Source organism: Trichomycterus rosablanca, chromosome 18 (genome assembly GCF_030014385.1).
Source record: "Trichomycterus rosablanca isolate fTriRos1 chromosome 18, fTriRos1.hap1, whole genome shotgun sequence".
Taxonomy (NCBI): domain Eukaryota; kingdom Metazoa; phylum Chordata; class Actinopteri; order Siluriformes; family Trichomycteridae; genus Trichomycterus; species Trichomycterus rosablanca.
Window position 1 is genome coordinate 27060210 of NC_086005.1, and position 143859 is coordinate 27204068.

Genomic DNA, 143859 nt, shown 5'->3' on the forward strand with positions numbered 1-143859 from the left:
GACAATTTACTGTCTGAATTTAGGTGTTTCAGCCAGTGCAATTTCTTACAGGTTTATTAAACCGATATATAAAATAAAGTATATGGTTCCAACTTGTGGCAACAGTTTGGGGAAGGGCCTTTTAACTGTGCACAAAGTGAGTCCAGCACAAAGCACCATTGGGATGAATCGGTTGCAAGCCAAGACTTCTTTGTCGGACCTTACAATGTTGTTTTAACTGTATGGGGACAAATTCCCACAGACACAATCCAAAACGGTGTGGAAAGCCTTCCTAGAAGGGTGGAGACTGTTTTACCTAAACTAACCTAAACTATTATGAACTGAATTCTATAGTATTTAAGTTCATAGTAGTTCAAAAGCTTGTGACCTTACTATGTTGTTTTAACTGTATGGGCACAAATTCCCACAGACACAATCCAAAATCCTGTGGAAAGCCTTCCTAGAAAAGTGGAGGCTGTTTAATCTAATCTAAACTAAACTAAACTAATATTAAATGAATTCTATAATAATTTAGTTCATAATAGTTCAACAAGCTTGTGACCTTACAATGTTGTTTTAACTGTATGGGCACAAATTCCCACAGACAGAATCCAAAATCGTGTGGAAAGCCTTCCTGGAGTGGAGGCTGTTCTTCATAATAGTTGAACAAGCTTGTGGTCAGGTGTCCACAAATTCAGCTGTATAGAGTCACGTCTCCCTCGCACAGATTCACTATCACTCAGAAGGAAGGAAGCTCTCCTCTAGAGATTAAAGTGAAAGAATCTCCTGCATAACCCAGAGGGCACCTGGTCCTTCAGGGCATCGTTGGAGAAGCAGGTTTAAAATCGCTGGTGGCTGCTATGAAAGCAGCCTGTGCAAACTCAGCTTCAGCTTCACACTGAAGTTGTCACAGTGCCCACCTGTAGGGCTCCCCTGGGCCCGCCGAGCTGACTAGTCGATGCCGTTTCAAGGACTGTCGTCCCTCCCGCGCGTCCCACACCGGTGCACCGTACGTTATCTTTATTAGTGGTGGCGTTTCCTGCACGATACAGAACTTTACAAAGAGGATTCAAAATACTTCAAAACAAGATGTTTTAAGAACAACATCAATGTTGTTCTAAATACATGTGAGAGCACAGGCGCGGGTAGGGACCTGCACCCCCCTTTAAATTCACCACAATCCCGGCAGCCTCTCCTAAAACTTGAGCAAGCTGAAAGCTACGGAGCACAATATGAGCAATCTGCAAAACGTTTCGGCATGGAGGAGGAGTAATCGGTCGTGTCTGAGAGACGCTTATAGTCCGGATTTAGCTCCATCTGATTTCCACCTTTTTGGATGCTCAGAGAAGCTTTAAGGGGAAGAAGATTTTCATGTGATGATGATGTGAAAGCAGCAGCGCATCAGGGGCTACATGCTCAACAAGAACCCTCGTATAAAACTACTGAAATGAATAAGGTGCTAGCACACCAGCACCGAGATTCTGAACTCCTCGGTTCTAAACTCAGAGTTGCCACCGGTCGGCTGGGCGCCATCTAGCAGGCGTAATTGACAGTGCCTGGAGCAGACACGTCTCTGCTAGGGCGGGATGAACGGTCTTCAAACGCTGATTAGCAGCAGATAGAGAGGCGCCTGTGCAGAATGCATGGGTGAAAAAGGGTTTTGTTAAGGGCTGCACACGGGTCAGAGGAGGCGTGAGCAGCAATGTACCCACCTCGACTACAATCAGGCATCCCTCAGAAGCTTAAGATAAATTTACTACACGATAAATTGGGAGAAAATGGGAGAAACTGCATAAACAAAATGGAAAACACATATTAGCATGAAACCATCTGTATCAACTGCTGTGTTCCAAATACCATCCTATACATTCAATTTGGACCAGTGGTGAGGACACTATTTCGAGCACAGTGTTCAGGATCTGTGTGCAGATTGAAACACAGACCTCCAACAGTTTTGTATTTTGTGTTTGTACATTGTAATTATTTTGTTGACTGTTAATCCTTGTTTATCCTGATCATGTGCCGGTGTGTGTATTATCTTTATGCATAAGAGTGTGTGTGTGTGTGTGTGAATTTGTGTTACTTGTCTGAAGGTTTAGGCAGATGTTTTGCATAGAGAGGAGGATCTGAGGATCCGAGGATCGGGTTCGTGTGTCTAATCTCGGCTTTCTTCTGAAAACTGTGTGGGTATAATCACTCGTGCAACTGTCTCGTCTCTGAAAGAGGAATCATGGGAACATTAATCCGAAGCGTCGGTCCTCTCCCTCTCATCATCCCCTCCTCTTTGCTCTTTTATATAACTGCTCCTTGCCCTCTCTGCTGTCTCTTATTCGTTTCTGAAGCTGAAGGAAAGGTTAACAGCGAGAACGATTCTTTCTTTATTAGCCTCTAAAATTCTGCACATCTGCCAACTGGGACAGAATAATAAGCTGTGCATGGACACCAGCGCATTTTATATTATTATTAATACATGTAATTATAAATACACAAATATTAGCATGAATAAATGTATTTTATTAACACTTGTGTACACTTCTATTAACATTTTATATACAGTTACAATCAGAAATATTTAACCACCCAAAGAAAATGAGGATTTATAACTGGTAACTTTTCTGCTGGGCTTTAAATTAAGTTATTTCATCAGTGTGTATATTATACACCGATCAGACATAACATTCTGACCCCTTTCTATCAGAACCAGCATGAAGTTTGAGCTACAGTAGCTCGTCTGTTGGATCGGACCACACGGGCATCAGTGAGCCTTGGCCGCCCATGACCTTGTCGCCGGTTTACCACTGTTCCTTCCTTGGACCACTGCAGACCGGGAACACCCCACAAGAGCTGCAGGTTTGGAGATGCTCTGACCCAGTCGTCTAGCCGTCACAATTTGGCCCTCATCAAACTCCTCAGATCATCACGCTCACCCATTTTTCCTGCTTCTAACATCAACTTTGAGGATAAAATGTTCACTTGCTGCCTAATATACCCCCCCCCCCCCCACTAACAGGTGCCATGATGAAGAGATAATCAGTGTTATTCACTTCTCCTGTCAGTGCTCAGAATGTTATGCCTGCCAACCTTTCCACATATACATTTTAATTTAGTAACTGAATATTTCTTTATTTTAGTAATTTTGTGTTTATAAATACATACTAATAGGTAGAAAGTCAAAAGCCATAGAATTTGATGTGAATTTGAAGTGGATATGCACCGGATGTGCTGTATATTAAATAACAAAAACAAAAATAAAATAATAATAATAATAATAATAATAATAAACACCATGTTTTATACACTGTACATGTCCTATATAAATATATAAGAACTTCTGATGCATGCACTACAGTAAGAGTTCTGGAAGCAGGGCTGTGTTATGAGCTGTTTTTACCTCAGAGTTTAAAAAGCATTTGAAGAATGAAACAGTAAACACTAAACATGATGGATTCAATATTTTACAATACACTCATGGACAAGAATATTGGCACCTCTGCCCTTCTTTTAGAAACTGTTCCAATTACAAATGCTTTGGTTCATGTGATTATTCCCTTTGTTTATACAACAACAACAACAACAACAACAACAACAACAACAAAAAAGCTAAGAAAGAAGTCAAATATGATAGAACTCCACATATAACTCCAGAAATGGACTGGACAAAATGATCACCACCTTTAACTTAACCCTTAGCAGGAAAATAAATGAAACCCATCTGGGCCTGTAACCATGACTGAGTTTCTCACACCTTTGTCCTTAAAGCTCCTTCTCCCAGTTGCAGTTTTAGGGTGTTTGATGGGATTTGGATCTGTGGGATTTAGTACCAAAAAACTGGTCAATAAACTTTGTGTTAAGTAAATAAACTCCATTAGTGATACTTGGTGGACAAAATAGTGAAATAAGAGCTTCCTGCTGGTTGATTTAAAACTGCAATGCTTAAATCTGAGAGAAATGTTTCACTGCACGTCATCGTTTGATTGATTTCTCATGCAGACTCAGAGGTTCTTATTAAAAACACTCAGGTATAAGGCGCCTAGGTGGCACAGCGGGATATTCTGCTAGCACACCAGCACTTCGATTCTGAATCGAATCTCAGCTCTGCTACCGGTCGGCTGGGCGCCATCTAGCGGGCACAATTGGCAGTGCCTGCAGGGTAAAAAAATTGGCCACCGAGTCTGCTGGGTGGGAAAAGGTCAGACTCAGTGGGTGGGGTAAGGACCTCAGTTAGCAAACCGAGGCGAGGCGGCTGTGCAGAAGTGGAGGAGCCTGATGTGAGAATCCACCGAAGCACAGGCGAAAAAGAACGGGTCGAAGGCCCCTCCTCGAACACAACCGGGATCCCCAGCAGCAGAAGACTAATTGGCTACGGTAAATAGGGAGAAAAGGGGAGATAAATAAATAAAATAGAAAAAAACATTAATATAACGTACATAACCCCCAGTGATCAGATTATTAGCAAAATCTGATAAAAATCTAATTATTATCTGCATGTAACCAGACTCAATGTGATTAGATTAGATAATGCCAGGCTTCACACACAGTCCCAGCCTGTTATAACAGTTAGTACAGTTCATACTGATCCACCGCAGTCACTCCCTTCAGCGGACTGTGCTGGTTACCGTGCGAGTGCCGTTCCCCGAACGCCGGTCTGTCCCCGAGCTTACCGATCTGCTTCTGGCGGCCAAAAGATGGCTAGTTTTGCCAGACGGGTAGCCTGTCGCTCCCGTGGCTGTAGTGATAGCAGGAGGGACTGACCCTGCCCTCGTGGTAGCCGCTGTAGGAAGGACTCCTCTCATTACACGTACGTAGGGCGCATCCATCCCTGCACGGGGACAGTTCTCGATGACCGTCGTATCTCCGCAGTGGATAGCCAGTCTGTAAAGAGTGTGTGGAGCGGCTGAGACGGACACTGCCGCCCAGCCTGGCAGGGCTGAGATGAATGGGAGGTGAAGGAGCTGGGATGGAAGGAGGAGGAGTAGGAGGCCACTGTGTGGACTGGCAGGGTGCTATGGATTCCAGTCCTGGCATTAAAACATTAGGAGTGTACGGTGAAGTCCTCCACTGGTGAGCTGTAAGACAGACGTACAGGCCATCGGGGTGTAAATGCTCTCCGAATGTACTGTGTATAATGTGTAATAAAAATATTATACCTTCATTTTCAATGCTGTCCACTGTGTCACTGACCAGCTGTATCACCGTCACGATGGAGCCTAATTTAGGGATCAAGCAAAGGATTCTCATCAGGAAATAAAGCAGTACAACATTACACCTGAGTGCATTAATCAAAAAGCCACATTAATTTGACCTCTTTTCTCATTTTACTACATTAAAGTTATTTAAATTTAACCAATCATCATTATTTAATTACTAACCTTAATTATTAAATTATTTCATGGCTTAAGGTGAGCTTTTACATGTCCAGTCTTAATAAATTACTTAATAAATCCTCCAAATTTGTTGCGTGAACTGGTCACACTCGTACACTGTATGGCCAAAAGTATGTCCACACCCCTCCTAATTATTGACTTCAGGTTTTTAAGCCACACACCCACTGCTAACATATACGTACATGTGTATACATTTTTTCATTAAGTATTTCATTCATTCATTTTCATGTGTTACCACTGCTTTCCCCCTGGTCAGGGCTGCGGTGAGTCCGGATTGTCTGGATTTATTTGACACAATGCAGCAACACAAGAATCTATTAATTGTTGATTATCTTCAACCTTTATGATGTTTTTACTGACCAACCTTATTATAGGTAGCTCTTGTTGCCTCACAGCAAGAAGGTTCTTGGTTCGATTCCCCAGCCAGGCAGCCAGTATTCTTTCCTTGTGTAGTTTGCATGTTCTAAAAACTGCCCTAAGAGTGAGTGTGTACCTTCTCTGTGATGGACTGTCCCACCATGCGTCCTCTATTGTCTGCAAGGGTTATATTTCCCCACATCTTACAACAATACCCAAATGTTGACTCACTAAACTGTCCCTATGTGTGTGTGTGTGTGTGTGTGTGTGTGTGAATGAATGAGTGAACATTTGGAGCTCTGTGTAAGGCCTTTTTTCAGCTGCTGTGGATCCTGACTGCATTTGAGGAGGGTATATTTGTCTGAGGCGCAGTCCCTCGACCCCTTTTTTTTAACCCGTACCTCAATGGATTTGCACATGAGGTTCATCCACTTCTGCACAAGCGCCGTGGGCTGCCATCCAGGGTCCTTGCACAGTGTTCGAAGGCCCCACCCAATTTATTAGTCCAATGCAGATGGCAGCACAGCTAAAATTCGAATATCCCGTTGCACCACCTGGGAAATTTTTTATTATAATTATGCTGAAATATTAAATATGTCAGATTTATCTGCCTAGAACGGCATGTAAAAGATTTTTATATGACGTCCTGCAACACTGCCCGCCTCTCTGGTGACCCCACATACAGAACCCCACACTGTGCTGTACGCAGTCTTACCACTGTCATCGCAGGACTCGGATCGGGCAGAGTGGACATCACTGGTACTGCCGTCCGACAAACAAGCAGCCTCTTCCACAGCACCACTGGGTTCTACACACACACCAGCGCATTAGCAAACATCTGATAAACCCGTTCACACACATAGGAGCGATAATCAGTGCAGCAGTAAGTGATGCTTTATCGACTGTGTGGTTAATTTAATACTTGTTTATTATGCTCACACATGATGTGATCAGAAACTGCTCACAGTAATTATGATTCAACTAATCCCGCCAGCTTGTGCTGCAGCTTCGATTTAACCCGCCTGATTATGCGAGCGAGCTTCCTGTCGACGGCCCTCACGTTTAAGGAAACGTGTTTTTATTTGGAACGGTTCTTTAATAAATCTGTGTTAAAATTGAATGTCCAACAACCTCATGATTAAGTATCTATATACTTTTGGCTATTAGTAAAAGTTCTAAAATGAGGTGTGTCTGTCTGTATGAGGTGTGTCTGTCTGTTACCGCGTGTTGTGTTCACTTCCTCTGCCTGATACCCTCCATCACGCCAGTTCAAAGCTTTAAACTCTTCATCATCATCGTCATCATCATCATCATCGTCGCCTCCATCAGTGTCATCTTTCTCCCAGGGAGGTTTGCGAAGGGGGCAGTTCGGCAGCAGTGAGGGCAGATTTGGCGCAACACTACAAACAGCGACATCTCTCCTGGGGACCCCGAGGAAGTGTGGCACCTCCATCTGGAAGCTGCCCAGCAGCGGCGGGCATGAGAGAGTCGCCAGGCCTTCAGCTTTCTCCCCCTGGCACCGGGGCCGCGTATACGCAGTAGGGCGCACCATGACCTGCGGAGGCCCTACGTTAGTCTCGCCGTTAAAGATGGGCACGGCTCTGAACTCGATGCCCTCTGCTCCGGTGCCTGTTTTGCGCAGAGCATAATTCGTCTCTGTCGTGATGCCCGGCGCTTCAGCCCTGGTCCAATCCTTGCGCAGTATCTTCTTACGGAACGCCGCCAGCAGCAGAAGAAGCACCAGCACCACAAAAGACAGCACGCCGATTCCGATAACCTCAGCCGGGCCGATGTAGGACAAGTCCTCAGCCTGAGTGCCGACCAGAACCGCCGACGGCTGCCCGCAGAACTGGCCTTCGAAGCCGGCGGTGCAGTTGCAGTAGAACGCGCCGAAGGTGTTGACACACGCCCCGCCGTTCTCGCACTCCTCCCGCTCGCACTCGTTCACATCCTTATCGCATCTGTGATACGTAAGAGACCAGGGGGTGATGTTTTTAATGCTGTCAAATCACATTCTGTTAAAATAATGTGTAAAGTTGGACACTGGTAGCCTGGCGGGTAACCAATTGGTTGTGGGTTTGAATGCTGGCTATGCCATGCAGCTACCGTTGGGCCCTTAACTCGACGACTTCAGAGATGCTTTACAAAACTTAGTCCATCTGTTTCTCTGCATGCTTTGTTAGCTTGGTGGATCATTCTCAGCACTGCAGTGACACTGACATGGTGGTGGTGTGTTAGTGTGTGTTGTGCTGGTATGAGTGGATCTGACACAGCAGCGAGTTTTTAAACACCTCACTGTCACTGCTGGACTGAGAATAGTCCACCAACCAAAAATATCCAGCCTGTGACCACTGATGAAGGTCTAGAAGATGACCAACTCAAACAGCAGCAATAGATGAGCGATCGTCTCTGACTTCACATCTACAAGGTGGACCAACTAGGTAGGAGTGTCTGATAGAGTGGACAGTGAGTGGACACGGTGTTTAAAAACTCCAGCAGCAGCGCTGCTGTGTCTGATCCACTCATACCAGCACAACACACACTAACACACTACCACCATGTCTGTGTCACTGCAGTGCTGAGAATGATCCACCACCTAAATAATACCTGCTCTGCTCTGTGGTGGTCCTGTGGTGGTCCTGACCATTGAAGAACAGCATGAAAGGGGGCTAACAAAGCATGCAGAGAAACAGATGGACTACAGTCAGTAATTGTAGAACTACAAAGTGCTTCTATATGGTAAGTGGAGCTGATAAAATGGATGTACATTAAGAGAATAATAAGTAAAACTATACACTGCTGCCCTCTAATGGAAATTCCTTCCCTGTATCGCCCAAGTCGTGTGACTGGTTACCACAGTAATTACTGCAATATTTATCTGTAATTATAAGCAGCTATAATAGCATTACGGGAGGCTTAATTACAAAATAAAATAATGTGCAATTAAAGAGATAAAGAAATGAAATGAAGGATTAGCTGTGTGTGTGTGTGCATGCACGTGTGTGTGTGTGTGTATATATGAATGAGACAGCAAGCCAGAAATTAAAGTCTGCACAGTGTGTGTAATTAAAAGTAAGTAGAATTTAATTACTGGAAAATGAGACTCACATAAGTCCAGTGAAGCCTCGCGGGCAGCCACACAGAAACGTGCTGCCCACTGCTTTACAATCTCCTCCATTCTGACACGGTGTGGGCATGCAGGACGTTACCCTGGTCTCACACCGGGCGCCGGTGTACTGTGGTGGGCAGCTGCAGGCGAACGCTGTGAGGAATCATCACAGGTAAAATCACTCCTTTAATAAGAAACCTTAATGTGATCTTTTCTACACCTCTTACCTCCAGCAGGCAGGCTGGCACAGGTGCCACCGTTCTGACACGTCACCCCCAGGCAGGGGTCGGGATAGACCACGCAGCCCGGGTTCACCTCGCTGACAGCGGTCACCTCGCTGTAGCGGCTCCGCTTGCTTTCCAGTGGAAGCTCGTTTCCATTCAGCACGATATCTGCGAGGCAGCCCTGGAAGCCGTCGAGCGCCTGTCCGGGCCAGTGCCTACTGCTCTGAGTCACCTGTGCCCCGAAGAACAGTGAGCAATCGGTGCCCAGCGGCCAGAGGCGGACGGGGGCCTGGGCGGTACGCCAGCGCTCTACGTAACTGTCATCCAGTGAGATGAGTGTGTAGTTCTGGGTCAATTCCAGTGCCACGGCATGCCACAGACCATCGCTGACTGGGCGGCCGGAGATGCTCAGGACATCCAGACTGGTGGAGCAGTCCAGCTGGAACCAGAGTCGCCCTTCATCGAGCTAAACAGAGGAAATGACAGTGTACAGCTGATAATAATAATAATAATAATAATAATAATAATAGTAATAATAAAAATAATCATAAAAACTATAATAATAATAATAGTAATAATAATAATAATAATGTTAATAACAATAATAATAATAATAACAATAATAGTAATAATAATAATAACAGTAATAATAATAATAATAATATTAATAATAATAATAACAATAATAATATTAATAATAAAAATATAAAAAAAAATAATAGTAATAATAATATCAATAATAATAACAATAACATTAATAATAATATTAATAATAATAATAATAATAAAAATAATAACAATAATAATAATAACAATAATAATAATATACGGGCTTGGGACCGACAAGTGCACCATTCAACAGCTAGACAGTTTGGTCTATAAATTACAAAGCCAATCATGTCTGTGTAGACACCAGCCTGGCTGACAGGACTGCCAAGATTCAACCCCCAGATCACAGTGGTAGTTAGGTAGCGGATTTTACTGCTGTGCCACCCAAGTGCCAATACTAATAATAATAACTCACACACTGACTAAAGAGAATTGCAGACTAGCACATCCCTCTTCCAAACACATGTGGAACCAACTTACCCCTGCTCGTGGTGTAAACATTGCAGGCCAGGACATTGTGTCGGGTATTTGAGTGATATTATATTACATTTAATGCAATAACAGAGGGCATCAGAAACTGGGGAGTCACAAAGAATCCCTACAATGCTTAGTTTTACTTATTTTAGAAATAAGTGTCATAAAACAATGGATAGCCGCGTTTCCAAATTGTTACTGGACTATTATTTTATAATAAATAAAAATTAGGGTGTGTAAGAGAACCGAAATGCAACTAGTTTATAATTCCATCTTTACATGAATGAAATTAGAACATCTAGAGCAGTGGTCCCCAACCACCGTGCCACGGACCGGTACAAGAGCGCTACAAGAGCAATTACATTTCCAACACTCTTCGGGTGTTATTGTCTCCAATCACCACTAGGTGGGAGCGGCGTCTCATTGCTTCGAAAAAAGCTCAGAATTTACACTGATTTTCCATTCTATAGTTATTCATTGCTGATCTAGAGCATATAAAGTTATAATTAACCTTCAGCATTATACAGGGTTCGGCGCGGCTGTACATGACGACGCCTCTGCTCTGCAGGGTTCGGATCTTCAGGCTCATTTTCATGTCCTGTCCCTCACAGCTGTCAGTTACTCTGTACTTGATGTAGCTGCTTCCTGCGAAGCTTATAGACGTCTGACCTGCAGCATGCAACAACACACACACACACACACACACACACACTTTACAAACTGTACAAGCTATGTACTTGTACTGAAGACTGAAGGCATGAATTAAAAGAAAAGCTTATTCCCACTTCCAGATCATTCGTATAATAAAAGTCAACAGGGATCGTCTTACCAGTACACTGGTCCAGCATGTCAGGCAGGCACTGGCAGACAGAGGGCGCTGTTGGTCCAGTGCGCACACACTGCATGTCGGGAGGACAGGACTGGCCCTCACAAAGCTCCAAATTCGATGAACAAATTCCACCTGCTGAGGAAATGGTGTGTTACCAAACACTACTGCTACTACTACTACTAATAATAATAATAATACAGTAATAATAATATTAATATTTTTTAATAGTTTCAGCTGCTCCTGTAATTAAGGGTCGCCACAGTGGATCATTCTGGTCTACATGCTTAAACTGGCACTGGTTTTGCCCTTCCAGATGCAACCCTCATATTTGTATCTGGGCTTGGGACTGGTACTGAGAAGTGCACCTTCTAAAAGTCTCTTGGACTTTTAGCCAAACGTGTCAGTTCAGACGCCTGACAGGCTGATACCACTGCTAAAATTCGAACCCCAGATCACTAGATCTCAGCTATAGTGGGCTAGCGCAGGGGTCATAACCCTAGGGTGGGTCATGAGCCAAAAAATGGGTCTAAGAAGGAATAAAGTCATTTTAAAAGGCACTTAAAGGGGAAATAAAGTTGTACACAAGTGCCCACTTGTGGAGGCTTTACGTTACATCTTGTAAACCACTGTGGGACCAGGCTAGTGTACTTTATTGCTGCTCAACCAGATTTCCAAACCTGCTTAACATTTCTAAATGAATCAGACAACTATTACAGACCCTGGTGAACGTACCTGAGCAGGCGCAGCTCTCTGTGCGACTGAACCGTGGTAAAACCAAGCTCATTCTGGTGGTACTGTAAACGACCTGACCTCCAGGCTCCAGTTTCAGACTGAGCCTGCAGGCCTTCTCTCCACAGTCCAGCTCTCCTGAGCAGCTCTGATCCAGCACGTCTACCAACCGCAGCGATCCTCCCAGCGTCTCCCGCAGTCCGCCTAGCCTCAGTGCCAGCTCCCCTGGTTCCAGATACCCACCGTTCTGTGCCTCCACCGCCAAAAGCACTTCTAGCAGAGAGGACCGGCCACCCGGCTGCACCCCCACGATGTGCAGCGGCTCCGGGGTTCGTGCCATTTCGGTTCCTCCCAGCATGCCGTGCAGGGTTTTCTTCACGTGTTTTAGGTACGTCCCAACAAAGTCCTCAGGAGAGACGTCCTGAAAGCGCAGCATGACCGCATTCTGGACCATCTCCTCCGTGGCAAGCTCTACCAGCACCGTCACGCCCACCGTCTCGGAGAACTGGCCATCGCTGACCGTGGCGTTCATAAAGTACCTGGAATAGTTTATTGTGCTATTAATTACAAACCTTATTTTGGAAGATCTGTATGAGCAGATTTACTCCTAAAATGTGGGCTGATCTTCATCCAAGTCATAATAACAAACACCTTCAAACTTACCTTCTCTTTATTACACAAACTGCTAAATTATTTACACTACAGAGAGCTAACAACTCCTTCAAACTGGAGCAAAATAGTCTACAAACCACATTAAAAGCAGCAGAAACAAACCTTGGTGCACTGCTGTTTCTACACTAATACCTGCCAGGCTTCAGGCCGCCGAACGCCATGATCTTGCCGTCCTGTCGGTTGATCTTAAACAAGCTCTTAGGCTGAGGCAACTGTGTGAAGGTCAACACGTCATTCTCATCTCGGTCGCTGGCGTAGATTTTGCCAATGATGCCACCGGGAAACACGTCCTCTGCCATCACCACACTGATCTCCAGAGGAAATGCCACAGGCTTGAAGACGCTGCCTCCGATCACCCGTACGAACACGAAGGAGGAGGACGACAGACGAGGCTTCCCGGAGTCCTGGGCCTTCCTCACAACACAGGGAAAAATATTAGTATTTATTCTTTATTATACTATATTATTATTATTATTATTATCTTTATTGTTATTAAAACGAGTTGACCTTTAAAATTGTTGATTTTATCCCCTTTGTTTGTTTATAACTGCAAACATACATCCTTAACTGATGTAATAACCGCCCACCTAATATGCCAACAGTTGGCAGTTGTAACCTAGAGGTTAAGGTACTAAACTATTAATCAGAAGGTTGCTGGTTCAAGCCCCACCACTGCCAGGTTGCTGTTGTTGGGCCTTTGAGCAAGGTTCCTAACCCACAACTGCTCAGACTGTAATCTGTCACAGTACTGTAAGTCGCATTCGCTAGATGCCGAAAATGTAAATATAATGTAAAACAAGCACTCAAACTCACACAGACACGGGGAGAACATGCAAACCACGCACAATGGACCCAGACTGCTCCACTTGGGAACTGAACCCAGGACCTTCTTGCTACCCACCGAGCCACTACGATTTACGCCTGCTGCATTCAACAGCCCAACATTTAATGTATCCCTGACTGTTATGAAAACAGCAAAGCCTTTCACATTTTTTGGGTGTGGTCATAGTGCTTTAGCTATTCATGTTTCATTTTAAAATAATCCTGCTCAACATGACACATAAATAATCATTTAAAATGGTCTTTTAAAGGTGAGCACACCTGTATCTCCAGCGTGTACTCCCGCGTGGCACCGGGCTTAAACACCTTGTTCGAGCGCAGCTCTCCGTTCCGGTCCAGGCTGAACACGTCGTTCTCGTTCCCGGACAAAATACGGAAGTCGAAAGGGCCTCCGTTCCGCGGAGAATCTTTGTCCGAGACTGACAGTGTCAGGATGCTGGTACCCACCGGCTTATTCAGCTGAAAATAAGAGAGTAGATCATCTGACTTATGTATATTTCTCAATCATCTCAATCACAAATTATGTAGCTACTGAGCTTCTAAGCTGGGACACACCTGAATGACGGCTGAAGCATTTGCCGGGGAGAACGCTGGTGCGTTGTCGTTCACGTCGGCGATCTCGATGTTCACGCTCACTGTGGTGGACATCGCAGGCGATCCGCTGTCAAACGCCTGGACTGACAGTCTGTAGCTGGGGATCTTAAGTGAGCAATGCAAAGTATGAGGAAAACCATGAATAAAAAAGGACTATTATTATTATCATTATTATTATTATATTATTATTATTATCCATACTGTTCCAGGAAGGCCACAGACTAGCACACTAACCCTCTGTGCTCTTTATTTGCCAGCCAGTGAAGGAGGAACACACTAGACTAAAGGACTCGTCCACCACAATTGCAGCTGCCTTGACTGGACAGTAGGAGTCACTGTTGCAGCAGCAAAAAGCTGATCTCCTATCCGGTCTTCCCTCCCTCAGACACGGCCTACCATTTCTGTACAGAGCGCAACCAAGACAGTGGCACCACTGAGACTTGAACCCAGTCTTCAGCAGTGATGAGCGTAATAGACTCTGTGCCACCTGAGCCAAAATCTACAGACACAGACTTTTCATTTTGTCCTCCTTGGTTGAGTATTAGTTATGAAGCTTATAGAAATTACAGGAAAGATTTACAGTGTGTTATTTATAAGCCCTCCATTATCTATAGGGAACACATTCCAAGACCCTGTACCCCTTCAAATGCCTCAGATTCAAACCCTGGATCCCCAAATCTCAGCAGTAGTGGACTACCGTACTGTACTCCTGTGCCACCTGAGCACCCTAGATACGACTAAATACATTTTAAGGCACTGCAGTTCTACATTATTTGCAATTAAATGGGTTACTCAACATTATAAGGTGTGTTTGATGCTCTAACCTTCTCTCTATCGAGCGCCTTGTTGACCTTTAGTAGTCCAGAGACGGGATTGATCCAGAACTGGTTCCCCGGATCCCCTCTCAGGATTGAGTAAGTGATGCGTCCGTTGAGTTGGCTGTCGAGGTCTTCTGCTAACAGCTTCACAAATCCATCAAAACGACATCCAATAACGTAAATATGTGTGTAAAATAATGTCAGTGTCATCTAGTGGATATAATGAAGCTATAGTGTGTACGTTACCCTGGTGACCGTCTCTCCAATAGCGGCATCTTCACTGACCAGGACGTTGTAAACGTCCTCACTGAAGGAGGGCGCGTTATCGTTGACGTCCATTATTTCGATGCTCACGATGGTGGATGTTTTCAGAGCAGGGCTTCCACCATCCATGGCTTCAACTCTGAGGTAAAAATCTTTGCACACCTCATAGTCTAAATCATCAGCCACCATGATAACGCCTGCAAATAGTACAAAAGTAAAATGTAGGTCCTCGACTGTCGATTAAATTCAGAACGTATAAATTTGTACTTTTCCTACCTGTGGCTTCATCGATGGAAAACCTCTCCAGTTCGTTGCCTGTACTGATACTGTAGTAGATCTGAGCATTCACTCCGGTGTCTTTACTGGAGGCGAAGACCCTCAGCAGCTCAGTTCCCACCGCGACGTCCTCGGGCACCGTAACGGCATAGTCATGCTTCGGGAACACCGGCGGGTTATCGTTCACATCCAGAACCATGACGGTGAGATCCACTTGCGTGGACAGGGAGTCGGCTTCCCCGGCCAGGTCTGCGGCCTGGACCCTGACCCGGTACGAGTCCTGGAGCTCTCGATCCAGAGGCTTCTCCAGCATCACCACTCCGAGTGAGGGGTCAATGGAAAAGACGCCGTCAGCAGAGCTCGCCAAGGAGTACAAGATCTTTCTGTTCATGCCTTTGTAACACATACAGGAGAGACAATCGGGTACAGGGAACGCTTTAGACTGATTTTATATTAAAGAACTGCCAGTCAGACAGAAAGACAGACAGACAGACAACGGACTCACAAAAAAAAGTTAAACTGAACATTTATTGTAAGGACACTGGGCGGCATGGTGGCTCGGTGAGTAGCACTGTCGCCTCACAGCAAGAAGGTCCTGGGTTCGATCCCCAGGCGGGAGTTTGCATGTTCTCCCCGTGTCTGCGTGGGTTTCCTCCGGGAGCTCCGGTTTCCTCCCACAGTCCAAAAACATGCAGTCAGGTTAATTGGAGACACTGAATTGCCCTATAGGTGTATATGTGTGTGTGTGTCTGCCCGTCCAGGGCGTTACTGTGTGCCTTGCGCCCATTGAAAAGCTGGGATAGGCTCCAGCACCCCCTCGCGACCCTAATTGGGTAAGCGGTTAAGAAAATGAATGAATGTAAGGACACTGAATAAATAGCACTGCTGGAGAACACACCTTCATCAGGATCGCTGGCTTGGACTCGTGTTATTAAGCTTTTGGGAGCCGCGTTCTCGAACACACTCGCTAAAAACTCAGTAAAAAAGAAGGATGGTGCGTTATCGTTTACATCCGTCACAGTGAGGAAGATCTCAGAGCGACAGAAAAGACCTCCCCTATCTGTAGCCTGGGCTGTTAGCTTATAGGCATGGGTTCTCTCCCGGTCCATCAGAGAGGCCGTCTTTATTTCACCTGAAAGATGAAGGAATATTAAAGTAAATTCTTCTTAAAACCTCATTTTTTCTTAAGGGATGATTTAACAGAAGATAAATTCACAGTTTTCTATTTACTTTCCTTTAGAATTAATTTTGTTGACAAGCATGCATGCAAAAACAGATTGCATTACAGACCTCTACGCTAAACATGCCAGCACAAGCTTTTTATTCAACATATTATACAAGTCAGTTACAAAGACTAGAAGAAGATGATATTTTAGTAGAGTTCATACAGTATCTGTACGTGTAATTGACCAGATTACTTATGCCAAGTTCACACTACACGACTGATCGGTGATAGGGGGTTTCACACTACACCATCTATCACCAACTGGAATCGCAGGCGAGCTTCTCTGCTCTCCCAAACTACGTTTTGTCACAAAAACTAACGCGAGAAGTGACGAGGGGTTTAATGATACCACGTCCAAAAATGCACGTCAACAAGTAGCGAGAGATCAAAGTTTGTGCGCTGATGTGCAGCGTAAAATCAAAGAGGAAAAATAAATGAATCTGAGTGGATTTGGCAACGTGAGCAGCATGGATTGTTCTGTAGTGAGTTGGAGGTTAATAAATATTTTTTGCAATGCAGCGTGGGTGTTTTGTTTTGTAGAAAAGGATAAGGTTGTGTGTGCCGGTGTATTCTGATATAAACTATATTATCCCCCTGTCCCACCTTTTTACACTCCTCCCCTGCGTTTCCCCTCACCACGTATCTCGCGTTCTCATTGGCTGTTCGACACAGCACTCATTGCCAGTCTTGCAACTCAGATCCAGATATTTGACATGCTAGATATATTTCCTCGGTCGCCGAGCGCTCACCGCTCGGATCGAGTTGCTCCCAAGCCGGCAAATCTAGCGCCGACCAGTCTACAAGCAAAAACCAGGGCAAAAATCGTGTAGTATGAACCAGGCATAAGAAACTAATTTGATCAGTAATAATACAATAATATCATTATACCAGTTTTAACATCCACACTGAAATCTTCGGCTCCTACTCCAATCAGGGAGTACTGAATTTCTGCATTGGAGCCCGTGTCAGCGTCTGTGGCTCTGACAGTCAGAATACCACCATCAACGGGTATATCTTCTGGAAATGAGGCTTCATATAAGGCCTGGTGAAGCAAAAACACAAAACATACAACTAATATAGACGCAGCAGGTCAATAATTCTTATTTTCATTTGACTAGTATATAAGATATGAGGGATCTTCAAAAAGTTTCCGCACTTATGTTTTGGTAGGAAACGGTGAGGGAGGAGGAGTAATCGATCGTGTCTGAAAGACTGGGAGACGCTTATAGTCTGGATTTAGTGCCGTCTGATTTTCACCGTTTTGGACATTCAGAGAAGCTTTTCATGTAAAAAAAATGATATCAGTCTGTTTTTAAAGAACCCTCGTATTTCTATTCTGACCTGTGTACATATGGGACTGTTGTCATTGACATCCATGACGGTGACCTCCACGATCGCCCGGGTGGCAAACAGTCCGTCGCTGGCAGTGATACTGAGCAGGTATTGGTCTTGTTCCTCTCTGTCCAGCGGCTGCTTCACAAACACCTTCCACTCCCCCTGCACCGGGGCTAATGCGAACACTCCTCTGGGGTTTCCTCCTGAGCCAAGAACAACACCAATTACAAAAATATTATGACACTGTATCTGTTAATAGATCTGTCATATTTTGGGGTCTGGATAATAGCACAACATCACAATTTCATACCCACCTGTAATATAGATGCTGACCAGCCTATTCTGATCAGAAGTGTCCAAATCTCGAGTGCTGAGAACAGACACGACTTCGCCGACCGGATCGTTCTCCCTCACGGCGCCCCTGTAGTGGTCCTTCTCAAATGTCGGAGGGTTGTCATTCACATCAGCGACGGCAACAGTGACCACAGCCGTCGAAGACAGAGCTACCGTCTCCCCGAGATCGGACGCAACAACGCTGAAAGTGTACGACGGGCATCGTTCATGGTCCAGGTCTCCCAGTGTTGTAATCCATCCTGTTTTACTATCGATTGCAAACATGGCATTGGTGCTAACGTTTCTCTCAGAGGTTTGGTCCTTCTCATTGTTTAGAATCGCTCCGAGGCGGTAGGTGACCTGGCCGTTTGAGCCCCAGTCAGGGTCCAGAGCATACACCTGAATGACTCTTGTACCTACAGGCATACCTTCCATGACCATAGCTACATAGGAGCTAGTCTCGAAGGACGGCTTGTTGTCATTCACGTCTAGAATTTTTACCTCGACCTCCACCACAGACATGGACTCCACCAGATTTTCTCTCATGGTGGCGGCCACTTTGAACCGATAAATGCTCACCAGTTCATAGTCTAGTGCATCATCAAGCCTGAGAAGGCCAGAGTCTTTGTCCATTACGAACGTCCTACCTTGGTTGCTCTCCATCGTTTCACCATTTACTAAAGCGAACGTCGCTTTCTGAAAAGTACCGAGGTAGACTGAACCCAAGGCTGTGCCAACCGGTGTATCCTCCGGTATAGTAAACGAGTACTGGGGCTGACTGAACGTTGGCAGGCTGGCATCAGGAGGCAGCACGTGTATAAATGCAGACACCAGTGAATGTTTAGCGGGGACTCCGCTATCTGTAGCTTTGACAAAGAATGAGAGGACAGTCCCTCGTAAATGCACCATGCTTCCCTTCGTAACGATCCACCCCGTGTCGGGCTCGATCTCCAAAACGTCGACTAAAGGCAGCCGAGCTTCACTGTAAAGCGAATAAAACACTTTGCCGTTGTCCCCGGAATCGGGATCCTGAGCCTGGATCTGAGTCACGAGTGAACCTGGGGCTATGTTAGCCTTAACGCTAACCTTATACTCGACAGCTCTGAACCGTGGCGCATTATCATTCTCGTCTGTTAGCATCACTCTGACGGTGCAATACGATGCTTTTCCTCCTCCATCCAGAGCCATCACCATCAGCACAATGTCACCGTGTAATGGATCCTCTTTGTCTAATTTTTGGGCGGTGCTGATCACTCCATCTGCTCTTACATTAAATAAAGACTTGCCAAGGTCGTTAATGAACGAATACATGATCTGACCGTAAAGCCCAGAGTCCTCATCCATAGCCGATACCTGGATCACAGCGGTTCCTGCGGGCGCGTTCTCTTTTACCTCGGCAAGATAGAACCTTTGGCTGAACACCGGGCTGTACAGGTTCGCCCCCAGAACTTGTACGTTCACCTGCGCTGTACTAGTAAACACGCCGTCCGATACGGACACATTAAGTACGTACATCGTCTGGTCGCCCAGTCTGCGCTGGTTTGACAAGGAGATGACTCCTGTCTGAAAGTCCATGACAAAAGTCATCCTTTCATCTCCATAAAGCATGCTGTATCTCAGCCTGTCAACATCACAGCCGTCTGCGTCGGAGGCCTGGACGCAGGTGACGAAGTGTCCTCTGGGAGCGAGTTCACTGATGAAAGCCTCGTACAGAGGCTGGTTAAAGGATGGAGGGTTGTCATTTGTGTCAATCACAGAGACAGTCACCGTGACCTCGGTGCTCTTAAGCGGGGAGCCGTTGTCTGTCGCGCGGACTGTGAAACTGTGTCGCCGGACGAGTTCGTAGTCTAAAAGGCGGGCTGTCAGCACGAGACCACTCATGCCGTCGATGTGAAAGTAGTCTGTGTTGTTAAAAACGTCAGAAAGTATCTGGTACCGAATGGCGGCATTTTTGTCAGAGTCCATGTCCGTCGCAGAAAGCTGCACGACTGACGTTCCAGTCAGTGAGTTCTCAGCCAGTGTGGCGGAATAAAAAGCTTTCTCAAATAACGGAGCGTTGTCATTGACATCTACAACGATAATTTCAACATCCGCTTCTGATTTAGCGCCGGTAAACGTATCAGTGGACCGGACTGTTAGCCTGTAGTAGGGGGTAGTCTCGTAGTCTAATGGGTAAACGACACTGATCACGCCCGTGTCAAAATCGATGTCAAACGGGAACGAGGCGTCTGCGTCCGCGATGGTGTAAACGATATTCTGTCCTTGAGGACTTGTAGCGTTTACGTTCAAAATCTGAGTGGACACGGTTATGTCCTCTCGGACAGAAATGCCATAAAATCGCCTGTCAAAAACAGGCATGGCTTTGCTAACTACCCTGACCGGGAGCTCTACTGCAGTAAAAAGTGAGGGGTCACCTGCATCACGTGCAATAATGACCAGTGGGTACTCAGCATTCGTCAGGTCTTCCATGAATGTCCTCTTAAGGGTAAGTTCACCAGTTACACCGTGTAATCCAAAATATCTGTGCTCTTCTTTGAGCTCGTAGGAAACTCTCCCATTGTCCCCCTTGTCCAGGTCTGTTGCTGACACCTGAAATATGGACAAGCCAAGCTGGGCATCGACCTGCACCGCCGCGTAGTACGGACGTCCGACAAATTCAGGAGCGTTATCATTGACGTCCTTTACTTGCACTTGTACGGTCACTCTAGCAACCCTGATCCGGTCATACTCTCGACTGGCCTCAACAACTAGCTCGAAGTATTCCTGCTCCTCACGATCGAATGGGATTCCAGTGGTCAATACGGCTCCAGAAGTGGGATGGATACTGAAGCGATTCCCCGGATTTAGCAGTGCATACTTCAGAGGCTCATTCAAACGGTTTCCTATTGCGGTAACCACCACCAGGGTAGACGTGTTCGAAATGTTCTCCAACACAGAGCAGAAGTACGAAGGCCGACTGAAGACGAGGCCGCTGTCCAGAGCCTCACGGACTAACACGGTCACGAGAGCTGTGCACGAATAACACCCATCAGAAGCCGTAATGCTGAAGCAGTACCGGTCCTGGGACAGTTTGCCGTTCTTGACCGTGAGGACGCCAGTTTTGGAATCGATAGCAAACACGTCTAAGTTACTTTCAGAGATTGAAAAAATCAGGTCGGAGTTCATATCAGGATCAGATGCGTTTACTTGTAAAACCTCGACCCCAGCGTACGTAGGAAGCAGCAGTACAGCATCATAAGCATCCTGAGAGAACTTCGGAGGAGAGTCATTGATGTTCACAACCTTTATTCTGACCTCAGCAGGACTTTCCACAGTCAGCTCCGGGCTACCGTTGTCTCTGACGTTGACCTGGAAGTAAAACTCATTAAAAGTCTCGTAGTCCAGGTTAGCCACGGTCCTGACTGACCCGGTACCAGAGTCCACAGTAAAAAACGACCTCGCCACGTCGTCCACGATCTGAAATACTAAAAAAGAATTCTGGTTCTTATCAGGATCGGCGGCTTGGATCACCAGTGGACTTCCATCCTCAGCTAATACCACACTGTTGACGGGGGCTGATTCACTAACGCTACCGGAGTAAAGCATCCGTTTCAGAACTGGTGGATTATCGTTGACGTCGACCACTTGAACGTTGACTGTGGTGCTGGAACCAATCCCTGCCATGTTCACAGCTCTGATAACCAACGCGTACGATGTTGTGGCCTCGAAATCTAATAACCTTCGGGTCGTGATTACACCGGTGTAGCGGTTGATCTTAAACGTCTTCTTGCTATTTCCTTGCGTGATGTCATAAATGAGTTCCGAGTTGCTTTTGGCTCTGACGTGACTGACAAAGGCTCCGACGGGTACGTTTTCATCGATCTCAGCCTGGTATTCTTGTTGGGTGAACTTGGGACTTGATACATCAGAAAGTGTAACGACAATCCTGGCACTGGCTGAGGCACTACGGGCCGGAGTTCCACCGTCCGTGGCTCGCACAGTAAGGACGTACTGACCAACGCCAGTGACGTCCAGCTCCCTCGACAGTGAGATCATGCCAGACAAGGGATCGATTCCGAATGCGCCCCCAGTGTTACCTAGAAGAGGAAAGTTATATTTTTATTATTTTAAATCTACAATGCCTGCCTGTTCCTCACTCCCAAATATTGAACTACCTTGACTCTGTTCAGGATTCGGACAGGATTAATCTGTTAAGTCTATGTTTGTCCAGTCCTGGCAAAGAAACAGAGCTTGGGGTTCATTTTCACGGAGGTCGTGAGGTTCATGCAATAACATTGACGGTAGAGAGATGGATTGCTGATCTCGGAGAGACTTTGTTGCTGTGTTGCCTTTCGGTTTTTCCTTTTAGTTTCGTTATACACAACTTATGCTGCTGATTCTTTTTCAAATTATGGACTAAGTGACTCCTACGAATGTTTCTAAACATGCTGTTTCATATTGAGCCACTTTTTCAAACACATTTTAGCTTTATGCACACATCATACCCACAAATCACCTCTAAAGCTGATTATACTTTTACTTTAGAGTCAGAATAAACGAAGCTGACAAAGTGGACCGAGTAGCTGGCATACTGGTTGCAGTTTCACCTAGGGTAGCTGAAAAGACGTGGCTGGTAACGTCAACAAACCCATGTGATTGTGTGAACCTCAGGACCTCCGTGAAAATGAACCTCAAGCTCTGTTTCTTTGCCTGGATTGGACAAACTAAGACTTAATCCTGTCTTAATCCTGAACAGAGACATGGTAGTTCAATATTTGGGAGTCGTATGTGCATCCTAGGGGTGCTTTAAGGTCTCAAGTCTCACTGGCCAGCACGGGATCATTAAAAGAGACAAGAAAATTACAACGAGGGAATCAGTAACAATTAAAATGTTTAAAAAAGCTACAAGACTTTGTGCTGCATGCTTTATGGACACGCCCGCCGATGAATAAAGTGCCTGCCAATGATGAAAAATAGATAAAGAGATTTGTGAGGTAAACTGTCACCTTTCTGAGCTCCAAAATGAGGTAAGGTGATTTTTTTACTGGAGAGATATCCCTACTTAGCAGTTCCGGATGAAAAATTGGCTGACTGTACTGGCCTATTCGCCTAATATTATTAAATGACTCAATAAGCTAAATGCGGGACGGCACAACTCTTCCCTCTGTCAGACAAAGCTGAAGCATAACTCAGAGCGTGCTGTTACTAACTCCCAGTGGACATATTCACCTTAAATCTACAAAGCCAAAGATGAGACTAAGTAAAACTGAAATAAATCATAAAATAAATATGCATTTCATTGAAAACAGAACAAAAATAGATATTTCATGTCTTACTATCAACCTTAGCTGTCTGAAACAATGAGTGTAGAACTTGGAAAAAGATGAAACATGCCTTTATTTGTTATGTATATAGATACATGTGTACAGTACAATGAAATTCTGTTTCCGCATATCCCAGCTCGTTTGGAAGCCGGGGTCAGAGCACGGGGTCAGATATTGTACGACACCCTTGGATCCGAGAGGGCTGAGGGTCTTGCTCAAGCCGTTTATACTTTAACTTCAGAGTCAGAACAAATGCTGACAAAGTGGACCAAGTAGCTGGCATACTGGTTGCAGTTTCACCTAGGGTAGGGCTCTCTGTGGCAGCTGAAAAGACGTGGCCGGTAACTGCATGTGTGTCGAAGGGGGTGCGTTAAGGTCTCAAGTGTCACTGGCCAGAAATTTAGTGGTGGACAGTGGCTGCATGGCAGAGCTAAGATTCAAACCCTCGACCTTTTGATAGCCCAAAGCTCGAGGCTACCACTGTCAATCCTTGAGTTTGCAGCAGTGGGAATCGAACCCACGCCTCTGAAGAGAATGAAGAGACTGGAGCCTGAGTTCCTCCGCAGGCAATTAGAACTATTTGTAACAGTTCTATTTAATTGGAACCTTTTTATTATTAGCGAGTAGCTATTTTTATAGTCCATTACCTCTGAGATTTGGGGATTAGGGGTTTGAATCTTAGCAATGCTGTCGGCAAACATGTACGTTTAGAGTAATTTATGCCCTAGATTGTGTAAAGTACTTGTTTTTAGGACAAAAATAATATAGATACTATAGAAACAGACCTGATTCGATGGAGTAAACCAGTTCCTTATTCCTCCCTGCGTCTCTGTCCAAGGCTGTGACCTGCACAACAGGCATCCCAGGTAAAGCCGAGTCGATTACCTTCCCATCATACACTGTGTGTGTGAAAAACGGACTCTGGTCATTGGAATCCTGTACGTTCACGATGATCCGTGCCAGGTCTCTGTAATACGGGAACTCCTGGTCTTTTACCTACAGAGAATAAAGGACAAAAGAATCAAATCTGAAGAATGGTGACGGAAACAGAACCTGAAAAGCAGGACGAAAGGAATGAGAATTAAAGAGACGAATGAACAGATTAAACAGATAATGGGAAAATTATTTAAATGAAGGAGGTCTACAGTCAGCTGCTTCCTCGTCGATATTATTATGTCACGTTTAGTACAGGTGAAATTAATCTTAATCCTTTCAGTGAAGTAACAGACTGACCTTCTTCACTGGGAATTAAATTTGGCATTACTGCAATTCATTAGCATTTTTAATAACAGGATAATGAAACTGTTTTCTTCTCACCATGATAATAAGGATGTGCCGGGTCCGCGCCTCGTAGTCCAGAACGTCGGCTGTGTACACGATCCCGGTGCAGGGGTTAATCCGAAACGCGCGCATCGTGACCGGATCGACACTGCCGTGGATGGAATAGGTCAGCTTGGCTTGTTCGTCTGCGTCCGTGGCTCGAGTTCGCAGAACCTCGGTGTCGACTGGGACATCCTCCGAGACCGAGACCTCGTACACGGGCTGTGAGAAGACCGGCGCGTTGTCATTGCTGTCCAGAACTCTGATGTAAACCTGAAGGTCAGCAAACAACAACAAGTCAAGATGATTGTGTGTAGTGAATTAATTTTATTTCTATAGTGCTTAAAAATGTTCCTATTGTTTTTACAGAGATCCATTATAAGCAAATTAAAAATGACAGTGACCTTTGGTAGAGAACCCATATCATAATGATGTTCTTGTGATCATATGTGCAACACTTATTTCTCTAAACATATTGACCTAAATTATTGCTAAATCTTCTATAGGATCTAATTGGATCCAGTTTTTCTTGTGTATTTTTTTACATCTTGTAAATTTGACTTGACTTTAGATGAGAAGATCCTAAAAGGACCTTAATCTGGTTATGATCGTGAACAGCAGGAGATTATTATTTGGGAAATATTATTTGTTACTGTAACATACAATGATGGACTATTTATGGGGTTAAGGGGATTAAATGGCATATTCCTGTGTTATACGAGGAAGGGCGACTCCTGGCCCGGTTTCTGCATAGCGCATCGGCTTGGAACCTACGGCCTAGAGCTCAGAACACCGTGGCACTGGCGGATCCTCGAATCCTTTGCTCTGCCAGTTGGTCCATCCTCCTCTTACTTCGTCCTTGATGAGGCAAAAGAGCAGCTGCTTTCACCATCACCCTGGAACTGTTTTAAACAGCTGCTGGTTTTACTTTTACCTTCTGTATCATAAATCCGGGAACAGTATAAAATTGTGGGTGCTCAGATGGCACAGCGGTCCAATATGCCAGCCTACCACTGCAAAGATCTGAGTTCTGTCCTAGGCTATGCCTGTACGGAAAAGGAAAAAGGGCCTATTTTCTTCATCCGTGGCCTCTGCTGTCTGGTCGAGGCGCCTGCACTAGCAGTGGATGATCTACAGAGCTCAGCACATTTTGTCAATCGTAACGTAGCTCCCTCTGAGACACCAGGCAGGTAAAAACATGCAGCCAGTGACTATACACGTGACAGAGGGGGTGCGTGATAGTCTCAGCCTTCCTCCGTCACCGCGGGCCAGTGTTAGCAGCATGATTTCAACAGGAGGGAATTGGAGATGACTAGATGACCTTAATGAACCTGTTATTTGTTGCATGAAATCTTGCCATAGAAGAGCAACATCATACGATAAAACAAGGTGTCACTTACACAAGCAGAGGAAGATTTATTTATATATTAAAGCTTTATAATGCCTTTAATGTGGGAATTAATTCTGACCTTCAGTTCTGATATTTGGGCAACGGATCTGATGATGGTGACTATATAACATATGAAATCTAGTAATATGCATATAGTGAAAACACAATCTAGCACTATTTCTTTAGTATCAATGAAAATTAAGCTGTAAACACACACAAATCTTGAACATTTCTAACCTGTGTGGTCGCTGTATTGGTTCCATCAGTAACTTGGACAGTCAGGTTGTAGAATGACTGAGTCTCTGCGTCCAGAGGTTTTGCCAACATTATGGTCCCCATTCCTTTCTGAACGTCTGGTTCATCATAGATTCCTTTAAAATATAATACATTATTTAATTAATATCAAATAATGGAACATAAATACTCTTACTGTGTGTAAGGAATTGATTAATTGAGAAGCATCAGTCCATCATACAGAAATAAAGAATGAATAAAATTATACATATGCTTATCAGTGGCAGGGACTAACAATCTGGCCAGGATTGCTTGGGAAACTAATAGTAAATAGCACCAAATTACCATGTTTTTACAGGTTTCTTTCAATTTATGAACAAATATTAATAAGCAATGTAACTGAGGATAACAATCTTAGTCATAGTGATATACAGTAGTTGTTTGGCTGCAAAGATGGTAAACATGGTATCTGAACCTGTGATGTCCCTTCTTATTTATAGTCTGTTTTACTATTAAAATATTGGAATATGCAGAAAGCAGACTAAGTATTTATGTGTTCCTAAAAGGGCAGCACGGTGGCTCGGTGGGTATCACTGTCGCCTCACAGCAAGAAGGCCCTGGGTTCGATCCCCAGGCGGGGCGGTCCGGGTCCTTTCTGTACTGAGTTTGCATGTTCTCCCCGTAAAATTCCACAAACATAAAAAGCAACTAATATAATGATTAAAGAATTTAGCCAGATATTTAGGATATCATGATGTTAAGCCATAGCAGGGTAGCAAATCCCTTCTCGTATCCGTAGCTCATATATTTGCTTCCAAGAAAAATGTCATTTCCATGCAATAAATCAAAGTTTTATAGACTTCCCAACATCTATATGCTGGCACCTTTCTCATCACTTAGAGCCTCTTATCTCAATTTGCCACAAACAGCTGCGATAGGTTCAGCGCCGCAGTTCCTCAAATCAATAATTCCGGTCCATCCGGAAGGTTCGGGGTATTTTTTAGTATTCATGACATGTATCTTTTCTAGTTTCACTCAATTTCCATTGCATTTAAGTGAGATCAGTGAAAGCGGAGTCTGGCGGCTGATGGAGTATTGACTATTTACTGTAACAAGAGTTGTGCTTTTGCCTGAAGCAAACAGATCTTAAAGAAAGGAAGAGAAAGCGGGATCGGTTCCTCCGTAATAGGAAAAGCTGAATGGTTTTTTTTTTTCCTCACCTGTGTTGGCTGTGCAGTTTCGAGCTCGGGAAGTGTGAGGAATGTAGAACGTTTCCTGTGATGTCCTTCCACCTTTTTATGTCAAGGCAGATGAAGTGGGACGAGAGAAAAGATGAGAGAGACAAAAATAAGAAAGAATGAGAGAGGTATCATGTTAAAAAAAAGCTCTTCAATGCTGATATGGCCATCATTTATCAGCATTCAAAAGATATTCTCATAATAAATACACCTTAGAAGCAAAAGTATGTGGACACCAGACCAAAAACATACTGGAGGTATTTACATATATGGTACTAACTCCACCCCATGTGATTACCCACTCCTCTGAGAAGGTTTTGGAGTGTGTACACTGATATACACAGATCAGCCATAACATTAAAACCACCTCCTTGTTTCTACACCCACTGTCCATTTTATCAGCTCCACTTACCATATAGAAGCACTTTGTAGTTCTACAATTACTGACTGTAGTCCATCTGTTTCTCTACATGCTTTGTTAGCCCCCTTCACCCTGTTCTTCAATGGTCAGGACCCCCACAGGACCACCACAGAGCAGGTATTATTTAGGTGGTGGATCATTCTCAGCACTGCAGTGACACTGACATGGTGGTGGTGTGTTAGTGTGTGTTGTGCTGGTATGAGTGGATCAGACACAGCAGCGCTGCTGGAGTTTTTAAACACCTCACTGTCACTGCTGGACTGAGAATAGTCCACCAACCAAAAACATCCAGCCAAAAGCGCCCCGTGAGCAGCGTCCTGTGACCACTGATGAAGGTCTAGAAGACGACCGACTCAAACAGCAGCAATAGATGAGCGATCGTCTCTGACTTTACATCTACAAGGTGGACCAACCAGGTAGGAGTGTCTAATAGAGTGGACAGTGAGTGGACACGGTATTTAAAAACTCCAGCAGCGCTGCTGTGTCTGATCCCCTCATACCAGCACAACACACACAAACACACCACCATCATGTCAATGCCAAATAATACCTGCTCTGTGGTGGTCCTGACCATTGAAGAACAGTGTAAAACAAGCTAAAAAGGTATGCAGAGAAACAGATGGACTACAGTCAGTAATTGTAGAACTACAAAGTGCTTCTATATGGTAAGTGGAGCTGATAAAATGGACAGTGAGTGGTTTTAATGTTATGGCTGATGGGTGTATATGTCTGGAAGGTTTAGTTTGACTATTCCACACAGTGTGGAAAATTCTAAAAAGCCTGAACAGCTCTCAGAATGCTGATAATGTCACTTGGAGTCACTTTTAAACGTCTTCTGTACGAACAATTGTTTACAACCTCGGGAAGATTAAACCGACCCGACTGCTTTAACGCAATCACAAACACAATTAGCAGTGCTTCTAATTTACACCGTGTCTACATTTCTTTTTCTTTCTGGACAGCTAATAAATACCCAAACGACAAATCATTACCACTCGCCTAATGAGATGCTAATGTTGCTCAGCAGCTGACAATCTTACATCAGGACGGGGTGAGGGAATCGTTTATAAGAAGCCGTCAGAAGATTGAGTGTTGGGTGGTACGGTGCCGCAGTGAGAAGGGCCCGGCCAGGGTTCTTTCTGTGTGGAGTTTGCATGCTCTCGCCGTGTCCATGTGGGTTTGCTCTGGGTGTTCCACAGACATGCAGTCAGGCCAACTGGGGCTAATAAAACAACCCACCTCAACCCTTACCAGGATAAAATGGATGCTACTAATGACATTTTAGCAAATGCTTTTATCCAAAGCGATTTACAGTACTGTGACAGTATACTGTCTAAGCAATTGAGGTTTAATGGCCTTGCTCAAGGGCCCAGCAGTGGCAACCTGGCAGTGGTGGGGGTTGAACCAGTGACCTTTCGATTACTAGTCCGAAACCTTAACCGCTAGGCTACAACTGCTATTTTATCCAAAGCAACTTACAATTAGAACAATTTGTGTTGGAGGTTGACCTACCAACCTTTCGATTATTAGTCCAGTATCTTAACGACTGGGCTACCGCTGCCTACAACATAGCGACACCTGGTGGCAGATTGTTCTCAGTGCAGCTGTTTTATAGGCAGAATTATTCTGATTCAATAAAATAAACAGTTTATTGATGCAACACAGTTCTACACCCGAAATTTAGTTCAACTGTCTTTTTAAATGTCAAACTAAATGCATCAATGTGCGTTTTTAATATTGTTTGTTTGTTTATTAGGATTTTAACGTCATGTTTTTACACTTTGGTTACATTCATGACAGAAAGATTCATTGGTTCACAAGTTTAATATCAAACACAGTGATGAACAATTTTGTATCTCCAATTTACCTCACTTGCACGTCTTTGGACTGTGGGAGGAAACCCACACAGACACGGGGAGAACATGCAAACTCCACACAGAAAGGACCCGGACCTGGGGATCGAACACAGGGCCTTCTTGCTGTGAGGCGACAGTGCTACCCACTGAGCCACCGTGCTGCCCACGTGACAGGTCATGTGACATCAGTTACAATTAGAAATGTGGACTAAAGCAGCGCTTCCCAACCTTTTTTGCACCACGGACCGGTTTCATATAAGATATAATTTCACGGACCGGCGGGGGCGGGAGGATTTAAAATAGAATTGAAGATCGGTGGGAACCCTGAGCTGTTTTCGCTGCAACGAGACGCTGCTCCCATCTAGTGGTGATTAGAGACACTGACACCCCAAGAGTGTTGGAAATGTAATTGCTCTTGCAGCGATTTCTAATTATTTATTCTTTCTGTGCGGCCCGGTGGTTGGGGACCACTGGACTACAGTGTATTTTAAATAAAAAAAACAACATTCTGATCTTACATGATCAGTCTCTGCTCTCTGATAAAATGCTGGAAAAACATCTGAATCGTATTCCAACAGCGTGATGTTCTAAATCCTTAATGCAACGTTTCAAAGCTACGAGCTTCAAATCAATCGATACAGATTTAAATCAGCATGTAATGATCCTGCTATTATGGGATGGCAAGAAGTTGGAGGAAAGGATTTGGCAAATCTGGATGAAACATGGAAAGAAAACTCGGACCATTTAATACTCATCCATTTAACGTCAGCTTTACCATTTACAAGCTTTGTTCTGGTCAGGGTTGTGGTGGGTCTGATTCATTGAGAGAAGCCAATTTTCTCCCCTGATCTGGTCGTATCCAATTCACCTGACCCCCACAGGACCACCACAGAGCAGGTATTACTTGGGTGGTGGATCATTCTCAGCACTGCAGTGACACTGACATGGTGGTCGTGTGTTAGTGTGTGTTGTGCTGGTATGAGTGGATAAGACACAGCAATGCTGCTGGAGTTTTTAAACACCTCACTGTCACTGCTGGACTGAGAATAGTCCACCAACCAAAAACACCCAGCCAACAGCACCCCGTGGGCAGCGTCCTGTGACCACTGATGAAGGTCTAGAAGATCCGTCCTTGATGTTTCCTGCCTTTCACCCAATGAATTGGACCCATCGCAGATTGGATAAAGCGCTGAATAAACAGTATGGCTGATACATCAGAACACATTTACATTCCTGTCTGTGACATTTAGCAGATGCTTTTATCTAAAGCGACTTACAATTACAATTCCTTTATCAGCCGGGCTCTCAAAGTCAAGCTTAAGTCTTTATTCACAGACGTGCTTACCAATGATATTAAACCAGAGCTGTGATTGTGTTGGCTGTACCGAGATGACTCCCACATCTCCAGGTACTTTGGTATTCTCCGCCACGGTGAAGTTATAGATCCGTGCAGAGAATCGCAAGGCCTGCGGCAAAGACAAAGGCTTTCGGATCCACTCGACATGCAGCCGTGTAGTTGACCACTTCTGAGGACTTCCATTGTCAATAGTTTTTATCTGCAGGGTGTGAGGATAAATAATGCAGGACGGACAAGAAAAGATGTCAGGCATACAAAAGGCAGCAGGTGACTTTGTTAACAGAACGTACACACGACGACAAATTAAAAGCTTAAACAGCAGGTAAAAGATCATAATAATAAACATCTGTTAACATTATAATTAGCTCTGAATAACGGCTTCATCTTCCAGTGCAACAACCTGAATCCCGTGGATGATCATCAAGGTCTTCATCCTCACCAGGGTGAGTCTACAGCCAAGCAAACCCATACTGGTGATTATTTGCAATCAGCATCCCACAAACCCATACTGGTGAATGTTTGACTATATTAAAGGTATTGATGAAAGGAACTGATGCATGTGAACTGTGGACAGGCTCACGATTCATCAGAATTTCCATCAGTCTGGGTCCAGTTCAGACACACAAACTGGGAACACTACTAGAACTAGACTAGTGCACTCGTTCCTTTGTTTTTGAAGACGAGAGAAGCAGAAAGACATTAATTTAAAAGAAAATACATATTTGGGGACATATTTAAAGTGGAAAGCTACTAAAGTGTGCAGTAAAGCCCCACATCTGCAGGAATTAATAATGAACCCAAGTGCAGGATGCTTAACCAAGGTAGAACAACACAGTGGATAAAAGCCACTAACAAAAAGGGGATAGTCGCAAATAAATAAGGTGGCCAAAATAATGGAAACAAAGACACAAATGATAGGAATAGGAAACTCTTATAAGAAGCCGTGAATGGAATTACCAAAGCGGCACTACATCCCAACCTAGCAATGCCCCGGAAATGGGATGTCACGCCACCCCAAGTTGGCATGTGAGCAAAAGTTAAGTATAATAAGACAAAGTAAGAGATTTATATATATATATATATATATATATATATATATATATATATATATATATATATATATATATGTTGTTGTTTATGCATTTTCTCCCCTTTTTCTCCCTTTTAGCAAACTGCTCGATTGCGTCATGCTTCCTCTCCACCAATGCCGATCCCTGCTCTGATTGAAGAGAACGAAGCTAACCCACGCCCCCTCTGACACGTGGGCAGCATGCCATATGCATCTTGTCACCTACACTTTGACGAGTGCAGTGCGGATCAGCACTGTGTACGGAGAGACACACCCTGAGAGCACGCTTTTCCCGTCTCTGTGCAGGCGCCATCAATCAGCCAGCAGAGGTCGTCCAGCTTTTTTAAATATTCCACATCTATTGAACAACAGGCCAATCGTTGTTCATGTGGCTGTTCAGCCCAGCCGGCAGACAGAGCTAAGATTCGATACGATGTATTCGAGATCCCAGCTCTGGTGTTCCAGCGTGTGTTTTTACCGCTGCGCCACCTGAGCGGCATGTACTGTGTCACCATAATTAATTGTTGATCGTACCGTGAGGATGTCATAACCTCCTGCCGTAACCATCTTCCTGGAGAACACCATGCCAGTCTTGGCATTGATGAAGAACTTGCCGTCTTCATTTCCGTCCTCTATACTGTACGTTAGTTCTGCGTTCGGCCCGTCATCCCGGTCGTAAGCGAAGACTCTGTAGACGGGATCTCCACGCTTGTTCCGGTCTCGCTCTGGAAGGCTGATGCAGTACAGCTTCTCGGGAAACTCGGGCGTGTTGTCGTTTTCATCTTGAATGTGAACTATCACCCACGCTGTGGACTGTCTGGTGACTTCACCGCCATCCGTGACTGTTACCTGTGTGTACACAAAGTTTGGGATATTATTACACTGCGGAACAGAGGTTAGCGACAAAGTTTGTTAATCTAGGCACTCATGTGGTGCAGCGGTAAATCACTACTGCCGAGATCCGGGGTTTGAATATCATTGGTGCGATAGGACGGTTGGGTGACTTGACAATCATGATTGGCGACGTCTGAGGAATATAAGAAGGAGATGAATAGCCTAGCTATTGGGAGGTGTTGAAAAAAATAGAAAGGGCTGCACCAGGTAGGACATCCAACATAAAAATGTGACAAATCAGGTATGCAGACCAGTCGGGTTCGAATCTCAGTTCTCAAAGGAAGGGTGCCGGAGGTGGTTCCTCATATCTGACACAATTACGACCTCTGCTGGCTGATTGATGCCGCCTGCACAGAGACGAGGGATAATGCGATCAGGGTGTGTCTCTCCGTACACAAAGCTGATCCGCATATGAACTCGCCTCGTGCAGGTGAAAAGATGCAGTCCGTACTTCACACGTGTCGGAGGGGTGTGTGTCAGTCACGGCGCTCCTCAGTCAGAGTGCAGGTCAACATCAGTACAGAGGAAGCGTAACGCAATCAGGTAATTGGATACTAGGTGAATAGTGAGGGTGTCTCCGGTGTCCCTGGAGACTGAGGGGCATCGTTGGTGCTTCTGTTGAGGTACTAGACCCACGTACCCTCGGAGGGTGATGATAGTCAGTGCGGTATGTGGACTGACTCTACATTATAAGCCCGGTGAGCGTCCAGTGATCAGCTGGATCGCTGAGATGATTACGTCCTTGGACGTCGAGTGTTTTGGCTGTAATGGACAATTTCTAATGTGGCACAATCAGGCTGATGCCATTCCAACAGGTCGTCGGGTGCCAGGGCATTGTTGCATTCTGGCACAGAGTCATGGGGACAGATGGGTAGTGAACAGAGAGAACATGGTGGCCAGTTTTTTTAATTACATCCCTGACATTCATTTCAGTGTTGTGAAGCTCATGGAGGTATGAGATGTTTGTTGAGGCCGCAGAACATAAAGAACACTCCATGGAACATAGAGAACACACCACGGAACATAAAGAACACTCCATGAAACATAGAGAACACACCACGGAATATAGAGAACACACTACAGAACACAGAGAGCACACCATGGAACATAGAGAACACACCATGGAACATAGAGAACACACCATGGAACATAGAGAACACACTACAGAACATAGAGAACACTCCATGGAACACACCCCACACCTTACAGTGATCAGCACAGTGGCACACAGCCTGAGTGTCCCGATCTGATCTGCTTGGTGCAGCAGAAGCAGAACAGCTCAAAACTGCACACTTGCACATTTACAATAAAAAAACTGATGGCTCCCCCTTCAGCTCATTCACAGAGGTCATGAATCAGAGACACACGCTCATGCTATTGATCTGCATTACTGTACAATCCTGAGCAGCTGATCAATGAGCTCGACGGACTGTATCAAAATTCGACGCCTGCACGTGTTGCAGGGAAAAGTCAGCATGCACGGTGGCATTCCTGCGCCCCGGCACCCTCGTCCAGCCTAATCACAAAGTCATTAAGGGTGAATAGTAACGACCGCACGTTTGCACCGCACGCAATCTGTCCTACTTTAAATAATCGATAGCATGTAATGTTCTGTTCCTATCAGATGCTTTGAACACATTTTTTCTTTTCAGCTGATGGATGTTCTAACAAAGCAAATCACTAAAGAGCTAATGCAGCACGCTAAGTACCTGACAATCAATAAGTGCAGGAACAATCCCAAAATACACTAAATGACCCAAAGCATGCAGACACATCTCTTAATTATAGAGTTCCGGTGCTAAAAGGTGTAAACAGTCAATGAAAGGTCCACAAAAACACGGACCTTTACCAAGGGTACAAATAGTACTACAGCTGACTGTTTATTATACAACATAGTGCATCACTATGGGTGATTAGGATATACAATCATGGTTATTAATGATATATGGCAAAGTTTACATTATATACACCAGACATAACATTATGACCACTGACAGGTGAAGTGAATAACACTGATTATCTCTTCATCACGGCACCTGTTAGTGGGGGGGATATATTAGGCAGCAAGTGAACATTTGATACTCAAAGTTGATGTTAGAAGCAGGAAAAATGGGCGAGCGTGAGGATCTGAGCGAGTTTGACAAGTGACAAATTGTGATGGCTAGACGACTGGGTCAGAGCATCTCCAAAACTGCAGCTCTTGTGGGGTGCTCCCGGTCTGCAGTGGTCAGTATCTATCAAAAGTGGTCCAAGGAAAGAACAGTGGTAAACCGGCGACAGGGTCATGGGCGACCGAGGCTCATTGATGCACGTGGGGAGCGACGGCTGGCCTGTGTGGTCCGATCCAACAGACGAGCTACTGTAGCTCAAACTGCTGAAGAAGGTAATGCTGGTTCTGTAGTAACATTAACAGTACAAACTGCTCATGGTATCATGATATTTATGATGGTATCGTCAATAGTATAATAATCACCTACATATACTGTATGTGTTTAATAACATGTAAACGTGTGCTTAAAAATAATAAGAGCTCATTACCTCCAAAAAGTGCTCAGCTTGCTTCTCTCTGTCCAGTTTTCTTGACGTTGTCGTAATGAGACCTAAAAAAACCAGATAAAACCAGATAGAACATCTCACAGATGACAAAAGTATGTAGAGAACACACCATGGAACACAGAGAACACACCATGGAACACAGAACACCATGGAATATAGAGAACACACCATGGAACACAGAGAACACACCATGGAACATAGAGAACACTCCATAGAACATAGAGAACACCATGGAACACAGAGAACACACCCTCTAATTATTAAGTTCAGATTAACATCAGTTGCCTAACCTGTTGCCACAAAGACAAAATGATGAGCTTGGTGTAGAGGAGGGACTCCAGTGACCCTGACCACAACCCCATTGAACACAAGCTTTTTTTGTTTATCCTCATGTGTGACTATAAATCCCACAGACACACTTCAAAAGTTTGAGGACAGCTTTATCAAAAGCGTAGATCCAAAATGGGTGAAAATGAGCCAAATCTGTATTAAACTTTAGATTTTTGGAACCAAAATCCCAAATAAAATCAAGGTCCAGTGACTTTATGCAATAACAACAGCAGTAGCGACTTACAGTACTGTGACAGTCTGTGACAGTATATTGTCTGAGCAATTAAGGGTTAAGGGCCTTGTTCAAGGGCCCAATGGTGGCAACCTGATGACGGTGCGGCTTGAACCAGCAACCTTTCGATTCAAAGCCATAAGACATCATGTAATACATATTCATGTAATAATTATCAGGCTGATTTGCAGTAAATATAACATTCATTCATTGTCTGTTTTATCCGATTCAGGGTCACGGTGGGTCCAATTTCCTGGGCGAGAGGTAGGAAACACTCTGGACAGATCGCCAGTCCATCACAGGGCAAACACACACACACACACACACACACACTTAGAACAATTTTGGCTGCTCCAATTAACCTGACTGCATGTCTTTGGACTGTGGGATGAAACCGGAGCACCCGGAGGAAACCCACACAGACACAGGGAGAACATGCAAACTCCAAACAGAAAATTCCTGCAGCATTCCACCTGGGAATCAAACCCGGGACCTTCTCGCTGTGATGCGACAGTGATACATAAATTTAAAAGAACACAGGTGTGGTCAGATCCAGCATTGTTGAAGCTCGTTTGGAGAGAGAGGGGCGCGGGCAGGATCCCCTGGAGTTTAGAGAACACAGAGTCCATCTCACAGATACCACAAAGTTGTATTTTTTATTTTTTTGTCTCTGTAGCTTGTAAAGGGGTTTAAAACGTCCTCGAGACCCAAAAATGTCAAGACCGCAGAGGAGACATGAAGTCTGAGGCTGATGTATGAAGTATGAAGACAGTCTGACCCAAACTACTGGCTTATAGATGCAGTGATGGGATTTATAATGAGCTTCCATGTGTGAGAAAAAAACCGTAATCATTTTAATAACCCGGGTGTTATATTTATTTTGATTCTAATAGATGCTTCTGTCATGCTGCTGTGTGTATAAAAAGCTTGTCTGTGAGCCAGTGGATTTTGCACTTTTGTTGCTGTGATTCTGTGCCCGTGTGACAAAGCAAAGGGATTACAGTGACACCCCCGTCCTAACCCGTGTCGAACCTTTTCTGGGGCACGCTGCCACTCTATTTGTAACTGTGGCAACAAATAATGGCAGAGCACAGCTGAGTGTGGCCCCCATTCCCAAAAGTGTAACGACGTGATCCGGAGAGATTCAATCCAACGTGTTAGAACAGCTGTGAACAAGTGCACACACACACACACACACACACACACACACACACATGCACACACACACAAATACACATAAATACTGTGCTACAACACACACACAGTGGTACAATATACACACACACACATGCATATACACAAATGCATACACACAGTGCTACAACATGCACATACATGCATATACAGGGTGGGCCATTTATATGGATACACCTAAATAAAATGGGAATGGTTGGTGATATTAACTTCCTGTTTGTGGCACATTAGTATATGAAAGGGGAGAAACTTTTCAAGATGGGTGGAGACCATGGCGGCCATTTTGAAGTCGGCCATTTTGGATCCAACTTTAGTTTTTTCAATGGGAAGAGGGTCATGTGACACATCAAACTTATTGAGAATTTCACAAGAAAAACAAGGGTGTGCTTGGTTTTAACGTAACTTTATTCTTTCATGAGTTATTTACAAGCTTCTCTTTGTTTACAGCCATTGACATGTCGCAGAGGTTAACACGTGAGGAGCGGATAGAAATTGTGTTGATGTCTGGTGAACGCAGTACCCGGGTCATTGCAGCAGATTTCAATGCAAGACACCCTACGAGCCCACCCATCTCCCCTGCTACAGTTAGCAAACTGCTTGCCAAGTTTCGTGAAACTGGTTCAGTGTTGGATTTGCCAAAATGTGGACGCATGAAAACTGTCACTAATGAAGAAACATCAGTGGCTGTCCTAGCTTCATTCAGCAAGAGCCCACAGCGTAGCACTCGCCGCATGTCACTGGAGAGTGGCATCAGTCGAACATCCCTTTGGCGGATATTAGCTACCCTTACAAACTGCAGCTGCTGCAGCATCTCAACGAGGATGACCCAGATCGACTCAGTGTTTCCCTCTTTATGCACTGAAGCTGGCACGTTCCCTGAGTTTTTCCAGCAAGATGGTGCACCACCACATTATGGGTGTCAGGTCCGAGCATTCCTAGATGAACAGTTTCCTGGAAAGTGGATTGGTCGTCGTGGGCCAGTTGAATGGCCCCCAAGGTCTCCCGATCTGTCCCCCTTAGACTTTTATCTTTGGGGTCATCTGAAGGCAATTGTCTATGCTGTGAAGATACGAGATGTGCAGCACCTGAAACTACGGATACTGGAAGCCTGTGCTAGCATTTCTTCTGCGGTGTTGCTATCAGTGTGTGAAGAGTGGGAGAAGAGGGTTGCATTGACAATCCAACACAATGGGCAGCACTTTGAACACATTTTATAAGTGGTCAGAAACTTGTAAATAACTCATGAAAGAATACAGTTACGTTAAAACCAAGCACACCATTGTTTTTCTTGTGAAATTCTCAATAAGTTTGATGTGTCACATGACCCTCTTCCCATTGAAAAAACTAAAGTTGGATCCAAAATGGCCGACTTCAAAATGGCCGCCATGGTCACCACCCATCTTGAAAAGTTTCTCCCCTCCCATATACTAATGTGCCACAAACAGGAAGTTAATATCACCAACCATTCCCATTTTATTTAGGTGTATCCATATAAATGGCCCACCCTGTACACACAGTGGTACAATATACACACACATATGCACCACACGCACACATGCATATACACACATGCATACACACACAGTGCTGCAACACATAAATACACACACATAGTGCCAACACACACACACACAATGCTACAACACACACACACACACATGTATATACACAGTGCTACAACACACACACACACACACAGTGCTACAACATACACACAGTGCTACAACACACACACAGTGCTACAACCTACACACAGTTCTACAACACATACACACAGTTCTACAACACATACACACAGTGCTACAACACATACACACAGTGCTACAACACACACATACACACTGCTACAACACATACACACACATGTATATACATAGTGCTACAACACACACACACAGTGCTACAACACACAGTGTTACAACACATACACACAGTGCTACAACACATACACACAGTGCTACAACACACACATACACACTGCTACAACACATACACACACATGTATATACACACTGCTACAACACATACACACACATGTATATACACAGTGCTACAACACACACACAGTGCTACAACACATACACACACGTATATACACAGTGCTACAACACATACACACACATGTATATACACAGTGCTACAACACACATACACACTGCTACAACACATACACACATGTATATACACAGTGCTACAACACACACACACAGTGCTACAACACACAGTGTTACAACACATACACACAGTGTTACAACACACACAAACACACATTGCTACAACACACACACACACACACACTGCTACAACACATAGTGCTGCAACACATACACACACAAACACACACAGGTACAGTGCTACAATATACACACACACATATATACTGTGCTACAATACACACACAGACACAGTACTACAACACACACACACAGTGCTACAATATATATACACACACAGTGCTACAACACACAGACACAGTGCTACAATATACAGTATATATACACACACATACAGTGTATCACAAAAGTGAGTACACCCCTCACATTTCTAAAATATTTCATTATATCTTTTCATGGGACAACACTATAGACATGAAACTTGGATATAACTTCGAGTAGTCAGTGTACAGCTTGTATAGCTGTGTAGATTTACTGTCTTCTGAAAATAACTCAACACACAGCCATTAATGTCTAAATAGCTGCAACATAAGTGAGTACACCCCACAGTGAACATGTCCAAATTGTGCCCAAAGTGTCAATATTTTGTGTGACCACCATTATTATCCAGCACTGCCTTAACCCTCCTGGGCATGGAATTCACCAGAGCTGCACAGGTTGCTACTGGAATCCTCTTCCACTCCTCCATGATGACATCACGGAGCTGGTGGATGTTAGACACCTTGAACTCCTCCACCTTCCACTTGAGGATGCGCCACAGGTGCTCAATTGGGTTTAGTCCATCACCTTTACCTTCAGCTTCCTCAGCAAGGCAGTTGTCATCTTGGAGGTTGTGCTTGGGGTCGTTATCCTGTTGGAAAACTGCCATGAGGCCCAGTTTTCGAAGGGAGGGGATCATGCTCTGTTTCAGAATGTCACAGTACATGTTGCAATTCATGTTTCCCTCAATGAACTGCAGCTCCCCAGTGCCAGCAACACTCATGCAGCCCAAGACCATGATGCTACCACCACCATGCTTGACTGTAGGCAAGATACAGTTGTCTTGGTACTTCTCACCAGGGCGCCGCCACACATGCTGGACACCATCTGAGCCAAACAAGTTTATCTTGGTCTCGTCAGACCACAGGGCATTCCAGTAATCCATGTTCTTGGACTGCTTGTCTTCAGCAAACTGTTTGCGGGCTTTCTTGTGCGTCAGCTTCCTTCTGGGATGACGACCATGCAGACCGAGTTGATGCAGTGTGCGGCGTATGGTCTGAGCACTGACAGGCTGACCTCCCATGTCTTCAACCTCTGCAGCAATGCTGGCAGCACTCATGTGTCTATTTTTTAAAGCCAACCTCTGGATATGACGCCGAACACGTGGACTCAACTTCTTTGGTCGACCCTGGCGAAGCCTGTTCCGAGTGGAACCTGTCCTGGAAAACCGCTGTATGACCTTGACCACCATGCTGTAGCTCAGTTTCAGGGTGTTAGCAATCTTCTTATAGCCTAGGCCATCTTTGTGGAGAGCAACAATTCTATTTCTCACATCCTCAGAGAGTTCTTTGCCATGAGGTGCCATGTTGAATATCCAGTGGCCATTATGAGAGATTTGTACCCAAAACACCAGATTTAACAGCCCTGCTCCCCATTTACACCTGGGACCTTGACACATGACACCAGGGAGGGACAACGACACATTTGGGCACAATTTGGACATGTTCACTGTGGGGTGTACTCACTTATGTTGCCAGCTATTTAGACATTAATGGCTGTGTGTTGAGTTATTTTCAGAAGACAGTAAATCTACACTGCTATACAAGCTGTACACTGACTACTCGAAGTTATATATAAATGTGAGGGGTGTACTCACTTTTGTGATACACTGTATACTGTGCTACAATACATACACACACAGTGCTACAACACACACACACAGACACAGTGCTACAATATACACACACACATATATATATATACTGTGCTACAATACACACACACAGTGCTACAACACACACACACACTCACAGTGCTACAACACATACACACAGTGCTACAACACACACACACACACACACACTCACAGTGCTACAACACACACACCTAGTGCTACAACACACACACACACACACTCACAGTGCTACAACACACACACCTAGTGCTACAACACACACACACACACACACACTCACAGTGCTACAACACACACACCTAGTGCTACAACACACACACACACACACACACTCACAGTGCTACAACACACACACCTAGTGCTACAACACACACACACAGCTCTCACCTGTCTTAGAGTCGATGGTGAAGAAGTTCTGTGGGTTCCCTGCAGTGATGCGGTACGTGAGCTTGTCGGCGGAGGAAGTGACGTCAGGGTCGCTGGCCTGCACGCGCATCACCGAAACACCTTTGGGTGAGTTTTCCAGGACGTAGCCATGATAGATGGGCTCGGAGGTCAGGGGGGCATTATCGTTGACGTCCTCCACCTGAACAAACACTTCGGTGGAGGCCGAGAGGGGCGTCGGCCCCTGGTCTGTGGCGTAGACGGTGAGCCAGTAGGAGTCCTGCGTCTCACAGTCCAGAATACTGTTGGTGTAAATCACTCCTGTCGAGGAAGGGGGGGATCGGGAAATATCATAAATGTATAGCATTTCATGACATTTCATGACTGTACCAGATGTAATGTACGACATATTGAATCATTGTGAGGCAACAGTGCTCCCCACTAAGCCATCGTACTGTCATTTACGTAGGTTATTAGGGAGTTTATGAAAGGGCTTGCCTTCATTCAGTTAGTACAGGGTTATTGCCATCCTGGAATAATAAAGTGTTTACACCATAGGCTGTTCGGCTGTCTGTAGGGTTTTGCATTTCCTACCATGACTAACATACTTTAAAGGCATTGGGGGAAGCCAAAGGATGCCTTTAACCTACAATCATTGTATGGCTGTGACATTCAAGACAGTTCAAGCCCCACCACTGCCAGGTTGCCACTGTTGGGTCCTTGAACAAGGTTCTTAACCCTCAATTGCTTAAAAACTGTATATTGTAAGCATCTGCTAAATGCAGACAATGTGAGTGTAATGTAAATTTCATATAAATAACAATTTCTGGCCTCTTTAAAACTCTTGTCTCATGTTGTTGCAGTTAAAGTTAAAAGCTTGCAATTAATTATCGATGAATTAACATTGGGCGGCACGGTGGGTAGCACTGTCACCTCACAGCAAGAAGGTCCTGGGTTCAATCCCCAGGCGGGGCGGTCCGGGTCCTTTCTGTGTGGAGTTTGCATGTTCTCCCCGTGTCTGGGTGGGTTTCCTCCAGGAGCTCCGGTTTCCTCCCACAGGCCAAAAACATGCAGTCAGGTTAATTGGAGACACAGAATTGCTCTATAGGTGAATGGGTGTGTGTATGTGTGTGTGTCTGCCAAGCGATGGACTGGCGCCCCGTCCAGGGTGTTACTGAGTGCCTCGCGCCCATTGAAAAGCTGGGATAGGCTTCAGCACCCCCCCCATGACCCTAACTGGATTAGGGTTAGGACGGTTAGGACAGTGAGTGAGTGAATTAACATCATGGTTTTACTAAGCGCTTCATATTCAACTCTTTATAATTTTGTCCTGGATTTAATGCCTCTCAGTAAAACTGTGCTCTTATTATCGCTTCTGCTCCGGATCATCTAAAATGTGATGCACTTTTGCAAACCTTCTCAGGGGAAATTTAGCCCCCTACCCAGGCTACTGAACACAACCTCTGGCAATGAGAAGAAAATTGCTGGATGTGCAGCCGTTAACAGAACAGCGTTCTAACATTATCGTCAATTTCCTGCGAAGCCGTGAATAAAAATTGGCAAAAGAAAAGATTTCTAATCAGTTCTGGGATGTAAGATAATGAAAACAGAAAATATGTACATAAATAAACGAGTTTTATTCATGAGCGCTTTCTTTTCTGCTGTGAGCGCGTGATTTCCGGACGCGACTGCTGAATGGGCACATTTTCTAACGGCCGTCTTAAAGCCGGACTGACGTGAGACTGCCTGCTCTGTCACAAAGTTAGAGGAAATCAGCCGGACCTAAGAGCGTCTCACTGCGGGGCACTAATGCCGTTACGACGCTGTGGGACCGGACGACCTTCAGACCTTCAACGTGGAACATCTAAATCGGTCCTGACCAAAGTGCTGCCTCTGCCGTTCTGTGATCATGGCCCACAAACTCCCATGTGTAAAAACAATCACCGCCAGGGAAGCACGTTGTCGACAAAGTGACCCCGTTTATAGCAGAGCCGATTTTGGACAGAATTCCGTATTCCTTGGTCCACACCATGCAACTGATTTTAATAGCGCTCGGACACAAAGTGCCGCCTCGGGGCTTCGAACGGCGAGATAAAATACACTCAGGCACACAGGTCACACAGCGCACCACTCCTGGACGAGATCGAAAGGGTTTCTGCATATGGAATTAGGTATTAAAGGATATACATATAAATTATTGGAATCCTTAATGCACAAGTCAATGCTAGAAGATTCTAAGAGGATTCTTGATGCAAGACGAATCTTAATTTTATAAATAATTATTTTATTATGGCATGAACAACTGCTGCTTTAATATTTTGGCCATAATTATATTGTTCTGACATTTTTCACTTGCTTTTAGAGATGTTTATCAATAGCATATAGTCAACAAAATGTAATTAATCAATCAATTTGATTTTGACAGCTAACAGTAAGTGATTTATTTATTAGGATTTTAACGTCATGATTTACACACTTTGGTTACATTCATGACAGGAACAGTAGTTACTTGTTACTTAGGGTTTATCAGTTCACAAGTTCAATGTCAAACACAGTCATGGACAATTTAGTGTCTCCAGTTTACCTCACTGTGGGAGGAAACCGGAGGCCCCGGAGGAAACCCACGCAGACACGGGGAGAACATGCAAACTCCACACAGAAAGGACCCGGACCGCTCCACCTGGGGATCGAACCCAGGACCTTCTTGCTGTGAGGTGACAGTGCTACCCACCGAGCCACCGTGCCGCCCTTACTTTTTGATATGAGATGTACACACCTTGGAAAGGGTTTCCTTTCTCTATCTGCAAACCAAAAGTTAATACTAAAATATTTCATACTAATTTGCACTGAATGTTTAATGTAGTTGTAGTAAAATATCAATTTTCTGGTTTTAAAAAACACCAGTAAACATAATTAAGAGTTTGAGACTCGTTTGTCCCAAAAGGCTTCTAACTGCTCTTCACAAACACACCCTGTGAATATTAAAGAACGGTTCAGTTCTAACATTTCAGTTTTGGGAATCCATACATCAGTAGTCATTACCTCCTAATTACACTTTCAAAAACAAACTAAAGTTCATACTGACATTTCTGAGCTTCTTTTACTTCACAGAAACATAAAAACATAAAATAAAATCGTGCAAGACGGGTTACGGACGTAAGATTATTCTGATTCCAGATAATAAATATCAGGGTTTTTTTTCAAATCTGAGCTGAATCAGAGCTACATCTGCTCCTTGACAGCAAGCAAAATAAGAATGTGACTTACACATATTCCCCGACGTTCTGTGGAGTGTAAATAAATGCTCAAAGGATTTACTACCCTGACACTCGAAAAGACGGGATTCATCCTAACATGCTGTAACCTGCACGGCACGAATGTCAATCAAAATCAAAAGGTTTAACATGTTTTTAAAGTCTGTGGGAGGTTCTTGTCACCTCCTGTAACATGCAGAAGGTTGACTGGTTGCTGTAAATGTTATCTGGGTGTGATTAAGTGAATGTGTGAGTGTGTGTGTGTGTTTTGCCCTGTCAAGAGTCCGTATTTACAGCAAAAGTGACTAGGACAAGACAGCAAGCAAAAATGAAACGAATAAAATAAAATTGTCACTGAAAACTCAACTTTAGGTAGAAAAAGGTAATGAGTAAGTAGTCCATCTGCTTCCAAGTCTTACTCGCCCTATAACTTGCCCATGAGCGGGCCCGAGGTGCATTTCATTCCCTACTGAAAATTCATCCTCATCTGCAGCTCTGACACGGCCGGCCTGGTTCTTTCTTAAACCACTCGCAGATTAACATACTGAACCTAATTAGTTGACATGTGAATGCAGGACCACAGTTGTGTTCCCCTGCAGCACTCCAGTCGTCTGATCAATAGTAATTAGCTGTAATTAATGCTCGCCCTGCTGCCCGACATGTCACATCAGTAGACGGGGAACTTTTTTTTCTTCCCCCCTTTCAGCCGATTCTGCTGAATTTGCAGTCTACTGTGCAGATTGAACCTTTCAAATAAAGTTAAAACCACAAGTCATGCAGACCATAAAGCGATTGAAGAAAGTAGTTTGAAGCGGGATGAAGGTTATTGTTTCATTTCCAGGTTAACAGTTCAGTCTGATGGCTCACAGAAGCAGTTTTATTTTGTAGAGCGCTGATTCTCACTGTTCTCCACGAAGAGCCGCAGGATTTTATACCAACCAAGCTGGTGCTTCACCAGTTTTAACTCAAGAGGAATCGGTTTGGCTCTGGTCTGGCTGACATGACAGCTTGTACCTAATGTAGCTTTATGTGAAGAAGAATGATTAGATTGTAATGTATTATTTAACATTTACATTTGCAGCATTTAGCGTGTATCCAAAGTGACTTACAATTATGACCTACATACACTATATTGCCAAAAGTATTCGCTCATCTGCCTTCACACGCATATGAACTTGAGTGACTCCCATTCTTAATCCACAGGGTTTAATATGATGTCGGCCCACCCTTTGCAGCTATAACAGCTTCAACTCTTCTGAGAAGGTTTTCCACAAGGTTTAGGAGTGTGTTTATGGGAATTTTTGACCATTCTTCCAGAAGCGCATTTGTATGGTTAGACACTGATGTTGGACGAGAAGGCCTGGCTCACAGTCTCCGCTCTAATTCATCCCAAAGGGGTTCTATCGGGTTGAAGTCAGGACTCTGTGCAGGCCAGTCAAGTTCTTCCACACCAGACTCGCTCATCCATGTCTTTGCTTTGTGCACTGGTTCGCAGTCATGTTGGAACAGGAAGTGGCCATACCCAAACTGTTCCCACAAAGTTGGGAGCATGAAGTTGTCCAAAGTCTCTTGGTATGCTAAAGCATTAAGAGTTCCTTTCACTAGGTGTTGGTTTTATACACCTGTGGCCATGGAAGTGATTGGAACACCTGAATTCAATGATTTAGATGGGTGAGTGAATACCTTTGGCAATATAGTGTATATACAGTTTAAGCCAATAAGAATTGGGGGCTTTGCTCAGGAGCCCAACAGTGGCACATTGTCAATGGTAGGGCTTGAACCAACAACCTTCTGATTGCTAGTCTAGTACCCCAACCACTGAGCTGATAACAGTTAGTAATCAGATATACTGTGGATTATGATGATCACTATTAGGTGGCATGGCAGCACAAATAAAAGAGCGAGTGTCACAAAGCAACATAGGTTCTGGAGACCTGGGTTCAAACTTTGCCTCTTGTCACTGTGTCAGGAGGTAATACGTTCCCTCTGTTGTTCAGCATGAACGAATTCATTGGTAATGAGTAAATTCATTTGTGTTTGGTGCCCTGTGCACATAGTATTTCCCAAAGTACTCCAAGTATTGCTAACTGGCGATGAACCAACTACAACCCAGAACAGCAGTTGAAACCGAATGAATAAATAAATACTAATTAAGATATATTTCTTATTGTATCTATTCTATTTTTTGGCAACTTTGCAAGTAAAACTACGTGGAAAGACTCGCCAACGAACACGACTACTTTCAACCCAAACTGGTCATTTTTAATAAGTCCAGACCTTCTTAATGACAACATTCCAGTTAGAGTATGGATATATATATTTTTAGTAGCACTTTGTAGTTCTACAATTACTGACTGTAGTCCATCTGTTTCTCTGCATGCTTTGTTAGCCCCCGTTCTTCAATGGTCAGGGCCCCAACAGGACCACCACAGAGCAGGTATTATTTAGGTGGTGGATCATTCTCAGCACTGCAGTGACACAGACATGGTGGTGGTGTGTTAGTGTGTGTTGTGCTGGTATGAGTGGATCAGACACTGCAGTGAGCAAACAGCAGCAATAGATGAGCGATCGTCTCTGACTTTACATCTACAAGGTGGACCAACTAATTAGGAGTGTCTAACAGAGTGGACAGTGAGTGGACACAGTATTTAAAAACTCGAGCAGCGCTGCTGTGTCTGATCCACCTGATACCTACTCTGTGGGGGTCCTGACCATTAAAGAACAGGGTGAAAGCAGGCGAAAAAAAGCATGTAGAGAAACAGATAAGACTACTGTCAGTAATTGTAGAACTACAAAGTGCTTCTATATGGTAAGTGGAGCTGATAAAATAGACAGTGAGTGTAGAAACAAGGTGGTGGTTTTAATGTTATGTACATAAATGGATAGACAGAGAGAGAAGCCACACTGAACACTTCATTCAAGACTCATTAGAGACATAATGGACTTTAGATTTTAAGTGTATTTTTAAAGACTTTACTGTCCCTTAAATGAGCACATATTATATTATGCACTATGTTTTTACTACCCGTGTCTGACAGACCCAAGTACCTCTCACAGATCTTTAGAACAATGAGCAGTCCAGGCTTTTTTGACATTTGTTTGGGTTGATCTCGGGCGCATTTCTAAGGAAGCATATTGCAACTTTAAATCTTTTCGCAGATCTGCAGACTGTGTCACCGTTGAGCATTAAATCTTAACAGGCCGTTCATTAGTTGGGCTATTTGTGACAGCAAAATGATGGATTTTTTTTTTGGTGCTACAGTTTTTTTTTGGATTGTTGTTAGATCTTTTATTCATGAATATCTGAGTTACAGCCAAAATATTAAAGTGGCTTGTGCTGCATTCACACGGCGGAAAGTGCTGAATGAATAATAGTCATACAGTCACAACAAAGTCTGGTCACTCTGCTGACGAGATGAAAGTAAATGTAAACATGGTGATGCACACGTATGGATTTGTACCTTCCATTCAAGACGTGAGAGATGATTGAACACGTGTACATGTTAGAAACATTAGTGTTAATCGATCATATTAATTACTGGTGTCTCGTGGTGAGTGATCTATCTAAGGTGGAGGTTCAGTTACAAGTGGGACGTACAAATGAGAGGGTGCAGAGATTTTAAAATGATTAAACATACCAGTCTCTTCGTCAATAAAGAACCTGCCAAGGCCACTTCCAGCTTTGATTGAGTACCTTATTATTCCATCCCTGCCCTTGTCATCGTCCTTGGCAGTCACTTGAACAACGCTTGTTCCGAGCCGCGAGTTCTCCTTAACACTGGCTCTCGCTGCGAACTCGGAGAAGCTCGGCTTGTTCAGGTTTTCGCTAACGTCGACCACCTCCACCTCGACGTAAGAGTAAGAGCTAAGCTGAGAGGGGAATCCACAATCCTGAGCAACCACGGAGAGGTTGTAGAACTTGTTCTTCTCATAGTTCAGTTCCTTGACCACCTTGACGGCGCCGCTCTCCATGTTAACTTTGAAAGTCCCGTTGAAGTCATTAGCCAGGGAATATTTGACTCCCCCACCTGCTGCTAAATCTGGGTCGTGCACTTGCAGCCAGGTAATAACAGTGCCGACAGGAATATCTTCCAGGACAAGGCAGCTGTAACTGGTCGGCATGAACACGGGTGGACAGTCATTCAGATCCTCTACATAGACCTTTAACGTGGTCACTGAGAATCTTTGACTCCCTCTGTCTGCCTGGTCTCTGGCTTCGATCTTCAGGGTAAATTCTGACATAATCTCTCTATCTAGCTGGCCAAAAATATAGACCCATCCTGTGGTACTGTTAATACTGAAGAAGGGTGTGTTGGTTAATAAAGTGTAAAAGATTTCACCGTTCTGACCGAGGTCGATATCAGAGGCCTCGACCTGAATCACCTCAGTGCCGACGTCTGTGTTCTCCGAGACCACCGCGGTGTAGCTTTCCTGGGCGAACCTAGGACTATTATCATTAACATCAATAACGTTAACAGTTAGTAGCCTCCAGCTAGACCTCTGAACCAGACCCATGTCATATATAGTTATGTTAAGGAGATACCGGTCCGACCTCTCACGGTCCAGTGGCTGGTAGATATAAACATCTCCGCTTTCCATATCAATATTAAAACAGTTATCAGTATTTCCATCTGATATCACATGAAGAATGAGACTGTTGAAGCCTGTGTCCTTGTCAGTGGTGCTCACTTTAATGACCGTCGACCCAACACACAAGTCCTCACGGACTGCCACGTCCGAGGGAAAAGATTCAAACTGGGGTGCGTATCGGTTGACCGAAAACAGGTCACTATAACCCTCTTCTGTGTTTATTTTGCCCATCGCGCTGGCTTTCTTCAGAAGGTTTTCAGCTAGTTTTTGGGCGACGTTTGTGTCCCTACAGTTGAAACTCTTTGCCGCGTTCGATTTTACAACCGATATGTTGACGAACGTCGGCTCAGAGAAAAACTCGCCATCGAACGCGACTACCTTCAAGCTAAACTGTTCGTTTTTTATAAACCCAGACCTTCTTAGTGACAACATCCCAGAATCTGGATTAAGATTGAAGACGTCTTGTTCATTTCCAGACAGTATTGTATACTTTAGTAATCCGAGTTCATCCATGTCGATAGCAGATACGGTGATGATCGTCTGTCCTGCTGTGAAATCATGAGCGATCGTTCCTGCACACGACACACGTTCAAAAAGTGGCGGATTGTCATTGATATTCCGGATCTGTACGGTGACGTTGACTTCGCTCTCTCGTCTGTAAGGCAGGCCCCAGTCGGAGGCCCGTACGGCGAACACATACGTTTCTGAAGACGACTCGAAATCTAGTTCTTCTGACGTCTTCAGTTCTCCAGAGTTTTGATCCAGAGTAAAGGGCAGAGCTTCCAGGCTTGATATACCATAAGTTACGCGTCCATTATCCCCTCGGTCGTCATCCACGGCTAACAGCATAAGTATAACAGTACCAACTGGAGTGTTCTCATCGACAGACACTGTGTAGGATGACTGGATGAACGCTGGAACGTTATCATTAGCATCCTCTACAGTAATTTGCACTTTGGATCTGAGACCGCTCACATCCTCTTTCACCTCCAGGTCAAAAGCTTGTTGACCTAACCCTCTGAGGGGCCTTGCTGTGGAGATGACACCTGTAAATGTATTAATAATGAAATACGAGGAATCCAAGGTAAGATGTAATCTATAGCTGACAGACTGCTGCTTGGGAGTCTTTTTGACAGTCTGTACGATGGTCCCAGGAGGAGCCATCTCATTAATCGTAGCACTGTAAACCTCCTTCTCAAATTTCCCCCGTACTACCTGTGGCTTTTTAACAAACACCTGAAGCACTTGAGTGTTCGAGAACTTTGGAGGCGTGCCTCTGTCCTTAGCTTGCAGGGTAAGATTGTAGGAATATGCGAATGTATTCCAGTCTGCCGGTTCAGACAGTTTTAACATGTATGCATTTCCAAGTGGGGCTCTGTCGAGAACGAACTGTTCTAGAGGGTCACCTTCAATGATTGAAACCCACTCAATTTCCCCATTTAGCCCCTCATCAGGATCCTCCACTGTGACGAGGGCATATACCCGATCTTTATTGCTAAGCGCAGCCGCGTTCAGTGAGGGTGAATATTCATTAACTCGTATGATATTGATTACTACTTTCGCTGTGCTGCTCACTCCATTGTTCTCGTAGACTTTAATTCCACGGTCAACCGCTAATACCTCAAGTTCAAATTTCTTATTCTCGTCAGCATTGGCTTTGGATGTAAGATAGATAATTCCGCTGGTTGGATGGACAGCAAACTGCTCCACAAACTCCCTGAAGAAATAATAGAATTTACCATTGGAGCCAATGTCAGCATCAGTAGCAGTGACCTGGCCAACACTGACCCCCACGGGGGTGCTTTCAGGTACGGTGATGGTGTACATTGTAGGTGAGAATAAAGGTCGAAGATCGTTCATGTCCAAGATCTCCACATGGACTCTTGCAGATGTCTCCAGATTACTAGAAGCTTTGGCTTTTATACTTAACACGTACTTGTCCTGCACCTCTCGGTTTAAAATCGCAGAGCCCCCAGATTTGGTCCGTATGCGTAGAAAACAAAAGTCCCCCAGAACAAACTCTTCTGTTTCGAACACTCCTTCATCATCGCCGGACTCGATGGAATATTTGATGTCCCACGATTCGGCCTGTGGGGAAACGATCCCCATTTTAATTTCACTCTCGACGTAATACCGAGGCGCAGCGTTCTCATAAATCGTAGCATTGTAGACGGAGCCGGTAAACTGAAAGATCACAGGAATCTGAAGCTGTCCCACACGAAAATGCAGGCAAAGTAGCGAAAAGACGAGGATGAGGAGATAAGCCCTCATAACTCCCCCAGGAAACCAGTTTATAGCCATGCCATCTTCCGGTGTGCCTGTGAATAAGAAATGATCTGCTATAAAGAACAGAAATACAAGGTGATAAAACTATTCACAAAGGTATTAAAACAGGGTTACGGTGGGATGACACCATGAACTGAATGTTATAAATTCATGATAAAAATCAAGCACTGAGGCAAAATATGACTTTACAATAACCTTCAAAAAGTAGTCAAATTCAACAGCAGATTGACTATCTGAACAGTATATTATAAATTCTACTGTATATTAAAGTATATAAGCCCGTTACTAATGAAATGTTACTAATAAAATGCTGGCTAGGCTGAAAAAAAAAACATATTTAAACAAATTAAATTACAAATTGCAGAACTCCCTTCAGGAACAGTAATGATTCTCGGAGCTGCTGATCAGACTCGTACAGAAATGAAAAGGAATTCATTTCTCACATGAACTGCCTCCATCAAATCACGGCTCAGTAACTCGCTCGCGTTAAGGTATGGATTCTGTTCAGCAAGTCCAACATTTTTCTTCTTACAGTTCTGCTTTTGCTATTTGCTTTGTGTCAATGTCCAACGACTGTTAAGCTTTAGGTGACAGGCAGTGTGAATTAAAGCCAGTGTGACTCCAGAATCCAGTCCACAAATGCTTTACATTTATTTAAAGTTTGGTCATTGGGGTGAAGTGACTTTATTTTCAAACGTAATTTTGTGCAATTTAGTCAAAAGGTTAATATAAAACTTAATGTCATTTACCCACATTATGTTTGTTAATGTGACCACTAAGTAAGACACATAACAATTTCTGCACATCATTTGCGCTCACCTTTGTGTTGTCTTTCACCTCTTTTAGCACTGCACATTGTGCTCTCGGTGTGATTTTTGCAGAACACTGACTTAAATGTTTCTGTAGCATTTATATTTCTCTACATTTCTTTAAGACTGAAGATGAATTTTGCTTAAATAATAAAGGCATGGATCATATATGATATGATATGATTTTATTACTAAGAGAAAGAACTTAAACAACGACTTCTACAGAAGACTTAAGTAATTGATCTATTGGACATAGGATCGTTACAGTTTTTGTTATTAGAGTAAGCAAAATGTTTGCCTATGAGTTAAATGAAGCCCAGACCACATTTTATGATCAATTTATGCAAATATTTAGAAGCTTTTTCTCGCAGCTAGGATTACGTTCTATGTAAATCATCTAAGGTAATTCTGTGGGGTATTTTGCCTACTTAAACATGTTAAGATAAAAGTAAACTCTCCCCAGGAATCACAAAGAAACATCCTGATGCATTAAAACATTCAGCATCATCCATCCAACCTACAAACACGCACCAAACTTTATCTCTGGTGGAGAGATGGAGCTTAAAACCAGCGAGTCTCTCTATCACTGCAGCACTGAAACATGAGAAAGATTCAAATCTTACCCAGTGTGATGGAGAAATCCAAAAAAAACATTCAGCTCTGGTGCGAAACTACATTCTCTTTTAACACTTGATCCGGTGCCATCGCTGAGCGCCGTGCACAACGCCTGAAGCGCGCTCACGAGTCCTCGTATTCGTCGTGCACGCGCAAACGGGACACGCGTTTGTGATTGCGGTGATCACGTTTAAATGAAGGCGTCACATCACATCACCTGCGGGAATAACATCCCTAATGTGCGGTGTTTACACCAGTGTTAATGTATGGACTGTCCACTACTGTGCATATTTACGCATGCTGTTATCAGCTCATTTTTTATTTTCACTATCCTGGTCAGGGTTGCGGGGGTATGGGCACAAACACAAAGCAGGAAAACACTGGAAGAAAGCCTAACCATTGCAGGGCTTTCCTTCTTGTTTTATGTTTTCCATTTTAAATTTGAATCTGTTGAGTGTTGAACATCCAACATCTGCATTAATAAATATCTAAGGAAAAGATACACCGTTAAGGCATAACATTATGACCACTGACAGGTGAAGTGAATTAAACTGATTATCTCTTCATCACGGCACCTGTTAGTGGGGGGGGGGGGGTATATTAGGCAGCAAGTGAACATTTTATCCTCATAGTTGATGTTAGAAGCAGGAAAAATGAGAAAGCATTTTTGACGAGGGCCAAATTGTGATGGCTAGACGACTGAGTCAGAGCGTGTCCAAAACTGCAGCTCTTGTGGGCTGTTCCCGGTCTGCAGTGGTCACTATCTATCAAAAGTGGTCCAAGGAAGGAACAGTGGTAAACCGGTGACAGGGTCATGGGCGGCCAAAGCTCGTTGATGCTCAAACTGCTGAAGAAGTTAATGCTGGTTCTGATAGAAAGGTGTCAGAATATCCAGAGCATCACAGTTTGTTGTGTATGGGGCTGCAAAGCCGTAGAGCAGTCAGGGTGCCCATGCTGACCCCTGTCCACCACCATAAGCACCAACAATGGGCACGTGAGCATCAGAACTGGACCACGGAGCGATGGAAGAAGGTGGCCTGGTCTGATGAATCACGTTTTCTTTTACATCACGTGTACGGCCGGGTGTGTGTGAGTTGCTCACCTGGGGAAGAAGGCGAACCGGAGGAGGCAGTGTGATGCTTTGGGCCTATGTAACTTTGTTTCTTAGAAACAAATAATTATAATTATAATTAATGATTGAGCAACTGTCTTCTAAAATATCTATGCATGGCCCGTTTGCCCAGTCATATCAGGTTTTTGATTCTATGCTAAATTCTATGCACGGAATTACCTTCATTTTAATGGAATTCAGGAAGCTTTGCAGCCTCGTAACCTTCACAAGAAAACAAAACTCACAATAAACAGGCTAAATGTTGCATTATAATCTGCTGAGAATACAAAAAAATCATAACAACACTTAAATATAAAGAAAATACACAAATCTGATCCTTGGTTGTTCTTGCATTTACTTAAGCTTTATTTCTCTATATAACATCTACGCAGGGTTTGCACAGGTTTTTATTTTAACCTTCAGATTTACATCCGCAGTAGCACCTGCTCTGTTGTGTTGACCTCCAGAAGGCCTGATCCCTCAAGCTGATTCAAAGTGGCAGCTATAGAAGTGGATCTTGCAGTGTGGTGTGAATTTGCAGTGTTTGCAGCATGAGTGGGTTTGTTAATATCCAGCGTCATGGGGCAATAAAGTACAACATGCAGTACATTGGAACCTTTGTGTTTAGTTTAGTTGAGTCTTTGTCTAATATGAAAAGTAGTTTGCTGAGATATCAGAAACATGTAAGTGTAGTAAACAGGCTAAAATAGAATGGAAAGGGGACAAAGACTCACTTCCACATCACTTTAAATGGTCCAGGCATCAGATGAATGAGCATCAAGGTGGGGTTCAGGGGTTAATTCCCCATACGTCCCCCATGAAACCAGTTTATAGCCATGCCATCATCAGGTTTGCTTCTAAATCAGAGAAATAACTATTGGAACAAAGATGCAAAGTAATGAATTCATAAAGGACCAAGAGGATTTGGTCACAAATAATAAATAATCGCCTTCATGGGATGCTTGGATTAGATATATACTTTATTAATTCAATAACATTGAAATAAAGTTCTTAAATAAAATTTTGTGCCTTTTATCATGTGTATATCTGCAATTACTAATCTAATGTGGGCTGATAATCATCACAGTCTTTTTTACTTAATGGGTACATATAGTATTTCCACAGACACTCAGCACAATCTAGAAACCCTTCTCAAGCAGTTGATAAGAGCCATAATAATAACAACTTTATAATTGAAGTTAGTTAGGATTAACTAGAGAAGACATTTATACTGGGCATAGCGTTTCCATTCCGAAGCTCTCAGTGTACCATCTTATATAATATTACTCACCCCCTCTACATATTATGGTTTTCAGTCATTTAAGGCTAAATTAGAAGGACTAGAATGTGTAAATGACTGTTATTATTTAGTCGACAATTAATTAATGGTAATGGGGTCTGAATTACAGACACAGGATTGTGAGGCATACTTAAAATGTATGCTCTTTTTGATTTACATTTAATGGTGATGACAGAACAGAGGTTGGTGTAAATTAAAGAATTAAAAAATGAACCAAAAAATATACATTATAGATTTTTGACCCAGCAGATTCTTAGAAAAAACAACAGTTAACACATGAACGTCTGAAAATGATATGAAATGTTTATATCTCAGAAGTGTAATTCAGCAATTTAGCTATGGAAAAAGAAATAAAGAAATCACAAAAATGCAAGTGCTTATACGTATATGATCATTAATTTCCTTCGGGATTATTAAAGCGTCTGTCTGTCTGTCTGTCTGTCTGTCGACATTCTTTTTCTTCATCTGGTCACAGTGTGTGCTGCGTTAAGATGCAGTTATTATTAACATTTAGTTGAAATGAGATATAAACACATTTATAAGTACAATTTAAAAACTACTGTAAGGGTTAGTAAGAGGTTCTGTAGTACACGAGCGTTCCAGTGATGGTCTGTATAGCTGAACAACTACAGGCTCGATCATTTACGGAACTTCACGAAAGTCTCCGGAAAAGAACGAAGTCCGGCTCTAATATGGCTAAAGGAAGCGGCAGGTAGCTTTCTAGAACAAACTAACCCCTGATCCAGGGACCAGCATCACTTCTGTGAGGATTTACAGCTTTTAATAGTTAGAAACAAAATGTCTGTTCTTTGTTATAATAAAGGATGTGGGCAGCGGTTTGACCCTGAAAACAATTCCGATGGTGAGTCGGTGTTCAAGCTAAGCTTTACAATGCTTCGGCTGGGTTAAACATCAGGTACAGTTAGCCAGCCAGTTAGCTAGCCGTTTTAGCTAATGCTAACATAGCATGGCTTTTAAACTTAATATACATACGCTTAAAGACAGCATAACTTATGTAGTTTATAAAATGCAATTTTAGTAACCTATTTCGTCTTATTTAAAGTTAGGGCCACATGTCAGTGCTTCGCTGGGTCTCTGACTGAATACTACTGTACATGCTAGTATGCTAACGAGTTGTACTAAGTGTAGTAGTAGGTATAACTAAACAAGTATTTTATTATTGCTTTAAACATATAGTTATTACTATAGTATTATTACAAATTATACTCTTTATCTACAGATTCATGTACTTACCATCCTGGTGTTCCAGTTTTCCACGATGCCCTAAAGGTAAATTACTGATACAGCAAAAAAAACATTATCTTGTAAACCACTTTAATAAACTAATATATTAACATATTAATGCAAATATATAATATACACTGATCAGCCATAACATTAAAACCACCTCATTGTTTCTACACTTACTGTCCATTTTATCAGCTCCACTTACCATATAGAAGCACTTTGTAGTTCTACAATTACTGACTGTAGTCCATCTGTTTCTCTACATACACTGTAACCTGCTTTTACTCTGTTCTTCAATGGTCAGGACCCCCACATGACCACCACAGAGCAGGTATTATTTAGGTGGTGTGTTAGTGTGTGTTGTGCTGGTATGAGTGGATCAGACACAGCAGCGCTGCTGGAGTTTTTAAATACAGTGTCCACTCACTGTCCACTCTATTAGATACTCCTACCTAGTTGCTCCACCTTGTAGATGTAAAGTCAGAGACGATCGCTCATCTATTGCTGCTGTTTGAGTCGGTCATCTTCTAGACCTTCATCAGTGGGCACAGGACGATATTTTTGGGTGGTGGTCTATTCTCAGTTCAGCAGTGACCGTGAGGTGTTTAAAAACTCCAGCAGCGCTGCTGTGTCTGATCCACTCATACCAGCACAACACACACTAACACACCACCACCATGTCAGTGTCACTGCAGTGCTGAGAATGACCCACCACCTAAATAATACCTGCTCTGTGGGGGTCCTGACCATTGAAGAAAGGCATGAAAGAGGGCTAACAAAGCATGCAGACTACAGTCAGTAATTGTAGAACTACAAAGTGCTTCTATATGGTAAGTAAAGTCTTTTAAATATATATATATATATATATATATAAATAACAATGAATACATTTTTCTCACTAGGGTTGGTCCTGCTGTAAAAAACGGACTACTGACTTTTCAGATTTTCTTAGTATTGCTGTAAGTACACAATTTAGTTTAATTTACAGATGCCTCATGACCTTTTCTGTTACAGTACCATACAGTACAGTTTGTTTTCCCTAGGGTTGCACAAATGGACCTCATAACCAGGAGAAGCCAGCTGAACCCATCAAACCTGAGGTCAAGTCATCTGGAGAAAAGAAAGAGCTCAATGACCTCAAACCAAAGTTTAACGAGTCTATCATTCAAGCACCGAAACCCATTGAAGCGATTCAGCGACCGAGGTAGTAATTTCAACTCCACAGTTACAAATATTTAATGTAAAAATTTGAAGTACACGGGGTTGACGGTGGCTATTTAAGAAGGTAGAAAGAGTAAAATTGGAACAACGTTTTCTTGTTTCACGTGTAGTCCAGATGAACCTGTTTCAAGAATACAGCAGAAGCTTTCGGCTTCACTTAAACAAGCACTAGAAAAGCTCAAGATGTCTGAAAATGCGCCCGACACCAAAGGTGAGCTTAATAAAACTTAGCTAAGTAGTTGTCCTCATGCAGTTATTCTTATTTCCTTCTCAAACTGTAAATCTGTACATCATCCTCATATTGAATTCATATCCAACAGTTTTGTATTTGCGTTACAGAAGAGGAGAGCGACGAAATTAAGATTGGAACATCTTGTAAGAATGGAGGATGCACTAAGGTACTAATTACTCTTCATTAGTAATTAATGCTTCTATGCCTCAGTGACATTAAATGTGTGCAGGAGGGATTATGCAGGATCAGTTACAAAGTAAAAAATGTTGTACAGAGCTATTTTTTAGCATTAACAGAGCTAAGTGGATTCATTATTCATTAACGATTGTGCTAAAGAAAAAAAATCAGCACTGGGGATCAATCTTAAAAACCAGCAGTCAGTTTCTAATAATTGTGTAATAAAAGTGATTTTTTTTTTTTTTTTTTCAGACCTTCACTGGAGCTGAGAGTTATGAAGAAGTGTGCCTGTATCACGCTGGATTCCCTATCTTCCACGAAGGGTAAGTCATTTGTTATTTAATTAACAGTGTCAACCAGATCATCTAAGGTCAAATCTATAACAGTTCCGTTTTTATCTATTTTTGATCGTCCTAAGAATGAAATACTGGAGCTGCTGCAAGAGGAAAACGTCCGACTTCGACACGTTTCTGTCTCAGGAAGGCTGCACCAAAGGAAAGCATGCGTGGTGCAAGGAGGACACGGTGTGTGCATGTTTTAACACATGAGCATGCAGATATCTCAAAGCATTCCTTATATTACTCTCTCTCTGTGTATTGGGGTGTTCACAGGGTAAAAAGGCTGTGCCGTGCCGGTTCGATTGGCACCAAACAGGAGGTCAGGTCACCATAACGATTTACGCCAAAAACTCTATCCCTGAGCTTAGTTATGTAGATGGGAATAGTACCATGGTAAGCATTTTATGTTACTTAAAACTCATTAGCATTTGCCTTATATACACCGATCAGCATTAACATTAAAACCACCTCCTTGTTTCTAAACTCACTGTCCATTTTATCAGCTCCACCTACCATATAGAAGCACTTTGTAGTTCTACAATTACTGACTGTAGTCCATCTGTTTCTCTGCATGCTTTGTTAGCCCCCTTTCACCCTGTTCGTCAATGGTCAGGACCCCCACAGGACCACCACAGAGCAGGTATTATTTAGGTGGTGGATCATAGGTATGAGTGAATCAGACACAGCAGCGCTGCTGGAGTTTTTAAATATCGTGTCCACTCACTGTCCACTCACTTAGACACTCCTACCTAGTAGGTCCACCTTGTAGATGTAAAGTCAGAGACGATCGCTCATCTATTGCTGCTGTTTGAGTCGGTCATCTTCTAGACCTTCATCGGTGGTCACAGGACGCTGCCCACGGGGCGCTGTCGGCTGGATATATTTGGTCGGTGGACTATTCTCAGTCCAGCAGTGACAGTGAGGTGTTTTAAAACTCCAGCAGCGCTGCTGTGTCTGATCCACTCATACCAGCACAACACACACCAACACACCACCACCATGTCAGGGTCACTGCAGTGCTGAGAATGATCCACCACCTAAATAATACCTGCTCTGTGGTGGTCCTGACCATTGAAGAACAGCATGAAATGGTAACAGCATGTAGAGAAACAGATGGACTACAGTCAGTAATTGTAGAACTACAAAATGCTTCTATATGGTAAGTGGAGCTGATAAAATGGACAGTGAGTGTACGAATGTTTATGTAAGAACTCATATTGCCTTTTTCCTTAAAGAAAATCTCTTTATTTCAGCTTGATATTCATATTATATTTGACGGTGATAAGGAATTTGAACAGAAGATCATTTTATGGGGTGTAAGTATTAAAATTATTGCCTCCATTTTTTTTTTTATACACCCTGGATGTCCTAATAATTTACATAGTTCCATATTAGTAACCGCATTTTCTTCTTTACCAGGTCATCGACACAAGTAAAAGCGTAATGAACATGATGGCTGCTAAGATTGAAATCGTGTTGAAGAAAGCCGAGCCGATGTCCTGGGCACGGCTGGACCTTCCCCCCGCAGTCAGCCCACCCAAAAAGGAAGAAAAGAAAAATGAGTCCGATAGCGACACTGATGATGATGATGATGACGATCATTAAATACTTACGCAAATACAAACACACACACAGTACTGTATCAAATTTCCATTCTCCCTCTTCTGAGATTAATTGCATGTAAAGTATTTACTTCCATGAAGCCAGTATAGACTTAAAGACTAATGGTTTACATTCACATAAGATCTCAATATCTACATTAATTGTATTAAGTGGTCATTTTTCAAACTAGACTAATTGGAACTGTAAAGCCAGAGTCATCACAATTTTGCATTAGATAGCTATACGAAGAGGCTTTTGTCCTGTTTAGATTTAGCCAGTCTTTGCAAATCATGTCTTTTCTTAACATTCCTTTTTACATCATGTATTAACGATTCCATGCTTTTTAAGGTGAATGTTAAAGTTTATTAAAAGTTTATCCATTTCCACAAGACAGTAGTATGTGCCTGAATTTTAAGTACCTCAGGCCAAAACACATTATATTGTTTTAAAGGACAAGGTCTCAGGTCATGGCTGTGTATGTCAAACCTGGGCAGCAGCACCAGCAAAGAGAGGAATACATGGAACATTACAGTCTAGTAACTAAGCTGTGTTGTGCGTCAGTGTCGCTGCAGTGCTGAGAATCATCCACCACCTAAATAATACCTGCGCCGTGGTGGTCCTGACCATTGAAGAACAGCATGAAAGGGTAACAGCATGTAGAGAAACAGATGGACTACAGTCAGTAATTGTAGAACTACAAAGTGCTTCTATATGGCAAGTGGAGCTGAGAAAATGGACAGTGAGTGTAGAAACAAGGTGGTGGGTTTAATGTTATGACTGATCAGTGTATATATGCAAAGCAAAATACCTGGTTGGCAGACATCTGCATCAACTTAAGTGGACCAAAAAAAAAAAAAAAAAAAAAAAAAAAGTGGCAGGCTCTAGTTCGAAAGAGGTCAACAGCCTACCTCGTTAGCCTTTCTGGGCTAATTCAGGTGTATTAAAGGAAAATAAATCATAACTATGGTTCTCCAGAGGAGATAATGAGCCATTTGTGGCAATGTTTCATACTATGCTGCTACTTAATGGCATATTTATGGATAATTTCCTTTCACAAAATTGTACAAACTTTTGAACCATAACTTTTCAGGCTGAAAGCCACTGGGATAAGGGATAAAATAGTCTGAAGACTTGTGCCATTTTCGACCATGATGCTCATTTCAGTGCACTGCGTTCCATGAGTGCCTTCATACATTCGTCTATGTAGCTCATCTAGACTGAGCAAAAGCAGATCAGGCTGGTTAACCTTTTACCTTAGCCAAGTAAGCTCATTCAAAAAAAAAAAAGACCATATGATACTGCAAAATTATTTATTGTACAAAACGTATTTACATAAAAGGTTTTTTTTTATTTTTATTTTTTAGACTTTAGAAGTCAAATCTTCTTTGGACCTCAGCAGGCCCAAAAACAAAGTCCGTTTCAGTGGCCTCAGTCTTTAGGCATTCATCTTCACCATCCTAGAGTTTAACAAAATAAGATCTTGTGTTTTGAGCCAAACAAACAAAAAACCAAGTATGAGAATCATAATTTGTTCCAAATTAACCTACCTCACTGAAGTACTTTTCAATAAGTGCTTGGGCAGCACGGTACACAGTATTGTTTTCATGATTCTGAAGCTGCTCGATGCGATCCAAGCCACCCAGCTCTTCAACCAGCAGGCATAGCTTTTCTAGCTCTCCCAGCTTCTCTGCAGCCTGAAAAAGCCAAAAATAAATCCACTGTGCCAATTACTTGGTCATTAGAACAGAAGGGGTTAAAATTCCAAGGCTGTGAATGGACTCTTACCAGGAAAATGTTATTGACAGCATCCAGGATGACTAGGACAGTCTTTGCATCTTTGACCTGCAGCAAGTTTATAATGGCTTCCAAGCCACCACACCTTACAAGCTGTACTACCTGCTCCACTGTTCCTCCACTCGTGTAGTTGGTGACTGCCCAGACAGCCTCTCGCTGAGTTTTAAAGTCAGCCTGAAAGCAAGAGTCCAGATTGACATCGTTTTAGCAGAATAGTCTTTGGACAAACTAGATGTCTTATATTTTGTACACAGAAATGATGTTTTACAGGTTCTTGTTCCTCACTTACGTTCTTCAGTAGATCCACAAGGTGTGGTAGTAGACCACATGTGATTAGTTGCTGAATCTGTTGCTTTGGTCCAGCCGCGATGTTAGACACAGTCCAGGCAGCCTCCTTTTGTACGCTGGGTTTGGGGTGACGCATCAATTTGGGCAAGGCGCTCAGCACGCCCGCGTCGATGGCCATCTGGGTCTGGTGATCGGAGCCACTTACAATGTTTCCAATAGAACGAAGTGCTGGGGTCTTTCCAAAAAGAAAAGTCTCATCAGGTTCACCCACAAGTGTATCCATGGTACATTTGGGTTCTACTACACGATATGTCATAACAAAAGGGTCCTAAAGTGCATGTTACATGTACAAATTTTAGACATACTAGAGACATTTTAAAACTGAGGGGACCTTTGTCTGCCAGATAATGCACCCTGCATAAGCCAGGTTAAGACTTACTTAGCCAGCATTTCAAAAATGAACCGAACCAAATCAAATCATGTAAGAGACATTAAGAAAACTGAAAGCCCACATATTTACCACAACTGCAAGCTCTTCAAAGCCTAGAAGTTCAACCAGTCGTGGAAGCACTCCGGTCTTGATCACAATGTCAATGCGCTCGTTGGGTCCGTCTGTGAGGTAGGAGATGGCCCAGCATGCATCAGACAGGACAGATTTATCACTGTGGTGAAGCAGCTGTATAAGGGATGGAAGCATTTGCTGGACAGCTGAAAAGCGAGGGAAGGGATTCTTATTTCTGCACAGGTTTGAGAGGGTCCACGTCAAGTTGCGGAGGTAGCCGACCTTAAAGTGGGGAGACAAAATCCAAACATCTGCACACTTTGTTTGAATTAGACTGTATGGCATCTCTAGCGATGGAAGCTGAAAATCTTACCGGGGCATCCGGTGTTACCCGAGCCAGCAGTGCAGGGATTACATTGCAGTCAATCAGTGCATCTCGATATGCTGGACCATCACCTGTGAAAACATGCATTTAGCACCTAATCTGAAATACAAATATTTACAATCTGTTGCCTTTTTAAGAAAAGTACCCCCATGGGTGTTACCTGCAATGTTGCCCAGGGCCCAGACTGCTTGTTCACTTATGTTGAGCATGGGTGAAGCCAGAAGGGCAATAAACGCAGGTACTGCACCATGTTCTACCACCTGCTGGGTGTGCCACGATGTGCCAGATGCCACATTGGTGAGGGACCAGGCAGCCTCGAACTGCAAAGTTGGGTTATCATTTCTGCCCAGAAACTCGACAAAGTGAGACAGAAGGCCGGCGTCCACTATTTCCTTTAGTGGAGGATTCCTTTCTCGAGACAGCAGCTTCCTACAATAGACAATGGTTTACACAAAGTCCTAAGTAGCCATTAATCATCTCCCTAAAGGGAAATGGTAAAGACATACAATTAAAACTAGGAGTGTTACTAACTGCAAACTTTAGTAGCACACTCCTTCACACAATCATTTCCCCTGCAAATTAAAGTTATTTTTTGACCCTACAAATGGCTCCTGGTAGTCCTACACCAAAGTCCCATACACTACACCATAGCCATGGAGAAAACAGTATACAAACTGCCGTACCTGGCCGTTTGACAACCCTGCAGCTGTCTTTCTGAACAGTCACTGGTAACATTGGCTATAATTTCTTGGATTGTTGCAGAAATGACCTGGTAATCAGGGGGAACAAATAGTATCATGATGAAACAACGTCATTCTGTAAAAACCATGCCTTAGTCAAACCACTAAACTATCAGGACTATAACCTGTTCGTTGTCGGTGTTGTACTCTGGAGACAGGGGCTCTTCATCATGTACGGAGGAGATATTCCTCCTCTTCAGGATACTCTCCACTCTCTGAGCTTTCCGGAGCTCCACACACTCTGCAACTCTGCGTTCACGCATTTTCTTAGGAAATAGATCAAACAGCCAAGGGTAGAAATGTTCCACACAATTTGCAGTTTAATTTCAAAGAGAAGTTTAACCCCTGGGTTCCTACCGTGGGTTCCTTGCCCCGGTTTTTGAACTTGCACATGCGTTTATCAGTCAAATTTTCAGTCGGCATCCTGGAAGTTAATTTAGATGGAAAAAGACCTGAAGGAACTTTGAGGAACAGAAAGTTCAAAACTCAGCCAGCACTCCAGTGAGCAGCAATACTTTAAATGTGTTCTCTAACAGGGCATTGACTGCCTGCTGCAAATCTTTAAATGCTGAGCTTAATTGTAGTCAGGTGATGCTAATTAGCCGTAGAGATTAGTGTGTGCTACATTTAGCTCCTTTAGTGTTCCTGCAGAGCCCTGATCATGTGTTTGAGATTAGACCTGCTTAAATAATGCTAAATCTGACAGAAAGGTGCTGTAATATTTTAATACCAGATCAAACTGCCTTTTCTGGCATGGGTGTCTGAAACAGGTGTGCTAATATTATACTATTAAGCAATGGAAAACATTATTTTTACATGTTAGCATGCTAACTTGGGGGGGAATAAACAGACAGATATATTGAGACTGAGCCCATTTCTGCTCACTTACATTTATAAGGATATGAATAACATATGAGACGTGCATATTTATATTTTATTTTTGTAAAAAGGCCATTTTCCACATAGCCAGCTTTAGCACATCATACATAATTCGCATACAAGGTTAGCCAGCTTAACGACTTTGTATGGAAACTGTCTCCCCCTGGTGGACACCACCTTCATGCCATCATGGTTCTGTAAGAGGACGAAGATCCCTCAGAAGGGTCGCTGCTGACCATGAGAGGCTGGTACTCAGAGCTCACTGACTTTCTCCTCTTTAACCACGATCTGTACACTTTAGTTGGCACTACGGCTAAAAGCACAACACAAAGTGCACCCAGAATGGCAGCGCCAAGGAGCCATGGCCAGATCTCCCGTGCTTCCCTCAGATACGATAACGTGTCATCCAGTAAGCGCTGACCTGAAACAGAGACGCAGCAGTTTGTGGGGTGTACGAGAAGTACATATCCTATAATCCTATAATATTATATTAATTAATATTAATATTATCCTATAATATACAAATGATAAATCGTACAAAATATCAAGCAACAACTCAATGCTTTGGATATAATAGGCACCATGTACGGCCAAACATGATATATTTAATTATACATCATGATCAGTAACCGCTTGATCCCAGTCAGTGAAAACTATGGGCTCATGTGAAAATACTGTGGACGCAAGACAGTTCTGTAACCCGCTCAATCATACCCCAGACACCTTGGGGCACAACAGTTGCGCCAACAAAACAGATATGCAACGTTAATAATAATACAGCAATATTTACCAGGATCTTGGAGGTAAAAGTATTCATAGCCCATGTCTTTGCTTGACGTGAAGAAGTCTCTGTTCTGGTAAAGAGGCATGAAGGGCGCCATGTAATATTCACTGTTGTGGCCGATGGGGGCATTTGCTGTGGGGTAGTGAGACTTTTCTGGTTGGTGCCTCCTCAGCCATTGCTCGTAGATGCTAAAGTAAATGAGACACAAACAGTTAAAAAGAATTTTACAAACAAATGACTGAAAAAGGTTATTCACAATTGGTACTCTTGATGTTTCAGTGACTGCAACTGTTCTTTTTCTTTGTAATGGTCCACCTTTATAGCTTTTTAGCCACAGTATTGTTCCAGGTATTTTTCCAGGTATCAGAGAGAAGCTGCTGACGTCACTGTTCACAGTCAAGTGAGCTTTACCTTTTCTTGGGCTTAGAGGCCACTATGCAAACTGAGGTTTATGTAATCAGCAACAACCTTCAGTCCAGTTTAAGGAGCTGATTGTGCCTGGCAACCTGTTGGCTCATGGCAATGTAAAGCTTGCTTTACTGTGAACAGTGTCACCCATGATTAAGCAAATTGCAATTCATAGTAATCATCAATTTTGGTGGTTCTTGGATTACATCTGATCATCTGGATTGGTTTGGGTATTCTTCCCTAAGTTGGCAAAAGTGAGACTCATAACAACATGGCTTGATGGGTATGGTGTGGAGGAACATTAGTGCTCTGCACAGAGCTCTGATCTAAACCCCACTGCACATCTGTGGGTTCATATTATTGCCCATGCTTTGACCATACCATGTATATTTTCACTAGTATGTATGTACACTTTTACATGCACAGTGTGTGATTGGACGTAAGTGAAAATACTGAAATGCATTACAGTGTTTAGTTTCTTATTTTTAATGCTGTACTTACCTGTCTACAAAAGCATGATGTAGAATGAAAACAGGATCATTGGCTGAACCCTGCACTGAGGTCATGGTGCCATTCATAAAAACGTGCAGCGATGCATGCATGCCAAACTTGCCAGCGTTTCCGATGCCTGTGTGTGGATTTCCAAAACCTGCATTAGAGGAGAAGGTTAAGCGCTAAAAGATTGGACAGAGTGGTTTATCTAAACTCTGCTAATCTTGTTTTATAGGAATTGAACAAGGTAAAACTACTAAGACACTACTATAAGGCCAAAGTATGTGGACACTTGACAATAAGCCTATTGGACATCTAATTCCAAAATCCTGCATTCACCAAAGTTACTGTTCTGCTAAGAATTCAGGTACTGCCTCAAACTGTTGCCACAAGTTTGGAATCATATAGTTGATTTAATAAAACTGATTTTATTCACCTGTCTGCAATAGGTGTGGCTGAACCACATAAACTCAGTACCCACATATTTTGCTCAGATTGTGTATCATATTTTACCCTCCAGCGTGTTCCTGAAGCTCATGTTGGCCGTGGTATCCATTGATCCAGTGTCATACTGGGACAGACTAACAGTGAATTCCACTTCGGCAGATGTGGGCAGCCCGTCTATCAGGTTCCGGTCATGGTTTCCAGGGTTGCGCAGTATGGGTCCTTCCTCTGTGCCATCACACAGCACACCTCTCAAACTGTATTCTGGTTCCCTGGAGCAAATGACCTATAATATATACAAACGATAAATCCTTTGGATATAATGGGCACCAAGTAGGACCAAACATGATATATTTATTAATACTGTACATCTTGATCAGTAAGCGCTTGGTCTCGGTCAGAATTCAAATGCATATGGAGCACAATGGGCTCACGTGAAAATACTGTGGACACAAGACAGTTCTGTAACCCGCTCAGTCATACCCCCGACACCTTGGGGCACTACAGTTGTGCCAACAAAACAGATACGCAGCAAAACTTTAGTGTTGATTTAAGATTTTAGGCTGTCTGCACATTGTTACGTCTTTCCACAAGATTTTGTAGTTTGCCTGTGGGAATTTATGCCAATTAATTCAAAGAAACCTTTGTTAGAATGAGATGTTGGATGAGAAGGTGTTCAATAGGTTTAGTTTACTCCATACCACACTTGTCAAACCATGTGTTTATGGACTCACTTTGTGCCAGTTAAAGGCTTTTACTGTTACCTCAAAGTTGGAAGCCTATCGTTTATTTTATAGAATTGATTTTATACACCTTTCATCAATGAGTGCGCCTGAAAACATTAATAATTAGGAAGGTTGTGCACATATGTTTGTCCATATAGTACAGTTAAACTTGTTGCAAGATCTATTTTTATCTAATTACCTTCCAGGAGGAGAAGACGGATGATGGGCTGATGAGGTTCGGGTTAAATCGGCTTCGTCCTCCCACCAGTTCGTCTGTACAAACCTCACAGTCCTGCGAGTCCCTCCAGTCCCAGTATGGAATAGTGAAGCTGAAGTCCCCTGTTAGTTTCCTGATCTCATGTTCCCAGCGAAGTAGGAACACTCTGTGCCAGGGTAAGAAGGCTGGTGCCCAGTGCCCAAAATCCACCTGCGGCCAGATATTATTCTCCCCTCCTAGGAGAGCTGGTCGGGACACATAGTAATGCATCCATACGAACAGATCGTAGACGGAGATGTTCCTAAACATCAGCTCAGAGGAGTTGATCATCTGATCATATGTACCTGTGATGATCACATAATCCTGGCTGATGGTGTTTTTAGCCAGGTTAAGGTAGGAAATTAACTTTTGCCTCTCGGATGCTGAAAGTTGGAAAACGCTTCTCCTGACCGACTCGCGTCTTTGTGCGCAATTGGAGCCGAAGTAACCAAACGCGCAATCGCCGCAATCCGGGCCCATGAAGTTCCTCAGACATCGACAGGTCCGGTTAAAAAAAGTAAGAGGCCATCTCTCCCTGTCATCCACTCCACTGAACGGGTACTGTGGACCATGGGGCTGCTCGGACACTGATACGTCTTGGCAGATTCCCCGACCTGAGAGAGACCCGCATGCTGATCCGTCTCCTCCCCAAACCGGGCAGCACTGCTTAGAGCTCAGAGCCTCAGTGGTGGCGCATTGTCGGGGAATCTGCTGCCGTGTGGGCTTCAACATCTGCAGGAAAAAGATGATCAGAACCAGCGAGGCCATCTCATCAGTCTGTGTGATGCACCGAGTGCACTGAGGACTTAATCCCTGCAGGGTCGTTTTTAACCCCCATGACTTTCTCCCCACCCTCCCACCAGTTGGCTCAGATCACATGCTTCTCAGCCTCAGGTCGAAGAGGTGGAAATTCCGTGGAATCCACCCGTTGCTTGGAGGCCTATGGTAACACGTGTTACTCTCCTGACCCCTAACCATTGTGTAGACTGAATCAGGACTTTCTGCACAGACATCCCATAAATGTAAAATTTTATTATAAAATATTTTAATAAACCCTCCAAAATTGCCAAATTCCTGCAGGGTGGAGCCGTGGGTTGTGCCCTTGCTTTTCAGAAAGAAGGGCCTCTGGTCGATTCTCCAGCCAAGTGGTCAGGGTCCTTTCTGTATGGAGTTTGCATGTACTCCCAACAGGTCCAAAGACATGCAGTCTGAATAACTGGACCTTATAAAAAGTGTGTGTGCATTGTGATGCAGAGGCAAACTAAACAGAGTGTTTCCTATCAGACCCACTTTCACCCTGACCATGATAATGCAGAGTACATAGACAATAAATAGATGAATGAATGATAGGTAGATAAGCCTCAACTTTAATTCAGGTGTCCACTTCAGGGTTGTTGCTGTTTAGGTTTGCCCACCACCTTTGAGATCCAGGTACAAGTCTCAGTGGTGCTATCGGCCGGCCGTGCATCTACACTCACTGCAAAATCTAATGGAATGATTAGATATGGAACAGTCCCGTGAAAAGTCTGAAGTTACTTAATATGTAAACCAGTAAGACATTTAAATATTTAACTATTAATTATTTTAGCTCTGTTTTTTTTTGGATCAACCTTTGTGTTGGTGTTATGTATTTTATATTTATGCTGAAATCATGGTAACGTTTAAAGTAAGTAAAATTAACAAATGGTCTATATGTAACCTATAACTCTAGTCAATATGCTTATATACTATATAACATTTGAGGTATTTATTTGATTAGGTGAAGGCAATAACGTCTAATATCCATATTATGTTATTACTGTATTTAGGTGCCAATACGACAGTACTGTTTGACGTTTGATGTGCATTTCATCTCTTAACCAGAGGATGGCGCCCTGCTCAAACAACAAGTGGGTTTTGTTTCGTATCAGGGCGGATTCATTACAAAATAAATAAAATAGCAGCAAATTTAAACTAAGCAAATCAATCATAAATGAATCAATAGATAGACAGATTAAAAACTGACATGCATCCCTGCATTATTATAGGATATAGGACAATATTTTAATAGGCTGGATACCAAAGTTCTTTATCCATACCAGAAGTTGCCAATAAAATCCACAGTGAGAAAGAAAAACTCTCCATGCTGCCCAGAATCTGTAAACAGAAGAACAAACAAACAGATCCGACAGGCAATATTTAACCAATCAGTCATGTCTGTCAGTCATGGATATACATCAGCACTGAGATGTTCATGTTACAGACAGAAACAGAAAATGAATGTTGAAGCATAAATCATCAGGTTTAATCCACCACGTTGATAGGGAAAGGCATCAAACCTCACAAATTATAAACATTAGTACTTATTTATTACTGCTGCAGAGCCATTGTTTGTGATTATAGCTTTGAGGTCTTTAGGCTGAGGAGGAATGAGCTTTTACCAGCTTTGTTATTTAAATTTTATTTTTAATTCCAAAAAGCTATAAGGAACTTTCTAATAGATTTAAATTCCTCTAAATATATTTGCTAACCCTCCAGTTGTTTAAACTCTTTGTGCTAACAATAATGTGTAAGTGTGTACTTGGTATTCACTCACTTACTTTCTTAACCGCTTATCCAAATCAGGGTCGCGGGGGGGCTGCTGGAGCCTATCCCAGCTTTTCAATGGGCGCAAGGAACACAGTAACACCCTGCAGGGCAGACACACACACACACTCACACTCAGGGCAATTTAATATCTCCAATTAACCTGACTGCATGTCTTTAGACTGTTGGAGGAAACCCACACAGACACGGGGAGAACATGCAAACTTAACACAGACCACCCCACCCGGGGATCGAACCCAGGACCTTCTTGCTGTGAGGCGACAGTGCTACCTACCGAGCTCTGTGCCACCACTGATTTATTTGTTTGTAACACATAGACACACTTTAACACAGTCACATAAATAATAAGTTTTACATTAATTAATTAATTAATTCATATAGTGTCAGGTTTAGCACTGCTTTATCCTACTTAGGATACACATTAAAATTAACCTGACTGCATGTCTGTGGACTGTTGGTGGAAACCGAAGCACCTGGAGGAAACCCACACAGACATGGGGACATGGGAAGAACATGCAAACTCCACACAGTAAGGACCCAGATCGCCCCACCTGTGAATCAAACCCAGGACCTTCTTGCTGTGAGGCAAAAAAATCTTTGATAAGTTACAAGACCCTGTGTGTAAATGTGTGTACATGTAAAGTGGATACATAGAATGGTTGAATATTTTTAATATCAACCACTGCATGAAGTTGTTGTGATGGAATGGATGTATAACAAATCACAGAACCACCTCCATCCCTCGACTCAGCTCAGATCATCTCAGATCTGATCATCTCACATCATCTCAGATCTGATCAGTCTGTGCTGCTGCTGCACTGAACAGGACGCGCATGTACAGAGCTCCGGTACCACCTTTACCATGCTTTACCCTGCAGGACTGCAGGTCAGGACTGGTTATTATCTATAATGGCATGTGGATTTAGGAGCTCCTTGTGCTGCTCTTCATGAGCTCTTGTTCCACCCAAAGAGCTGCGGATCGTCCAGACGCGCTGATGGTAAGACTGCGTTTATTTCACTGTGTGGAGGCGACGATGCCAAGATTTCGTACTGGGTGCTTTTTATCTGATCAGATCCTGAATTAAAGATCATTAAAGAATATTAATGTTAAGCAATTAACGAATTAAATGCTAAAATATTGAATGCTAAAGGCAAAACAAGTCGGAAGCATTTTTGTTGGTGCTTTTTGCGATGGAATGTAGATGTACAGAGTTCAGCACCGCGGAGAGCTCTGCGTCCACTTAGACTTTGATCCCTGTGTGTGGGTTCATCATTATTACAAGCCACTTCATCCTGATCAAGGTCGCGTTTGTCTTGAGGTGGGAACCCAGCCTGTTCATGAGTTGAGTGAGTGAGAGGTTTTTTGGGAGATTGAACTAAGAGAACCCGCGCGTCCAAACTTTTCAGTCAAGACTGATGCGAGGATCGAACCCAGCTCTCCAGGACCTCTGTTACTGTGCGGCACATGCATATTTATCGTGATACGATCGATTCTGAATGAAATTTCGGTTCTAGTGTGGAATGTAGAGCCATTTTTCAGAAGGATCTGAGATGGTAGACGATCATAAAAACGCACCCATCAGCTCACAGGTTTCTTTACCTCCAACATGGCGATACATTCACACCCTTGATTAGTCATTTGTTTTGATCTATTTTAGGTCTGATTTTTGTTCATGCTGGAATACATTCAGAGAAGTGGTAGATTAGGGGTTAAAGTAATGGACTAGTAATCACAAGGTTGCTGGTTTAGTCCCCACCAGTGCCAAATTGCTGCTGTTGGGTTTCTGAGCAAAACCTTTAACCCTCAATTACTCGAATCGTATTCTGTGATGATTCTAAGTTGCTTTGGATAAAAGCTTTTGCTAAATGCTGTAAATGTAAACACATTCATTCAGTGCCATTTGTTTTGGTGTTAATTTTTACCTTTTTAAATGTTTAAAATGCACAGATATAGATTAACATACCTTTACAGAAGCTTATGTACATTGTGTACATACAGGGTAACTCACCAACTCAAATTCTATTTATTGGAACACTTGATTTTGAAAGAAATCGTTTGCTAAGCGGTTTGTATTCTTTTAAAGGCTGTATGATAAATACCATGTTTGAGAAAGACAAGTATTTGATAAAATCCAGAGTTCTAAAGGGTTTACAAGCTGTTTGGCTACTATATTTAGATTTCTTGAGCCCAGATCTTATTTTTAAACCTTTTCTCTCATTACCGTTTACAGACATAATGAAGAATCCATCTGTGTCCATCACTGACTGATCTGAGAAACAGCAGGAGATGGAGATCTTAATTTTCTTTCTCCTTGGACTCGGAGACATCGGCAGGTTTACAAATCTGGGCGCGCTGGTGCACGCCCAGGCTAATGAACGCCGGGTCCTGGCCCACATGCCCGGTGACATTATCATCGGGGCCTTGTTTTCCGTGCATCACCAGCCACCGGCCGACAAAGTCCACGAGCGGAAATGCGGCGCGGTGCGCGAGCAGTACGGCATCCAGCGCGTGGAGGCCATGATGCACACGCTGGACCGCATCAACGCCGATACCAACATCCTGCCCAACATCACGCTGGGCTGTGAGATCCGGGACTCCTGCTGGCACTCAGCCGTGGCGCTGGAACAGAGCATCGAGTTCATCCGCGATACCCTAGTTTCCACCGAGGAGGAAGAGAGCATGTCCAAGTGCTCAGCCACCGGCGGAGGGACGCCCATGAGAGGGAAGAAGCCCATCGTGGGTCTCATCGGGCCTGGGTCCAGCTCAGTGGCCATTCAGGTGCAAAACCTGCTCCAGCTCTTCAACATCCCGCAGATCGCTTACTCCGCCACCAGTATGGATCTCAGCGATAAGTCTCTGTATAAGTACTTCATGAGGGTCGTGCCTTCGGACGCCCAGCAGGCAAGAGCAATGGTGGACATCGTCAAAAGATACAACTGGACTTACGTCTCGGCCATACACACCGAGGGTAAGATGACCGGTTTACCTTGATTTTGTCTCAGGTTGAGTTTTTGATGGAAATTCAAAGACGTTGTATGACAATTTATAATTTCCTTAATAACAGCAAGTCCTCCTGGTCCCGAGAGAGCACAGCTCCCCATACTTTCAACCTAGTTTATCTAGTTATTAGATATTATAACTAAAACCAATTATTTTTTGTTTATCTGCAGCGGCACGGTGGCTTGGTGGGTAGCACTGTCGTCTCAGGTCCTGGGTTCAATCCCCAGGCGGGGCGGTCCGGGTCCTTTCTGTGTGGAGTTTGCATGTTCTCCCCGTGTCTGCGTGGGTTTCCTCCGGGAGCTCCGGTTTCCTCCCACAGTCCAAAAACATGCAGTCAGGTTAACTGGAGACACTGAATTGCCCTATAGGTGAATGGGTGTGTGTGTCTGCCCTGCGGTGGACTGCCTCCCCCCCGTGACCCTGATTGGATAAGCGGTTAAGAAAGTGAGTGAGTTTATCTGCTCAGAAAGGTTCACGTGCCTTTCTGCAAATTTTCTCTTACTTGGGGGTGGCACAGTGGCTCGGTGGGTAGCACTGTCGCCTCACAGCAAGAAGGTCCTGGGTTTGATCCCCAGGCAGGACGGTTTGGGTCTTTTCTGTGCGGAATTTGCATGTTCTCCTTGTGTCTGTGTGGGTTTCCTCCAAGAGCTCCGGTTACCTCCCACAGTGCAAAGACATGCAAGTGAGGTGATCCTGTGTAATCCGTAACTACCCGTCCTATCATGGATGTAACCAAAGTGGGTAAAACATGACGTTAAAATCCTAATAAATAAATTTACATCATTGTATCTGTAATAATGGGACTTAAACATTTCATCATCTGTACGTCACTGATGTGAGACTCTCCTCCGCTATCGCCGGCCTGTTCGTCTGTGAACGTTTGACAGACACGTTGAGACGTAGCGTGACTTTATCACTGTGGTTTCTAAGGTTACCGTGTAGGCGCGGCACTTTTGTTTTTGTCTCGCTCTTCCTGTCATGACAGACCGTATCATTCATCAGGACCATGTGGATCACTGGCTGAGTGATCATGAGAACCATTTAAACCAGAATCAGTTTATTTTTGCCTTGCTGAGGATGTTGGATGCAGAGCAATTAAGTTCCTGTCTGAAATGTGAGGTAATCAAAAGCTTTCAGTGTTTAAATGGTACAGAAACTCTCTCACCTTAAACTGAACATATACTGGGGGTGAACAAAATCGTACACATCAGTATCCCGAATGATTTGATAATCTTTCAGTTCTCTGAGGAATGACGAAGGTGGGGATTGACTTAATCTTTGCTTCAGAAGGGCTTGGGTTCAATTCCCCGGCAGGGCCTGTTCTTTGTGGAGTTTGCATGTTCTCCCTGTGTTTGTGTGGTTTTCCTCCGGGCGCTTCGGTTTCCTCACACAGTCCAAAGACGTGCAGTCAGGTTAATTGGAGCTGTGTGTGTGTGTGTGTGTGTGCGCTCTGTGATGGACTGGCAACCCGTTCAGGGTGTTTCCTGCCTTTTACTCAATGGTTTAAACCCACCGCAGCCCTGACCAGGATAAGACGGCGGTAAAACAGACAAAAAATGAATATACAAATGACGACCCATGTGAATGTCCTTGAAGCTCTATATAAATGATGGAAACTTTAAGTGACCAGCAAAAGTTTGCATCTGTAAATAATAAATAATAATGTATAGTTATAATAAATAACAATAATAAATAATAATAATAAATAATAATAATAATAATAATAATAATAAATAATAATAATAAATAATAATAATAATAACATGAATAATAAAAAATAAAAAACAACAATAATAAAAATGTATAACAATAAATAACAATAATAATGATAATAATAATAATAAATAATAACAATAACAATAATAATAAATAATAATAATATGAATAATAAAAAATAAAAAATAACAATAATAAAAAAATATTAATATAATATAATATAATATAAATATAATATAATATAAAAATTTTATAATAATAAATAAAAAAGAATAATAATAATAAATAATACTAAATAATAATAACAATAATAATAAATAATAATAACAATAATAATAAATAATAATAATATTAATAAGAAATAAAATGTGCTTTTATGACTCACCGAGGCCTCATATATAAGTACTTCAAGCTGTTCTAGTTCTGTATCTTCTTTTTAGCACCTCTGAAGATATAATGATCATAAACGACGCTCACCCACGCAGCATCTCTGCTGCTGTCATGAAGCAAACTTCAGAATTATCGGCGCTGATGGTAAAGCTATACGTTGTAAAGAAAATGCAAGAGAAGCATCATCTAATCGTGGCAAAAACAAGTCATCTTTTTGATGAGACTCTGGAGGATACAGAGCGAGGACGCGTCTTATAGATGCTCGTTTCGTCCTCGTACGGGGACGTTTTATCTAGATCAGGCCTAACCTGACAAAAGCTGGCATCTAATCATATATACACTTACACTGATCAGCCATAACATTAAAACCACATCCTTGTTTCTACTGTACACTCACTGTCCATTTTATCATTTAGCTCCACTTACCATATAGAAGCACTTTGTAGTTCTACAATTACTGACTGTAGTCCATCTGTTTCTCTACATGCTTTGTTAGCCCCCTTTCACCCTGTTCTTTAATGGACCCCCGCAGAGCAGGTATTATTTAGGTGGTGGATGATTCTCAGCACTGCAGTGACACTGACATGGTGGTGGTGTGTTAGTGTGTGTTGTGCTGGTATGAGTGGATCAGACACAGCAGCGCTGCCAGAGTGTTTAAATCCCGTGTCCACTCACTGTCCACTCTATCAGACACTCCTACCTAGTTGGTCCACCTTGTAGATGTAAAGTCAGAGACGATCGCTCATCTATTGCTGCTGTTTGAGTCGGTCATCTTCCAGACCTTCATCAGTGGTCAAAGGACGCTGCCCACAGGGTGCTGTTGGTTGGTGGACTATTCTCAGTCCAGCAGTGACAGTGAGGTGTTTAAAAACTCCAGCAGCGCTGCTGTGTCTGATCCACTCATACCAGCACAACACACACTAACACACCACCACCATGTCAGTGTCACTGCAGTGCTGAGAATCATCCACCACCTAAATAATACCTGCTCTGTGGTGGTCCTGTGGGGGTCCTGACCATTGACGAACAGGGTGAAAGCAGGCTAAAAAGGTATGCAGAGAAACAGATGGACTACAGTCAGTAATTGTAGAACTACAAAGTGCTTCTATATGGTAAGTGGAGCTGATAAAATGGACAGTGAGTGTAGAAACAAGGAGGTGGTTTTAATGTTATGGCTGATCAGTGTATATTTCCTTAGCTCCTGTTGTTACTTGAAAGACACCCTCAGCATCCTCCTACCCACTTTTTAGAGCAACAGAGGGTTAAAAGCCTTGCTCAGGGGTCCAACAGTGATTAGTCCAGTACCGTATCCGCTGAGCTACCACTCCCACACTTTTATTTAAACTATTTAATTACGTCTGCTCTATGGTTATACAGTCACATGTGTTATCTTTAGCTTTTCAGGTAAATCTGGTTGTATTAAAACCTTTAACAGTCATTCCTGATCAGTTTTTATGATCAGCGGGAGCAGGAAACGTATCCTAACGTATCAGCTCTTTCACTCAGACACCATAATTCAAGCAAAAACTGGGTGACCTGATTTTGAGACGTGAAGAGGGAGTTCACCCCTACAGAGTGGGAAATGGGAGCAGTAGAATGTCGTTCACTGGTTCATCGTGGATGAAATAACGTCGAGATTATTGTCACAACCGGTGGACGTCCAAGACATACATTAGAATTGAGATTTAACCCAATTCCCTTCTTTCCCCAACCAGATATTAGAACACGGCTGCAAAGATTCTCTTCTACGTTTTTGAGAAACAGTTTATAAGATTTAACTCAAACCAGGCATTCTGATTCATCCCAAGTGTGTTGAATTGCTTCAGAATCAGAGCTTTGTGAATGATGGTCAATTTCTTTTACACCAAACCCAAAAAAAAAAACCCATTTCTTTATGGATCTTGCTTTGTGCTTGTGCTTCTTCTCACTGGAACTAAAACCTAAACCATGAAAACCAGTCCCAGTTCTGTCTCTTATTGGTTCTGTTGCTGCACAGCAGTTCCTAGACTGTTTTAAATGAAGATCTCATCTCTGTGTCCACTTTTACTACTGCTACATGTTTATCTCCAGATTCAAAGCAAGGCTGTACATTGTAGATGTGTTTGTGCACTTGGAACAACAGTAGACCCCCTGTCTGGTCAACTCTGGTCAGTCTTTCTTGTTTGCCGCACTGTTGCTTTGGACCTTGTGCAGACACTACACCATTTCCTCAATGGACCCCAACCACCAGATGGTGACTTTATTAGTTGCAGTATTTGCACAAGAAAAGACTTATAGGGGATTCCTCATCACTGCTGAAGTTGCGCCCTCTGCTGGCTGGTCTACGGCATCTGCACAGTGATGGTGAATAATGGAGAGCAGTGTGTGACTCCATACACGATACTGTCCTCTGTATGAATGCATCTCTGGCAGGTGAAAAGAAGCCTGTTAGGTCCAGAGTCTGCAGCAGTGGAGGAAAGGTACAGTCTGCACAGAGACTGACATGACTCTCTTCATACACGATACTACCCTCTGTCTGAACCCATATGTGGCAGGTGAAAAGAAGCGGTTCAACTTAACACATGTCAGAGGAAGTGTTTGTTAGGTACGGCCCTCTTAGATCAAGGTTGGGATCTGTAACAGTGGAGGAAAGGTACAGCTGGGCAATTGCAATAAACATAATTGCATTCTTCTCCAGCCACTAAGCTGTGTAAGCGCTGTGTACCGATGTGTTTTCACTTGGATCTTATTATAAAATTGCCATAATATTCAGCTGGACACGTATCTTATGCACCACCGTGTTTATAATCTACAGGAAACTATGGTGAAAGTGGAATGGAGGCGTTTAAAGAAATGGCAGCCAAGGAGGGCATCTGCATCGCGCATTCGGATAAGATCTACAGCAACGCAGGGGAGCAGAGCTTCGACCGGCTGCTGGAGAAGCTGCGCAGCCACCTGCCCAAAGCGCGCGTGGTGGCGTGTTTCTGCGAGGGCATGACTGTCCGGGGCATCCTCAAGGCCATGAGGCGACGGCGGCTGGTGGGCGAGTTTCTTCTGGTTGGCAGGTAACACTTTTAAATACATTTTGAAGTACCCTGAGCCTAAAGAGATGCTTTTATGCAGACTGTTTGTTTTTACTGATCACCAAAGAGCAAAAACCTGCACGTTAGATCATCAGAAGTTTGCAAATTGCTGCATGGATGATTGCCACATTGCTTCGCTCTTAATTTGCATAAACTTTGTTGCATCGCCAAATCCGCCCACTTTGCATCGCCAGCGTTTGCACCACGTCTTGTTGCCAGAAATCGGCAGAAATTGAAAAGTACAAAAAGTGGAAAGAATCAGGAATTTAGCAGCTTTACCAGCTTCATTATTGCAAATATACCTGAGTAAACAACTTTAATTAAATGTGGACTAGTTTTATTAAACTATTAAATTGTATTTATTAAAATATTAATATAAGGCCGCTCAGGTTTGTTTGTTTATTAGGATTTTAACGTCATGTTTTACACTTTGGTTACATTCATGACAGGAACGGTAGTTACTCATTACACAAGATTCATCAGGTCACAAGTTTAATGTTAAACACACTCATGGAGAATTTAGTGTCTCCAGTTCACCTCACTTGCATGTCATTGGACTGTGGGAAGAAACCGGAGCACCCGGAGGAAACCCACGCAGACACGAGGAGAACATGCAAACTCCACACAGAAGGGACCTGGACCGCCCCACTTGGGGATCGAACCCAGGACCTTCTTGCTGTGAGACGACAGCGCAGGGGTTTTTGTATCTGTTGGTCCTGGATTTTGTAAAGTTGCTTTGAGACAATATCTATTGTAAAAAGCGCTATATAAATAAAGTTGACTTGACTTGACTTGACTACCCACTTAGCCACCGTGCCGCCCGGCGGCTCGGGTGGCGCAGCGGTAAAACACGTTAGCACACCAGAGCTGGGATTTTGAACACGTTGTATTGACTCTCAGGTCTGCCATCCGGCCACATGAACAACGATTGGCTGTCGTTCAGGGATTGGACGAGCCGGATCAGGGTTCCTCATAATTGGTGCAATTATGACCTCTGCTGGCTGATTGATGGTGCCTGTGCAGTGTGGCTCTCCGTACACAAGGTTGCATATGAACTCGCCTCGTGCAGGTGAAAAGAGGCAGTCGGTACTGCACACGTGTCGGAGGGGGCGTGTGTCAGTTGCTAAGCTCCTCAGTCAGCAGTGGAGGGATGTATCGGTGGAGGTGAAGCGTAATATAAATAAATATAAAATTATAATATTATAAAATTATATAAATATAAAATGTTATTTTATTAAAACTAATTTATTACATTATTTAGTTATTAAAAGATTTGGGCTTTTCTGGCAAATAAGAAGGTCTGTTATAGTAACATGTAGTATATTTGCCATATATAGTAAAATGCACAAATGATTGAGATTCTGAACTCCTCGATTTGAAACTCATCGTTGCCACCGGTCAGCTGGGCGCCATCTAGTGGGCAGAATTTGCAGTGCCTGCAGCAGACACTGATTAACCACTGTGTCTGCTGGGTGGGATGACCGGACTTTGTGGGTGGAGGTCTTCAAACGCTGTGTAAGGACCCTGATTGGCAGATAGAGAGGCGCCTGTGCAGAGTGCATGGGTGAAAAAAAAGGGTTCCGCTAGGACTGCGCACGGGTCGGAGGAGGCGTGAGCAGCAATATACCCTCCTCGACTGCAATCAGGGATCCACCAGCAGCGGAAGACGGATTGACTACAGTAAATCGGGAAAAAAATGCAGAAATAAATAGAAAAAAAATGATAAGGGGTATATTAAAATAATTAGTACTTGATGGTAATCGTATGATATGGTAAGATATAAGATTATAAGATTCATTAGCAATGAAAATGTAACTTTAGTTTTTATACAGTGCTTGATTTATAATAAAATTAATAACGTTTCTAAGCCGTATTGATGTTGCTGGAACAGTAAGAGAAAGAGCAGATGAAGGTTTATTCTGAACTCATCAGTCCTAACATTACTTCTCATCCAGCAGCAGCCTGTTCCAGGACTGACTGTCATCAGAATCATCCATCCTCATCACTGTCGTCATCATTTGTCTCCATGTATCTGCATTCAAGGACGAGATATAATGAGCATTTCTGATAAATATGAACCACCTTAATAAAAACCGCCCTTACACAGCGATGGATGGATTGTGGACCTGTTTGTATGTTTCACTGTTTATATTCACATGAAAGCCTTGAGATTCTGTTTTCATTTAAATGTGGGTCCTATTCACCATCTCCATCTTCATCTCCATCTCCATCTCTCCTCCTGTCTGGCTCTTCAAGGTAACATCGGTTTTCTCATTTTTATTAGTATTTATTCCTAATAAAATTCACATTGACTTTATAAAAGGCTCCAGGTACCTTGTATTCATCCACGAGGGAGCAAAATCCAGTCCCGTATAAAGAATATTTCCAATATTTGCTCGAAATCCTTCCTAAATAAAAATCTAACGTGCTATTCATAGCATCATTCAGAACAAAATGATTTTTCTTTCATCTGACATGAGAACCACCTATTATTAGGTTTAGCCTCATTTCCAGTCTTATCAGCTCTTAATGAAATTCTTTATTCATGCATTTTTTATTCATCCATCCTGATCAGGGTTGTGATGAGTCCTGAGTCTACTCCGGAGTATATTTAAGGTTGCAAGACTTAACGTCTTACACACAGACTAGGCATAACATTATGAGCACTGACAGGTGAAGTGAATAACACTGATTATCTCTTCATCACGGCACCTGTTAGTGGGGGGGATATATTAGGTAGTGAGTGAACATTTTATCCTTAAAGTTGATGTTAGAAGCAGGAAAAATGGACGAGCGTGAGGATCTGAGCGAGTTTGACAAGTGACAAATTGTGATGGCTAGACGACTGGGTCAGAGCATCTCCAAAACTGCAGCTCTTGTGGGGTGCTCCCGGTCTGCAGTGGTCAGTATCTATCAAAAGTGGTCCAAGGAAGGAACAGTGGTAAACCGACGACAGGGTCATGGGCGGCCAAGGCTCATTGATGCAACGTAGGATCCGATCCAACAGACGAGCTCCTGTAGCTCAAACTGCTGAAGAAGTTCATGCTGGTTCTGATAGAAAGGTGTCAGAATACACAGAGCATCACAGTTGCAGGGCTGTTTTGGCAGCAAAAGGGGGACCAACACAATATTAGAAAGGTGGTCATAATGTTATGCCTCAGTGTATAAACTAAAGCAATATTTTCATCACATAGATCATAAAAACTAAACAAACATTCCATTTTATACTTCAATCCTCACTCATTAGATGTGTTAGTAAATCATCCTAATCAGTGGTTTGATCTTCATTAATGATGCTCAGCTAGCTGTGTAATTATATAATTATATAAATAATCTCTTTGTATGAAATGCTTCTTGCTATCAGACTTATCTTTAGTAAGGGATGTACAGTTCACTAGATTGTGGATCAATTATTAACAGCAAGTGAACCAGCAGTCAGAAAACACAACATGGACCGACACCCGACAGAACGAGAATAAAGGAGCTGGGGAAGATTTTCTGATGTAAAGATTCGTCTCTGCAAACACAGATCAGAACTCAGACTGTGGTCTTCTCTGTGTGTGTTTTTATGGATGTGAAAGTCAGACAGTAAAAAATAAGTGTGACGTGAATTTCAATAATTCAAAACTTAAAACTTTGGTGCTGGTTGAGAGATTTTGAATAGCAAAGAAGACAAAGAAATGGATCCTCGACCAAATGAAACCTCTTACTTAAAGCCCAGATAACCAAACCGAAGCTCTATTAACTTGGACACATCATGAGAGCAAAGAAACAAGGATAGCATCTATCTGGATAAAAAAGGCCTTTTATAGCACAGAATGATTTGGTATCAGAAGTGTTTGGTTGCAGTTGTTGATCCTAAAGGCGGCACAACGAGTTTTAGGCTCCGGCATCCGGTGTAAAAACCATGCCAAATCAATAATGCGGATCACGATCCGCCGGCGACCCCTAACAGGAGCAGCCGAGGAAATAGAATAAAGATGTTGCATATTTTTTTATTCAAGTTTTTTACGTTCTTACTGTTTGATAAAATATTGAGTATGAGGATCTGAACCCAAATGCAAAAAAAGACAGAAACAATTCGAGTGAAAGTATTTAAACGGACTGACGTCTGAAATGATTTCCTTCACTGCTTTCGTTTGCACTGTTTGCTATAAATATCACGCGACAGCATTAGCGCGCAGACAAAGTGTACAAACGTCCTTTGTATTAAGACGCTGATGCATTCAGCCCCGCCGTTAGTGCTTCTCATTATAAAGGGAAAAAATGTGAGAGGCGCCGCAGCCGCGCATGCAGGACGCGACCGAACGCTGTCGACTTGCCGTGTGAATATTCAATGGAGTATCTATTTCAGAATGTGGTGGCAAGGATGCCACGCTAAGCCTCTGGGCTATCCAGACGGCCTAGTTCCACGTAGCAAAGCTGCCATCCTGCCACCCAAATGCTAGGCAGACATTCCCTTCTGTGATGGGTGTCAGGAAACGTTGGCATCTGTGTTTCCGCCTGCATTTCTCCCGGCGTGTTGGGATTCAGTGTGAGGCGAAAGATACGAGTGTTACAATCGGCTTCAGTGCTACAACGGGCTGCTTTTGTTGTTGTTTGTTTTAATGGGCTTAAAAGGGACTGGTCGGGACTGGTTATCACTGGCTAGTTTTATAAACAGAAAATGCTGTGTTATGTCAAAGATTAAAAATATATAAAATATTAGGGCGTATGCGAGACACCAGGAAACATGATGCTCTTTTATTTAGGAAAGATCAGCTCTTGTGTGAATTACAAGGGCGTGAAAAAAGAGGACACATCTCACGCTACACATACTCTCCTACAACAGTTTAACCATTAATCCCATTTAAACTCCTATTACTGTTTAGGGTGTTCGGTAACATAAGCAGGCGGGGCGACCCAGGAGGAACCCTAGACTTTCGTTCACCACAATATGTAGTCACAAGCCATAAACACAGCTTGGACAGTGTGCCAAAATATGAAAGAGCAACAAAACGAGTGGATATCTGTTAGCCAATGTACCTGCTGCATGTTTTTTTTTAAGGTGGGAAGACACTGAGGTACCCACATGTACACAGGGTAAACATACAGAGCATGAAAATCAAACTTGGGTCCCGCAAACTAAATTGTCACACCCACTCAACTTTACATTTTACATTTATTATTATTATTATTATTATTATTATTATTATTATTAATTATTATTATTATTATTATTATTATTATTATTATTATTATTAATATTACTATTATTAATAATATTATTATTATTATTATTATTATTATTATCAATATTATTATTATCAATATTATTATTATTATTATTATTATTATTATTATTATTATTATTATTATCAAGGGTGGGAATGAAAGTGAACCCATGTGCAAAATGCTTGACCAAGGTAGAACAATAAAACAAAACAACAAAAGAGGAAATAAATCGCAAATAAAAGCAGTGGCCAAAATAATGGAAACCATCCGGATTCGCAACCTGCAACGGAGAAAGTGGACATGACAGGTATAGTGCAGAACTGGCTCTCACAATATGACCCTGACTCCTGTCTGAAAGACAGAGAACCTTAAAAACAAGCCAGGCATGGTGAAACACAAGTGGTAGGCAACATTTCCATGCCTGGCTTGTCCCACTACATGACGACTGATCCACTAAACAGGCCGTTCCAAACGTGACCCCCCCCTAAACTGCCACGGCCTGATTATTTTCCGTGCAGCGCTTCTCAAACGATGACGAGTTTTATCGTTTTTAACTCTTTTGAAAGACATTAGATAATGAACACACAAAGGCTCGACATCCACCCTCGAAGCTCCACATTTAGCGGCATGCAAAATAACCGAGTGAATTTTAATGATCCACTTTATTTCTGCTGCCAGGTTTTAGCCATCTGTGGCTGCTAAATCAGAGGAGGAACTGTTTGGTTTTAATGACAGCAGCAAGAAGAAAATAGAGCCTATTGAAGTCTAATCTTAATATCTATTAAATAAAGTGCAGTCAGTATAGATTATAGATACATTTAAGATTTTAATGCAAATTTCAGAATATGGGACTATGTGAAACAGTGATATGTAAGCTTACTGTTCTTAGCTGGAACTTTGTATGTATTCCAAGAAACCAGACATAAATTAAATGATAAAATTAATTACAGATGCTGGAAAAAATGATCTGCAATAATAAAGCTAATAAAATATAAAGAACAAGTGTGTATTTAAGTGTGCATTACAACATGTGTATATGTCTTCATTATAAAAGTATCATTTATTATCTATCTATCTATCTGTCTGTCTGTCTGTCTGTCTGTCTGTCTGTCTGTCTGTCTGTCTGTCTGTCCGTCCGTCTGTCTGTCCTTCCTTTCGTACATCCATTTATTCATCCATTCATTGTCTGTTTTACCACCGCTTTATCCTGGTCACGGTTGTGAGGGGTCTGATTCACTGGGCCAAAGGCAGGAAACACACACACACACACACACACACACACTTAGGGCAACTTTAATAGCTCTAATGGGCGGCGCGGTGGCTTGGTGGGTAGCACTGTCGCCTCACAGCAAGAAGGTCCTGGGTTTGATTCTTCAAGGGTCCTTTCTGTGTGGAGTTTGCATGTTCTCCCCGTGTCTGTGTGAGTGTCCTCCGAGAGCTCCGGTTTCCTCCCACAGTCCAAAGACGTGCAAGTGAGGTGAATTGGAGATATCCTAGTAGTAATTAGTAGTAAGTAGTAATTAAATAAATAGTAGCTGTAGCATAACTGCACTTCTTTGGACTTGTGGGAGGAACCCGGAGCACCTGGAAGAAACAGGGAGAACATGCAAACTCTACACAGAAAGGACCCTGTCTGTCTGGCAGGGGAATTAAACCCAAAGCCTTCTTTGAAGAGCCGACTTTTAGAGAAACAAATAGCCAAAAGGTTGACGTACATTTTACCGCCTATACATGAATGAATTAACGTGTATAATCATGACTGTAATTTTTCTTTAGTGGCCTTCGGGTCGATCTCGAGCCATGGCGACTTGATGGATGAACGATCTGTAGGAATATCGATCCCGTGCAAGTCCAGATAGATTCGCCAGGGTCTTCTCTGCCGTTATTTTGATTGTGTCGAGCCATCGAGTTGCTGGTTTTCCTCTTCGCCTTGTTGACTATAATGATCTGTTTGTTATTGGTTCAGGCTGAACGTGTTTATCAGCCGTTATGACTCGGATGAAGTAAGATAAATTTCATGAGTCATTAATGCGGAAATTCAGGTAACAAACCAGGACGAATGTTTTGTTTAACAGGCTATAAAGTCGAGTTTCCTGCGCAGGGTCTTTTTATAACAGCATCAGCAGTCGGGAGTTATGAAGGAGGCTGACCCAGCGGGGTCACTGTGTGGGCTTCTGCAGAGCTCTCTAGCTTTATGCGCCGCAGTGTTTTAAGCTCCCTGCTAACGTTGCCCTCGGTGCTTTTTCTCCCATCGCTCGTGGCTCCAAGGACGAGTTATGAAAGCCTCTCCTTCCGAGCGAGGGAACAGAAGCCATACAAAGACCTCCCACGCTCCGAGTTGTGTAACACAGGAGCTGCGGAGCTTGGAAGTGTTCAGAAAGGCGGATTAAACGCTAAAGAGTTTTGTGCTTGTTTGTCGGAGGAGGTGGGAGATACGGAGAGAGGGCGCAGCATCAGGTTTACAAGCGACGCTGCAGATACAGTGCTTTCATTGCACGTGCTTCCATTATCTGACTACTGACATGATTGAATTATTTTAAGCTACAGATCAAAAATATTTGACCCCATTCAAGCAAAAGGTACAAACTTTCAGGTGTTTGTAATAAACAAATCAAGCAGGAACTGTTTCAATAGCTCAACACAACTAATAACAAGTGATTTCTCCACTTTTAGATAGAAAAGAAAGATAGAAAGATATCCTTTATTTGTCATATATACATATACAGATGTACAGTACAATGTAATTCTTTCTTCGCATATCCCAGCTGGTGTTGGAAGCTGGGGTCAGAGCGCAGGGTCAGCCAACTTACGGCGCCCCTGGAGCAGACAGGGTTAAGGGCCTTGCTCAAGGACCCAACAGTGGCTACATAGCAGAGCCTGGATTTGAACCGCCAATCTTCCGGTTGACAGCCCAAAGCCCTACCCACTAGGCTACCACAGGCCCCCATTTAATGATGACTGCAGTCTCAGAATTATTTAACCTCTTCATGACAAGCGTCTTTAGTTTGTAGTTGAGACCCTTTTGCTGTTATGACCCCCTGCAAACGTGATGCACCAGCTTCTGGCAGCGTTCCTGAGGAACCATAACCCAATCCCCATGCATAATGACCTCAAATCCCACCAAAGACTTTCCTGCTGGGTTCAACTGTTTTTTAGCAGGACAATAATACATACAACACATCCGGGTCATTCTATGTGTGCACGGTGGACCACCAGATTAAGACCCTGAACCCTGGGTCAGACCTGAACCTTACTGAAAACCTCAGGAATGTGATCCAGAGGAAGATGGTTTGAAATTGAAATTTGTTGATACTCACTAAATACAATCAAGTTGGTCAGTGAAAATTGGAAATTCATACAGTTTTAAATGTAAATAACAAAAAGAATTAAATTGCGTTCTTTTTTTTCCCCCTAAAGCTTCCAATAAAGTCAGTATGGATACACAGTCATGAGCCATAAATGCTTAAAATCATTTGTTAAAACATTCATCAATTTGGGGCGGCATGGCGACTAAGTGGGTAGCACTGTCGCCTCACAGCAAGAAGGTCCTGGGTTCGAGCCCCAGGTGGGGCGGTCCAGGTCCTTTCTTTGTGGTGTTTGCATGTTCTCCCCGTGTCTGTGTGGGTTTCCTCCCACAGTCCAAAGACGTGCAAGCGAGGTGGCATTGGAGGCACTAAATTGTCCATGACTGTGTTGATATTAAACTTGTGAACTGATGAACCTTGTGTAATGAATAACTACCGTTCCTGTCATGAATGTAACCAAAGTGTAAAACATGACGTTAAAATCCTAATAAACAAACAAACAAACAAACATTTATCAATTTGTGATTCTGGGTTGAGGGTTGGAGTTGTTTTAGTTATTTTAAAATATTGTAAAAATGTACCGTGTTACAGTCAGTTCTCATTAGTCTTGTTTCTGCATCTCTCTCCTCTCTGTTTTTGCAGTGACGGCTGGGCCGACCGTTACGACGTGACGGACGGGTATCAGAAAGAGGCGGCCGGTGGCATCACCATCAAACTCCAGTCCGCTTACGTCACCTGGTTCGACGACTACTACTTAAACCTGCAGCCAGACACGAACCAGCGCAATCCGTGGTTCCCCGAGTTCTGGCAACACAGGTTCCAGTGTCGGCTGAGGGGTCACCCACAGGAGAACGCCAAATACAACCGGACCTGCACCAGTGAGTCTGAGCTTAATGTGCTTTTATTTTGGAATAATACCTAATATGGGCGGCATGGTGGCTCGGTGGGTAGCACTGTCGCCTCACAGCAAGGTCCTGGGTTCAAACCCCAGGTGGGGAGGTCCGGGTTCTTTCTGTATTTTTGTTTTTATGTATTTTCTCCACATTTTCTCCCTTTTTTAAGCGCATCCAATCGCCCGATTGCGTCATGCTTCCTCTCCACCAATGCCGATCCCTACTCTGATTGAGGAGAACGAAGCTAACCCATGCCCCCTCCGACACGTGGGCAGCATGCTGTATGCATCTTATCACCTACACTTTGACGAGTGCAGTGCAGCTCAGCGTTGTGCACGGAGAGACACACCCTGAGAGCACTCTTTTCTCATCTCTGTGCAGGCGCCATCAATCAGCCAACAGAGGTCGTAATTGCACCGGCCATGGGAGAGAGACCCCATCCGGCTTAGTCCGGCCAATCGTTGTTCATGTGGCCACTCAGCCTTAGCCAGCAGGCAGAGCTGAGGTCTGGGTCCTTTCTGTGTGGAGTTTGCATGTTCTCCCCGTGTCCGTGTGGGTTTCCTCTGGAAGCTTCGGTTTTCTCCAACAGTCCAAAGACCTTCAAGTGAGGTGAATTGGAGATACAAAAATTGTCCATGACTGTGTTTAATATTTTAAAACTTGAACTGATGAATCTTGTGTAATGAGTAACTACCGTTCCTGTTATGAATGTAACTAAAGAGTAAAACATGACGTTAAAATCCTAATAAATAAATAAATAATTACCTAATATAGCATGAACTTTTCTCCCATCAGAAAAGGAATCTCTCCGTCTCCACTACGCTCAGGACACCAAGATGGGCTTCGTCATAAACGCCATCTACAGCATGGCCTACGGTCTGCACGCCATGCAGAAAGCCCTGTGTCCGAGCTACATGGGTCTGTGCGACGCCATGAGACCCATCGACGGCCGGAAGCTGCTGGAATTCCTCATGAGGACCAATTTCACCGGGGTTTCAGGAGAGGTGGTGCTTTTTGATGAGAACGGGGACTCACCCGGGAGGTAGGAATAAATATTTATTTACATATTCTCATAGTTGTATGGCTAGCTTATCATTATAATCTGTTAAAACTTTTATTTTAAATCATTTACATTATATATTGTATAATATGAATAAATAAATAATGAATAAATATGCAGTAAATTTATAAATGCCCTAAATATGTAGTAGATTCAGAAAGTATTCAGACCATTGATGTGCATATCTAAATTGTGCTTATGTGCATCCTGTTAGCTTTAATTAGCTTTAATTAATATTATATTAAAATTATAATAATGATCAGACAGAGCTTGAGATGAATCGCCATTAAGAATGAGATAAACCGCCCAAATCCAGTGTCCGTTTTATTAAAAGCCTAGTGGTTTAGGTACTGAACTACGCCCAGGTGGCGCAGCGGGATATTCGGCCAGCACACTAGCGCCGAGATTCTGAACTCCTTGATTCGATACTCGGCTGGGCGCAGTCGAGCGGGCATAATTAGCAGTGCCTGCAACAGACACATCTCTGCTAGGGCAGGACAACCGGACTATGTGGGTGGGGTCTTCTAACGCTGTGTAAAGACTGATTAGCAGATAAAGAGGCGTCTGTGCAGAATGCATGGGTGAAAAAGGGTTCCACTAAGGGCTGCATGTGGGTCGGAGGAGGAGTGAGCAGGAATATACCCACCTCAACTGCAAAAAATCGGGGATCCCCCAGCAGCAGAAGACAAATTGACTACGCTAAAAAAAAAAGGTATTGAACTAGTAATCAAAAGGTCGCTGGTTCAAGCACCCCCACGGCCAGGTTGCCACTGTTGGGCCCTTGAGCAAGGCCCTAAATGTTGAAAATTTTAATGTGCGGCCTTTTAGACACAGAGTTCGTGTGCTTGCCTGGCCTGCCTGCAGTTTTTATTTTTTTAAAGAATGCTTCCACTTCATTATAATTGAGTCTAGGGCTCAGAGTGGATTGTTGGGTAAGAATATATCTACGGGTATGCACTAACTCCAGCTTTGTCCTCACGTTTGTTATGCTTCTGTGATTCTGTTTTGTCATTAGATCACACTTGTGTTCTTGTTTTAGATACGAGATCATGAACTTTAAGCAGATGAGTAAAGAAGACTACAGCTACACGTACGTCGGCAGCTGGGACAACAGCGGTCTGAAGATGGACGATGATGAGATTTGGGCCAACAGCAGCACCATCATCCACTCCGTTTGCAGCGACCCCTGTGAGAAAGCTCAGATCAAGGTAAGAAATGTCGTGACGGTGATTAAACGTCGATGTGTAAGAAATATGTACATGTCGGATAAATCGTCAATAAATCGAGCGTCTTATGCTGACCTTGTTTGCCATTTTTTTAACAAGCCTACAAATGTATGCACCTTCATCCCTGCTAAGTCACCATGATTAACCGATAGTGCTGTTACTGTAATGTGGAAATGTCTAGAAGGATCAGAATGCCACAGGAGCTTTTTAATGAGACGGGCAAGCGCCACGTCCACAGCACTGTCAGAATTGTCTGTATTGGCCACTCAGGTTGCGCAGCGGTAAAAACACACGCTGGAACCAGAGCTGGATCTGGAATACATCATATCGAATCTCGGCTCTGCCTGCCGTCTAAGGCTGAGCGGCCACGTGAACAACGATTGGCCTGTTGTTCAGATATGGGCGGGACTAAGCCGGATGGGGTCTTTCTCTCATGACTGGTGCAATAACGATGGTCTGCTGGCTGATTGATGGCGCCTGCACAGAGATGAGAAAAGAGTGCTGTCAGGGTGTGTCTCTCCGTACGCAACGCTGAGCTGCACTGCACTCGTCAAAGTGCAGGTGATAAGATGCATACGGCTGCTGCCCACGTGTCGGAGAGGGCGTGGGTTAGCTTCCTTCTCCTCAATTAGAGCGGGGATCTGCATTGGTGGAGAGGAAGCATGTAGCACTGTCGCCTCACAGCAAGAAGGTCCGGGTCCTTTCTGTGTGGAGTTTGCATGTTCTCCCCGTGTCTGCATGGGTTTCCTCCTGGAGCTCCGGTTTCCTCCTACAGTACAAAGACGTGCAAGTGAGGTGAACTAGAGACACTAAATTGTCCATGACTGTGTTTAGTTTTCCAGACTCAGTTACCCGAGTCGTGTTTTTAGCTGCTTTAGGCTTCGACGTCTTGGACATTTTGACTAAGCGATTGCTAACTGAATTGCCGTAGGATTGCTAGGTTGCTAGAACAGCTCGTTTGTTAGGTAGAGCCTTATACATAACTTACATTAATATTAGCATTTTATCGATACGTTCCTCTTTCTTGTCTAAGGTGATCCGGAAGGGCGAGGTTAGCTGCTGCTGGACCTGTACTCCCTGTAAAGAGAACGAGTACGTCTTCGATGAGTATACCTGCCGGGCCTGTGAGCTGGGATCATGGCCGACAGACGACCTGACAGGTAAATCGTGAATCGTGAGTTTATGTTGTGAGCTCAGGTCTTCAGCTTCATCAGTTCCAGGCCACTTTTATTTGCCCTCTGCTGATAAGTATATTATTACTAGCTGATGTCGGCGTCTACTGAATAATTTATAAAGCCTAGTTGTGTTCTATGTCCTTTCCTGTAGGTTGTGAGCCCATACCCGTGCATTATCTGCAGTGGGGAGACCCTGAACCCATCGCCGCTGTGGTCTTCGCTTGCCTCGGTCTTCTCGCCACCATCTTCGTAACCCTGGTATTCGTCAGGTTTCATGACACGCCGGTTGTGAAATCCTCCAGCCGAGAGCTTTGCTTCATCATCCTGGCTGGCATCTGTCTGAGCTATCTCTGCACCTTTTGCCTCATCGCAAAGCCACACATCGCGTACTGCTACCTACAGAGACTGGGCATCGGCCTCTCCCCCGCCATGAGCTACTCCGCTCTGGTCACCAAGACCAACCGCATCGCCCGGATCCTGGCCGGCAGCAAGAAGAAGATCTGCACCAAGAAGCCTCGCTTCATGAGCGCCTGCGCTCAGCTAATCATAGCGTTCATTCTCATCCTCCTCCAGCTGGCCATCATAGTGGCGCTTTTCATCATGGAGCCACCTCGGGTGATTTACGATTACCCGTCCATCCGCGAGGTGCACCTCATTTGTCACACCACCACGCTGGGCGTCGTGGCGCCGCTGGGCTACAACGGATTACTGATCCTCAGCTGCACCTTCTACGCTTTCAAGACTCGTAACGTCCCCGCCAACTTTAACGAGGCCAAGTACATCGCCTTCACCATGTACACCACCTGCATCATCTGGCTGGCCTTCGTGCCCATCTATTTCGGATCCAACTACAAAATCATCACCATGTGCTTCTCGGTCAGTCTCAGTGCCACCACGGCGCTGTGCTGCATGTTCGTGCCGAAGGTCTACATCATGCTGGCCAAGCCCGAACGCAACGTGCGCAGCGCATTTACCACGTCCACGGTGGTACGGATGCACGTGGGCGACGGCAAGTCTGCTACGTCCGCCAGCCGCTCCAGCAGTCTGGCCAAACTGTGGAAACGCCGGGGCTCGGGGACGGACAACGTCAGGTCAGTTAATACTTATTTATAGTGATTAACATGTGCATCGTTAATTCTTAATGCTTGTTTTCCTTGCATGCCATAAAATAAATAGTTACCATTTGTTGTTGATTTGGAACTACAGACCTTCATAAGTAAATCAACGTCCCAATTATTGGCACCACTAAATGTCTCGCGGTCGAAATCTGACTCGGTCATTATTTTCTTTCTGCAGCTCTAACGGCAAAACGGTCACATGGGCCCAGAATGAGAGAGGCTACCGGCCGAACCTGTGGAAACGCATCTCCATCCACATCAAGAAGAAAGAGGAGATCAACCAGACCGCCATCATCAAACCCTTCTCCAAAGGTTGTGATGCACCTCCAGACACTGGTGTAAAAGTGTCTTATGATCGTCCACAGAGCGGTCAGCGCTATCCTGTAACCTACCGCCCATGTACGCCCTCTCCACTGCCCACGGTTTGCCAGCACGCTTCACTGCAGCGCCGCTGCGAGGACGAGCCTGTTCCGGTGGTGGCGCTGCCCTCGTACCTGACCGAGCACCTGCAACAAGCAGGCCCTCATCAGACGTCCATCATGGACCAGATCAGCAGTGTGGTGAATCGTTTCACAGCCAACATCAGCGAGCTGAACAGCATGATGCTGCCGGCCGGCTCCTCCTCGGCCGGCGTTGTCAACACCTCCGGCCCCTGCTCGCCGTCCTTCAAGCTGCTCCCGTGTGAGATTCAGCGGCCCACGCTGGTCACCACGTACGCCGAGGTGGTCGCTGCTGCCAATGCCACCCCGTGCTCAGCAGTGGGCATAGCAGGAGGCATAATGACCAGTGGGAGCAACCGGGCGTCCGCCGCCAGTCTCTCCAACAGCACCTACGGCTCCTCGTTTGCGGTCAGGACCTCTGACTTGGAGGAGCTGGCCGCCCTAACACCCCCGTCCCCGTTCAGGGACTCGTCGGTGGGATCGGACAGTGACTCCCCCGCGTGCCCAGACTCAGAGCTGGCTCTGTGTGAGGCCAGATCCTCAAATTATGACCGACTAATGCTGCGTAATTACAGCCAGAGCTCCTCCTCACTATAAACTGACCACACGGGGTGTGCGGGCATTTCAAACGTTGTTTTAATATCAGGTTCTACTGCGCTGCTCTCGCCGAACGGACGTGAATCAGGACCGTAATGACAGAAAGATCAGGGATATAAAATGCACATGGGAACTCTGCAGGGAATCACCGAACGCTTCTGAGCAGCAAACGCTCACGATTGTGTCCGAACGTCAACAGAAGGAATATTATACAGAATTTTGGACCCGTGCACACGAAATCACCATCAAATTGTTCAGGAGGAAACTGTCGGACCTTTTAATTAAGTGTTGAAACTCAGTAACTGTGGATCTCGGCAACGTTGTGTTCAAACTAGTGACCACATTCCAACAATGTCAGTGACGTGACATATTAAAGGCATTGTATTTCTAACCCGTCGCTCCTAAAGCTGTGCTTTTGCTAGATTCTGTTCAGGACCAATGCTGCTTTCTCTGCAAAGCTTTAACCGTGATTTGTTCTGTAGAATAGCTCCTTAAGCATTATTTAAGCCTCGTTTTAGTGCTAATTGCAACGTTTTCTATTATATTACGTTTAAGTAACTCATGAAGTATTTAAATGGTTTACGGTGCTTTTGAAAAAGTATTCATCTCCCAATCATCTCCCAATCTTTCATTCACGTAACGATCACAACCCGTCATATCCTGCAGTTTGTATCTGTATTTACTTAAATATATAAAAATAATAAGAGAAAATGATTCACTGTATTTACCTTACTTGTTTAGAAACTGGTTAAACCAACTCTAGTCACGGTTACAACCAGTAAATCTATTTTTTCCAGTAAATACCCCAATCTAGTCGTATCCAGAGCTCTAACTAGCACACGCTTCCTCAGACATGTGTGCAGTAGCTGACCACTTCTTTTCACCTGCGTAACACGGGTTTATATGGAGATACGTATCGTGCACGGAGAATTATGTACTAATCTCCATTATCCACCGTCTCTATGAGCTCTGGTGTGTTAGCGTGCTTTTACAGCTGCGCCACTCAAGCGTCCAACGAGTAATCTTTCAAAATACGATAGCACAGTGATAGGGCCGGTGATAGCTCAGTGGTTAAGGTACTGGACTGGTACTAAGCCCTGCCACCACCAAGTTGCCACTGTTGGGTCCCTGAGCAAGGCCCTTAACTTTCAATTGCTCATTGTGTAAGTTGCTTTGGATAAAAGATGTGTTATTTAATTATAAACGTGCTCATGATATAGCAATATGATGCTTTTCTACACTTTGCCAGATGTAATATTGCTGTGGTGCTGTACAGCAGTCTTGAATTCTGGCTACAGATGTTTATTAATGTTAATATCAGGCCTACATATGTTTTCTTTTGTTTTTATATCACACAAGTATTAAACTTAAACTGGGAAGGACGTTTGCTGTCCATGACCTCTGTCCTATGCCCAATTTATCTTCCTATCACATCAGCCAAGATTAGTAAGAGCGGCTGGTACGAATTGGTACTTTGATGCCACAAACAAATCTTTTAAATACTAGCCGAAAAGTTTCACATCCTGCCAGGCTTCCGAGGGATGTGTTCATCTTTCTAGCTTCGTAACCTCTTCACTGCACTGAGCTCTAAGGTTTGTCAAATGCTTTTTAGATGGACAATAAGAGTTGTTTTTTTAGGTTTGTGCTTCCTTATGTTTACATCTAGAAGTGTATTTCAATCGATGCTGTAGATTATGTCTATGTTTAAAACACCTGATTCTCATTTTTTGTGTTAGTTAAGAAATTAACTACTAAATTAATTACTACTAATAATTACTAAGAAGGGAGTTTAATTTGTCATTTTTGATCTGATAAAAACAGATCAACTGGTAAAAACTTAAATAAATAAATACTTTTTTAAAGCACTGTATATGGGTTTAGGTATTAAGGATTGATGTGCAGAATAAGAAAGAGCAATACTTGGGTTAAAGATTTTCATTTGCACTCGCTTTGCTGCTTTTCCAGTTTTTAAGTGGTTTACACCTAAAGTTCTTTTTAAAAATGTCATTTAGAGTGTTTGGCTTTATTTATTTAATTTTTTTTACACAGACAACAGTCAAAATGTCCATTTTAAACATCATCCTTATACCAGAATTTTTCATACTTCTTCCAACTTGTAACCCTTTCCAATAATTAAATTAAATAAAATTTACATTAGTTGATATGTTGTTAGTGTTATTGAATGATTTGGCTTATTTTATGACGTCTATAAGGATCAGACCAAATTTGATGAGTAATTAATACAGAATTCTGGTATTTTTAAAAGATTTACCAGCTTGTTTTGAATCTGCGTGTTTTAGACATTATTTGGACCAAACTGTTTTGGTTTTTTGTGAGATTCTCTTTCTACTAACGGATTCCTAAGATTTTTAGCTGAATGTATAATGTGCAATATATTTATTAAATCAGAGTAATGAGAGTAAACGTGTGCATGAACACTGCCGATAGCTGAATCTATTCGTCTTAACTTTTGTACATTTTCTAAAAGTCTTTTGCATCTTTTGCTCTTCGCCTTTTTTAGAAAATGTAGATAACGGCTACGATTGTGATGCTTTTATTTAAATTTTTTACTTTATATTTGTGTTGATTAGTGACACATCATTGCTTTGTGATAATCGGATGAATGTAACTTGTAAAAGCACTTCTATCGGTTCCTGGATTTATTTATACTGTAGAGCTACACAGAGTTTATTTATGATGCGTTATGTTGTGTAAAATGTTATGAATGTTATTAAAAATGGACGTGATTGCAGGAATCTTGGCTATTAAATCGTTTCTAAGCTTAATCGAGTGTAATGTGGTTTAGATGAAATGCTCTCGGCTTGTTTTTTCTGCAGTTTCTGTTCTCCTTTTATTGTTTGACCTCCCACACACACACACACACACACACACACACACACACACACACACACACAACGATCAGCCACAACATTAAAACCACCTCCTTGCTTCTACACTCTCTATTTTATCAGCTCCACTTACCATATAGAAGCACTTTGTAGTTCTACAATTACTGACTGTAGTCCATCTGTTTCTCTGCATACTTTTTTAACCTGCTTTCATGCTGTTCTTCAATGGTCAGGACCCCCACAGAGCAGGTATTATTTAGGTGGTGGATCATTCTCAGCACTGCAGTGACACTGACATGGTGGTGGTGTGATAGTGTGTGTTGTGCTGGTATGAGTGGATCAGACACAGCAGCGCTGCTGGAGTTTTTAACTACCGTGTACACTCACTGTCCACTCTATTAGACACTCCTACCTAGCTGGTCCACCTTGTAGATGTAAAGTCAGAGACAATTGCTCATCTATTGCTGCTGTTTGAGTCGGTCATCTTCAAGACCGTCATCAGTGGTCACAGGACGCTGCCCACAGGGCGCTGGTGGCTGGATATTTTTGGTTGGTGGACTATTCTCAGTCCAGCAGCGCTGCTGTGTCTGATCCACTCATACCAGCACAACACACACTAACACACCACCACCATGTCAGTGTCACTGCAGTGCTGAGAATGATCCACCACCTAAATAATACCTGCTCTGTGGGGGTCCTGTGGGGGTCCTGACCATTGAAGAACAGCATGAAAGGGGATAACAAAGCATGCAGAGAAACAGATTGACTACAGTCAGTAATTGTAGAACTTCAAAGTGCTTCTATATGGTAAGTGGAGCTGATAAAATGGACAGTGAGTGTAGAAACAAGGAGGTGGTTTTAATGTTGTTATCTGTTGTTAATGTACATTTCTCTGAGATTAAACATTTAGGGTCAAAAGTTCACACACTTTTTTAGGGACGTGTAAGTCTTGGCAGCCTTAGAATTCCTGCAACTGCACAGTCATGGTGAATTAAGCCCTCAGTGACAAGAAAAAGCATGAATGAGGGCTGAAATGTTACTGAAAGTTTAATAACTAACTGCCAAAACTTGTGCAATCATCCAACACACACACACACACACACACACACTCACACACACTGTTTGACTTTTGCTAATTTGCAGCAGGGAGAAGGAAACGTGACGGCCACGAGAGTCTCAAACAAGCCGGTCACAAGTTTTCCCTCTGCCCCGCCCCGCCCCGGGCCGTCCAGCCCCACCGCCGCCACCGCTGCTCCTGCTGCTGTGTTCACACAGCTCAGTGACCTCTCAGGACTGCTCTTACACCCCTCTGTACCCTGCTAAACAATACCACCACCATCATGCACAACAACCAGAAAGAACACCTCTACAAGATCCTGGTTATAGGAGATTTAGGAGTGGGTAAGACCAGCATCATCAAGCGCTACGTCCATCAGACCTTCTCCACCAACTACAGAGCCACGATAGGAGTGGACTTCGCTCTCAAGGTCCTCAACTGGGACTCAGAGACCGTCCGGCTGCAGCTGTGGGACATCGCAGGTAGGTGAACTCCAATCAGACTGCTCAGTTCACTAAACATAGAGTTACACTTAATGAACGGGTTACCAGTCCATCGCAGGGCATTGTACACACACACACCTATGGGCAGTTTATAGAAGCCAGTCCACCTACCGTCATGTTTAGGGAGGCATACCAAACTGCTCACACGCTGTTCAAACCTACATAATGAACCCTGAGACATTAGTCTGAGGTTTGGCATTTTCTCTCTATGCACAGGTGGATTTCCTAGAGGTACACGGGTTTCCTCACACCTTTTAAAAAACAATCCCAGTAGATGGACTGTTTGTTTTGATGTGTGGGTGAGTAGGTGCATTAGTAATCACCTGGTCAGGCTCAGTACCCACTGTGACCTTTATCAGAAAGCATGAATGAATGTTTATTGTATCGATGTTTATTTCATGGAATAAAATGTTAAGATATTTACTGTATTTAAAACAGAATAATCACATTTACCACACAGAAAATGTGAAAAGATTCTTACGTTTTTTGAGTTTCCATTGAATCAAACTATATAATGACGGTCTTATAATTTATAATCACATTACCTAAGTTTTTACATACGTATTTTTTATTTTAATGTCCTGGGCTTGTACCTTGTACAAGTTTTTTTTCAATATTTATGGAGGGGCTCTTGGACAGCGATCACTTGTGCAGACATGTAATGATTTAAAGTTGTTTTTGCTGTTTACTCCAGTATTTTGGAGTCGTCACAGCAGATTTACATTCACATTTTCAGCATTTAGCAGACGCTTTTATCCAAAGTGACTTACAGTTGTGACAGTGTATTGTCTAAGCAATTGAGGATTAAGGGCCTTGCTCAAGGGCCCAACAGTGACAACCTGGCACTGATGGTGCTTGAACCAGTGACCTTTCAATTACTAATTCAGTACCTTAACCACTTGGCTAGTTGGCACAGTTTTGACACGGGATGCCCTTAATGGTGCAACCCTCCTGATTATATCTGGGCTTGGGACCAGCACTGAGAGCGCACTGACTAGTGCAGCTCCTAATGGCTAGACTTTGCACAGAAACATTTTAATGTGTTTTTATACTTTATTATTACTTGTTGCATTAAAATCATGAATTTTTTTTATAAATTCTGCATTTTGAAAAATTGCCTTCAAATACATACAATTGTTTATAAGTACAAAGTCAGAAAATGTGTGTAAATATAAAGTGGCAATATTCACTAAAAGTATATTATAAAACTAAATAAATAAAGTTAAATACTTACTGAAAAAGCAAACCATTACCTTGTCTGCTGAATCTGGATTTATTGCTGTGGTTGGGAGAATTTGGATGTCGGTGATGGTTTAATGGTGTTTTTCTTCACACACACTGGGCATCAAAATACCAATGAAACATTTACTGGAGTATTTAAATAAATAAATTATGCGCCCAGGTGGCGCAGCGGGATATTCCACTAGCACACCAGCGCAGTGATTCTGAAATTCTCGGTTCGAAACTCGGTGTTGCCACCGGTCGGCTGGGCGCCATCTAGCGGGCATAATTGGCAGTGCCTGCAGGGCGGGATGACCGGACTATGTGGTGTGACGGTGTGTAAGAGCCCTGATTAGCAGATAGATGCGCCTGTGCAGCGTGCATGGGTGAAAAAAGGTTCCGCTAAGGGCTGCGCGCAGGTTGGAGGAGGCGTGAGCAGCAATATACCCACCTCAACTGCAATTAGGGATCCACCAGCAGTGGAAGACAAATTGACTATGATAAATTGGAAGAAAATGGGAGAAAATGCATAAATAAAATAGAAAAATTTATAAATAAATTATAAAATTTGTTTATACATTTTATATTTTATATAAGTATAGGGTTGGATGGTCGCATCAGCTGACATTTTTAGCCTTTAGAGGGCAAAAATGTGTAACATATGGTTTATTTACTAAACATTCATTGTTACATTCACATATAGAAGGTGTTATAGAAAAATGTCTTACATATATACATAAGAATATAATTAAACCTCATTTGAAGTAAATAATGAAAAATGGAATTGGACGGAATCATTGGATGCGTAATTTCTTATTAACCCACAAACAAAACCTGCTGTTTTATCATAAATGCGCTTTTTATAAAAAAAGCCTAAACACGTTAACTTACACAGCAGAAATCCCAGTGTTGAACACACACCAGCATCGCTTATGTAAGTCAAATTGGAACCTAATAAACACTTAGAGTTCATTCAGCTCAGGGGATTTTGCCGTGTAGGCCGGCTCACTTATACACAGCAATAAAGAGCAGCTCGGCTCGGCGTGTAGAAATAGATTAGCCAAATCTGCCTCCTACAGAAGACTATTTTAATAATCCTGATCCGGGCTCATGTGCTGTTCACCACAGCCTTCCAGCACACACATTCCCTCTCGTTTCAGCACATGGAAGGTATGCGTGGAATCATATGAGTGCCGCTCTCATGTGAGTAAGATTTGGAGGTAGATCACATGGGAGTCATTGTGGATGAAATCAGTCCAAACTAAACCGAGAGAAAAGTGCTTCCAGTGCTGAGCTTTAGATTCGACACTTATAGTCCAAAAGCAGAAAATATTCATGATAAAGCATCATAAGGACGATTATTAGTCGAAGGAGGATTCATTGCTTTGTGTAGAGCATAAAGACTGAATAGTTCATGTCCTCTTAAACATTTCTAAAATGCCACTGTATTTGGAGTAACTATTTCCAAATTATAGATTTACAGCAAGAGATAATAATTAAATAAATCAATAAATAAACAAATACTCAACACACTGCTCTAAATTCTAATTTCCTCTATATTCTACGAGGGTTCTTCAAAAAGTTTCCACACTTTTTAAACTTCATTTATTAACAATTTTAAAAACAAAGTACAGTACATTACTTTTCTACATAGTCCCAGCATCGTAACTTTTTAATGCTGTCAACAAAAAATGTTTTCAGTTGAGCCACTGATGCGCCGCTGCTCTCACATCATCATCACATGAAAATCTTCTTCCCCTTAAAGCTTCTTTGAGAAGAAATCAGGCGAGGGGCAAATACTTTTTCACAGTGCTGCATATAGCACCGTTTTCCATTTCAAAACATTAAAAACTAGGTCAGCACAGAGATTCTGAACCCACCGGTTGGCTGGGTGCCATCTAGCGGGCCTAATTGGCAGTGCCTGCAGGGAGGGATGACCGGAATATGTGGGTGGGGTCTTCAAACGCTGTGTAAGGACCCTGATTGGCGGATAGAGGCGTCTGTGCAGAGTGCATGGGTGGAAAAGGGTTCCGTTAAGGGCTGCGTGCGGGTCGGAGGAGGCGTGAGCAGCAATATACCCTCCTCGACTGTAATCAGGGATCCACCAGCAGCGGAAGACAAATTGACTACACTATAATTGGGAGAAAATGCATTATATATATACATACAGGGGTTGGACAAAATAACTGAAACACCTGGTTTTAGACCACAATAATTTATTAGTATGGTGTAGGGCCTCCTTTTGCGGCCAATACAGCGTCAATTCGTCTTGGAAATGACATATACAAGTCCTGCACAGTGGTCAGAGGGATTTTAAGCCATTCTTCTTGCAGGATAGTGGCCAGGTCACTACGTGATGCTGGTGGAGGAAAACGTTTCCTGACTCGCTTCTCCAAAACACCCCAAAGTGGCTCAATAATATTTAGATCTGGTGACTGTGCAGGCCATGGGAGATGTTCAACTTCACTTTCATGTTCATCAAACCAATCTTTCACCAGTCTTGCTGTGTGTATTGGTGCATTGTCATCCTGATACACGGCACCGCCATTGGATGCACATGGTCCTCCAGAATGGTTCGGTAGTCCTTGGCAGTGACGCGCCCATCTAGCACAAGTATTGGGCCAAGGGAATGCCATGATATGGCAGCCCAAACCATCACTGATCCACCCCCATGCTTCAGTCTGGGCATGCAACAGTCTGGGTGGTACGCTTCTTTGGGGCTTCTCCACACCGTAACTCTCCCGGATGTGGGGAAAACAGTAAAGGTGGACTCATCAGAGAACAATACATGTTTCACATTGTCCACAGCCCAAGATTTGCGCTCCTTGCACCATTGAAACCGACGTTTTGGCATTGGCACGAGTGACCAAAGGTTTGGCTATAGCAGCCCGGCCGTGTATATTGACCCTGTGGAGCTCCCGACGGACAGTTCTGGTGGAAACAGGAGAGTTGAGGTGCACATTTAATTCTGCCGTGATTTGGGCAGCCGTGGTTTTATGTTTTTTGGATACAATCCGGGTTAGCACCCGAACATCCCTTTCAGACAGCTTCCTCTTGTGTCCACAGTTAATCCTGTTGGATGTGGTTTGTCCTTCTTGGTGGTATGCTGACATTACCCTGGATACCGTGGCTCTTGATACATCACAAAGACTTGCTGTCTTGGTCACAGATGCGCCAGCAAGACGTGCACCAACAATTTGTCCTCTTTTGAACTCTGGTATGTCACCCATAATGTTGTGTGCATTGCAATATTTTGAGCAAAACTGTGCTCTTACCCTGCTAATTGAACCTTCACACTCTGCTCTTACTGGTGCAATGTGCAATTAATAAAGATTGGCCACCAGACTGGTCCAATTTAGCCATGAAACCTCCCACACTAAAATGACAGGTGTTTCAGTTATTTTGTCCAACCCCTGTATATATACATGACGTCTGACATCGAGTTTTATAGTGAAATTCCATTCAAGTCTAGTTGTAATCAGTGTGAACTCACGTAACCTTTACTTATTAAATTAATTCTCTTGTTCTATATTTATTCTTTTGCTTGCTGACGCCGTCACTGATGAAGGCCAGGAGCGTTTCGGGAACATGACGCGGGTTTACTACCGAGAGGCCATGGGGGCCTTCATCGTGTTCGACGTCACCAGACCCGCAACGTTTGAAGCGGTCACCAAGTGGAAGGAGGACCTGGACTCCAAGTTGACGCTCGCCAACGGCAACAGCATCGCCACCGTGCTCTTGGCCAACAAGTGTGACCAAAGCAGAGACGTTCTGGTCAATAACGGCATCAAGATGGACCAGTTCTGCCAAGAAAACGGATTTGTGGGATGGTTTGAGACATCAGCGAAGGTAAGTTGTGCAGCTAGTGTTAAACTCTACGCTGTATTAATGCAGAAGACGTTTATTTACAAACACCGAGTCCTGTTTCCCTCATTTACTTTGTTATATATTTTCTCATTTTAAATCATGCTGGTTTGAGCTCTCTATCCTTGTACTGGCTCTGCCCGTATGTTCACCTTCTTATTTAGATTAAAAAAAGCATCATTTTTTCCCCACCAAGGAGTTGTATAATCCGTTCCGTCATTTCAGTCCACGGCTCACTTGTTAAAGCCGTGTGTTCTTTTAATTAGCCGAGTCCAGCGGCTAGTTAGGGTCTGTAATCACTTCCCTTTTAAGTGCAGAATGATTTGCATTTTCAGACTTGCAAATTACAAAGTGATGCCATATTTTTACGCTACTTGATCTGGAAAAAAAATATGCAATGAATTACAATATATATTTTTAATGTAAGCCAGAAAGTGTGGTGATTCCATAATACACTAGACCACCTCTGAGATCCAGGTTCGAATCTCAGCAGGTTCTGTCAGCCAGCTGAGCGGCAGCAGTTGTAGGGCCTAGTGGTTAAGATACTGGAGTAGTAATTGAAAGGTCGCTGGTTCAAGCCCCACCACTGCCAGCTTGTCACTGTTACTCCCTTGAGCAAGGCCCTTAATCCTCAATTGCTTAGACAATATACTTATCAGCCATAACATTAAAACCACCTCCTTGTTTCTACACTCACTGTCCATTTTATCAGCTCCAATTACTGACTGTAGTCCATCTGTTTCTCTGCTTACCTTTTTAACCCCCTTTCACCCTGTTCTTCAATGGTCACGACCCCCACAGGACCACCACAGAGCAGGTATTATTTAGGTGGTGGATCATTCTCAGCACTGCAGTGACACTGACTGACATGGTGGTGGTGTGATAGTGTGTGTTGTGCTGGTATGAGTGGATCAGACACAGCAGCGCTGCTGGAGTTTTTAAATACCATGTCCACTCTCTGTCCACTCTATTAGACACTCCTACCTAGTTGGTCCACCTTGTAGATGTAAAGTCAGAGACAATGGATTGGTGCCCTGTCCCAGCTTCTGGGGGAACCAGACCCACCACGACCCACCAATCATAAAAATGTATATAATACTCATTCCTAAGGTAAAGGGTGAGATCCACAGATTTACTGTAGACCCTGACTGTTAACCGGTACCATAAAAATCATTAGGTGGCTGGAAGCATCAGATCAGGAGGAACCATGAAACAGGAGATCTGTAATTAAAGCTCATGAATACTGAACTGCTAATTACACCTGACAGTCACACTGAGCCGCTACTTAGGGAGAACAGGAAGTCCAGGGCTATTTAAGATTTATCTAATTCAACCTAATGAAGACATTCTAAAAAGATTCATTTATTTATTTATTTGCTTATTTCAGTTTTACATTCCTAGAAGTGCCTGAAATTAAGATTTTCCCAGTTCTGTCTGATGGTTATTAATAATTTAGGATAAATCCCTGACCTAGTTGTAAATGAGCTGAGATTAAAGGACGTTTTTATATCCACTTTGCCAAAATAAAACCAAATTTAAATAACTGAAATAGCAAATTTTTTAGGTACAACTCCACTGGATTCTGTCTAGACATTAAGATGTTGTTGTAACTCATTTCGACTGGTATTCTGCTGCTTGTGACTCCAATTGCAGACCTAATTATTTACTCTCCGTGACCAAAAGTATGTAGACTGTGTTAGTCCTCCTTTTGCAGCCCCATATGCAGCAAACTGTGATGCTCTGTGTATTCTGACAACGTTCTATCAGAACCAGCATTAACTTCTTCAACAATCCAGCCTTCGCTCTCCACGTGCATCGATGAGCCTTGGCCGCCCATGACCCTGTCGCCAATTTACCACTGTTCCACTGTTCCCTCCTTGGACCACTGCAGACCGGAAACACCCCACAAGAACTGCAGTTTTGGAGATGCTCTGACCCAGTCATCTAGCCATCACAATTTGGCCCTTGTCAAACTCGCTCAGATCCTCACGCTCGCCCATTTTTCCTGCTTCTAACATCAACTTTGAGGATAAAATGTTCACTTGCTGCCTAATATATCCCCCCCACTAACAGGAGCCATGATGAAGAGATAATCAGTGTTATTCACTCCACCTGTCAGTGCTCATAATATTATACCTGCTCGGTGTATAATACACTTAACATTTATTCATTGCTGCTTGTACAAGTGCTTTATGCATTTAGTTATTAAGCCATATATCAACACCAACTAAAAATGCCTTTCTTTTTTAAATAATGGACGTTGTGTTCTTGGGCCAAAGAGGAAAAAGGCTTTCCTGAATGTAAACAACATGAGGTTCAAAAGCTGAATAATAAGGCAGCATTAATTGGAGCATCATATCCATCTATCTAGACGTCTTATCATTAAGGCTTTACCTAATTTACGAACCCTGAAACGAGGATTGTAGTAAACAATTAGCAGTGAAATTCCAAATGTAACGTTTTTCATTCGCTTAGCATTCAAGTGCCTCATGTTTACTGGTTAATCTGCACTATGAGCCGGTCCTAGCAATCCTACGGCAATTCAGTTAGCAATTGCTTAGTCAAAACGTCCAAGATGTGGAAGTCTAAAGCAGCTAAAAACATGACTCGGGTAACTGAGTCTGGAAAACTAACAACGGATTCTGTGGGCACAGAAGGGCGAGTATTTTGATATTTGAGACAGAACATGAAGCTCCGCACCGTCGCTGGATGTTCTAGGTTTACATTCAATTACTAATTCATTAGATTTATGAGTGGGGACCAACACAATATTAGGAGAGGTGGTCATAATGTTAAGCCTCATCAGTGTATGTGTGTGTGATTGAGACAAAATGATGACCATTTACATAAACTATACGGCCAAAAGTATTTGGACACCTGATCATGAGCTTGTTGGACATCCAATCTGAAAAACAAACTACTACAGCCAGTTCAGATTTTTAGAATTACCCTTTTTATGACCAGTGCAATGAACTGGACGAACCCCTGATTTAATGCTCCACACATCATAAGTTCAAATGTTCTTAGCGATGTCGATGTGGAAGATCTTGTTGAGTAATGTGTTTACAGACAGACAGAAAATCTCTCTCGCCGTTACAGGAAAACATCAACATCAACGAAGCTGCAAACTTCCTGGTCAAGCACATCATCGCCAGCGAGATCGACATCCTCAAATCGGTGGTTCCCGACACCATCTCACCCCAGGAGTCTCCAACAAAAGACATGAGCTGCTCCGGGTGTTTTAAATCCTAACGGACGGCAAACGGGCGAGAAAGGACCCGGCTGACAAGAAGAGCTGCAGGACGGAGAGAGTCTGTGGCATGCACCTCTTAAGAGACCCCAGCAGGACAGCAGAAATGTGTGTGTGTGTGTGTGTGTGTGTGTGATTGAGACAAAATGATGTCCAGTCATGAAACTTACTCTCTCACTCACTTTCTTAACCACTTATCCAATTAGGAGCCTATCCGAGCTTTTTAATGTGCGCAAAGCACACAGTAACACCCTGGACGGGGCGCCAGTTCATCACAGGGCACACACACATAGACACACACACACACACATTCACCTATAGGACAATTCAGTGTCTCCAATTAACCTGACTGCATGTTTTTGGACTGTGGGAGGAAACCGGAGCTCCCGGAGGAAACCCACGCAGACACGGGGAGAATATGCAAACTCTGCACAGAAAGGACCCGGACCGCCCCGCTTGGGCATCGAACCCAGGACCTTCTTGCCGCCCAGTTACATAAACTATACGGCCAAAAGTATTTGGACACCTGATAATTATCTTGTTGGAAATCCAATCTGAAAAACAAACAGTATTAAAATAGAGTGACCACTACAGCCACTCGAGTATGTCTGTGGGAACTGAGGGTCAAGAAAGCCTCAGCTGTTGTTCCGGTTCATCCCAGAGCTGTTCAGTGGGGTTGAGGCCGGGGCTCGAGCTTTGTGAACTTTGCTGAAACAGGAAGGAGCCTTCCCTAAACTGTTGATGCAAAGTCGCGAGCTCAGAATTTCCTTTAAATAATTGATCTGTTTCACTGGTTAGTGGCTGAAATACATGAATTTAAATATTAGAAAGTGTGTCCTAAAACTTTTGGCCCTATGGTGTATTTATGTCCACTTTTGTCCAGTTTTTGTGTATTTATGAGCCCGTTCACATGTTCATGTACACTGAATGAGAGTTTTGATTCAGATACACAAAGATTCATCTCTTTTGGTCTGAGCCTTTTGATGGATGCTAAAATGTCCAACAATCATTCAGGAAATATAATTTGTATTAAATGCATTAAAAGCTTTTTTTCTTTTTTAAATAAATGTACATTTTTTATGTATGAATCTGTACTTGTACATATAAACTCTTTATTCCATCTATTGTTGTATCTTCGTCTGTTCCTGTTTCTCAACTTCTTCCCCACACTTCACACTGATTTACGCTCTGACTCACTGTCATTATATAAATTTCCCATGAACACTCTCTTCAGCACTTTTATTTTATTATTTCTTTTAACACGGATATTGATTCGAGTTCTGAGTGAGTTCTGAGTTCCTGTGCGAGAGCAGAGCTCGGTGTACATGTGGGAGGTAATCCTGGGTATTACGTAACTGGGAATCACATCATCCCCGGTACTGTGGAAGAGTTTTTAACGGCAAACACAACAGTCATTGTGATGTGTGGTACAAGCTGTGATAATAATGTATAATATAGTCTGTACTTGGATTATAGATTGTTTATTCATTTGCATTCATTTGAAAAAAAAGGAAACGTTTATACACTATCAGCCATAACATTACAACCACCTCCTTGTTTCTACACTCACTGTCCATTTTATCAGCTCCACTTACCATATAGAAGCTCTTTGTAGTTCTACAATTACTGACTGTAGTCCATCTGTTTCTCTACATACTTTTTCAACCTGCTTTCACCCTGTTCTTTAATGATCAGGACCCCCACAGAGCAGGTATTATTTAGGTGGTGGATCATAGGTATGAGTGAATCAGACACAGCAGCACTGCTGGAGTTTTTAAATACCGTGTCCACTCACTGTCCACTCTATTAGACACTCCTACCTAGTCGGTCCACCTTGTAGATGTAAAGTCAGAGACGAGCGCTCATCTATTGCTGCTGTTTGAGTTGGTCATCTTCTAGACCTTCATCAGTGGTCACAGGACGCTGCCCACTATTCTTGGTGGACTATTCTCAGTCCAGCAGGGACAGTGAGGTGTTTAAAAACTCCATCAGCGCTGCTGTGTCTGATCCACTCATACCAGCACAACACACACTAACACACCACCACCATGTCAGTGTCACTGCAGCGCTGAGAATGATCCACCACCTAAATATTACCTGCTCTGTGGTGGTCCTGTGGGGGTCCTGACCATTGTAGAACAACATGAAAGGGGGTAACAAAGCATGCAGAGAAACAGATGGACTACAGTCAGTAATTGTAGAACTACGAGGTGCTTCTTTATTACTTCATGTTGTAGTAATAAAAAGCAAGGTCGATAAAGATGCAGTTCGGTGGTTTTTTCAAAGGCCTTGCAAGACGAGCGGGGACTGTTAGAGAAACATAACAACCATGGTATTACCATGACAACTGCTGAGCACAGATGTAGACAGAAATGAGCTTCTATCGGCATTATCAATATCCAGCACGTCCGTACATGTTTCTGTCCTTGGATTCATTAGTAGCTCAAAGATACAAAATAATAATAATAAAAGATTGAATCTGCAGGACTGAGATTTAAACCACGTGAGAGAATAAAAGCACTCGTGTGGTAGAACGAGTCACATCGACTGTGACGGGCACAAATCTGAATCTGGTCTATTTCTCCACAGGCTGCTGATAAACACACATGCTGCAGGTCAGATGAGTCTCATTTAAGAGAGACGGAGCTTGTAACGAAGCATCGCTGCAGAAGACGAGAGGGAAAATACAGTATATATAAAAAATCTACACTCTCAATTACATTTACATTGTTTAGCAGACGGTTTTATCCAAAGCAACTTACAAACGTTACTAAATACAATCCAAGCAATCGAGGTCGGTGCCACTGGTGGGGGTTGAATCAGCAACCTTCTGATCACTAGTCCTGTAGTCCTGTTGTAGGGGCAGTTGTAAGGTACTGGACAAGTAAGCAGAATGTCGCTGGTTCAAACCCCACCACTGCCAGGTTACCGCTGTTGGGCCCTTGAGCAAGGCCCTCAACCCTCCATTGCTTAGACAATATACTGTCACAGTACTGTAACGCTAAAAAGATCTCATAGGGGTCACTATATTTTAATACCATGTGTTTTTTTTAAATGCATACTGTATACTGCATACTACATACTGCATACTGTATACTACATACTGCACTCAGTATATACTACATCCTGCATACTACATACTGTATACTGCATACAACATACTGTATACTACATACTGAATACAGTATACTACATACTGCACTCAGTATATACTACATACTGTATACTGCACACTACATACTGCATACTACATACTACATACTGTATACTGCACTCAGTATACTATACTACATACTGTATACTGCGCACTACATACTGCATACTACATACTGCACTCAGTATATACTACATACTGTATACTGCACACTACATACTGCATACTACATACTGCACTCAGTTTATACTACATACTGTATAGTGCACACTACATACTGCATACTGCATACTACATACTGCACTCAGTATATACTACATACTGTATACTGCACACTACATACTGCATACTACATACTGCACTCAGTTTATACTACATACTGTATGCTGCACACTACATACTGCATACTACATACTGCACTCAGTTTATACTACATACTGTATACTGCATGTAGTTTGCAGCAATCGAGAAATCATCCTGCTACTGTGATAAACTGTGATATAACCACATGTTCTGACCAGAACTTCAGAAAAACCACGTCACATAACACAGTGCGCCACTGCATCAACAAATGCAACCTAGACTCTATTACGCTAAGACTCTATTACGCTAAGAGTGGTGTGGGTGTCCCAAAAAGCCCCAGGATCCTTAAAACCTGGGTTTGATCATTGCAGTCATTCTTTCTAACTAACTGCTTTATCTTTGTCATGGTCAGTGATACCTGGAAACACTGGGTTCAAGGCAGGAGTCCGTAGGAGGTAAAAACACGCTCACACACTCACACCTAGAGGCAATTTGAGAAACTGGAAAACCTGGAGGAAAAACATGTAAACACGGGAGGAACCTGCTAAACTTCTGATATATTTAGAAAACACCTGCATGGACTCTTTAGCTCCACTCTTTAGCTCCAGCTCTGTGAGCATTTAAAATGAGCTTTTTACAGAGAGTATCACCCACACAGTAACACTCACACTGCCTGCCACACACACACACACACACACACACACACACACACACACACACACACACACACACAGAGAGAAAAACACACAAGCTCACACTCATGGACACAGACATAATTGAACACATCCACCTACACTCAGTCCTTACAACATACACAAATATAGAGGCACAGAAATACTTGCTATCATTAACACACACACACACACACACCTTCTCACCCCAATTTCAATGCTAATTATATTTAAATGTAGCAGTCTGTGTTATTTCTTTCTGCCTCGCTTTTGTTTGTTAGTTAAAAATACTTCCAGTCTAATCAGAACATTTATTCAAAACACACTGATGGCCAAAAGTATTTGGACACCTGACCATGAGCTTGCTGGACATGTATGTAGTATATGTAGTATAAACTGAGTGTAGTATGCACTATAAAGTATAAAGCACTATAAAGTATGTAGTATGCAGTATATACTGAGTGCACTATGCAGTATGTAGTATATAGTATGCAATATGTAGTATATACTGAGTGCAGTATGCAGTATGTATATAGTATGCAATATGTAGTATATACTGAGTGCAGTATGCAGTATGTAGTATATAGTATGCAATATGTAGTATATAGTATGCAATATGTAGTATATACTGAGTGCAGTATGCAGTATGTAGTATGCAGTATGTAGTATGTACTGAGTGTAGTATGTAGTATGCAGTATGTAGCATGCAGTATACAGTATGTAGTATATACTGAGTGCAGTATGCAGTATGTAGTATGTACTGAGTGCAGTATGCAGTATGTAGTATGTACTGAGTGTAGTATGTAGTATGCAGTATGTAGCATGCAGTATACAGTATGTAGTATATACTGAGTGCACTATGCAGTATGTAGTATACAGTATGCAACATGTAGTATATACTGAGTGCAGTATGCAGTATGTAGTATGCAGTATGTAGCATGCAGTATACAGTATGTAGTATATACTGAGTGTAGTATGCAGTATGTAGTATGTACTGAGTGCAGTATGTAGTATTCAGTATGTAGCATGTACTGAGTGCAGTATGTAGTATGCAGTATGTAGCATGCAGTATACAGTATGTAGTATATACTGAGTGCACTATGCAGTATGTAGTATACAGTATGCAACATGTAGTATATACCGAGTGCAGTATGCAGTATGTAGTATGCAGTATGTAGTATGTACTGAGTGTAGTATGTAGTATGTAGTATGTACTGAGTGCAGTATGTAGTATTCAGTATGTAGTATGTACTGAGTGCAGTATGTAGTATGCAGTATGTAGTATGTACTGAATGCAGTATGTAGTATGCAGTATGTAGCATGCAGTATACAGTATGTAGTATATACTGAGTGCAGTACATAGTATGCAGTATTTAGCATGCAGTATACAGTATGTAGTATATACTGAGTGTAGTATGTAGTATGAAGTATGTGGTGTGCAGTATGTAGTATGCTTCTCACAAGACTGTGGGAATTTGTGCCTGTTCAGCCAAAAGAGCGTTGGTATAGCTGGGCACTGAAGTTGGTCAAGAAAGCCACAGTTGATGTTTCAGTTCTTTCCCCCCACCCCTACCCAACCAAAAAAGCAGCTGGAACATGGGTGACAGTGTCCACAGTCAAACAAGCTTTACATCCACATTGGGAATGAAATCCTCTGGAAGTCTGGCATTTAACAGCTATTACCGGCTTAGCCAGAAACACACAAGCACCGAGTGGTCAGTCATCCATCCGGCTGAAACACACAAGCACCGAGTGGTCAGTCATCCATCCAGCCTAGCCAGGTAAGTTGACATTTTACCTTTTCTAAAATACCCCAGTGGGATTTTATAACACTCTCCTGTAGGCGAGAGCGAAACATGGGGAGAGAGAGAGCGGTTTGTTTTATGGACACAATGGCAGAGTCATGACTCAGAATAAAGCCCCGTATTGCTCCTAACGGTGAGTCACGGTCGTCAATGAGATCCTTCCAGTCTCGGCGACTCCAGTGTCTACGACTGGAACAATGGCGTGACAAACGGCCTGCTGCAGGTTTACTATTATATCTCCAGCTCATGACCACATTTAAGAGATATTCTTGCATTTCACAAAGCTTTTCATCTATTAACCTTCCCCTGGGGATTCGAACCCTGGATCCAAACAGTAGTGGGCAAGCGTAGTTTACAATTTACCATTGTCTTGAGCGGTGCAGCTATGAGCTGAATCAGCATTTGTGTGGAATAATCGTCAGATCCAGTGTAACAGCTCCACATGTATCTGTGTTTATCTGGATTTTCCTCCCTGTTTCACTTTTAAACTTGTGTTACAGCTCGAACTTCTGAGAAACTGTGAGAATCAGAATCAGCTTCTCCCAGAGTCTAAAACGCTTCTGGTTCAAAATAAAGCTTAACGTGGCTTACTGTAGTAAAAGAAGGAGACAGGAGCTGCTCAGGTGGCGCAGCGGTAAGAACACACGCTGGAACCAGAGCTGGGATCTCAAATACATCGTATCGAATCTCAGCTCTGTCTGCCGTCTAAGGCTGAGCGGCCACATGAACAACGATTGGCCTGTTGTTCAGATATGGGCGGGACTAAGCCGGATGGGGTCTCTCTCCCATGACTGGTGCAATTACGACCTCTGCTGGCTGATTGATGGCGCCTGCACAGAGATGAGAAAAAAGTGCTCTCAGGGTGTGTCTCTCCGTACACAGTGCTGAGCTGCACTGCACTCGTCAAAGTGTAGGTGATAAGATGCATACGGCTGCTGCCCACGTGTCGGAGGGGGCGTGGGTTAGCTTCGTTCTCCTCAATCAGAGCGGGGATCGGCATTGGTGGAGAGGAAGCATGACGCAATCGGACGCTCTAAAGAGGGGAGAAAAATGCATTAAAAAAAATAAAAAAGGAGACCGTAGCACTAAACTTCTCTTTATTATTACTGATCATAAGTTCCTCCACTAATGAAATTCCTCATTCACTGTTTTAGTACAATAAGTCACGTTAAGCTTTGTTCGCTTGTAACGCCTCATATCAAACAGTTCGTCTCATTGGAGGAGCTTTGAAAAGGTCTACGTCACCGCTAACACTCCATAGCAAACAGAAAGCAGTGTTGCCGCTTCTCATGTGAATGCGCCCTAAGAAGAATCAAGCGCATCAGGGTGGAATTACATGATAATAAATGTGATTACAATTAATCCACAGATTACGTTCACACGCAGGTGTTCTTCTAATTAAGTCCACGGTCCGTTTCCCTCACATATAAACGCAGTAAAATGGCCAACACGGATCAGGATTTAATAGTTATTACAGGGACTATGCAAAGCTCGCTATAATTAAGCCGCCAGGTAATGAATATTCAGCGACGTGCATCTAGAGAGACGCACAAATACTCATAAACATTCCAGTGCTGTGAACGTGAGTAAGTGTGGTGGCCTCATTCTGCCACAGACACCTGACAGCCCAGCAGCTCCAGCGAAAGTGGGCACAGCGTGAGCACCGAGGGCATCAACAACATCACCCTCGTCTGGTTCTACACGAACGATGCGGTATATGATTAGAGGAGATGAACGATGGAGTGGCAGGATATTTTATTAATGCTGCCATGCCACAATTATCATTTTATTAGGGTTTTAACGTCATGTTTGACACTTTGGTTACATTCATGACAGGAACGGTAGTTACTCATTACACAAGATTCATCAGTTTAATGTCAAACACCATCATGGACAATTTTGTATCTTCAAACAACCTGATTGCACGTCTTTGGACTGTTGAAGGAAACCCACACAGACACAAGGAGAACATGCAAACTCCACACAGAAAGGACCCGGACCGCTCCACCTGGGTATCGAACCCAGGACCTTCTTACTGTGAGGCGACAGTGCTACCCACCGAGCCACCGTGCCGCCCCTTGTGTAATAATAACAACAGTACAGCACACCTTAACGTGTCACTACCATACTGGTTTCATTGCAGTGCTGGAACTAGTAAGACCCCCCAAATAACATCCTGAGATGTGGGGACCTAAGACGGTCCATTTTCATCGATGAACAAGGTGGGTGGCGAAGCAATGGATGGTCTACAGTCAGTGATTGTACCTGTACGATAGGTGTAGCTTATAAAACACACATGTGTTTTGACACATCCTGTATTGAAATTTGGTGTCGGTTTGTAAATTCAGAACTAAAACACACACACACACACACACACACACACACAGAAATCCTCAGAAGCTCATGTGGAGATCTGACAAGCTCCTGTTGCCACGGCGACAGCCTGGTGTGATTTGGCCCACGCGCAGAAGAAGCGTTCGCAGAAACTTCACGTCGTTATTTTTATGAGCTCTGTGGGGAAATGTGAGCTTTACGTTACTGAATCTTCTCCTTCTGCGCTTCTCTCAAGGTCAGGTAAAAAATACCAGCACAATTACACGCTTCCCCCACAGGACGCTGGGTTTTCTGGTGTGTTTTCATGTCCCCAGGGGCACGTTATGATTTATTAATTTTACAAAGTCAATTCAGACATCAATCCTGCTGCAAAACTGTGTTATTTATTTATTACAGGACACTATTTCATTTCAGTGTTATTTTAATGTTTCATGTTCATCCTGGTCAGGGTCGTGGTGGTTGGATTTTCCTGTGATCACTGGGCGCAATGCATAAACACACCTCAAACAGGACGTCAATTTAAAGTTGTCCCAAGTATTAAAAGCAGTTCTACGCCTATCTATCAGTCAGTTTGTCTATCTATCTATCTATCTATCTATCTATCTATCTATCTATCTATCTATCTGTCTGTCTGTCTGTCTGTCTGTCTGTCTGTCTGTCTGTCTGCCTGCCTGTCTATCGATCGATCAATCTGTCTGTCTATCTGTCTGCCGGTCTATCGATCTGTCTGTCTATCTATAGATCGATCTGTCTGTCTGTCTGTCTGTCTGTCTGTCTGTCTATCTATCTATCTATCTATCTATCTATCTATCTATCTATCTATCTGTTTGTTTCTATAAATTTATATATATATATATATGCTTTCTGTTTTTATGTATCTATATATCTGTTACCATAATTTTCTGCCCCAACTTTGTTGTACAGTTGAGGTTTGTAGACTGATTTGTAACATTTGGAAGCAGAAATATTAATAATGATGATAACTGAACATCATGAGATTGTTTTGTGATGTAGATTTAGATTCATTTATCCAGCTCATTTTCCACCAGCACTCAGTCCTTACATTAAAACACTGAGATCTTTACCTCTGAACGCACCGCAAAACTACTCAGCTGCTCCCAGAGGTCAGAGGGCAACATAGCCTACAGCGAAAAGCACCCACAGACACAAGTCCCACTGTGCAAACACAATGGAAACGTCTGGGCTGGGTGACGATACACTCACCCTGAGCTTCTCACATCCCTGCTTCCCTCAGGCGGGTCAGATCTCAGCCTGTGTCATGTGAAAATCATACGACTGAATCCTGTGCTGCTCTCCGGCCTCATTACTGTGATTTACAGGAACTTTATCTGTTACTATTCAATCAGTGGTTCATTCATATTCACTCATTCAAGCTGAGTTCATCATTTCTCCTGCAGATACACTTACATAATAAAAAAAAATATATATATTTATATAAGGTGATGGAAAGGAAACTATTCAGACTAACAGTTAACAGAGGCATTGATTTTTATGAAGCACTGATATTATACAGTACATATACACATTATGTTCTCATGTTATATAAAATGATCATTTGCAGGTTTATAACACAATGAATTTCACTCCAGTACCACATTACCATCTAGTGGACAACCAGAGTCACGATCTCCTCCTGTGGAATCAATAACCATTCATCTACTGTATAATCTCAATAACAGCTTCTATTCTGTCACCTTCCTCCTATAGAAGTGCAATACCATATCTGTATAACTATATGTAATATTATACTATATTACTCATATTATACATGTGCATATTATATTCATAAGAACACAAAGTACACTACTCGACACCCTTGAGTGTAAATAGCTGTACACTATGTGCGCAATTTGTCTGGCAGCTTTTAAGTCTGTATTTTATGTTACTTATCTTATCTTATCTTAGTCAGTGTAAGACAAGGCCAAAAACCACTGTTGAACGCTCTCAGACAGCATGAAAAACCATCTTGCTACCAATATATAACGGCATGGACTCTGGAGCACGTCGCAAAACCACAGTTCACCGCCACATCAATAAATCCATCCTGGAACTCTTTAATGCATCAATTCTGTGCACGCAGAGGCCCAAGCTGAGCTAATCTCAAATGGACTGACTGTGGAAATGTGCTCTGTGATCAGAAGAGTCCAAGTTTCAGCTTGTTCTTGGGAAAACAAACTGGAAAACTGTCCCAACTTTCTGGAAATGTGTTTTGTAATTACTCCTGGTGTGTTACATGTTTGATGTGAATCCAAAACCATTCTGAGAAAAGCACTACATTGTTTCCTGTCATTAAAAATATATTAGGGCACCCAGATGGGATTCTGAACTCCTCGGTTCGAAACTTGGCGTCGCCACCGGTCGGCTGGACGCCATCTAGCTGGCACAATTGGCAGTGCCTGCAGCAGACATGTTTCTGCGAGGGAGGGATGACCGGACTATGTGGGTGGGGTCTTCAAACGCTGTGTAAGGACCCTGATTAGCAGATATAGAGGCGCCTGTGCAGAATGCATGGGTGAAAAGGGTCTCACTAAGGCGTGAGCAGGAATATACCCACCTCGACTGCAATCAGGAATCCACCAGCAGTGGAAGACAGGTTGACTACACTAAATTGGGAGAATGTGCCGTTATAAAATATATAAATTATTTCTTATTGAAACGAATATACAGTATATATAGTGTTCCAGAGATGAGAAATGAAATTCATGCTCTACTAGAGGCAGTTAAAAATCAATAATCAATAAAGCAGCATGAGCATAACTAATATGAGGTGGTTTTATTGTATCTGGTAAATGCAAGTTTAGGACGTTCCAGTTCCAGTTGGTCTTGCTGTTGAGAAGGTAATCGAGTATAATATAACATCAACAAGTTACTGTTATTTTGTACATTAATTACAGAGATTAATACAAGTATAGAGTATTACTTTCATTCTAATTACAATTATACAGCGTGAGTACTTCAAATTAAACTTGTGCTACAGAGACGAGAGGCAATTATGGGTTTAATATTTAACGAACACAGCATGTTCCTTTAGATTAACCTACGTTACTATTCAAAGCTACAGATGGACCCAACCAGAATGGATTTTGGCCAAAATATGAAGGTTCAAATTGCTGAATACTTAATGGATTAATGGTTAAACTGGGCAGTGCTGGTTTTATGATAGATTAACTATTTAATGAGCACAGTGAGAGACAATCAGCTAGCAACAAGCAACCATCAACGTTTTATTATTTTAGGTTTAAATGGAACTACTGTATTTTTATTAGCAGTGTAAGCTAAGCCACCTAGCAGAGTTAGTGTTTTAGTACTTTAACTATCTACTTTACTAGCTAAGCTTACATAAAACCAGCAGCAGATCAGAATTTAGCACCAAAAATAGTTTAAACCAGCACCCAGCCCTTTCTAAACCAGAGCTAAAGCTCGTGATCCTGGTGAGACGTTTTACACATACAGCTAAAACAAAACCAAACAAACAGAATTCTGATCCAGAGGAGAAAAGCCTGATTTATTATTATTTCTAGACGTTATTTCACATTAAAACATACAGCGACGGTCTGATCCACTTGTCTTACGTGGGAAAAACTTACTACATTGACACTGCAGGTAAAAGCGGCCCAATTCTGATCTACTCCACTTAATATGAAATATAACCAGAATATATATTTGCTATTTTAAACAGCTAAACATCTCTGACTCTGGCATGTTTCATACCAATTCGGGCCACGTTAAATTTACTGGCATTAAATACGTGTTCAACCTCAGAATGGTCCAATCAGACCTTTTAATGTCAATCCTTAAGGACAGTTGTCCACCTACTGCTTAGCACCAGTAATTTGTTTCGTTAACTTCCTTGAATACGTATTTGAATTGTTATTATATTTATGTTTCTATCCAATCAGAGACAGGACGAACATTGCCAGCAGCGCAACACTAGTCACGAGAAGGCCGTTTCAGAATTTAATTACAAACTATAACGCTTTAGATGTATTTTTGTGCACTTTTACACAGGAATAGCTTAATGTCACTAAATTAAAGATTTTATCAGATGGAATTGTTTTATTTATACAAGCAATGATCCAATGAAAAGATCCTGCTTAATTAAATGAAATGTATTGCTTTAAATATTTCAAGAACATTAAAAGAATTGTGTTGATTATGCATAATTAGCAAACTTTAGGGTTTAGTTAGCTGCTTCTCCAATTTAATACCACCCAACTAAACCGTGTGCTAAGTTAGTGCACCACCAGACCAGTGGTGTCATTACTAAAGTCCATGTGGAGGGTAGAACGCTATTTAAAATCCACAAGTGCCTAGTAATTATTTTCATTAGAAAAAAAAAATCAGGTTCATTCAGTGCACAAGTTGGATTGTAATAAGGTTGCCAGGTTTGTAAACCTGTAAAACCGGACTGTAGCTTAAACACACACACCTACACACACAAAAAGACAAATGTAGATGTTATGGCCAGTAAAGTAAATGTAGATGTTATGGCCGAATTCTGTAATTAAAGTCTTCAGGCGACTTTTCGTCGTGTCCAGTTACCCACGGCTGAAATCTGGCAAGCATGTTCATGAAGCCAGGCAACATACGTAAAGAACGTTTATTAACAACCAGATTTTGGGAAACATAAGGGGAGTAATCACTTCAAATATGGAGCAAATAGGGTAAGTGGTAAGAAATAAAACCTGTATTATACTTATAGATGATAAATAAGATCTGAATTGAGCCCTTAATCCTGCAGCGTGAATGTAGCCTTTAATAAAAGTCCAGATTGTTCTAAAGCATAATAATAATTAAAAGAAAACACACATTCTTCCTTTTGATTAATAAAACTATTTGTTTTTAAATCTTTGTGCAATCTAGTCTAAAATCACATTGCTAGTATTAAGGCATCTATGCAAGATTCTGTTTCCTATAAGAAAATCTGGTCTCCGCACCTCACCTGTAATGACTGAATGATAAAAGCTTTACACCGACCGGCATAAAAAGTAAACAAGTCTCAGATCGTTATTACCCCGTTATTACCTTTCATTCACTCGAGCGGATGTGAGTACACACTTAATACAGCTTTATACGCTCCCCACCACGCCAATGTCATTTACATTATACGCAGGGAAGACTGAAACAGGCGTTAACTCGGCGTCACGTCCACCGCTGGAGGAACCAGCATATACCTGGGGTCCAGCTTAGGAGTGAAGTCCTTAAAGTTTCTAGACGCCTCGGTCCCAAACACATCCAGCACCTTTCTGTTCATCAAAGCGAACCTGAGGAGCGCACGCCGGCTGTTAGTTTATGGACAGTAAATTTGGCAATTTGGCTTCACCCACACCCAAACCCGGCCTGCTAGCAGTACTCACCGGCCCTGGGTCAGTCTGAGCAGAAACTTCCAGTACGATGGTCGCAAATTTTGCACTTCCATCACCGCCTAGAGAGAAAGATTGAGTTTAAGGGATAGTAAATTCTATTTAGACATTTTCCAGACAATTCTGAACAAAAATTCTGCAACTGAACAAACAACCACCTTCTATATGAATCACAATCTCACCCACAAAACACCTACAAGACTGCAAACTTTGCCTTTTGACACGTAGTGTTTTATAATAATGATATAAGCTTGATGATTAGGAAGGTTGCGTCTTCAAATGAAATATGCAGATGAAAGAAAAATGTTAATTTACACTAAAAGTATTAATACATAATTAATTCATACTTGGAACGTGTAGATATGCTTTAGGCACGCTTGCCAGTAGTCATATTCCAATATTCCAACAACTACAGTGGAAAGTTAATGGACGTGTCTGTGGTGTACGTGATAAGAAGTGCGTCAATGACATTATATGACGTCCAAAACCCAGTTCTAGCTGATTTCTAGCTAAGAAATCTCTGTTAATGATGGAATCTTTGTTAAAGCTGTCTTTCTCCAGCTGGTATTTTCTATTCTCTTTATCGCATTGAGTCTCAGAGTCTCTGCAGACAAGATTAAAACTCTTTTCTACTCATAATCCGGTCTCGGAGGTATTTCACTCAGGGTTTTCCCACCACAGAAATCACTTTGTTCTTCACCTCTATTGTTTTATCATGTTTTACTTCTGGAATAAATCCACTAGCTTGCCTGCAAAATGACCTTGTGAGCCACATGCTTGGGTAAACTGGGGTGAACATTCTGTACCTCACCCCCCCTCGAGGGGAGAGCCAACCATGTCTTGTCCCAACAATCAGACATCAGGGCTGGATCTAGGCTCTTTTCTGTTCTAGCGTTTATCCAGACAGATGAGTCTCTCCCTACTCTCTACTCTATATTAAATATCCACAAATTACTATTATTATTACTAATTTCCATAAAATTATAGAATTTTACGCATAACCTACACTACCAGTCATAGGATTGGACACACCTCATTAAAATGCGTTCAGTTTCACCTCGCTGAACGACTGAATGAAGTTAAATAAGTCCTCCCAGACATGGAAACAGTCAAAAGTGTTGAGATTCATGCTGATTGAGGAATATCCATAAAAAAATTTCACTTTTTTGATTCACTGCATAATTCCACAGTCTATTTAGGAAGTAAACACTCACCGCCTGGAAGCAGATAGCAGTCGAGACGGCGTAAATGATTGTGTCCGCTTCTGAGAAGTAAGGAAAGTGTCCTGCTTCAATTCCTTTAAAGTACATAGTCTAAGCAGGATAAAAAACAACAAAATGTGATTACAGGGTGGCTAAGAAGTACATAATACACTCTTAAAGAAACAATAATGCAAATCTGGTTAATATAATGTGATTAAAATCACCTCCACCAGCTTGGAGAAAAGATACATTGAGATTGTGGTGCTCTTATAGAAGAACATGGAGGTGCCAGCAAGAAAACCTAAAACAACAAACAAAAAAACAACAAACAAAAAAAACAGTAAGTGGATAAAATGAGAGAAAACGGGAAAAGATCAGGTGGAGGAAGAGCAGACAGTCCATGAACTGACTAAACACTCGAACGTGGGTTTACCTGCAAGGAGGGCATGAAGTTCATCATCAAGGTTATGCAGCCACCTAAGCAAACAGCTGGTTCCCTATAACAAGAGGAGAAATACACACACGTTCCTAATATTAACAATACAATAAATTCACTACGACTAAGTACTGTAGATATTTGCCTATACAATCTAATATTTGTGATAAACTGTACCTTGTAAATGCTGACAAATGAGCCGAGGAAAGCCCCGAGCTGGAAGTTCTCCTTGTTATAGAGCAGCGAGAGAAGCCGGGAGGGTTTGGTGAAGACGTGTCTAAATGTGGATGGAACCTTGAGGCAGCACTGGATGAGGTAGCCCACGCTAAACATGCGGATGAAGCCCTACGAAATGGTAGGTCAATGAGTTTGTGGCATTTAAATTTATGTCCAGTGTGACTTTCATCTGTTTGTATAATTAAATTGACTTTTAAAGTTTATCACCCAGCTTTATAAGAGGATTTAGGGTTTTTTCAGCATATTAAACACTGACTTGCAGACATGGACAACAAAAGAAAATTACAGGACTGATACTCAAAACCTGGAAAACCAACTGTTCAGTTTCTGCTTTCTTATATCCTTGTCCATCCTCAGTTTCTTATCTTCATGCCATCATTAAGATAAATAAGTCATACAGTTCTTATTTGATAAAAACATATTTAAAAAAATATGAGAATGCACATTTAATTACTGTGCAAGTATAAGAAACAATAATAAAAAATATTATTACTGATAATAATAATAATAATATTCATAATAATAATAATAAAAGTACTGTAATAACAGCAATAATAATAATAATAAATCGGATTATTGTAATAATTAAAATAATATTATTTTAATAATAATAATAATAGTAGTAGAAGAAGTAGTAATAATAATAATAATCCTATTAATAATAATAGTACTGTAATAACACCATTAATAATTGTAACAACAATAAAAATAATAAATCAGATGTGGATTTTTGTAATAATTAAATTAATATTATTTTTAATAATAATAGTAGTAGTAGAAGTAGTAGTAGTAGTAATAATAATAATAATCATATTAATGATAACAGTACTGTAATAACAGCATTAATAATTATAACAACAATAATAATAATAATAAAACTGAATTTATGGATTTTTGTAATAATTAAAATAATATTATTTTTGATGATAATAATAATGCTAATAATAGTAGTAACAGTATTAATAATTATCACAGTAGTAATCATAATAAATCAGATGTGGATTTTTTTTATAATAATAAAAATATTGACAAAACCAGTATGAACTGTAAACAAATGTATGAAGGCTGAAGTATTAAATCAGGGATACAGTGTTGTGTGAAATATAGAAGACGTGTGTGTGTTTGTGTGTGTGTGTGATGAATTGGGTGAAACAGCTGCCCCAGTTCATCCTACTTTTTTCTTCATTTAGCTTCCAGTACTTAATGGATTTAATAAATGTAATTGTTCATCTTGACCAAATTCGAACAATTTGACATGTATTCGGAGTGCAGACTCTTACTTTGACACAGTAGGAGATGCAGTTGTCCTGGTAGTGTTTGCAACATCTATGTCTGGGTCCATGTTTGCATCTGAAAAAGGACGACATGTAAATACAATAAATATAACTACAAATAAGCAGTGTGAAGAATGAGAACACGTCACTCGTTTGTGACTCTTTAGCTGAAAAGAGACTCGTGTCTGGAGAGTGTTTTAACTGGAACTGTGTCTAAAATGATGTTTACATTTTGATGCAGATGCTATTTGTGTGTATTTGTGTTTTAGGTGACAAAAAATGTCAATTTTAAATCAGTCAGTCAATACTGACAATATTCTCACTGTTCAGCTGATCAATATAGATGAATATTTCATTCCTTCTGGGAGTGGTGCCCTCCAGGATGCCAATGTCCTCCTCCTTATTGGTTATGAGCGTATAAACAATGTAAATTATATGCTAAGACCTTCCCAGTTACCAGATTTCAACTCAGTTAAACATTGACAGGATATTTTGTACCAACATGTTAGATTTTACACGTCTCTAACCCACAGTTGGCACACTGACGTCCAGATGTTTACTCACAGAGAATCTAGCAGCCTGCGGGTCAGTGCAGCGATGGTCCTTCCTCTGGACGTAGACGGTCCCTGCTCCGGACTGTGTGTGAGTGGGAATGCTGCCCTATCCGGGCGAGACGCACCGGGCAGCTCAGCTTGGCTGGAATGTGTGGGGATCTCCTCCTTTCCTACAATAAACCTGCACCAGAGAAGCACACGGTGCTCTTTAAGTAATGAGCTGCACAATTAATTATAGGAGAGGAAAATAAAGAAACTCAGCCATGTTCACTTACTTTAACGCTGAGAAAGCAAAGCCCTTAAGTCCATCTTTACTTCTGAAAGGTAGACAAATATATTTAAAATAACTCAAGTATTTATGTTAGATGTTTAAAATACGCCTCAGCATGAAACAGAACCCCTCACCTGAAGAAAAACATGTAGAGTGATGCGGTCAAACAGAAAAGCAGAACCTGAAAAGCAACCCGTGAGACTGTGATCAGGAAATAAACTTGCTGAATATGCTTTTTTGAGGAAGACGAAATAAAAAGGACAGTGACAGTACGTGCAAGATTTTTTTAGTGCGTCTCAGTTTAAATAAAGTGCTGAGTAAATTCTACATGCTGAATTTGTGTGTGTGTGTGTGTGTGTGATGTTATTTCACAACAAGGGAAGGATCCTTGGTATAATTTCCAAACACCTCCAAAGTAAAACTAGGACACAGTGGACTAGAAATGCTAATGATAACCGATTACTGGCAGAGAAGTCGTTGCTCAATTAACGCTGTTGCTATAAAAGGTCAAGCTACAGAAGCTACAGAGCTCTACACATGCAAGTTCAGACTGCTGATTTGAGACTCACCCTCACCCACCCACAGTGCATCCACAAGTCATTCAGAGAAAGCTCTGCTAAACTAATCCAAACAGAACTACTGCATGTTAAATTCATGCTAGACTGAGAGTGAAAAGCACGTAACTTCAATTCAGAGCCAAAAAATACAAATTATGGCTTTAAATTATTTCTTTAATGACTGTACTAAGCATGTTTCCATTCACTAAAAAGGTGCAAAAATAAATGATACCTCTCCATGCTTTAGAGGACTAACGATGCCTCGTGTGACGGCCATCCGGAACAACGTCTCAGTCGCCTGAAATTAAAAACCAACATTAATTATTATGATTGAATTTCACCTCACAGTGAAACAAGTTTGTCTAACAAAAGATTCCAGTATTGTGAGGAAACAAAGCCAAATCCTGAAACATATTCAGTGGTGTGAAAATAACCCTCAATATTAACATTTACGACCATTCTGGAGGGGAAATGCTCACCAAGTTTGCCATGTATATGGTTAGAAGTCCTCTCCTGCAAAAACAATGAATTAACAGACATTTAGACACCAGTAAAATCATTTAATTTATATTTTCTGGGTCAGCAGGTCTGATTGCACTGTGAGAAAGGTATTAACACCCATGGCTTTGTCCACCCCCCTCACTCAGACATAGCCAATCATTCAACAGTCATAAAGGAGAACAAGTAGCTGTCTGGTCTATCCAAACCCACCTGCTTTTACGCTCGATCAGAATGGCAATGTAGGACGCAGGCAGCGCAGCTCCGAAGCCGGCAGACCAGGAGTAGAATCGACCCAACAGCTTCCTGCAGACAAAAAGAGGAAAGTTAGAACCATATATTATGGTTTAATTTTGAATCTTAGTTCGTCCATCAGCCGGCCAGGCAACTACACAGATATGATTGGCTATGTCCGAGGAAGGGGGGGGTGAAGGGATTCCTCATTGCTGCTGCAATTGTGGAACCTGCTGGCTGGTCGATGGCATAAATATAGAGTGTGTGACTCTCCATATGTGATACTGATCCCTGTGGCAGGTGAAAAGAAGAGCATGGCTACTGCTCACGTGTCGGAAGGGATACAAAACCTACTGGAATTTAATGCTTGTTGTTTAGTGGTGCTTAGTCTGGTTTTGCAGAATGCAGAGATACTTCATTCTTTATGACTTGAGATAATGAACTTTATCAGATTGATAAGGACAAAGGCCGAGAGCTTCTACCTGTAAGATTGGACTTAATACTGAAGGACAACATTAACTTTCTGTTTCAGTAAAGACGTGCAGCATCTTACCTAAGTATGCAGAAAAAGGCAATGTACAGGCCTCCATTTGCAGTCAGAAAAGATGTAGACTGCAGGATCTCAGGAATCAGTCTTTTCTTGTAGTAGTCTTTCTTCCTTTTTCTTAGGATGGCCGCAATCTACACAAAATGTACAATTTAATCAGGCAAGACGTCTGTTCTGTTTGTATTCACATTTATTTTCATTATCCTGGTCAGGGTTGTGGCCGGCCCGGTTTCACATGGAAACAGTGGGCGCAGGGTTGGACTATCCTGTACGGGCCACCCATCCAACATAGACAAAGTTAATCATGTCTGTTCAGACCCCTGGCCACTCAAAGTGGGCTCGTGTAATAGATCGCTGTGCCCTTGGTCCCTGCACCAAATCATGCATAGTTGTGCACTGCTTTCCAACGGCAGCCCCGCAATAAACCTCAACCTTATGAAGCTAATGAAGTGAATCATTATTATAATTATTAATTATAAGCATTCTTTAAGTGCCATAAACTACTGGCAACCATGTGGATAGAGTTCCTCCAGAACATCCAGTCTTCTTTTTGGCTCTTCGGGCATCTTTATGGCTGGTTCATCATTCCATTTTTTGGCATTCAGTGGATGCTTTTATTCAAAGCGACTTACAGTACTGTGACAGTACACTGTCTAAGCAATTGAGGGTTAAGAACCTTGCGACCTTTGGATTACCAGTCCACTAGGCTACAACTGCCCATCTGTCTTGTTGCTGACTGTCCTCTTCCTCTTTTACTTTCAACTCCTCCCTGCATAGATGTCATGTTTATTAAATTACGTAGTTAATTTAGTAGCTGTGCTGTTAAGGAGCAACTTCAAGCATAAAGCATCGCCTTGAAACTCTGTTAGTTGTCACATATCAAAGTAGTAGCTGTCAAAGCTCTGTTATTGAGGTAGATATAACTCACTTGTGATGTGTGTTTGCTTTTGGATGAACTTATGCTTCTGATATTTTGTCCTCTGGCTGTTTTTTATCTTTTTAAACTTATATATACACCTAATAACTTTTGATAGATGAATGTTTATTATTTATGACTGCAGGTCGGAGTAACCTGGCTAGCGATATCACCGCTCCCTGTGTAGCATTAGCCTTCGTTAGCTCTTCCCAGATATCAGTGCAATGCAGAAATGAATTTTAAAAAACGACTTACTAGATATAAAGGTGCATAAATCTTGAAGGCGACCTCCAGAGCACTGGCTGTCACCTGCAGTGTTGACAGTGTACACGAAGTGCTCCATGTGTGTCCTATCTCATAGCAGTTGTGCGGTATAGACTTACTGAGAGCAGCCATGTCTACTCAAGCGCACGGGAGCGCGCACTCATCCGTGCGCGCTCCCGTGTGCCAAACTTTTACTCCTGTTATTACTACACTGACTACATTTACATCTACATTTTTAGCATTTAGCGACTTACAGTACTGTGAGAGTATATTTGCTAAGCAATTGAGGGTTAAGGACCTTGCTCAAGGGCCCAACAGTGGCAACCTGGCAGGCTTGAACCAGCGACCTTTCGATTACTAGTCCAGCACCTTAACTACTAGGCTACAACTGCCCTAAAGAAACAAAGGTAGCCAAGACTACAGCGTCCATGACCAGTTTTAAAGACGAGGAAAACACAAACACACAAATGAAAAGAACTAAACCATTCTTTAATAAACCAACTATAAGTTTCTAACTGTATGGCAAGAATTTTGGTTAATGAGTTTTCCCATTTAATCATAACCGTTTCCCTGTTCACAAAGCACAGCCAATAAAGAAAGACTTGGAGGTTTGGAGTTCAGGGACACCAGGAGCCCACACAGAGCCTTGACTTTAACTCTTCTAAACAGCTATTGGATGAAATGGAACAAGTATTGTGAGCTAGATATCTCCAAAATCTTACAGCGATTTCACACGAGTGGAGGCTGTTGTAGACACAAAGTGAAAGCACCAGCAAGTCTATAATAACGTCCATGATTGTGGAATAAAATGACCAACATGTCATGGTCAGGTTTCTTAATACTTGTGGCTAGAGAACGTGCATTGTGTGGATAAACTGAAAGTGAAAGTATGTTAAATTAAAATACATAAATAAAGTGGTCGAGTTCTAATAGGGCAGTGGACTAGTAATCAAAAGGTCGCTGGTTCAAGCCCCACTACTGCCAGGTTACCACTGTTGGTTAACTCTTAACCCTCAATTGCTTACACAATAAGTGTCACAATACTGTAAGTCGCTTTGGATAAAAAGCATCTTCTAAATGTTGAAAATGTAAATGTTAAAATGCTAATGCAGCCTCTAGAAAACAAGAATTCCAGTGAGCTTATTTGTAAAGCCTACATTTGAGGTTTTGTATGAAATATTATTCACTTTGATTATACTAGACGATAAAAAATAGACATTAGATCTGCTAGTCTTAACCCTGATCCTCTGTTTGGGGTCTCCGAGAGGCCAGAGCATCTTTCGGAGATCACAAAATATTCTGAGCATTTGGCTTTCCTTAATTTTAGGGAAACTGCAAATAAATAAAAATATTTATACTGCTAGTGTTCCAAAAAAAAAACCTAATTTATAGACCCCCAGTAAGATTACATGATTAAAGCAAAACATTTTAAATCTTTCACCTCTCTCTATCTGGTTACTTTGGTTAGTTTTGTAATTCTGTTGCACCCACACAACATGTATTGGCTTTAATCAAAGGCAGTAAAGTCAGTCAATGTCAACAAAACACAAGAGTTAAAGAAAAGCCCTTCTTATATTAAAACCAGAACACAGACAAACAGACTTGACAGCTCAAGTGCCTTTTATTGGGACCACAAGAACTACAGTGCCAGATATTCTCTGTTCTCATGGATGAAGAAGCTCATTACTAATAGGAAAAAATACAAAACAAATGTGGATATTAAATAAACAGCGGTGAAGCAAGACGCGCCGACTTCGCTCAATCGTCCTCGTCCCAATCTTTCTTTTCCTGCGGGGCCTTGGGTCCTCCGGCCGGCTTAGCCATGATGATCTGTTCACATCAGAAACACAACATCTTATCACACTGACTGAACAAAGACAAGCTGAACGTTTTAGCATGTTACCGCGTTCAGGATAAGTGTTTTAATCCATGCGACATGCAATCCCACACCGTGCTGCTGGTGCTTAGCGTTTCATTTCAAACCGTCGTGACTGAACAATCACTGGTAGGTCGTGCTAGACGGGTTAGTGAGTGCAAACTAGAAGGTTTTAAATTAGCATTGTTTAAACCATCAAATGCATTAAAGTCTGACGTTTACTAAGCCTCAAACATCATCCCAAACCAATCTAAATCTGCTTGTATACAGTGTTCTATTCTAGCAGTTTCTAAATACATTCATCCCCACACAGAGTAAACACAAACAACTGATCACTGTATAGCATTTATGGTCACCAATCAAGCCTCAACACAGTCATATTTCCACTTTTGGGCCCTTATGCAAGGCCCTTAACACTATTTGTAAGTCACTTTAAATAGAAGTATCTATAACAGCCATACGCAATTTGCCATGAAATTCAAACTTTAACTTTGTGTTTAGCGATTTAACATTTTTCATTCGTGTTGCGGTCAAGCAGCTCACGTTTGCTGGTTAATCTGCACTATGAGGCGTCCTAGCAATCCTACGGCAATTCAGTTAGCGATCGCCTAGTCAAAACACGAGTCGGGTAAAAAAAACATGCATGAGAATTTTCTGAACATTCATTACTGGATGTTCTAGGTTTACATTCAACTATTAAGGTAGCTGTGCTGCGTATTGTAGCTTCCATTTATTTCATCAATCAATTTAAGAGTATAATTTAATGACTGGCGTGAAATGTGGCTCTTTTCTGTAGAAATCGGTGAAAGGTGAGTGAAATTAAGCACATTTTCCTGTGAATTTAGTAGAGCCCTGATTATATATGTATATTCGTCTGTATCTACTGCTTTAAACACTGTGTACACCCCTCACTACAACCATTAATGTGCAATAACAAAGGTAAGTGTGTCCATGCAGTCCCACTCTACACTCCAGTGGTTAATCACACACTAGAAGACATAAGGCACCTTTCCCACTTGTGGGATTTATCATCAGTGATGTGTGTCAAATTTATCAGGCTCTTCGTCCCATTCGTCTTTGTCCCAGTGACCTTGCTGTTTAGGAGCTTTGGGGCCCCCAGCTGGTTTCGCCATGATGATCTGACAGTACATCATATCAAACATCAGAAACAAACCTTTCAACTAAAATCAGCCGACTCTCAGAAATAAAAGGAACGTTAAACCCTTATTATACCAGGTATCTTTTAAACATATATAAAATGGGACACAATGCATAAACAGGAAACAACGGCATCATGTGAACATTCCAAATGAAACAGTGGCTGACCTGATCTACCCGGAGGACAGTGATGGCGGCGTTTGTGGCCAGCTTGATGCCCCAGTGTTTGACCAGGTACGGGTCCAGAATGCCAGCCTCAAGCATGTTCTTCACAGCGGGACCTTCACCCTAGCAAAAATAAAACCAGTTAAATGTAAACCCAACAACAAAAAAGCAAAAATCACACCAGATTAGACAGGCAGAGTGTAGACAGAAGGCTCTTACTTCAATGTTGAAGCCCATGTTTTTGTTGCCCTCGTGGTGAACGGCGTACAGTTTGGAGATCAGCTCGTTGCCCTTCACACCTGAATTTTCCGCCAGGGCGCGTGGCACGGCCTCGAAAGCCTCGGCAAACTTTTTAATAGAGTACTGCTCCAGACCTGGACAAGACTGGCAAAGCACATCACATAATTCACTGATGTACATGTTTATACAAGGGCGTCAGATAACACTGGAACAAGACGCCTAACAAGCTCATTGTCAGGGGATCACATACTTAAAAGAAGCACTGGGTAGAAATCTGGCTCCAATAGTACCAGGATAAAATACAGCAGCAGATCGGGGTTTGATCATGCCAATATAGTATCAAATTAGAACAAAGGTTTGTGTTTTTTGGTTTTTCTTTGTTTCGATAACCCTAACCCTCAACACAGGCCTCAATACTGGTCCCAATACTGGTCTCAGTACAGGCCCCAATACTGGTCTCAATACAGGCCCCAATACTGGTCTCAATACTGGTCTTAATACTGGTCTCAGTACAGGCCCCAATACTGGCCTCAGTACTGGTCTCAATACTGGTCTCAGTACTGGTCTCAATACTGGTCTCAGTACAGGCCCCAATACTGGTCTCAGTACAGCCCTCAGTACTGGTCTCAATACTGGTCTCAGTACAGCCCTCAGTACTGGTCTCAATACTGGTCTCAGTACAGGCCCCAATACTGGTCTCAGTACAGGTCCCAATACTGGTCCCAATACTGGTCTCAGACTTTTAAGTATTGAATTCGACGTTATATTTCGGCTACTTAAGCATGATGGGAAGGTTTTATTTCTTAATGCTCGTCTTACCTCTCCATAGGACATGATCTGTTTAGCCAGCTCGATTTCAGTAGCTCCGGCACCAGGACACAGTCTTTTATCCTACGAAGAAAACAGAAGTGGAAAAACTTATTTATTTATTTAATGCCAAGGTACAGTATGTGTCACTTAATGGCAAAATAGGTTAAATTATGTTTCTGTCTGTTTATTTGATCTTGTCTTTATATTTTGGTCCATTTTACATTTTATTTTTACTGTCCTTGTGTTGTCTTGTGTACATGGTTTCAGGTATGTGAACATCTTCAAAAGTGGAGACAATTATTTATTTTATTTAGTTATTTATTAGGGCTTTAACGTCATGTTTTACACTCTGTGGTTACATTCATGACAGGACAGGACTCATCAGTTCAAGTTTTTGATGTCAGTTCACCAATTCACCTCACTTGCACATGCAACATTCAAACCAGACACAGAGAGGACCCGGACTGCTGCACCTGGGAATCGAACGCAGGACCTTCTTGCTGTGAGTTGACAGTGCTACCCACCGAGTGGAGAAATAAACAACTAAAGATGTCTTATTATATATAAACAAGCAGTAAACTACATTATACAATATACCTTTATACTGAAAATAGAAACTCACCCTGACGAGGACCTTGAAGGTGTTCACGCCATCATCGATGGCTCGTTCAATGTCATCCATCAGGTTGTCTGTGGAGCCTCGAATCACCAGGGTAGAAATGGCACCTTCTTCCTTCTCTGTTAACGGAGATGTTACTTATTTACAAACTCCACTCAGAAAGGACCCACCTGGGAATCAAACCCAGGAGCTTCTTGCTGTGAGGCAGCAGTGCTACCCACCGTGCCGCCACATCCTTTGTTAAGAAAACTGGCAGTAAATAGAATCTAAGAACTACATTCTGTAGTAAATAGTTCTTACCATGTTTAAACACGATGACCTGGGTGTCTCCGACCTCGCTCAGGTACACACTGTTACAGTGTCCCATCTCCTCTGGTGTAGGAACAGTCTAGAAAATAAGAAGAAAAGGCCAAGTTGGCACCACTGACTAATCATATCACCAATTCATCATCAATCAAAGCGTGTGTGTCACGTCAGAATGGATTACAAGCTTAAAACTCATGCTCACCATTCTGGGCAGCGCTACAGCACCGACAGTTTTGCATAACCGCCTAAGATCCCATTTAGAGTTCAGCCTTTAATAGAGATAAAGAAGAGATATAAAGTCAGACGCCCCTGTGATGCTACTCCTGACTCTAAATAAGAACTGAGATACGTTACGCGCTCTTACCGGACCACCATGAGCTGGTACTTGTTAGCATAATGTAACGCCATGTCTGCCACTTTGCCGCCGGTCACTACCACGTTGGCGCCGGCGTCGGCGATGGCCTTCACTTGGGCTTCCATGAGGTTCTCCTCTCCCTTGCTGAAGTTCATCAGCTCCTCTGCGTTCTTGATCAGCACCGTGCCCTGATGAACGGATCACATGGTTGTAATGACTAATTATTTCACCCTGCATTTTAGGTGTGTCCAATTCCCGCCCGCCATTCATGCCGGCCCAGGAAGACAAATTCCTACACAGAGCCATAAAGTGTCCAGAGGAACACACTAGACTCGTGCACTCATGCAGACACTTGGACAAGACAGCAACGGCACAATGTATTTATTTATTAGGGTTTTAATGTCATGTTTTACACACTTTGGTTCCATTCATGACAAAACAGGTAGTTACAGGTAGTCATGGACAATTTTGTATCTTCAGTTCGCCTCACTTGCACGTCTTTGGACTGTGAGAGGAAACCGGAGCTCCCGGAGGAAACCCACCCAGACACAGGGAGAACATGCAAACCCCACACAGAAAGGACCCTGACCATTCCACCTGGAAATCGAACCCAAATCTTGCTGTGAGGCGACAGTGCTACCCACCGAGTTACTGTGCCGCCCCCAGTGGCTTCAGACCAAGCGGTGGCCTCTCCAAGACTCAAACCCAAACCGCCCCCCCCATTCACCAGCCAGTACAGTCCACATTTCAGCAGCAATGAAACCCAGTGAACCAGAATCCTTATTGAACAGCTGAGATTCAGCAGACGCGGGTTCGCTCATTACACCGCTGCCCCGCCCAGGTGCCCTGTTCTATTTATAAACATTAATAAACTAGCAGGAAAACACGCTCACCTTGGTCTCGGTAACCATGCAGTCAAACGGACAGGAAAACACGACGATCTTTGCCTCTTTGACCGACGTGATGTCTCCCTCAGCCTCCTTCTTGAAGACCATACCGTGCAGCATGGACGAGGACTGCAGGCCACAACCCTTAACGTAATAATACATTTCATTTAGATTGTTTCCTTGGTGATAAAAGCTGGATCTGTGATGTTTGTATCGTGTTGCGTTCAGACTTACCAAGATCTTACACACTCGAACGTTATCCACGTTGAAATTTCCAGACTCGTTGAAGATTGAGACTGTAAAAAGAACAACGTGGCATATTTACTTTTTTCTTTTTTTATAAGTTTATAAGTAAAAGCATGTAGAATAATTATCATAGGAAGCTGCACTAAATACTGTAGGTCTATTAGACCAATCATTCTCACTCCACTCACCACTCATTGTCTAAAAAGGCATAATACCCCAGTATATACGCCTTTGCTATTTTATTTCTGCATTTTCTGTCTTCCGATGCTGGAGACTCTGGTCGCACCCAAGGAGGGTATTTCTGCCTGCCTCACGCTCCCTCTGATGCGTGCACATTCCACCGGCCGTACTTTGGGTGAATTATCGCCTAGTATTCGCATGCGGAGAGCCACGCACCGATCTCCGTGCTCCTCCACTTTTTGTAAAGGTGCCTCGGGCTACTAACCAGGGTCTTTGCACTGCGTCGAAGACCCCGCCCACTTGCAGCTCGGTCTTTTCCCACCCAGCAGACTTTAATGGCCAATTCTGTCTACTGCAGGCATTGCCAATTATGCCCAGCTGACCGGTAGCAGAGCTGAGGTTCGAATTCCCTTTGCAGTGCAATTGCCCAGAGACGAATCCCAATATACAACATTTACCTGCAGATTTGTGACTTATTTTTTTATTATTAAGCTGTCACAGCACTAGCATCCAAAAAAATTCCTTTATAGTTTAGAATCAAATCCAGCTCGTACCACAGGCTTGTGCGATGAGCTCTGCGAGAAAGTCCTCGTTTCCGTACTGCTTGCTCATCACTGCGGAGCGGATCATGGCTGTCGCCTCTGTGACATCGTGCATGTCTTTAGCAGAGGAGCAGATGCAGTCTGGGAGAATCTCCAGGGCCTTCTTACAGGCCATATCATAACCCTCAATGACCTGGGTGTGACGAGATAATGGCAAGGATTTAAACATATAGAAATTGATTGAGTAATAAATAGAGTAATATAATCTCTGTTAGCTATCCTTTCACCTCTGAAACGGAGAGCCCCATTCGGAGCAGCTCTTCCGCCAGCTCCAGCAGAGCCCCAGCAAAAACCAGAACGAAGTTGGTTCCATCGCCGACTTCCTGCTCCTGCATGTGGGATGCCATCACGATCATCTTAGCGGCCGGGTGCTGGACCTAGAACAGAGATGTTGCATTTATGGACACGTTACGGAATATAAACACTGATGACGCCTTATTGTAGCTCATTCTCATCATGCTTACTCACCTCAAGTTCTCTAAGTATGGTGGCAGCATCGTTGGTGACCAAGAGTTTCTCTAAATGATTGATGACCATTTTGTTCATGCCTGGTGGGGAAAACACATTTTATACGAATAAGAACAGAATTTTTATGTGTTTGGAAAATCTAAATGCAGGCTGAGAAAGTGTTTTGTACCCAGTCAGACTGTTTAACACCACACACACTGACACTTATACCGTCATAACAAACCTACATATAATTGCTTAATATTTTTATCTTTGTTTATTTATAAATACATGTCTCTATTTCCTCAGCTGCTCCCGTTAGGGGTCGCCGGCGGCACAGTTTTTACACCGGATGCCCTTCCTGACACGACCCTCTCTAATGTATCTGGGCTTGGGACCGGCACCACAATGCACTGGTTTATGCATCATAGCAGTCGGGTACCTATAGGACGATTCAGTGTCTCCAATTAGCCTGGCTGTATGTTTTTGGACATGCAACATGCAAACTCCACGCAGAAAGGACCTGGACCGCCTTACCTGGGGATCGAACCCAGGTCCTTCTTGCTGTGAGGCGACAGTGCTACCCACCAAGCCACCATGTCACCATTATAAATACATACATATATTCGTTATAATCTATTCTACTGCTTCTGCTATATATATTTATTTATACTTATGTGTGTATATACTTATACATATCTTGATTATGAAACTGTGTATAGATAATACATATATTTGTTTATGTTGTTATTAAAAATATAATAATCATACTACTATATATAATCTATATGTAATATACTATATATAATATACTACCATATATAACATAATATAATCATACTACGGTTATGCTATTATTACTTTTAGTTGTATTTCAAGCCATAGTATCATCCGCACATCTATTGCATTTATCTGCATATTGTAAATTGTATATATGCACATCATACACTTGTATTAGTTCTTCTTTTTTTCTTTTGTTCTTGTTCAATTACTGAAGACCAATCATTTACTATGGGACAAATAAAGTATTTATCTATCTATCCATCCATCCATCCAACCATATCTATATCTATCCATCTGTCTGTCTGTCTATTATAGCATTTGGATCTAAACTAATCTAATAAAATATTGCAAGATGCAATCCCTTCTAAAATACAGTGGGTTTTTTTGGAATTCTCCCCCTCCATCCCTAATCTAGTAATTTCTAATGCCCTACTGTCAATCCACCACCACAGCTGGATCACCACACACCCTTATACTTCTGCCAAATCACTGGCTGATAAGATAATTATGTAATTGAGCATATATACCTAATTAAAATACATCTGTGTGTGTGTTAATGATGGTATATTGATGTTTCCAGAACAGTAAAAGTACTGCAGTAGTAATTTAAACCCATATCACCCCACTGTAGGAGAACCTGAAGTGTGTTTTTACCATTTGGTCCATAAGCAGTTCTTGTAGTCTGTGCCAGCTCCTTGCATGCCTGGATGTTCCTAAAAACGGCCTCCTCCAAGCCTGAATAATGCTGGAGAGAGACATTTACAGAACATTAAATCAAATTGCAAGTCGAACACATGAACACAGTGCTTCCTAATTTGGTCAATAATGTGCAGCGATGATGATGATGATGATGATGATGATGATGAGAGGAAGTAGCTAAATTAGTGCGAGTCTAGTACTGTGATTCTGTTAACGCTCGATTTATTATTCGTATTACTTTTATTGCTTTAATAAACATTAAAGCTCTGTGATTGTGTATTACTGAGTGTAGCTGTCATGGGGAGCTAACAGGCTAACGTTAGCGCCCATGGCTTAGTGATGCCGGTACATGCACATGCTCTAATAGCATTATTGCTAATGCATCAAAATTCATAATTTTAAAAGAAATACAACAATATGGCTAAATCAAACATGTTATTAATCCCTGACCTTATATCAAATATAAAATATCAGCTTGTTATGAAGAAATTGATGTTAGAATGAGTACACACGAGGATGTTCTAGAAATCTCCACCCACATGATTCAGGCTAACCGCTAACTAGCATCTTAGCCTTTCATAATAACGCATTATTAATAAACGCAGCTGTGCAAACCTTTGCGCCATCCTTTAACATCTGGGCAAAGCCCGGAGCTTTGGGTACATGTAGGGCCATCGTGTAAGGTCTGAAGAGGCCCGGGTGTAATGAGAATTCCGACTGGAGCTGCGGGGAGCTGAACACACACAGCAGCGCAGTAAGCTAAGAAAAGACAGACCCACTGTCGATAACCGAAACATAGATCACACACAGATAGGATAAGTAGAAGATCTGAGATTCAATCGAACGACTCGCTTTTTGAGTGGGTGTAGCACAGCCGCGAGGTCAGGGGTTCGGTTCATGTTTTTATCAGTTTACCACAGGTGTCCCAGCTTCTCTCTAATCTAAACATACACCGATCAGCCATGACATTAAAACCCCCTCCTTGTTTCTACACTCACTGTCCATTTTATCAGCTCCACTTTGTAGTTCTAGAATTACTGACTGTAGTCCATCTGTTTCTCTACATGCCTTTTTAGCCTGCTTTCACACAGCAGGTATTATTTAGGTGGTGGATCATTCTCAGCACTGCAGGGACACTGACATGGTGGTGGTGTGTTAGTGTGTGTTGTGGAGTTTTAAAATACCGTGTCCACTCACTGTCCACTCTATTAGACACTCCTACCTAGTCGGTCCACCTTGTAGATGTAAAGTCAGAGACGATCGCTCATCTATTGCTGCTGTTTGAGTCGGTCATCTTCTAGACCTTCATCAGTGGTCACAGGGGCGCTGTTGGCTGGATATTTTAGGTTGGTGGACTATTCTCAGTCCAGCAGTGACAGTGAGGTGTTTAAAAACTCCAGCAGCGCTGCTGTGTCTGATCCACTCATACCAGCACAACACACACTAACACACCACCACCATGTCAGTGTCACTGCAGTGCTGAGAATTGGGTGCTAGAGCCTATCCCAGCTTTTCAATGGGCGCACACAGTAACACCCTGGACGGGGCGCCAGTCCATCGCGGGGCACCAGTCCATCGCAGGGCACACACACACACACACACACACACACACACACACACACACACACACACACACACACACACCCATAGGGCAATTCAGTGTCTCCAATTAACCTGACTGCATGTTTTTGGACTGTGGGAGGAAACCGGAGCAGACACGGGGAGAACATGAAGGATGGGGTGTACAGAAAGGACAGAAAGGACCCAAACCGCCCTACCTGGGGATCGAACCCAGGACCTTCTTGCTGTGAGGCGACAGTGCTACCCATTGAGCCACTGTGCCACCCCAGGTTAACTATTAAAAAGACAAATATGACTTTCACAAGACCTTCCTGTGTGTTGTTTTATTTATTAATAATATTATTATTAATATTTCTTATGTAATTATTTACTATTTGCAGTGGAGGTGAGTGTTCTGCAGCCAGATGGGGTGTAAATGATGGTTTTAAGCACAGATATGATGTTATTTTGAGTTGGTTTGGTTTGGTTTGTGTCTTTGTGAAGTGCTGAAGCAATTAATAAATACCTGATACACATAAAAGTGTAGTACAGTAAAAAAAAAAGAACAAAAATGGGGTGTGTTACTGCATTACAGCTTAATGATTCCGGGAAAGCCTGACGCACCACAACCTTGACCAGGATAAAGCAGTGGTAAATATGAAAATGAAATAATAATAAAAAAACACTCATGCAAGCATTTAAAATACCAACAAAAAACAAAGTCAAGGCTCGATCTTGGTTTTTTAACTGAAATATGTATTTTATTTAATATTTCCACTAATAGTTTAAGACTCTGTGTATTGATGCTTACAAAAACTGTTTAATGATACGATAATATTTTCCATATTGTTAATAACTATCACATTTTCATTTTATAAGTGTTGAGTACACTCAAGCAGCTTCACACAGGAGACAGGACCACATTGTGACATCATCAGGCCGATCAGCCCAACATTCTAAACTTGAGATTCTCTCTCCACACTCACATGAACACTCAGTACACACAGCACACACACGAAGATGACAGCTTGAATTTCGTTTCTTAAACGACAAAAATGGATCTTCAGGAATTGATTGAAGAGTATTATGGCTTACTAGAGCGAGCCGCGGAGATAAGATGGGAAATCTCTTCAAGGATCGGCAGCTCAGCCACGGTATTAGTTGATAAATTTATTATATATATTTATTTCATCCATGATGAGCTGGTTATGCAAACAGATGAGTCATTTTGTAAATAATCAAGCATAATTGGGGCTAAACGCCTTAAAAAGCATTTATTGTAGTGCTTTAATGTGGTTTAATGACTTGCAGGACGACCGTCGGATGCATCCTCAGCGGAAATCGATCGTCCTTGATGCTGCCACCCTGAATCAAATGGAAACAGAGCTTCAGAAATACCTGGAATCACGGTCCTGTGCTCTAACCGAGACGGCTGAAGCATTCAATCGAACCCAGGAGGCCATCATAAGACGCATCTGTGGCCCGAGCGAGGTGAAAGCCATGCAGGATTATACTAAGGCTGAGGCACAGAAAGCAGCATGGAATGTAAAAGCAATGGGCAGTAGAGCCCTGGAGCCCGAGTCCATGTGTTCACCAGTGGACATGTGTACGCCTTCTGAGCTCCGGGCTCTTTCTCACCTCTTCACTCCGGTGCCCCCGTCCACGCCCGCGGTCACTAAGACCAGATTCAGGCGTTCTCTTATACCAAGACTGCCGGTTTTGTGCCTGCCGACCAAGGGTGAACCCAGGGTCAACGATCCCCAGGGTGAGTCGCACTTCTGTTGTTCAGCCTAAAGAGTCCAGATCCACCAACTAGCGCAGATAAAACATAAACAAACATTAAACAACAGTGTCCTGTACATATATTCTCTTTCAGTGGATTCAGTGACCAGAACAGAGCCTGCCCCCTTCCCAAAAAGAAATGATCCACCTCTAAAACCAACAGTTAGCCAAAGAAGACCTGTAGCACAAAACGCAGCAGTGGTGCATCAGAAAAAGAGGCAGGAACCCCAGGTTAAGGCCAGAGAAGTGGCTGCAGAAAATAGAAGAACTAAAAAAGAGAACCTGGTGCTAAGTGGCGAGAAGCCGCTGGACCGGCCTGAAGCAGCGCTGGATCAGGCATTTCAGCTGCTGGAGCTTGAAGACTGGTAGGTTAATAGCAGCCGTCCCTAACCTTCTTCATATCAGATATAGTGTCATGGACCAGCGAGGGCGGGAGGATTAAAAATAATATGACAAGTATAATAAAATACACAAAGTGCATAACAAAACTATCCACCAATGATGGAGAATCTGTGGGAACCCTGAGCTTTTCCTGCTGCAATGAGACAATAGGAGACAATAACACCCGAAGTGTGCTCCTTATGTCCAGCCTAAATTATTTATTCTTTCTGAGCAGCCTGGTTTGTTTGTTTGTTTGTTTATTAGGATTTTAACATCATGTTTTACACTTTGGTTACATTCATGACAGGAACGGCAGTTACTCATTACACAAGATTCATCAGTTCACAAGGTTATATCGAACACACTCATGGACAATTTAGTGTCTCCAATTCACCTCACTTGCACGTCTTTGGACTGTGGGAGGAAAGCGAAGCTCCCGGAGGAAACCCACGCAGACACGGGGAGAACATGCAAACTTCACACAGATCGAACCCAGGACCTTCTTGTTGTAAGGCGACAGTGCTACCCATTTAGCCACCGTGTCGCCCGAGCCCGAAAGTGAGCCCAATATAGCGGCTTCAGAAGAGGTTGGCAAGTTTTTGAAGGAGAAAACCGTGATATATAGATAAACTCCCACCTGGAGCGAATGAACACCTCCGTGCTCCCTCTGCTGGCCAAAAGTGACAACGCAGAAAGACACGATTCTTAACGTGGTACTGGCAAATGACTTCAGCAGCTGAGCCACGTTATGATTTCCCTTGTTCTCAAATCCTATCTTGACAGGAACAGAAAAGTAGACGGGCTGAAAGTGGTGCGAGCCCTGGCCGAGCATCATGCTGGCATCCTGCTGCCCAGACTACACGATGTCTGCCTGGCTGTTGTAAAGGAGGTAAGACACGTGCACGGTTAGCTCCACTGATAAATACCTAAAGCAGCATCATATTGTTTATATATACACACATACTGTATATAATATTTAAAATAGGTCAAAATAGTTGCTATTACGACCTCTGCTGGCTGATCGATGGTGCTGCACAGAGACGGAGGATAATGGAGATCAGTGCGTGATACGGATCACCATATGAACCCGTGAGGTGCGGGTAAAAAGAAGCGGTCAGAGGGGGGTGTTAGTCACAGCTCTCCTCGGTCAGGAGTGGAAAGGGAATTGGATACGCCTAGATTTAGAGGGAAGTTGAGGGAGGGAAACTAACTAGTTCAACATGAAGCTCACTAATGTTTTGCTTTCTATCCGCTGTGTTAGGTGGCAAATCTTCGCTCCATGGTGGCCCGAGCAGCCATGACCACCGTGGCGCATCTTTTTGCCCACCTACAGAGGGCGATGGACCACGAGACGGAGGCGGCGACTGAAGTTCTGCTACACAAAGCCGGCGAGTCGAGCCAGTTCATCAAGGACGACGTGGACGCGGCGCTCACCGCCATGGTGCACTGCTGCTCGCCCACCCGGGTCATGAATGCCCTACTGGATGGAGGACTGAGGTACAGAAAAACTAAACATATAATAAAACATATTGAATTTATAATTGTTAAACATTACTGATCATAATCTGCTTTCCAGTCACAGGAACGCTGCGGTTAGAAGATGTGCAGCGATGCATCTGGACGAACTGGCGCAGGTTGTTGGCGCTTCACGCCTGCTGAGCGCTAAAACGCCCCTCAGCGAGCACTTCCTGTCCGGCGTGTGCAGGCTGGCACTGGACTCATCACAGGAAGTGAGGTACGGCACACTCTCTCTTTACAATTTGACTCGAGTCAGCTGGGTGACCCTTAGCAGGCACAATTGGCAGTGCAGACAGTGCAGCAGACAAGACTGACCACTAGTCTGCTGGGTGGGCAAAGCCAGGACTAAAGAAAGGGGGGCAGGGTCTTCGACGCTGTATAAGGACCCTGGTTAAAACCTGAGGTGCCTGTACAGAAGTCAGTGCATGACTCTCCATGTGCTAGACTGACCTCACACGTCGATCGACTGAAGTATAAGGGAATAAAAAGGGGTCGGTGGGCTATATATACCCTCCTCAGACACGATCGGGGTCAACTAAGACTCACTGGCTCGCTAAATTGGGAGAAAATGGAAGATAATGCACAAATATAATATTACGATGCTGATCTTCACTGCAGGTTCCACGCCCGGAGCACTCTCCGACTTCTGGGCCCCCATAAAGACCTGATGAAGATGGTGGACAAGTTCATACCAACAAAGGACAAAGCCGCCATCAAGGACATCATCACAAAGGCCAGGTAAAATACAACATGGAAACGGCACGCTTACTGATTACAGGTTTGTGTCTTTTTCTTTTATTATACAGATAAACATCCAGAAGAAATAAATATGAGATGTAATCGGTGATCAGATCAGCAGTACCGTGGAAGATCAGGACCTCATCAAGAGGCAAACAGGAAGATTCTGCAGCATATTAAAAAATACCAAAAAAATAATAAAAACAATAAAAATAAACACCTTGACACTGTTGTTTTCTTTACATCATCCAACCTATTAAGAGGTTTCAGATAAATCTTAATTCATTCATTCATTTATTTATAGTCTATGTTACCATCACTTTTTCCTGGTCAGGGTTGAGGTGGGTCTGAATCATTCTGTGAAATGTAGGAACACACACACACACACACAAACACACACACACACACACACACACACACACTCTATCTAGAGTGAATCCATGCTCACGATCAATCATCTGCGCCTCATCGCCCCCTCTACAGGTCATAACTGGCATGGCGACTGGACCCAGCCGGACCACTTACAGCCACTTGTGTCAATTCATTAGAGAGGGGAGTGGATCTGACGCCTAAACTGACCTTTTATTTCTCGGACGCAGAAAACTGTGTCGGTAGAACAACTGACCTGACTCGTGGCACAGCCGACACTCGAACCCTGGGCTTAATGTTGGGCCAGGGTGGGATATAATTCTACCGCACAGGGGGCGGCATGGTGGGTTAGCAGGTAGCACTGTCGCCTCACAGAAAGAAGGTCCTGGGTTCGATTCCCAGGTGGGGCGGTCCGGGTCCTTTCTGTGTGGAGTTCTGCGTGGGTTTCCTCCAGGAGCTCCGGTTTCCTCCTAGTCCAAAAACATGCAAGTGAGGTGAACTGGAGATACAAAATTGTCCATGAGTGTGTTCGACATTAAACTTGAACTGATGAATCTTGTGTAAGCTGTAACTACCTGTCCTGTCATGAATGA

At 42.8% G+C, this 143859-nt stretch overlaps 9 protein-coding genes across 10 annotated transcripts; 4 read left to right on the forward strand and 5 right to left on the reverse strand.

The window, feature by feature from the left end:
* Positions 1-4668: 4668 nt before the first annotated feature.
* On the reverse strand, positions 4669-52042 carry LOC134332238 (protocadherin Fat 3). The gene is made up of 27 exons (XM_063013799.1): positions 48790-52042; positions 41901-42218; positions 35672-35733; positions 32774-33088; positions 31159-31369; positions 27519-27590; positions 26302-26435; positions 24672-24947; positions 24140-24350; positions 18033-22127; positions 17725-17921; positions 17272-17425; positions 16057-16290; positions 15159-15551; positions 14865-15079; positions 14625-14762; positions 13762-13905; positions 13468-13665; positions 12499-12776; positions 11698-12233; positions 10966-11097; positions 10648-10805; positions 9057-9519; positions 8829-8982; positions 6942-7681; positions 6436-6528; positions 4669-5186 (listed from the first exon to the last, which is right to left on the reverse strand). The coding sequence occupies exons 1-27, from the start codon at positions 52040-52042 to the stop codon at positions 4669-4671; spliced, it is 13692 nt and encodes a 4563-aa protein (XP_062869869.1).
* Positions 52043-56540: 4498 nt separating this feature from the next.
* Positions 56541-61069, forward strand: chordc1b (cysteine and histidine-rich domain (CHORD) containing 1b). The gene is made up of 11 exons (XM_063013940.1): positions 56541-56724; positions 57103-57152; positions 58013-58069; positions 58154-58314; positions 58442-58542; positions 58671-58729; positions 58993-59063; positions 59159-59264; positions 59352-59471; positions 60332-60394; positions 60498-61069. Exons 1-11 carry the CDS (start codon positions 56661-56663, stop codon positions 60681-60683), a joined length of 1038 nt encoding a protein of 345 aa, XP_062870010.1. The 5' UTR covers positions 56541-56660; the 3' UTR covers positions 60684-61069.
* A 978-nt stretch (positions 61070-62047) lies between these two features.
* On the reverse strand, positions 62048-64812 carry kpna7 (karyopherin alpha 7 (importin alpha 8)). The gene is made up of 10 exons (XM_063014759.1): positions 64747-64812; positions 64515-64655; positions 64333-64418; positions 63810-64078; positions 63638-63720; positions 63283-63546; positions 62764-62997; positions 62466-62648; positions 62228-62374; positions 62048-62137 (listed from the first exon to the last, which is right to left on the reverse strand). The coding sequence occupies exons 1-10, from the start codon at positions 64810-64812 to the stop codon at positions 62048-62050; spliced, it is 1563 nt and encodes a 520-aa protein (XP_062870829.1).
* Positions 64813-65317: 505 nt separating this feature from the next.
* Positions 65318-69145, reverse strand: LOC134332925 (tyrosinase-like). Its single transcript, XM_063014758.1, has 5 exons — positions 68321-69145; positions 67466-67682; positions 66962-67109; positions 66059-66240; positions 65318-65689 (listed from the first exon to the last, which is right to left on the reverse strand). Exons 1-5 carry the CDS (start codon positions 69143-69145, stop codon positions 65448-65450), a joined length of 1614 nt encoding a protein of 537 aa, XP_062870828.1. The 3' UTR covers positions 65318-65447.
* A 4105-nt stretch (positions 69146-73250) lies between these two features.
* grm5a (glutamate receptor, metabotropic 5a) lies at positions 73251-94238 on the forward strand. The gene is made up of 8 exons (XM_063013610.1): positions 73251-73932; positions 78865-79114; positions 88294-88529; positions 89340-89586; positions 90644-90812; positions 91864-91990; positions 92157-93096; positions 93302-94238. Exons 1-8 carry the CDS (start codon positions 73251-73253, stop codon positions 94158-94160), a joined length of 3510 nt encoding a protein of 1169 aa, XP_062869680.1. The 3' UTR covers positions 94161-94238.
* Positions 94239-98349: 4111 nt separating this feature from the next.
* Positions 98350-106906, forward strand: rab38b (RAB38b, member of RAS oncogene family). Its single transcript, XM_063013611.1, has 3 exons — positions 98350-98548; positions 103359-103639; positions 106754-106906. The coding sequence occupies exons 1-3, from the start codon at positions 98350-98352 to the stop codon at positions 106904-106906; spliced, it is 633 nt and encodes a 210-aa protein (XP_062869681.1).
* An 11044-nt stretch (positions 106907-117950) lies between these two features.
* tmem135 (transmembrane protein 135) lies at positions 117951-127677 on the reverse strand. Its single transcript, XM_063013820.1, has 15 exons — positions 127537-127677; positions 126372-126499; positions 125798-125890; positions 125566-125599; positions 125319-125384; positions 124664-124710; positions 124534-124575; positions 124269-124439; positions 123711-123780; positions 122371-122538; positions 122191-122254; positions 121982-122058; positions 121770-121868; positions 120550-120617; positions 117951-120456 (listed from the first exon to the last, which is right to left on the reverse strand). Exons 1-15 carry the CDS (start codon positions 127675-127677, stop codon positions 120324-120326), a joined length of 1401 nt encoding a protein of 466 aa, XP_062869890.1. The 3' UTR covers positions 117951-120323.
* A 1470-nt stretch (positions 127678-129147) lies between these two features.
* On the reverse strand, positions 129148-137676 carry cct8 (chaperonin containing TCP1, subunit 8 (theta)). Of its 2 annotated transcripts, XM_063014127.1 has the most exons (16): positions 137534-137676; positions 136874-136964; positions 135458-135537; positions 135217-135366; positions 134942-135122; positions 134196-134257; positions 133968-134105; positions 133084-133262; positions 132922-132988; positions 132714-132801; positions 132417-132532; positions 131804-131875; positions 130964-131128; positions 130748-130867; positions 130429-130560; positions 129288-129375 (listed from the first exon to the last, which is right to left on the reverse strand). In XM_063014127.1, exons 1-15 carry the CDS (start codon positions 137591-137593, stop codon positions 130453-130455), a joined length of 1677 nt encoding a protein of 558 aa, XP_062870197.1. In that variant the 5' UTR covers positions 137594-137676; the 3' UTR covers positions 129288-129375; positions 130429-130452. The 2 variants fall into 2 exon arrangements, with proteins under 2 accessions (XP_062870198.1, XP_062870197.1); XM_063014128.1 differs by lacking the exon at positions 130429-130560 and having other exon boundaries at positions 129148-129375; positions 137534-137670.
* Positions 137677-139480: 1804 nt separating this feature from the next.
* LOC134332536 (TOG array regulator of axonemal microtubules protein 1-like) lies at positions 139481-143114 on the forward strand. Its single transcript, XM_063014221.1, has 7 exons — positions 139481-139632; positions 139790-140243; positions 140355-140625; positions 141425-141530; positions 141903-142138; positions 142218-142376; positions 142778-143114. The coding sequence occupies exons 1-7, from the start codon at positions 139534-139536 to the stop codon at positions 142899-142901; spliced, it is 1449 nt and encodes a 482-aa protein (XP_062870291.1). The 5' UTR covers positions 139481-139533; the 3' UTR covers positions 142902-143114.
* The last annotated feature ends 745 nt before the right edge of the window (positions 143115-143859 follow it).

What these genes read in the sequence shown, in the direction of transcription:
- LOC134332238 (XM_063013799.1), bottom strand. Translation starts at nt 52,042, where the DNA reads ATGGCTATAAACTGGTTTCCTGGGGGAGTTATGAGGGCTTATCTCCTC. An exon ending in AGCCAGCGATCCTGATGAAG is followed by an intron (nt 15,552 to 16,056) that starts GTGTGTTCTCCA and finishes TGTGTTACAAAG; the next exon opens with GCATGAACAGAAAGATCTTG. An exon ending in ATGCTTCAGCCGTCATTCAG is followed by an intron (nt 13,666 to 13,761) that starts GTGTGTCCCAGC and finishes TCTTATTTTCAG; the next exon opens with CTGAATAAGCCGGTGGGTAC.
- chordc1b (XM_063013940.1), top strand. Translation starts at nt 56,661, where the DNA reads ATGTCTGTTCTTTGTTATAATAAAGGATGTGGGCAGCGGTTTGACCCT. An exon ending in TTTTCCACGATGCCCTAAAG is followed by an intron (nt 57,153 to 58,012) that starts GTAAATTACTGA and finishes TTTTCTCACTAG; the next exon opens with GGTTGGTCCTGCTGTAAAAA. An exon ending in CGTGGTGCAAGGAGGACACG is followed by an intron (nt 59,265 to 59,351) that starts GTGTGTGCATGT and finishes GGGTGTTCACAG; the next exon opens with GGTAAAAAGGCTGTGCCGTG.
- kpna7 (XM_063014759.1), bottom strand. Translation starts at nt 64,812, where the DNA reads ATGCCGACTGAAAATTTGACTGATAAACGCATGTGCAAGTTCAAAAAC. An exon ending in ACCGGGGCAAGGAACCCACG is followed by an intron (nt 64,656 to 64,746) that starts GTAGGAACCCAG and finishes CTATTTCCTAAG; the next exon opens with AAAATGCGTGAACGCAGAGT. An exon ending in TTGAAGAGCTTGCAGTTGTG is followed by an intron (nt 62,998 to 63,282) that starts GTAAATATGTGG and finishes CTTTTTGGAAAG; the next exon opens with ACCCCAGCACTTCGTTCTAT.
- LOC134332925 (XM_063014758.1), bottom strand. Translation starts at nt 69,145, where the DNA reads ATGGCCTCGCTGGTTCTGATCATCTTTTTCCTGCAGATGTTGAAGCCC. An exon ending in CTTCAGGAACACGCTGGAGG is followed by an intron (nt 67,110 to 67,465) that starts GTAAAATATGAT and finishes CCTCTAATGCAG; the next exon opens with GTTTTGGAAATCCACACACA. An exon ending in CTTTTACCTCCAAGATCCTG is followed by an intron (nt 65,690 to 66,058) that starts GTAAATATTGCT and finishes TCTCTGTTTCAG; the next exon opens with GTCAGCGCTTACTGGATGAC.
- grm5a (XM_063013610.1), top strand. Translation starts at nt 73,251, where the DNA reads ATGGAGATCTTAATTTTCTTTCTCCTTGGACTCGGAGACATCGGCAGG. An exon ending in CTCGGCCATACACACCGAGG is followed by an intron (nt 73,933 to 78,864) that starts GTAAGATGACCG and finishes TATAATCTACAG; the next exon opens with GAAACTATGGTGAAAGTGGA. An exon ending in GTGAGAAAGCTCAGATCAAG is followed by an intron (nt 90,813 to 91,863) that starts GTAAGAAATGTC and finishes TTCTTGTCTAAG; the next exon opens with GTGATCCGGAAGGGCGAGGT.
- rab38b (XM_063013611.1), top strand. Translation starts at nt 98,350, where the DNA reads ATGCACAACAACCAGAAAGAACACCTCTACAAGATCCTGGTTATAGGA. An exon ending in GCAGCTGTGGGACATCGCAG is followed by an intron (nt 98,549 to 103,358) that starts GTAGGTGAACTC and finishes TCACTGATGAAG; the next exon opens with GCCAGGAGCGTTTCGGGAAC. An exon ending in GGTTTGAGACATCAGCGAAG is followed by an intron (nt 103,640 to 106,753) that starts GTAAGTTGTGCA and finishes TCGCCGTTACAG; the next exon opens with GAAAACATCAACATCAACGA.
- tmem135 (XM_063013820.1), bottom strand. Translation starts at nt 127,677, where the DNA reads ATGGCTGCTCTCAGTAAGTCTATACCGCACAACTGCTATGAGATAGGA. An exon ending in CTGATCGAGCGTAAAAGCAG is followed by an intron (nt 125,600 to 125,797) that starts GTGGGTTTGGAT and finishes TTGTTTTTGCAG; the next exon opens with GAGAGGACTTCTAACCATAT. An exon ending in CATTTGTCAGCATTTACAAG is followed by an intron (nt 122,255 to 122,370) that starts GTACAGTTTATC and finishes CTCTTGTTATAG; the next exon opens with GGAACCAGCTGTTTGCTTAG.
- cct8 (XM_063014127.1), bottom strand. Translation starts at nt 137,593, where the DNA reads ATGGCCCTACATGTACCCAAAGCTCCGGGCTTTGCCCAGATGTTAAAG. An exon ending in GCTCATCGCACAAGCCTGTG is followed by an intron (nt 134,258 to 134,941) that starts GTACGAGCTGGA and finishes TTCTTTTTACAG; the next exon opens with TCTCAATCTTCAACGAGTCT. An exon ending in GCATGGTTACCGAGACCAAG is followed by an intron (nt 133,263 to 133,967) that starts GTGAGCGTGTTT and finishes TCCGTTCATCAG; the next exon opens with GGCACGGTGCTGATCAAGAA.
- LOC134332536 (XM_063014221.1), top strand. Translation starts at nt 139,534, where the DNA reads ATGGATCTTCAGGAATTGATTGAAGAGTATTATGGCTTACTAGAGCGA. An exon ending in CAGGGTCAACGATCCCCAGG is followed by an intron (nt 140,244 to 140,354) that starts GTGAGTCGCACT and finishes ATTCTCTTTCAG; the next exon opens with TGGATTCAGTGACCAGAACA. An exon ending in GCCTGGCTGTTGTAAAGGAG is followed by an intron (nt 141,531 to 141,902) that starts GTAAGACACGTG and finishes CCGCTGTGTTAG; the next exon opens with GTGGCAAATCTTCGCTCCAT.